A 144179-nucleotide genomic window follows, 5' to 3' on the forward strand; every position below is an offset into this window, starting at 1 on the left:
ATAATTCAACCAGTTTATGAGGCAACCTTGATACTGAAAAGTCTGAAATCCATTTTTCAATTATCAAGATGAAATCACTTTGTTAATGAACTATAGGTGGAAAAACTGCCCCAGTTAAGAGAGAGAATGGCCCAAGTAAACATCATCAGCTGGAAATCTATATTCCGACAACAAAATAGGAATTTACTCTTTGCAGCATGAATGCAGACAAAAGGTGCCAGCTAAATTCATCGGTAAAGAGCTGCTTTAAATGTCGCCCAACCTTTTGCCATTAAATCAATAAATCATACTATAATTTCCCCTAAATAAATAACAAGACTGGTATTATTTCTTTAGCTAGTTTTCAATTCTAGTCATATATCAATATTCAATATGATATCGTATCCTAAATGGGCCTATTTTTCATTAAAATTGGAGAGACGCTGCATGTTGATGAGTATGTTCAGGATTACATATGGGGTGTTGCAGATCTCTTTCTGGTTTTCACTAGGTTCTCTATAGGGTCTTGCTATGGTTTTCTTTGTGCTTTTGGAGATTTATGATGTACTTGTAGTTATCAGTGATGCTATTGATTTGGATTCCTTGTCCACAATTAGATGTTTTTTATTTTATAAAATAAAATTCTGCTTCTTTAAAAAATAAAAAATTTACTCACACTGCGTACGCTCGACAATATATTCAGTTATGACTGGTGCATCCTTAATACTTGCCACATTTTTAATACTTGGTTCAACATCTATGCTCACATATTCAGGACAGTTATCAGTAAGACTGTCCGTCAACTCATGTTGACCGATGGTTTGGAATGTATCATACATGCTATCCCACATTCCACATTTGATAGATGAGACCTGCAACATGGAAGTAACAACTTCAGCAAAAGTGACCAGATATAGTTGCATCACAATAACAAGGGATTGCACTAGTTAGTCACAATAAAATATATAACCTTTTCTATATAAAAGAAAAAAAATATATATATATATTCATAACTTTAATTACAATATTCTGTGTTGAGTAACTTTGCTAAATGAAGTCAAAGAGAGAAACAAATGCACACAAGTGGTAAATCAGCAAAAGAAAATAATAATTAAACTGCAGAACATTTAATAAATTGACCATAATGACTTACAGCAACATTTAATAAATTGACCATAATGACTTACAGCAACATTTAATAATCCAATTAATGGGTATGAAGAAAACATCGACTTGATTTTCTTTCTCTTCTGAGCTTTTATATTATTAAACTGCAGCATCCTATCGAGTACCTACAAGAAACAGATAATATTTTTGAGAAACCATACATGTAGAAACAAATAAACAAGAAAGAGCATAAGCAAAAACGTTAAAACAGCAAGCATTAGTCAACTTGTTGAGAACATAAAATCACAAGTCAATTAGTTTAAGCCTTGCATTTCAGTATATAAAATCATGGATCTCTTCAAACATTTTCAATTGGTTTTGGGTGGTCAGATCCTCTTAACTTTAACATGGTATCAAACAACCACCTGCCAGGTCCAGCTTGGTTACAACTTCTCCACCTTATACAAAATAATTGATGAAGGGGCTGAGGTGGAAGAGCTGTGGGGAAAACTGAGGTTCTGAACATTCTGGTCATCACTTTGGGCATCAGTTTCATCTGTTTTTAGAGATGTAAATCTTTCTGCTATATTGTTAGGTGAGAAGGCAGCTTTTAATTAGGATTCTATTGTCCACATTATGTACGGTAAGACGGGAAGGCTGCTATTAATTAGTAGAATATGGATGTTCTGTTGATATTGTTGTTTTGTACTTTAAGGTGGACACCTTTTGTCCACATTTTTTATTGTTTGATGTTAATAATAAAAGTATCTTTCTTACCAAAAAAAAATTGTTACACTCATAGGATATGGGAAATATCACCAAATACCTCCAATTCTTCCCCAAAAAGATTTCCTTTATATCAATTACATTCCAGTATAAATATCAATCATAAAATATATCAGTACTTCTAGTCAGAAAATGAGGCAAACTCCCCAGCACCATGTTTCTTCAATTCTTTGAAACTTAAGGAATTTGGTAAAATCAATAATACATTAAATCAAAAGAAATTTCATTAAAAATGTTCTGAAAAGAAAATAAAATATGTAGAAAACTAAAATTCATACGATAAATAGATACCAAGCTATTGACAGGTGCTTGATCCAAACCGTAAATGCATCCTTAAATCAGCTGTTTCATCATAACAAGAGCATGAACATACCTCAGCCACAGTGTGTATCCGACATGCCTCCTTCCAGGTTGTAATGAACATCCTCAAATAACTATTGGCAATTGAAAGATCATCTTCATGCAAATCACTAACCTCAATGGTTTCCCTGCCATTCTCTGCTGGAACATCTTGTTCTACCTTGTCTCTCTTACGCAATTTGGGAGGCACAGAGATTGCACTGTTTAGATTTTCAGATTTTCTTTTCTTTTTAATTGACCCATTAATCTCATTGTGCTTTTGGCTGCCACTAGCTGGAGAAAGCTGGTTCAACCCAAGCCGTGTCCTCTCTTCTATTGCAGATGGGTAAGGACATCTACTCACTCGGTCAGAACTGTTAACGGACTGTGAGTTAACCTGATTGTCAGTGACATTGTCATTATTTTCATCAACATCGTCATATAAGTAATCATCACTGCCTTCATCCTCTGAGCTTGAAGAATCAAACCTAATGTGCTTGCCACAAAAATCCTTTTGTATGGAGGAAAATGATTCAACACGCTGAGCTATGGTGCTGAAACGTTCATCTAGCTGCTTTTTGAGTGAGGAAAAAAGTGGGCGCTGATGCTTCTTACATTTTTTATCCGATTTTTGCTTAACTGGCTTTTCAGATTTCTTGAGAGTGGCAATTTCTAAATTCACGGCTTCCCGAATAGCAGAAATATGCATCCTATCATCATAAAGTTTACTTCAATCAATAGTATTCCAAATACATAATGGAAATAGGACAATAAGATGACATGAATGTACAATATCATGACATTGTCTTGACTCTTAGAAAAATAAACTTATGATTTAGAAAGTTGCCTACTCATAAACTACCAATGATAGTGTTTTAGTGCCATAAACAAACACACATACACATAGGTGAAATCAAACCACACCATAAAGGTCTGCCTGCTAGCGATGGAACATTTAAACTACAGCCTACTTCATACAGGTCCGCAAATGTTTGAGATTGGGTTATTTAGTTGTAAATCAATCCAGAGTTGAGCTCAAGATTAACACCAAAACCATAAAACTATTCTCTACAAAATCTCACATCTTTCTTCCCTCACTCTAACCTAGTCTTACAGTATGCAGCTCAGTTTTTGCACTCAGAGAAATAAGGTTACATCATAATAGTGAACCTAATTGATCCTGAAAGAATAAGAAGTAGAATGATCGAATATTATAAAAGTGAAAGCAGCCAAAATGTAAGAACATATCAGGGGAGCATTCAAGAAGTATGATGTAAAATAAAGATGAATACAGGGAGAATGCAACATTAGCACTGAGAAATAATCAAAGGATCCAAAACTATGCATGTCATAGCTTCTCAATCAAGAGATAGTTTTCAAAGGAGCAAGTAACATCAGCACAAGCATGCATAAAGGATCACTGTAACTCAAAATTATCACAATATGCATAGAAGATCCTTGTAACTTGGCTGGGGTTGGATGAGCTTTGAGTAGGGTCAGATTTTGGTCATCGCATTGGGCTTCGGTTTCCACAGAATTTAAATACATCACCCTTTCTGCTATTACCCTTAAATGGAACTGTTGTTTGTTCGAGTTAATTAGGCAGGAATGCTGGGTTGGGGGGTGGGGTCTCTTGGCCTCAACTCTCTTTTGTACTATGTTTGGTTTCTTCCTTTTCTTTTTCTCTGTATGTACATTGAGTGGATTCCTTGTCCCCTAATGCATATTTTTGGTTGGCTATAATAAATTGTTTGTTTCTTGTCAAAAAACAAAAAAGAAGATCCTTGTAACTCAACATCCAAAATACAGACAGAATTTTAAACGCTGCATTTATTGTGAATATATAAGAAATTTTACTGCATGAAAGATTTATAAACTAGTAAACTTGATATCAAATCAATGCATACCAAGTAAGAGAAAAAAAGGCCCCTTTGGCAATACAATTCTATGTTCAGTATTGATCTATCTACAAAATAGCTAATATTATTAGTCGACATGCCTGTTTATCAAAACGTAGAAGCAAAAAAAGTTTGACATACCCCAGGCTGTGAATTCGTATACCAAGCTCTTCCTTGCTTGCAACTGATCGCTTCTTAACAATGAAATCTAAAAATTCTTCAACCCTAATATCTTTATTTTTACAAGCATCCATGAACTCAGAAAGTAAAGATATTATCTCCTCACTAGTTATCTTAAACACTTCAGTTGTATCCGAATTCACCGAGAAGTAATGCAAAACAAGTGGGTGTCGCAACAAAGGGCCCAATCCCAGCTCTTCAAACTGCTCAATGCCCTCATTCTTGCAGATTGCTACTTTCAAATCATACAATGAAGTAATTCTTCGAACCCCAACAAAACAATGGATAAATGCATTTATCTAAATTCCAATAGAAAATAAGTAAATATTGGTGGGATTTAATACATAAAGACACAAATTTTATAAGAAAAAATACATAAAGACAAAGACATAAAATTTTAAATTTTAAAATGTATCTTATTCTTCATTTGGCTGCTGAGAAAACAAGAGAGAAGAAATAGTTGCATATTCCTTATGCTTTCTTTTTTTTTTTTTTATCAAATGATATCGTGGGAGGAAGGGAACGCATGTTCCTTGTGCTTGCTTCTATTAATTTTTTACATGTTGAGAATCACAGGGTTCTCCCAAGGCTTTGTTCTAAATCCCATGCTTGCTTATACATTTACATCTCAAGCTAGAGTCCTTACTATCAGTAATCAAAAACCGAGTATGTTTTTATTAATAGAAATTGTTTTCTACATATTCCTAATGCGTAAACCAAGTTCTTTTAATTACAAAGAAAGGGTCTTTTATCTTCTATATCCATTACAATTCTTTTCCCACACTTTCTCAGCAACCAAACAAAGTATTTACCAAAATTGATTAAAAGAGAGTACAAAATGGGATTTGCCATTACCTTCCCTTCATTGAGCATGAGGCGGTGCAGAGACGGCACTTGCTGCATTTGAAACCCCAGAGAGCTCCAGCAGTCAACCTGAAGCATCAAAAGCGCAGACTGCGAGACCTTCCACGCTGAGACGCTCTCCCCAGCCGTAGCAAGGTCCGAGCGAGCCTTCCCCACGGCGCGGTCGATTTTGTCGAGCAGCTCTTTCGAGCTCTGCGACAAACTCTGAGGCTGAAACCCGGAATTCGAGCACTGCTGGGGAGCAAAACTACGGTTTTGAATCGGGAAATTAGGGTTTGGGGTTGGGAAATTGTTGTTGGGAGGGAAATTTGGGTACTGGGTTTGGTGGGCGAGGTGGGGAGTGAAAGCGGGGTTTGTAGGGTAAAGGTATAAATTGGCGGGGTTTTGGAGGTTGGAGAAAATGGGGTTTAGAGGTTGTTGGGGTTGTGGCGGTGGCTGACCCCACGCGCCACCGGAGGCGCGTGGGCGAGAAGGGTGTCCGTACATGGCGGGGAAGAAAGAGAAAAGGAGAAGATGGGAGTTGGAGTTTGCAGTTCGCAGTTTGCACAGAGCTTTGTACTCAAGAGTGAAGAGTCGTCGTCTTGTTGCTGTCGTTTGGTTTTGTTTTTGGGAAGGTGAAGGAGGTTGAGGGCTGGGGGTTTATGGCGGGCTGTTAAGGGAGGGCTGGGGGTTTAACTTATGTTTAGGTTACTAGGTTACGTGCATCTTTGTCTGAAGCCCCGTTAAAGCCCATATCAAATTTCATACTTTGACAGTATTTAATTTTGGGTTAAAAATATTTTTTGTCCACAAATTTTGAACGATTTCTCAATTTGGTCCACCAATTTTAAAATATAACAAAAATAATTCTGAATTATCCAATTTGTATCAATTCATGATTTTCCGTCCAAATATCTAACGGAAGCTGACGTGGCGCACTTTTTTATTTTATTTCCGGATTTTTTCTATTTTCCTATTTTTATAAACTTTAAAAATAGCTCCGAACTCATAAAAATACACGAAAAATTCTTACGACCTCGTCTTGACTAGTACTAATTTATTATGGCGCCAAAATATCAATTTGCCCTCTGAGAGTTTTCAGAAAATTTGAGAAGTCTAAATTTATTTCTAAAAAATTAAAATACTCTAGACTCTTTGGAAATTCATTGAATAATCTCCCGAGCTCCAAAAAATACAAGGTTTGCACCGTTGGTCTTCTAAAAACTAACACTACCTTTCTCGTAAACACTTGCTACCCAAAAGACCTCTCAGTCTTAGAAGAAAATAAATTTTCTTGTATAAAATAAATTTGGACTTCTCAAATTTTCTGGAAACTCTCAGAGGGAAAATTAGTAATTTGGCCCTATAATAAATTATTACTAGTTAAGACAAGGTCGTAGAAATTTTTCATGTATTTTTATAAGTCCGGAGCTATTTTTAATTAATTTTTAAGTTTATAAAAATAGGAAAATAGAAAAAATCTGAAAATAAAATAAAAGAGGTGACATTCTGTGCGCCACGTCAGCTTCTGTTAGATATTTGGACGGAAGATCCTGGATTGACACAAATTGAATAATTCGAGGTTATTTTTGTCACGTTTTAAAATTGGTGGACCAAATTGAGAAACCGCCCAAAGTTCGTGGACCAAAAATGTATTTAACCCTTAATTTTTTTTTCAAGGGAGATTTAGAGTTCAGTTCATTTTATGAATTTTTCTTAAACTAACACCAGTAGTGATTTAAGGTTTTTAATTAAGTCCTTCTATTTTTCTTCTTTGACGACTTTATGTTAGATTTTAACTCCGGAATTTTGGGCACAAAATCCCGGAGTTAAAACCTAACATGCAGTCTCTACAAAGCCCACTCTACACCCTAGGAAGGAAAATACCCTTCAAATCGGGGGTGGATTTTACTATGAATTAAATGATTTTCTTATAAATTAAAAAGACTTTATTATGAATTAAAAAAAAATTGTAAATTAAAGGACTTTATTATAAATTAAAAAAATTTCTTATAAATTTTAAATATCTGCGGTCTTCATCTAAAAGCTATTTTTCTAAAGAACTCAAGTCTAATTATCTATTTTTTAAAAATGCTAAAGTAAGGTAGAAGACACAAAATTGTTCACCCAGAAAAATTACTAAAAGGTTAAAAAATTGGGGGTCTTTTTCAGCTGACCTGTCAATCCACTATCATGTGTTTCAATACAAGAAATCACACAAACAAACTCAATCACTTAAGTCCTAACTCTAAGTGGCAGCTTCTTACCCTTATGCTTCCTTGTGCAAACATCTTGAGCAAAACAATCAGTCAATCATGTCATTGGCAGCTTCTCCTTGAGTTCTTCAATGCACAGCACCGATGGCAACCAAGCACAGCGGATCCAAAGAAAATGCTATAAAATGCAAGTTTGGATTCTATAAAAATCAGCTCCCTCAAGTTACAAAACTTGAAGAAGTCGATGGAGAATCCAAATCTAAAATTTATATGAGTGTTTGATGATGAAGAAGAACATACAAAGCACACTCAGATTTTATAAAACAAAACTCATATTTTAGAAATCAATTTTTCATAAGAAAAATAATTTTTCTCACTGGTATAACTAGCACACACACACACTCTCTCTCTCTCTCTCTCTCTCTCTCTCTCTCAAATGCCCAAGGCGTAAAAAATGCAAAATGAAAGTGTTGAGAGAGAAATTAAAACCGTACCCATGTTTTGATGAAATCTATTCTCACCTAATTTCGACACTTGGAAGTTTCTTACTTGGTTTTGCTAGAAGACAAAGCTAGCAAAAAGAATATTCAAGTATCATGCCATGAAAGGATTATGATGAGAATGATGATATGGCTGAAGAAAAAGATTGGACAAGAAGAATTTCAGTAAGGGAATGTTCACAGTTGTATGCGTGAGTGTGTGTAAGTGATGATGAATAGTACACATGAGAATATATTAAAACATATGACTGAAAGCATGTGCACTGCACATGACTATTAAATCAAGAATGAGCTTACAAAAATAATACTATGTGACTAGTCCAATACTAGCACCATTTAACATACGTAATGGGCTGAGATTATTAACCATATGATAGGCCCAAATTCCAACACACACAACCTTATGGGCTCAGCACATGCCATTTTAAGTGATGAAAACAAGACTTGAAGGCATTTTAAAGACTCATCAAACATGCAAAAATATTATGCATGAAATGCATTTTACCTTGGTCCACATGCTATGAGACTTTCAACTTGATTTCTGTATCCCATAAATAACCCTATGAAACTATAATCTTAATTCTATTTTAGAGCTTGTTGAATGTGGAAAATGTACAATTATTACAATGATTTTGGCAATGAAGAGCCAATATACAAAATCCTAGAACTAACATCTTCTTGTTCTTCCCCACATATGGCAAGTTCCCCAACTTCTCTCTCTCTCTCTCTCTCTCTCTCTCTCTCTCTCTCTCTCTCTCTCTCTCTCTCTCTCTCTCCTCCCTCCCTCCCTTTCTCTCTGGCTTATCAACCCAGCCACCCCGCACCACCGTGCACAGCACCTATTCGGCACTAGTTTGCAGAAAATGTCACACTAGTTCGGTAGTCATCCGCCGAAAATGTGAGTGTTGTTCGGCATTTACCCACGGAACATCCAGACCCGTTCGACAAGTACTGCCGAACCAGTTGCTCAAAGAAGATGGGTGAGGCTCGGCCTGTTGTGCTCGACGATGTCGTAGAATAGGAAGAGATAGAGGGGGAGAGACCAGGAAGACTCGAACCCTTATAGTATATAAAACACCAAGCTTCTTTGATTTTTGGTTTTGTGGGTCTCTATTGTTAGTTGATTGCCAGCTTTTCCATGCACATTTGAAGGAATTCTGGGTTTTTCTTCTGGTTCTGTTTCAGCCATTGTGGTGAGCTTCATGGAGGTCTCAAATGCTTATCTGGGTCTGAAAATGTCTATGAGTGTTTCGTCCACCAGTTTGATGATGTATATTTCTACACTTCCTATCATTTTGTTGCTAGCTCCATTGTGAACAAAGGTCACAGCTTTTTCCAATGAGCTTTCTTTACAAATTTTGGAATCCGATGAACTTGTTCTTGTAGGTATTTATATACATATTCTTTGATTAATCTCCAAAATTCTTTCATTCTTTTTTTTTTGGGGTTGGGTTGTTTTTGCATACTTTGTCTCTCTGTTCTTTCTTTCATAAAAACACACACATAGAAACTCTCAAACTTATACACACAGCCTTTTGATTTATTTAATCACTCATCGATCGGATTTAGGATTCCTATTGTTTTTGTCGATTTCTTCACACACTCACTCACATAGTCTATCTCTCTAGGTGGTGTGGCTGGGTTGAGGGAGGGCTTTAGGGTCTTTTCACTAATTAAGTGATGATGGTGTGCAAAAAGAAAAAAAAAGTGTGCAAATAGCAGCCCTCTTTCTAATACTCAAGTGACCCATGTCTAGGAGACTAGAATAGTAAATCAATTGGATTTGATTCGAGTTCAGTTCAATTTAGAAATGGATTACGACTTGCGAGTGAAGTATTTTAAATACTTGTATTTTAAGTGAAAATACTGATGGAATTGGATATAGATATCCCTTTAAAACAAATTTAAAATTCAGATGAAAGTGTAGTTCAATTTTTTTCTGGCTGAGTGGCAATTTGAGTTGAGTGGCATTTGTTGTAAAATATGTTTTTTTTTTGTCAGAAATTATTGAGGACAAAAATAGAAATATTGGTGAAAAAATTAAAATTTCGGGTAACAAAAAAAGATAAAAGATAATGGGTGTCTTCAGAAGCCCACAAGGCCACAACTCAAATCTCGAACTCAAACCCAACTCAAAAGCCTTCCTCTTAAACCATCTCCAGACAAGTGACAAAACACCCAACAATGGCGACATCCCGCTCTCGCTCTCTATGCCGCACGCTAAGGTCGTTCTCGACAAGCACGAAGCCGTCGCACCACAACAGCCACCAGCAGAATCACCAGTACTCCGAGCCCAACTCCTTCATCGGCTGCTGGGAGGCCCCCAGAGACCCAAAACAGGCGGAGGCCAAGCTCGCGCGCCTCCGCCGAGAGTACGCCAAGCAAGTCAAGGAGGTCCGCAAGGAGTACATCAAGGAGGTCGAGCTCATGCGGCTCGAGAAGCTTCGCAAGGACGAGGCCCGAAAAGAAGCGCTTCGGCTCCAGAACGAGGAGCGCAAGAGGCTCAAAGCTGAGGCGGCCAAGGTCCGAGCCCAGCAGCGTGAGGTTGCCGAGCAGGAGTTTCGACAAACCCTAGTATGTGCATTGTGCTGTGCCCTTTTCTTTATTATCTCTTTCTTTTTTCTTTTTCTTTTTTCTCTTTCTGTGATTTTGATTTTTTGAATGTGTTTGGTTGATGAGAAAGTGTGGGAAATGGAAGGAAAGTTTGTTGTGTTTGGGATTTGATGTGAAACCCAGTATGTAGATTTTGTAGTTTTGAGGCTTATTTTTGGTTTGGTGGCTATGGAAATGGGAGGGTATAGGAGAATTTAAGTTGTTGACGTTTTAAGATGGGAAAGGGAAAATGATTTTTTTGTTTTTTTTTTTTTATTTGGCATCGATTTGAAACTCTAGTTTGTGGTTTTGGGTTTACTTCAATTTTAAGCCTTTTATATTGTTTTGATTCTCTGTTTTGGCTGTTGTGGAAATGTGGGAAAGGAGAAAATTTGAGTTCTTGATGCTCCTTGGGCTTTTGGTGGGTTACTAGGAATACATTGGGAAAATCAAAGAGAATAAAAGTTAGAGAGTTTTGAATATAAGAAACTTTCATTTTATTGATGTTAGGGAAAATGTGGTAATGCAGATCGAGAACACATGAACCTTGAGGACAATACTTCTTTGAACTAAATCCGATAATTGGGGCTTTATGAAAATCTGATATGTTAGCTTCTTTGTTATTGATGTCGGTATATAACCTCATAAAAGCTTAAGAATTATGACTTGCTCAATTGACTAATTTGTGTTATTGTGCTATGACTATCCAACTCTTCTGATAGTATTACAGTCTTTTGATCAATAACGGGCATGCAATGGTGCATTCTGACCATAGGCTGAGCACAATGTCCATTTGGTAAAACTAACATTAGGGACCAAATATTTATTGGTTTTATTGGGTAAAACCTTGAGAAAATCATATCTTGGTATGTGGTTATTCCTGAACTTTATTTTTCTATCTTGCTCATAAATGCAGTATGTCATTATACAACTCGTATTTAGTCTTTGTAATATCTTTGAAAAAATTAAGAGTTGGGCTTGGACAGGAACACTTGAGTAGGAATGTCAGCTTATTTTTGAGATCCATCCTATAACTTGGTGTGAATTCATTGAATATAAAGAGGTTATCAGCAAAGGTAAAAGCTTTAATTTAAAGGGCATGGTTAAATTTTTTACGTATCAACTTTCTTGGAATTAATGTAGATAATTGAAGTTTACAGAAATAGGAGATTTGAGCTCTAATTAGGTCTTAAGAAATTTGAGTGCCATCCAGAAATGCTAAACTATGTTGTGTAACTTAAAGATTGTTTAGAATCTTTGCAATATTGTCCCTAGGCTGTGAAACCTTTTACATGTCCAATAGTGCTATTTGTTTTGTACCATTCAATCCTTTCAAAAAAAAAAAAAAATCAACCTCTTTTCTATGATTTGGAAGGCTGAAGTACCACCCAAGGTACAAGTTCTTTCTTGGATTATTGCTCATGGTAGGGTCAATACCTGTGATTTGGTTCGTTGGAGAAGACCTAGTTTTTGTCTTTCTCCCAATGGTATATGTTGTGTAAAGGCAAGGTTGAAAATTTAGGTAATTTGTTTCTTCACTACCCTGGTGGGAAATTCCAGTATCTTGCATTTTTCTGTTATCTGAGAAGCACAAAGGCATTTGGTGGGGCCCATGAGGGGGAAAGAAGGAAGAAGTGTTAGGGAATCATAGTGCGGTGGCTGTGTTTTGGGTGCTGTGGTTGGAAAGAAAGAATAAGAGTTTTGAAGATTATAGTAGTGCTGTGGATGGAAAGAAGGAAGAAGTGTTAGGGAGTCATAGTGCGCTGGCTATATTTTGGGTGCTGTGGATAACTTATAGTGGTGTCTGCATATATTTCACTTAATGGTTGAGGCTTATACTATGATAGCATGAAGAATGTGGATTAACAAATTTTTAATGAACTTGTGTATACCAGTTGTAAAGAAAATCTCGCGATTGTGTGACCCCTTCGAGGGCTCAAGTTCTATATTTACCAGGTTTCAGGGAAGTTGTGGTTCTTAAGTTTCCTAGGTGGCCCTAAGAACAGAGTGCTGCTATAGTACATTGGGTTTTTAAGCTTTTCTAACTCACTCTCTCCTCTTTTTGTCGAGATTCCACTGCTTTTCTGAAAAATAAAATTATATATATATCTATCAATTGTGGGGGCAAGTTCCTTTCATCCAGTTTTTTCCGTGACATTGAGTATGTGTTCCAAAGAAAAATATGCAAATTTTTAATAAATATCTGATGTAAAATAGTGTTAAATTTCTTAGTATCCACTGAAAATTGAGTTGATGCTAATTTTCATATTCATGTATGTAAGTGTGGCATGTGAGTCTACCATCACAGGTAACATCCAGATATGGCAATTATATTCTCGATTGTGATTCAACACATCAACTCTAAATCTTGAATAGTTTCATTATTTTATTTGTTTCACCTGTCTATATACAGGAGAGGGATGAAAATTAAAAAACTGTTTATTTATTTATTTATTTATTTTCATATTGCTCCCCTTGTTTTTTGCTTGCATGTCTTATGTGTTTTGACATGTATAAATGCACAGTTGAAAGAAAGAGCAGAGAAGCTTGAGAATTGGAGGATGAAGGAAAAGCTTAAAGAAAAGAAGAAAAAAGAGAAGAATGAACTGTTGCGGCGCCAAAGTTCCATGTGGATTGATGAACCAGAACTGGAAAAGAAGATTTTAGAAGCTATTGTTGATACCACACCCCTTTGAGTCCATTTTTCATTTCCAATTTTGTCCTGGTGATGCTATTGACCATATGAACAAGACAATAGGACTTAGTATATTTTGTACCCAGTCCGTATATTGGTAATACTTGGAGTTGCATTACTTGTGCTTGTGCAAACCCTCTTTCTTTCTCTAGGGGTTTTGTCGATTGGCTTTTTGAATTTGGTTATTCTCAGCATCACAAGGAAACAAGTAATCTTTGCGTTCAAAAAATTCTTATATGCGTTGGAAAGCCTGCAAAGCTTGTAATACTTTAATGTTTTAGACATAACAATACACATCTTACTTCTACTTTTACAAATCTTACTACTATTTTTGCAACCATTCTTTACCTCAATTATAACCCATTTTTCAAATTAGTACTCCAACTTTAAAAGTTGTAAAAAATTTTCTCATTTTGTGTCAACTTTTAAAGCATTGACATGTCACATGCGGATCTCCACTAATTGCTGACTGACTTCTAAAAAATGGCCATGTGGATAAAAATTAATAAAAAAAACCAAAAAAACCTTTAAACACCACTCTCTTCGATATGATGATCCTTATTTTTTCCATAATTTTTTGTAAGAAAGGGTAAAATAGGAAATATTTGTTGAAAATATGTTAAAGTAGTCAACTCAGCAATGGAGGATGATTAGAATAGCCTCTGCCTTAAAATACATAATGGTTTTCAGATTGCGGTGGGTGAGTTTGGGATGAGATTGGATTTGATTTTGGCTCCTTATGCTCCTTATGGGTTTCAAGAAAATTGCAATTAACCAGATGTGTTGGTCATGGGTTCTAGTCTCTGGCATATGCTTCATTTCACCAATGCATCATATTTTGATGTTGTCGGAACTAGAATAGGGGTTGCCGGTGAGTGGGGGAAGGAAGGAGAGGTTGCAGGGGTATAAGGGGGTTTTTTTTTTTAGAATTATTTTATTTCATTTTTAAAGGTAATATGGATTTTTTACTATTTTTTACCCATGTGGCCATTTTTTAGAAGCCAGGTCAGCACTTAGTGGGGTCCACATATGACATGTCATTGCCACATCAACAAATAATGGCATTCCTGAGGGAAAGTATATCGGGAAGTATAAAGTTGACACAAAATGAAAGTTTAAGAATATTTATACAACATTTTAAAGTTGAGGTATTAAAAAAAAAAGTCCGTTGATTTTAGGTACTAAATTGCAATGTTTTTTCATTGGGAAATTCTGTACATACCCTACAATTTTCTTTTTTTACCCAATTTCTCAATTTACCCAATCATTACTTTTTGAAATTCATATTTTCTAATTTTACCCAACTCAACTTACTATCCTACCCTTACCCACCCCAACTATTCATCACCACCTTCTCTCTTTTTCTCTCTCTCTTTCCTCCCTTTTCTTCGCACGCCACCAATGTACAACACCACCATCTTCTCTCTCTCTCTAGCTTTCTTCTCCGAGCACCATTCTCTCTCTCTCTATCTCTTTCCCCTCCGACCCACCCCGTCACCTAGCTTGGACCTCCACGGCACGAGCACCACCAACAGCACCACCATTCTCTGATCGAACACATTTTTTTTTTTAAAAAAATGTAGGTTTGGCGTACCAGTGCCAAACCTGAATGTTTTGTTCGGCCGCTACTCGTCGAACAAGCTTCTTCTATTCGGCAAATGCTAGCCGAACAAGCCCCTCCGACCCACCTCCAAAAACCAACTTAAAAAAAAAATGCAGGTTCAGCGGACCAGTGCCGAACCTAAATATTTTCTTCGGCAGATACCCGTTGAACAAGCCTCTTATATCCGGAGAGTAGCTGCCAGAGAAAGAATTTAGGTTCGGCACTGGTCCGTCGAACCTGTATTTTTTTTTAGTGCGTGTTCGATCGGAGGGGAAGGAAGAGGGAGAAGTTGGGCACGAGTTGGGTCGAAGGGGAAGAAGAGAGAGAGAGAGAGAGAGAGAGAGAGAGAGAGAGAGAGAGAGAGAGAGAGAGAAAGGGTGGTGTTGCTCGTGGAGGTCTGAGGTGATGGGTGGCGTGCGAAAAAGTGGGAGGATAGAAAGAAGGTGGTGGTGTTGTTGGTGTGGCGTGTGAAGAAGATGGTGGTGCTGGGCACGGGGTGGGTCGAAGGGGAAGGAAGAGAAAAAAGAGCTGGGCACGGGGGCAAAATGGTCAATTCATGTTCACGTTTTTTGTTGGGTAAAAAAAGAAAATTGTAGGGTATGTATAGAATTCTCTTTTTTCATTTTAATTACCAAAACGTTTATGTCATTTCACTTTAGATACTAAATTTCAGTTTAAGTACCAACTTAAAAAAACATAGTTATACCGAACTGTGACTATCTAATAGTTATAAATTTGTTTATTAATTTGTTGTTTTTTCAATATTTATAAGGTTTAAACTTTAATATTTAGTCTTTGGGTTATAAGACTTCATCTTCTAAGCCTCAATCAAAAGTATTAAACCCTTATAAATTTTTTGGTAAAAAAAAAAAAAAAACCCTTATAAATTTTGAATTTTTATGAATTTGAAACAGTCACAACTCTGACTGTTCGACAGTTACAACTATATAACAAACCGATTTGTGACCTAATCCAAAATGTCTTGTTCTAGGTTAGTACCTAAACTAAAAAAAATTAGTGTTTTGCTGATTTGCTGAAATTTTTTTGATATTAGGTATTTAATCCTAATTTATATTAAAAAAAAGCATATAATTTAGGTAAATTTAATTGGAAGACTGAATCGACTGACCAAAATAATCCTAAGAAATGTGAATGGCTTGTAGTCTAATTTTAATAGAAAATGTGATTGAATTTACGAAAGAGACAATCTTGTCGCAAAATAAAAGTATAGAGAGCAAAATGACACAAACAAAGTTTATATTTTGAACTAACACATGAGTCAAAGTTCTTAACAAACCAGCCAAAAGTTAAGATCAACTAAAGGGGACTTCAACAAAAACCCCACATAAAAATATTCTAATTTTTCCTAAAACTACCAAAAAATAAAGAAATAACAATCCAACCCTCTAGATCTAGATCAAAACCGGCTCCTAAACCCCACCTACACAATCTGCCACTTGCCCAATGGTAGAGTGGGGCTCAAGTGGGTTGCTAATCATAATTCTTTAGTCCAGGTTATTTCGACCACTATAAATTGCTGAATTGACAACTTTATTTTTAAATTTCAATTTTATCTTTAAAATAAAAAATTTCAATTTTATTCGTCAAGTTATTCGACACTTGTCTATCGAAATGTTTGTGATTATTCAGCACCTAACTGTCGAATATTGACGGAATTTTTAGTAAATAACGATTGAATGAAAATGAAAAAGACATTCAACTAGGGCTGGGTAGGTTTGACCGAAAAACCGAGACCGTACTCGAAACCGGTCCAATCGATACCGAGAATAACCGTACCGAAATATCGGTTTGCCAACCGAACCGGTATGTTCGGTTCCGGTTCTGGTTCTCAGATCCTAGAACTACCGGTTTACCGAACCGACCGAGTATATATAACATTTAATTTCAATATTACATTTTTATACATTTCTATACTCTAAAATACATTTCTATAATACATTTATATACATTTCTATAATTTATATAAAAAATATATAAATTTATAAACCCTAAACTTTTTCTATACCCTAAACCCTATAATTAATAATTTATACGTTTTTTAATTTATATAATATATTTTTATATAAAAACTAATTGAAAATACCCTAAACTAATATTATACCATATCCTAAACAATTTATACCATATAACTATAAACTAAATACTAAACCCTATATCTTATTCCTATATCTCATACCCTAAACTCTATTGTGTATTTTAAAAATTTTAAATCATATACCTTATAGGGCTTATTATATCCTATACCGATATACCATATACCCCATAGGACTATGTTAGTTTATAGGATTTGATATATTAGTTTTTCCTTATCAAAACCATTGTATTTATTTTTTAATCATTCACTCACAAGCTTTAGGCTAGAATTAAGGGTAAGATCTCTCATGTTGAAGAAATCAAGAATGAAGTTGCAATGCAAAAAGATTTAAGGTATACTGCACTTCATGCATTTCACGAAAAACAGTTTTGTGTCTATTTGACTAGTCATTCACTGATCAGAAGGACAATGTTCTTCACGTACAGTGGCTAACACTTAAATGATAGTGTCACTTCAGTGGGCCATTTTAGGATTTGTTTCTTAAAGCCCAATTTCTGTTTTTCTAAACATGCATGTGCACAGCACATGAATTGGTTCCTTCATTGAATCAATCTGATCAGGTCTTGCTTCTCATCATTTTCACGCCTCTCACTCACACACCAAAGCACTATTCATCTTCTTCCTCATTTCTGAATTTTGCAAAATAAAGAAATAATTGATTTTACAGCTCCACATTCTTATCCTCAGCTGTACTAGGATACCTCTCTAGGACAAAAGGAATATGCCCTTTATTTGTCTCTTGCGAACATCCATTGATTGGCTTCCACGTGACACGGGCTGAAAAGGGGTGTGTGCGTCGTGGGTATTTTGGGCGTCCTTTGGTTGAGTCTTTTGTGTGATGTGAATTTCAGTTGGGTATGCTTGCTGCGTGTGTGCTTGGGTTTTTGTGGGTGTGTGCTCATCCTTTTCAAGTAAGAAAATGTTTTTGATTTTCTCAAATTAAAATGATTTTCTTAACTTGTTTTTCACCCTCTAAAATCTGAATGAGTTTGAGTGTTTTTCTAAATCTTTTCACATATTCATAAACACTATCATTTAGATTTTAGATTAAGGATTCTCCATTAGCCTTTTCATGTTTTTTGCTTGAGAAGACTGATTTCTAAAGAATCCAATTTGCATATCATTTCTAGGCCTCACCAAAAAGCCCAAGGCCCGAAGCCCACCCGAAGCCCCCCCGGCCCATTAGGCTCGAAGCCTGATTTGGGCCGACCTGGCCCGGCCCGAAAGTCTCTTGGGTTGGGCTTGGGCCATTCCCTTGAAGCCCAGGGCCGCTCGAAACCCGGCCCGTTTAGGCCAGCCCAAAAACCGGCCCAAAGCCCGACCCAAAGCCCAATTTGGAAATCATAACATATTTAATAGGTTTTTCGTTTGTTTATTCTAATAAATTATTAATATGCTTATTAAGTTATTATATAATACTATAATGTTAGTAAATAGTAATAGTGTAAACTATATAATACCATAAATAATAAAGTAATTAACTTTTAAAATTATATACAACATTACAACTATAATAAAACATAAATGGGGGAAATTACAGATTTAGTCCAGTTATTTTATACCTAGTTCAATTTTGGTCCACAATCTTTTTTAAGTTCTGTTTTGGTCTACTAATTGTTTCACTTGTTCAATAAAGGTCCAGATTTGTTTTCTCAAATTTGGCCTGCTTTTTACCCTATCAAATCTCACCCAAATTCAGCAAATATATACTTGTTTTAAAGCTATGCATTTCTTCTTTACAACCATATAAAGATCATTCAAATTGGAGTTCTAAAACTCAAGATAATTGACCCTAAAGTAGGGTACCCAAAACTGCCAATTTTTCAAATTTCACCAAATCTCAATTCTCTTAGATTATAATACTCCAAATTTGTTTTTATGACTAAGAAATGATGAAATATAACTTATACTTCAATTATAATTGAAGAAAACACAACCCAAAAGATTTAAAGTCACAAATCTGGACCTTTATTGAACAAATGAAACAATTAGTGGACCAAAACAGAACTTAAAAAAGATCGTGGACCAAAATTGAACTAGGTATAAAATAAGTGGACCAAATCTGTAATTTCCTCAACATAAATGTATATGTGTATATACAACTTTTATAATACAACTAAGGAGTAAAATTTCGGTTTGGAGGAAATTTTCGTGGAAATTTCGATTTCGATAAAATTAGACAAAAACGACAAAAAATTGCTATTAAAATACAAAAATTTTGAATGAAACTTTATTATATGTTTATTTAACATATTATCTACTACATTAATAAAAAAATATTCAAAAAACTAAATTATATAGTATGATTCATATGATATAAGATGATATAGACTGAATTGTAAAAAATAATGTATCAAAATTCTATATTTTTTATTTTACCACTTTGATTTTGCCCAGTTGTTTAAACATAATAATAATAATAATAATAAACAAAACCAACTGTTTTGTTACTTTTGTACCTAAGCCTGTAAGCCAAAAATTTGATAATTTTGAGATTTCTAATTTTTATTATTATAAATTTTTTTTTGAAAAAATCACACATGGACTTTTTATTTTCACTTTATTCTTTGCCAAGGCTCTTGACTCCTGAATACTGATGGACAAAAACTTTGTTAACAATTTTTTTTTTTTTGATAAATTATGATTCAATTAATTGGGACCACACACTCTGCACCAAAAATGTATTAGAAGTTAATCATGCACTTGTAGTCTTGTAGACATGTGATGGAAATTTAAGGGGAAAAATTAAATTAGAGAAACCAATGAAAAACTAGTGTTTAATTTAAGAAAATGATTGAACTTTGAAGGATAGATGGCTTCATTATTTTCGTTGGAGAAAGATACATGCACTGAACTGAACCATTCGAAACCTACAGCATGCAATCCAGACACATCAAGAGGGGGACCCACCCAGACTGTCCTTATGTGGAAAACAAACATTTAGGGGAATAATCACGTATCTATTTATCTGTATGACTGTATCAATCTACTAATGAGTTTGTCTACAATATAGGTATTGTATCATATACGGATGACACACTCATTCTCTCTCCTCTCTCTCTCTTTCTTTTTCTTTTTCTTCTTTCTGGCGAATCTGGCTTTCTCTTTCAGCCCTTTTTTTTTTTTGTTTCTTCTTCTTCTCCTTTCTGGCTTTCTCTTTTAGCCTTCTTCTTTTTTTTCTTCATCTCCTTTCTTTCATTTATCTCAATTAGTCCATCCCATGTGCTTCTCTCTCTCTCTCTCGGCATCTCAATCCCAACCCACCCTCAACTTTTTCTCCCTCATCTTGCCCTTGCTGCCAAAACCCAGTCTCTCCTTTCTTCCTCCCTCCTCCACGGCCTCAGCCTCCCCAAAACCCAACCTCTCTAAACCCAGAAATCCCACCCAGCGAAAATTTCGCTGAAATTTCGAGGTTTTCGGGGAAATTTTTGAAATTTCGCCGAAATATTCCGAAATCAAAACGAAAATTATATGGTATTGTGATAAAATTTCGCCCTCTCCAAAAAACGAAATTATATGGTATTGAATACAACTATAATTAAAGTTATTAAATCACGATCGTCAATTCATTAATTCAACGACCTGAACCGTTCATTTTCTATTTTCACAGTCAAAGATCATACTTACAAAAAATCGGCTAAATCAGAATTCATCTACCCATTCGATTATCATTAGAAAAACCATGATCGTTCATTAATTCGACCACTGTTACGTCACTTTTACATCTCCGATTAAGCTAATTTTTTACAAGAATTCTCTTTGAGTGGGGAACTAAAACTTGAATGGTTCGGATCGTTGAAAACACGATCAATATGTGAGCTTCTACATATAAATACACTTGAAGAGTATAATTTTAATAACTTTCTCGTTGAAACCTTGTTGTTTCCATAATTATGAAGACCACAATGTGATTTCAACAATCTGACCCGTTTATTTTCTATGTTTATAGTCGAAGATCATCCATACAAAAAATCGGCTAAATCGAAATTCATCTATCCATTCGATCATCATTACAAAAACCATGATCGTTCATTAATTTGACCACCATTATGTCACTTTTACATCTCCGATTAAGCTAATTTTTTGCATAAATTATCTTTGAGTGAGGAACTAAAATTTGAACGGTTCGAACCGTTGACAACACAATTGCATCGTTTGTTTATAAAAATATGTAATAAAATATATAATAAAACATATGTACATTTATGTTTTATTATAGTTGTAATGTTGTATATAATTTTAAAAGTTTATTATTTATGGTATTACACTATTACTAACATAATAGTGTTATATAATAACTTAATAAGCATATTAATAATTTATTGAAGTAAACAAACGAAAGAGCTATTAAATATGTTATGATTCATAAACTTGACAAATAAATTAGTCAGCTTAATTGGTTGAGGGTTAAACCTTGTTATGTGAGGTCTCATGTTCAAATCACAACATAGCCAAAATCCTTTTTTTTTTTTTTTGAAGATATATATGTGTCTAAACAAGCTTTGGACCCATTTTGGGCCGCCCGTTCGGGCCTAACTCGGCCCGGCCCTCCAAGCCCGCAAGCCAAAGCCTGATGGGCGGGCCTTGGGCTTGTGTATTAAAGCCCAAGCCCGGCCCGGCCTGAAAGCCCTATTGGGCTTCTATAATTCAAGCCCGAGCCCGGCCTGAACTTGAAAAATTTGGGTCGGGCTGGCCCGGCCTGGCCCATTGTCGACCCCTAATCATTTCACAGCATTATCATTGAAATTCACTTGCTTGGTTGCGATCAGTGCCTTGCATTGAAGAGCTCAAGGAGGAGCTGCCAATGACATGAATGATTGATTGTTAGCTTCAAGGTGTTTGCACAAGGATGCACAATGGTAAGAAGCTGCCACTTAGTATTAGGACTAAGGTGATTGAGCTTGTTGTGCGATTGCTTGTATTAAAACCCTTGATATTTGATTGCTTGGTCAGTTGAAAAAGACCTCCAGTTTTTTAACCGTTAGTGGCTTTTCTGGGTGAACAATCTTGTGCCTTGTTCGTTGTTTATTTCTATTGTGTTGCTTATTATTAATCTGGAAATTCTATCACAAGATCACATACTCCACTTTAGCATGTTACCTTAACATTTTAAATGCTAAATGAAAGTTTGAAAATATGCTCACACACCACTTTAGTTGTTGATAGCACTGTGATGACTACACTAATGGATCATTTGAGTGCATAGGTTGTCACTTAATCCTTTGGTGTGTTTCATTTGTGTTGTTTACAAAAGTTATATTTGATTTACAAGTCAATCTGTGTTTTCAGATTTTAGCCACTGTGTCGTCAGAGTTTTGTCTGCTTGATTAGTCCCGATTAGTCCCTGAGTGATCATATATATAAAACAACAATTGGGGTCCGATTACTGACAGTGTGTTTAATCAAGTTAATTAGATAGATAAATCACCTAATACAAATTTTCAGACTATAATTGATAATAATTTAATAATTTATAGTTGATATATAACTAATAACTATAGTCTATATAAATATTTAGTATGGTACAATATGATAATAGGCTATAACTAATAACTATAGTACGTCTATATAAATGTTTAGGGTATAGAAATGTATTATATAAAATATGTTTTATATAAATTATAAAACATATGTAATACAAAGTAAAAACTCCAAACCCTAAAGTCCAAACCCCAAACCAAACCCCAAAATACCCTAATGTCTAAATTTTTAATGAATTTAGGGTATTTTAGGTATAGAAATGTATTATATAAAATATGTTGTATATAAATTATAAAACATATGTAATAAAAAGTAAAAACTCCAAACCCCAAACCCCAAAATACCCTAATATCTAAATTACTAAAATACTAATTTTTTTCTTTTGTCTTTCTTCCACCATTATTATTATTATTTTTTGGGTACAATGGGGGCAAAGCCCAAAAGAAAGGAAAAGCTAACTAAGCAACCACTAATTTAGGCCTAGCCAACCCAGCCTGATCAGCTCTAAGGATAGAGCTAAAACAAAAAGCTTTGTCCCCCCCCCACCCCCCAACAATAATTTTTTATTCTTGTCTAAAACCAAACCCAAAAGCTTTGTCCTCCCCCCCCCCCCCCCACCTTTTCTCTGCGCGTGCGCACTGCCCAGTGCCCAGTGCCTCCCTTTTATTTTCTTCCTCTTTTTCATTCTCTGAAACAACTTTCCTCTCTCTCTCTCTCTCTCTCTCTCTCTCTCTCTCTCTCTCTCTCTCTCTCTCTCTCTCTCTCTCTCCGTGCGACTTGCCTGGCTAGTATTCACTGTCGCCGGCCACCTGCCAACAATCCAAGGCTATTGGTCTACTCCCCAAGCCGGTGCGAACACAACCCAGCCGCCACCCAGCCCGGCCAACTCCCACGCGACGGAATCACAGCTCCAAGCTGCGCCTTCCTCACCGGATTTCTTCAAATTCTGGCGGTATTTTCCGTCGACCCAAGTATCAAAGTTTATCCTCTCTTCATTCTCTATCTGATTATATAAATGGATTGAGTTGTTGTTATTTAAAACTGAAAACCCTATGTCTCACTGCCTTCTTGCCACCCACTCGCCGCACCATGCTGGTCAAGACCCATACCGAGCCGAGTCGACCGAGAATGCCGGTCCAACCGAGTGCCGGTTTACCGACATTCCGATACCGATCTCGATAACCAAAGTGCCAACCGATGGGGGTCCGGTCGATACATGGTTTGGGGTTCTCGGTTCGGTAACCGTACCGAACCCACCCCTACATTCAACAGTATTCTACCGAATATTGTCATTATATTCGGTTGTAAGCTGCTGAACTCCTTAATATATTTCGATGACATGCTGTCGAATGGGTCTGAATGATTCCATAATTTTTTGCAAGAAAAGATAAAATAGAAAAAATTTGTTCAAAATATATTATGGTGCATTTGGATGGAGAAAAAAAACTTGGAATTTAAACAAAACTCAACATTTAAGAAATTACATGCTCTAATTTCCTTGTTTGGGTCTATAATTATAGAATTTTGTAAATTCTATGCGGAAAAAAACTTGGGATTTGAAGGTTGTAAATTTCAAGTTTAAATTCCACATAAATTGGTGTCATTTTCAAAATTCCAATTTTTATAAAATTAAAAAAAGTCGTGTCCACCCATCACCTTGCCAATTAATTACAATACCACACCACTACCACCATGCCGCCGTTACCACCACCACCACTGCCATTGCCACTGCCACTGCCACCGCCACCGCCACCTCCGCCACCGCCATCACCACCTCCGCCACCGCCATCACCACCACAACCATCGACACCACCTCTGCTGCCACCACTACGACCGCCACCGCCGCCACCGTCACCACCACCTCCTCCGACACTGCCACCATCACCACCACCACTACCACCGCCCACTGCCACCACCATCGACACCACCTCCGCTGCCACCACCACAGCCGCCACTACTGCCGCCACCGTCGCCGCCACTATTGCCGCCACCGTCGCCGCCACTGACACCGCCACCACCACCATCACCACCGTCGCCACCACCACCGCCAATGTCGCAGTTGCCACCACCTCCAATACCCCAATTTTTGCCACCACCATTTCTCCCACCGCTCGTGGGCCATCACCCCTACTACCATCGTCAACTCACCACAAGCATCATTTTTATTGTTGCCACCATCACCATCACTCCTTTATAAAACTACTATAAATTTCGTATTTAAATTCTATTATGATTACATTTATCCAAATAAGAGAATTTACAAATTCTAGAATTTTAAATCACGTCATTTTTAATTCCGTCATTTGTGAATTCCTTAGTAGTTTCAAACTACTTCATCCAAACGCACTATTAGGGTAGTCAACTCAAAAATGGAAGGTGGTTGAAATAACCTCTACCTTATTCTTTTTAGGACAAATTTTGAGTGAGTTGGAATTAGTTTTTAACAATAACTAATGTATAAATTCTCCTACAAAAAATAAATGTTTACTAGAAAATATAAATCTTTTTTTTTTTGTCGAACTAGAAAATATGAATCTAGACATGAATATCTTAAAGAAGTAGACCAGATTCATCAAAATTGTTTCAAATACCAAATTTTGTTAAACTTTTTTTCCCCAAAAGGCCAGACATTAGCAATAGCAGTTTCCATCCATGAGCAAAAACTGATTGCTTACTGTAGATTTTACACCAAAAATAATGTAAATTAAAAGTACTTTCAATCTACATATACAATGATGGCAAACAATAAAAATCAACAGCAAAAAGTCCAAAACGTTTTTTTTTTCTTTCCTTTTCCTTTTTAATCTCTAAAGAGAATTAATTCTTCTACCTGATTGACCCACCACAAATAGACGATACAGTGCAAACACCAGCTGATGTTGTGAGCGGAATATCTTTGTAGCAGGCCACTCGTTCAGTGTTGGTATGCAGATCCACTTGCAGGGTTTCCCAGACCTTCTTCTTGGGGTTCAACACATCATCAGGCTCACCTTTGAATCCAGGAAACGTAACTCTCTCCCCGACTTGAGAAGATTCTGGTGGATCAACCAATTCAACCTGAAAAGTGTACCCAATGTGAAGATATTTTATCGGTTAATTACATTAGTGTCTAAGTGTCTATATCCATTCATGCCTGGAACCATTGCACTAACTTCTTGAGGAAGGTTCTAAAAACAAACAAGTATTTGCAATATTGTCCACATAAGTTAAACTTCAAAGAACATGAGTTACAAAGGCATAATTTTTCCAAATTGTGACTAATTAGAAACAAACAGAAATCCATATTAGCAGACTCTGATGTTTGGTTTCATTTGAAGGGTCTGATTAGTTATACAGGCTATCATACAGAAGTGAGTGGCTTAGCACGAGCACATAAGATGCAGCCACTAATTAAAGATATATGGGGCTGCTTACCGTGGTGTGGTCACTGTTGGAAGCAGCAAGAACCATTGCTTGTGATTTAATACCCCGCATGGCCGCCGGCTTCAGGTTGCAAAGAACGCAGACCTTTCGATTCTGCCACAGAACAATTAATATAATTAAAATAATGAATTAGCAGGTGTTCACAAAAGTTGATAGAAATTAATTTGAATTTTATTATTAAAAAATCTGTAACATGCAAACACAAACCTGCATTTCTTCTAGAGGTATATACTTCACAAGTCCACTGACAACTGTTCTAGGCTGTCCTTCACCAACATCAATCTCTTCCACATAAAGCGAATCAGCATCAGGATGCTTCTGAGCTTTCCTAATGAGGCCAACACGAATATCAAGTCTAGAAATGGAAATCTCTGCTTCAGCTGCAGATTTTGTGGATTTTGTGGGCTGTTGCTTCTTCTTTCCAGTGCTATCTGTTACAACAATGGCTTATTTAGCATATATACATTTATGTGGTAATAACTAACAGGGGACAAAGTATTCTTTTCAAGTACACGTACCCATGTAAAACAAGAGCTAGCTTATGACGTAAACACATTAAGGAGAAGCTATGTAATAATGCAATTGAGAAGTATAACATCCAACAAAGAGGTATGAAAAGTACTAATTATTAGCTAAAACCAACAAAATGTGTCCACAAAAAGTCAAAAGATGCCACAGAAATCTCCAAAAGCAAAATAGCTCGCACTTAAAGAGAAATGATCAATGGAGAAGAAAATGTGTCTAGAAAACTACTCAATAATAACAAGGGTGTTATTCCTGTTTGAACAAGAAGCACTGCTGGCAGTCCTAAACAGAGAGCCTTTGCATAGATCATCCTCATCACAGCAGAGGATTATGAATGAAAGGAGAAAAGATCATCCTTCTAACAACAAAGGGTGTAAGAAAGAAAGAGACTTCCTTGCACAGAACAGGACGTGTTTCATGGTGTTAAGTTACCAAGCAAAAGACCAATCAGGATAAAAAGTTAAACATTGGGGTTGGACTTTCTTAAATTTGAAGTTTTAAGGGTCGATAATAGTGAGTTAAGTTACCAGTAATATTTAGCATGTCTTGGAAAAACACCTAGACAGGAGGGTGCATTTGGATTAGGGACTTTGAGATTGGTCTTGAAGTTAGGAAGGGATTTAAAAGACCAGACTACTAAAGTACTCAGTTTGGGATACTTAAGGAGTTGCCAATTTTCGAAGAACTTTAAATAGAATTTGAGCCCAAAATCTCATCTTAATATCCACCATCATCATCACCACTGCCGCCACCACCACCACTCTATTTTACAAAGAGATGCATCCAAACTGATAAATTCACAGATAAATCTTATCATGCTAAATAAGTTGGCCAAATAAGAAAATTCACAAGCTTGGGACTTTAGTCATGGGTTTTTAAATACCATCATTTTGAAATTCCTTTGTACTTTCACTCATCTCATCTAAATACAGCGTAAAGAATAATGTTTTGGAAACCAGAAATGCCATAACTGGGCCTTTCCCAGGCACTTTCAACTATATAATCTAGAGTACTTTTAACCTTACTAATCACCACAAAGAAGTTTCTCCCTATAAAGGAGACAAGAAATGTAATCATCTAAAACATCACTACCATCATATCATTTTTGTACAAGAACAATTAGAGTGCATGTGGGCTTGGCAGAATAACATAAAGTGAAATGCAAGAATCTTCACCTTAAGAATGAATCAATGATATAGAAACCATAGTTACCACATGTATGACATTTTTACCAAGTCAAACATAGAATACTTGGGCATAAAAGAATTCTAACCTGAAACTTTAGTTTTCTTGAGTTGGGCTGCCACCTTCACTGCTTCAGCTTCTTCCCTCTCCTTTCTGTCAGCTTGACTTCCAGCAAACTTCATCCTTAAGGATTCCACTTCTTCATCTTTCTGTGTGCAAGTTTAAACTTTCACCAAATGAAATCTATGAACAGAAAATAGCCTAAGTGATGCAACAGCTGTACCATGGAAAACTAGAGAGTCCCACTATGAAAATTAAAATCAGCTATTAAGTGCAGTCTACAGGGTTATATTGCATCAAGGCAATAGATAATTAGTACTTAAGCGGATTTAAGTTCCATAGGAAGTTAATATTCACCATTGAGTAACTTGATATTTAAAAAATTATTTGCTTCTTGCTGGCAACACCTATGATGAATGGTAGCTGCTCTTGATTCACTTTTCTAGGTAACTTAAAGTAGCTTGTAGGATTGCTGAAACATCAAGTATTACAAGGAAATACTTCGTAGTGAAGCAAGTCTTTCTTGTAAAGCAAATGCACCATGCAATCCTGGTGATGCTATGAAATAATTGAAGCTCTGTTTGTTCAAGAGTTACTTTTAAGTTCCCACTACCCCAATTTTTTTCTCTTATATTCTCTCTCTCTATACCCTTTTGCTTGCTGATAACATCAGCAGTTTTCTCCACTATTTTACTGCAATTCTCAGCAAGCCGTTTATTTTTTTCAATTCTTCAGCACTCCTCTATGTTAAACACTATGCCATGACATACTTCGGCCACTTCACTGACTCTATTTCCTTCATGCAGAAGAATTAATAAATTGTAATCTTTCCATCACTTTAAATCCAATAAGATCAGGTTTTCCTTCCTCACTCATTGATCTTGATACATCTATTCCACAATTAATAAGTAACGGGTAAAAGACAAGGCACATCAGAGACATACCAATTCTTTGAACAATGGCTCTGGTTTCCCAATCTTGTGACCGATAGGTACAATATCCCAAGGTCGTTTTGCCCTATCAATATCTCCTTTATCATCACAAAGTGATATATGTGTCTCAGGAGGCAAATCAAGTTGCTTAAATACCTTGAATGCAATTAAATGAAAAAAATAAAAAATGTATCAGCATGGATAATTATACTAATACCAAGTGATCAAAAAAACGTTTTGGAGTAACATAAACATCTACAAAAAAAATTCATACCTCAAAAGAAAATGATGGCATAAAAGGTTCCAACAAACAAGCAAGAAGATGCACTAGCCCCACTGAAGTTCTCATAACAATAGAGCAGCGAGGTTGGTCCTCCTTGTACAGCTTCCAGAACTGGCTTTCCTGCATTGTAATTATAGATGGTAACGTAGCAGTAGCAGTAGCAGTAGCAGTAGCAGAGCAATTGGTTTCACAGCAACCTTCAAGTGATACACATAACAAGTCTCTCAAACAGAGATTAAAAACATGCTTACTTGCAGATATGCATTCCCTTCACTAGAAATGCTCATCGCTGTTTTGAGTCCTTGCTTTAGTTTGACCTACACAAGTTGCGGATAGGAACGTCAATGCCAGTGCATAAGAAATGTGAAAAAGGCAGGTAGGTAGGAGAAGTCTCCAGTCATTTACAACAACAGGACCATCTAAACATCAATCACCTTCTCCATTGCTTCTATATATTGCTCCACATATTTACCAACTTTTTCAGCTAATTTTTCTGTCAAAGGATCTGAGTCTGCATGTGGAGCATCTGGAATAATTGAACCATATCCTTGACCTGTACATGGAATTTTTAAGTTTATATGCTGCAAAGTGTCACATTTACCATGCTTATTTGGTAAAATAGTAACCGTATATAAAAAAAGTAAAGATGCAATGAAAAGAGAGTAAAAACCATTATCATTTAGGGTGTGTTTGGTATCCCTCTTAAAAATTGTCTTCAAACATTTTCTTCCTTATTACATCTATAAATACTAGTGTTTTGAAAAGTGCTACTCAGGTGCACCTCAAGGCTCACATTGATGCGAGGCAGTAACCAAACGCCTTGGGTGTAAGCAAAATGCCCAAAAGGCTTAAGCCTTTCCTTTGTCGAGTACGCCACATACCAGAAAAGCGCAAAAAAACACGCTATAGCGTATGAGGCATCTCCCTTATGGTATCCCCTTTCTTACTCCCGACAGACCATAACCCACAACAACCCAATTTCGCAGCAGAACCGAAGCTGACACCAGGCTGAAGAGAACAAGACTAAGAAACAGTAAAAGGAAGAAGATGAAGAGGTTTCTTGAAGAATGAAGGCATTAATAATAAATCAGCTCCTCCTCCGGCACCAAAAAGAGCTCTCTCTTTTTTGAATGGGCATTTGTTGCTTCCTTAAATGAGCATATGGGTTAGGTGGCCAGGCCTGCCAAGGTTAACTAAAATGCTGGCCAGCAGATCCTTTTGAGTCAATTAAAATATGGGAAATTAAAATTTTGGGCCTTGGGCCCTCATCTGAACCTAAAAAAAATATACTTATATAATTACATACATATTTTCTAATTTTAACTATAATAATTCAGAAAAAAAAAAAAACCAAAAGGCTTATGCCACGCCTTGAGGGGCATAAAATGCCTTGCCTTAACTCCTCGCCTTTAAAAACACTGATATCCCATAGATGAAAACAAAAAACAGTTTTTGGAAAGGATAGGAAACAGGGCCTTAAGCTATTAATTTGTCAAAGACGAATCAGCTGAATGGTCAATACTTTTCAGAAACCAAAGGCTCACCAACCTGAAGGTTTGGCAACAAAACTCAAAACTCTATTGATGAAGTTGCCCAAATTATTCAGTAATTCACTGTTCAGTTTTGCTTGCAAGTCGGCCCATGTAAACAATGTGTCTGATACCTATTTTACCCACACAAAAAATCAAAAAAGTGATAAAAGATACAGCGAAACGATGATATACATTATCAAACATTAAATAACAAAATTAAAACTGAAGATGGGATCCACGAAATTACCTCAGGCCTATTAGTCAGCAAATAATATCTCCATACTTCAACGGGAATGTTGGTATCTTTTGCATCGTTTCCAAAAACCCCTATGCCTTTACTCTTAGAAAACTTTCCTGTAAAAAAATCCTAATTTATATCATCTAGTATAAATTGCACAAAGAAGAAAACTTTGCGCTTCCATAAATAAGGTCTTCTACGAATCATGCATCCATAAGCAATATGAATGGTCACAACTAGACAATGGTGATAGCAGTACAAGATAGTCAACTAACCTGCCTCATAATTCAGGTATTCAGTAACACTGATAGTCTTCATCAAAGTCCAATCTTGACCAGTTCCAAGAAGGGTGGAAGGAAACATGACCTAAAAGCAAATACATAATTACATATACAGTTGAAATTAATTCACAAACATGAAAAATAACTATGAGAGTAGGCACATGCTGCCCCTGAGCTCCTTTAATACAGAGTGGAGCGGGGGAGGCATATAGCTGCTGCTTCCAGAAGCATATGATATAGATCCAATGTCAAAACCATCTTTGCCTCATTCCAGAGGAGAGTGAAATCAAAAAGGGCTATTATGATTACAGATTTGTAGAGGAAGGCGAATGGATTTTAGTCTTAGTCCTCCTTAATTATTTCTATGGTTTCAGGGAACAATATGGAGTAGGATTTCCACTAGTATACTAATGACTAATGAATGATTTTTATCTGTGAGGCATATTTAAAGAATAGGGCACTTACTGTGTGGAATGGCACATTATCCTTGCCCATAAACTGATACAACTCAACATTCTCCGGATTCTTCCACCATTTCTCCCAATCAGGAGTGTAACATGCAGTAATTGAGATGTATCCAATAGGAGCATCGAACCACACATAGAAAACCTACCAGTGGCAGAGTTGGAGCAAAGGCAATAAATTTTGAAAATCATTAAAAATAATTTCGTATAGAGATTAGCATAACTTTAGCTAACATATATTAACCTTGTCCCTGTAGCCATCATGCGGAACTGGGACCCCCCACTTCAGATCCCTTGTTATGCATCTTTGTTTGAGCCCCTCTTTGAGCCATGCATTTGTTGCTTGAATGGCATTCTGGCTCCAAGACCCAGCCACTGATGTTTTATTGATATACTCTTCCAATCTATCTTTAAGCAAAGGGAGTTCCAGAAACAGGTGGTTTGTTTCCCGAATTCTTGGAGTTGTCTTACAGACCTGCTTGCAATTGAAAAAAAATGAGAAACATAATGGTGTGACTTAAATACGTTTTTGTACATCTAACAATAAATGTGAGGAACAAGTTAATCTCACAAACCCTTACTTTTTAAAACATTTCTAGAGGGCAAGAAAAATTTATGAGGGCTACAAAACAGGTTATCACCAAGAACAGGGTGTGTGTGTGTGTGTAGTATACAACACACATACACGTACACACATTGTGGCATTTAAAATAAATTGCTACTAATAAAGAATATGTAAAAAAATATCCATACCTGTGTGTGTGTGTGTGTAGAATACAACACACATACACGAACACACATATGTGGCATTCAATATAAATTGCTACTAATAAAGAATATGTAAAAAAAAAAAATCCATACCTTGCACTTAGGATCTTTCAATTCTGTTGGATTCAAAAGCTTTCCACAGTTCTCACATTGATCTCCTCGTGCAGAAGCATAGTCACAGCCTTGAGTTGGGCATGTCCCCTCCACGAGCCTGTCGGCTAGGAACCGTTGGCACGTGTCACAGTAAAGCTGAATTACAGTGCTAATTCAAGTTAAATTTCAAGGTACAGCAACACATTTCAAGGACATAATTCAATCGCAATGCAACAACAGAAACATGTACTTAAAGAAACAATGACTAAGCCAAGCAAATAGGAAAGAATCAATGCAATTACAACCGGTCAATTATACCTGCTGCATCGAGTTCTCAGAAAGCCAATCATTCTCCAACAGTTTCTTGAAAATCGCTTGGCATACCTCCGTCTGCTGCGGTGAGGATGTGCGCCCAAATTTCTCGAAGCTTATGTTGAACCACTCATAAACCTCCCTATGAATTGCATGGTATCTACAACAAAACAACCATTTACAATAATATGAAGTCAAACGCTATAAATAGAGTTTGAATTTATTGAATTATATATAAATTTCACGGGAAAGGTTTACTTGTCACAGATCTCTTTGGGGCTACATTTCTCTTCCATGGCTTTGGTCTCTGTTGCTGTGCCATACTCATCAGTCCCACATATGTATACTGTATTGTAGCCACGGAGACGGCAGTACCGTGCGAAGACATCAGCACTCAACACACCTGCCCAACAATAAAAAAATGAAATTTCAAGAGTTTGTTTGGTTGCCGAGAAAATTAGAAGGAAAAATAATTAATAAAGGATAAATGAAAAATACAGCCGATGATGTTGCCAAGGTGAGGGACATTGTTAACGTAAGGCAAGGCGCTGGTGATGAGGATGTTTCGCTTGCCAGGGATGGGTAGCTTGGGGACCTTCTGGTCCTCCTTGGAGGTTACTGCAAGGTCTCCCATGTCTGACTCTCTTTCACACACAACCTTCGGTGGTAGCGGAACCAGGAATACAGACTAATGGGGGCATGCAAAAATATTGGTCAAGACAAATGTCAATTTCAAGCTCAGCAACAAGAAGCTAAAAGACAGCAACTTAATATAAAATAAAACAATTTTTTTCTGCTATTATTTTCTCCTCAGTAGTATTCAAACAGAGTATAACAAAAATATCCAAAAAAAATAAAAATGCAGGAAATTAAAGACATAGAGGTGCTTGAAATTACCAAATGGTCTGTACCCAGCAAAATCTTGAATAAGGAAGGCCTCTCCTTCTCCTTGATACCCAATCAAATCGGCTGCACTTCAATTCACACAAGTAACCACAATCAAAAGCATGCAAATAAAATAGCCACAAAATATCAATAATTGTTAAAATATGGAAAACCCACGGGTATTGGGGCAAGGAAGCACCAAACCCACAAAAGTTTTATACAAATTTGTAAATAAATACGGAAATTTACTTATTTAATTACAAGAGGAAGAGAAATTTACGTACGCAGTTACCTTTAAACTAAATATTTTTTTTTTAAGTGAAAAAAATAAAATCAGAAACAAAAAGCAGAGAGAGGAAATACCTGGGTTTCACCAAGAAGAGAATAAAATAGAAGGGGAATAAGGAAGCTGGAGAGAAACAAGGAAAGCTGGAAGAGAGACTGAGAGGGAGAGTGGGCGACTAGGGTAGTGCTATGGTTGCGACTTGCGAGCTGGGATGGGCTATGGGCTATGGGCTATGGGCTTAAACTTAATTGGGAAAAAACTGGCAAATAAAAACACGCCAACTAGCCTTGGGAATGAGGCAATATTTAGGACATATACTATTTTGATCCACTTGGTTTGGTTTGGTGGTTATTTTAATTTTTTTAATCAAATTTTCGTAGTTTACAATTTGTTACGAGTCAAATATTAAAATTTCGTCTAAATTTAGATGGTGAAATCTTTGTTTATGTCATCATTGGAGTATAAGAGCTCGTTTGGCACTGCTTTTAAGATTGGCAAAAATATTTTTAGTTTAGTAAAAAAACTTTTGATTGCATTTGACGGAAATAAATAAAAGTGTTTATGAATTATAAAAACACTTTTAAGTGGTTTTTTTAGAAGCACTTCAAATACTTTTGCATAAAACACTTGAATTTTTTATAAAAATTTATATGTGCTTATGAGCAGAAGTGCTTTCAACAAAAATGTTACTAATTATAAGCACTTCTAAGAAGTAATATCAAACGGGCCCTAAGTCATAAGCATATTGAATACAAATGTTTATGTGCTTCACCTAATTACCTAAATTGGGTGGTTTATATATTCATTATGTAGAGATATAAGTTCTAGATCCTTGTGTGATAGAGGAAGCGTATGAGACTCTTAAATTCAAGAAATCTACACATTTTCAATTTGTGATAATTTTCAATAGCTTTAAAGCTTGCCACTTGGAAGATCAAAATGTGTAGTCTTTTGGTGTTACTTGTGGTTCTCATCAATAGTAAATGTACATGTTATGAGTGGACAGTACTTAGAAACCTTGCCAATTTTGTAAAACACACTTATGTAACTAACATATATACTTGAGACATACATGAATTAGAATATATGAGAACCAAATAACCCAGATGCATGAACTACCTGGTACTGAAGAAGACATGACTGAATGGCTGAGTGATGGAACTAGTCTTCTACTCTCTCTACAACTTGGTGCTACTCGTATATGGGTTTCAGTTTTCTGCAGTATGCATGAGAGCAGGGACTAGCTCTATTTTATAAAGGATGTCTCAGCAAGTCCTTCCCATAGTAGACTTTGTGCCGAGATACAATCATGCCCCTCTAAGGTTAAGAGTCCTAGTTCATATCTAGGTGAAGTCCTGCAACTTCTATAAGTCCCTCATCCACTATAAGAAAAACTTGAATAGACATTATTGTTTTAATATTAATTTTTATATAAACTGATATTATAAAGTTTTAGATATCGGTTAATTTTTTAAACGATGTCTTATTTTATTAACATATCACTATTTTTTTTCGATATCTTAATTTTGTACTTTCGATTAACTTTTTTAAAAAACTTATATGTAAAATCATATCTCATAACTATATTTCACCTAAAAAAACACGGGTCCCAACTTAAAAATTTTAGCAGGTTTCCCAACTCCCTAGTCACGACACACACATTCCCTCAGACTCCTTTTTTTCTTCTTTGGCTTGGACACTCTCATTCTCTCTCACTCACTCGATCAATAACCCAACTCAATCCTTCTATCTCGTTCTCATTCTCAGTCGATCTTGGCGTCGCCATTGCCAAAAGTCCTTGGTATCGGTGGCTCTCATTCTCCCTCCTTTCTTTCGCGTCGATGGTGTCCTTTGGTTACGGCGTCGATCAACTGGAGTGTGGCAATTGTAAGCTCAATCCCTCATCTCTTTCGCTTTTTCCCCTTCTCTGTACCTCCTCCTCGTGGGTTTCTTCTTTCTAAAAATAGGATTTCAAATTAGGGGTTTTCTATGGTTTCTGTTTTTGTTCAAATTTGGGGTTTTCTTAGTTCATTTGTACTGGGCTCCAGAAAATTAATCAAGAATGGGTAATGCATCTCTCTCTCTCTCTCTCTCTCTCTATTCTTCTCTTCGATTAAACAAATCTCGGAGTTAAGAATCAATTTGGGTTTTAGTCTCAAATCTAGGGCATTTCGGAAAGAAATTTAATTACATTCACCGCAAACACTTGGCAATAAATGGGTCAGTGAGGGTTTTAGTGTTAGATCTAGGGCCTTTTGTTCACCATCTTGTTATGTTTGGAGTTTGGGTCAGGTATTTTCGCACTTTTGATCATTAATTATAGTAATTCGATGATAATTATGTTTGAATAAACTTATGCAGAATTTGGGTATTGCGATCTTGGTCACTAGAACAAAGTTAAGATTTTATCGGCTATACTTTACAGGTTAGCTTCTTCTCATTTTGATTTGATTTTGTTGAATTTCTTCACAATTATATGAGGCTTAATTAAATACTTGTCTTTATTTCTTCTTCTGTGTTTGGTGCAGGAAACCATTAGCCTAATGAGAAAGACAAAGCTACTCTGCAACATTGCACACCAACTGCTTGACAAATTCTCCACTAGAACAAAAAAAAATGTTAGCCTTTAATTTGTTATGAGATAATGAAGCAAAACTCTTTAGCTATTTAGTTGCTATTAATATATATATATATATATATATATTACATTCTACTTGGTGTTTCATAATATGGTCATATACTAATTAATTTAGTTGCTAAGGAATAAGTATATAGGTTTGGGTTTGATTATGATTGTGCTATCTTCCATAGGCTATTTATTCTTTACTTTGGCTATTTATGTGAAACGAAAAAGTATTAGCATAAAGCTCCTTGTATCCATGCGTACTTATAGAACTATATATATGTATATATATCAAAAAAAGCATGCTTATAATTTTCATATAAAGCAGAGAGAGGGAGAGAGAGAGAGGGAGAGAGAGAGAGAGAGAGAGAGAGAGAGAGAGAGAGAGAGAGAGAGAGAGAGAGAGAGAGAGAGAGCATTTTTGGATATAGGCATCATATGCTGGTATATGCCTGAGTGTTCGATTTGTTTGTTATCCCGAGGTTCTAGTGTCGTGTAGCATATCCATACACAATTACAAGTGCCATATCCTATTGATGTAGGCACGGAAAACTTTTGAGATCCAATTGAATTCCAAAGAAGTTCATATGGAGTTGTATTGTCTTTAAAATTTATTGTCTATGAGATTAGGGATTACAACTTGTCACACTTAAAGGCACATAATTTGTTCCTTATGATGATTGTGCAAGTTTTTGATTTTGAGATTTGATAATTAATGTTGCAGTTATAGATAATAGATTCATGACGTACTTGATAATCTTTGAAGATATGATATAATCATGAACAAGAGACCAGACCAGGTGGGTACTATTAATTTAACCTTGTGCTGCATGCATTTAGGTATGTGCCCAAGGTTTGTGTCTGAATGTTTTCTGAAGGTTTTAGGTTCCAGTAACCAGAGACTTACCAGTAGGACATCTTATGTCCTACTGAGACAAGGACATTAGGTGATAAGTCCATGGAACATAGTTTTAATCCAAAACTTGAACTTGGTTCCAATAAAATTCTGTACTGCTAAACCTTCTTCAGGAGCCACTATACAGTCTTTGAATCTATTTCAGATGCTCCCTTGAAGTGAGTTGCAGCCTGCAAATAAAAAGTATTAGTGCATGATGTGACATTAACGTGGGTAAGAGTATGATTGTAAGAAGACATTAGTCAAGGTTGTATCAAGATATGGAAATCCTGACACATTTGTGGTGTTGATGGCTCCATTCATTTATATAATACTTAATACCCCTCTTTCCCTTGCTTTTTATTTTCTTGCTCATAAGTAGTGCTTGCTATGAACATTAAAAAAACCCTAAGAATATAGTTTTATTTTTCAGTGGCCTCTAAATGAATGACTTTATGTATGTCGATTAAAGATGTAAAATTATTTTGGAATCTCTTCCTGTTTGCTTATTCTGTATTTGTGTTTATTTATCCCTGCATGTTTTTCGTTTACAACTGAGGACTTAATATCTCTATTCTTAGGGCTGTATACTTGAGTATAACCTATTCTTATTGTTCTAGCCATGCTTCTTTAGGCAAGAACTATGAGAAGGTATGTGAGATGTGCCACATTACTCTCAACAAGATTGCAATTTCTGGTGAGTGATGTTAATTACATGTCAATTTGCTGTATTTTAAGTTTCAAAGGTTGTTGTGACAGTTTTTAATAGATTTCCATGTTGACCACTCAGGTACCCATGCTATGACGTCAAGTGGTTGTCTGGAGGCTGATTTTGAGACAATGGTTGATTTTCTCCTTAGAGCTGCACAAATTGCAACTGTAGTGCAAAGAGAGCATGGAAAGTTGCAAAAGGCTTTTCTGAAGAGTCTCTAGAGCAGTAAGGATATTGTTGAGCTCCAGATAGAATGATATCTGAAATTTGATTTAAAATGTGAATACATGCATGTTTGTTTCTAAAATTTAATTTATTATAGTGTGGTTGCACTCCACTTCCCATAGGTGTCATGTATTAATCATATCATTCATTTTGTATCAATATTTCAATTAAGTATGTCAATGAATTGAAGCTTTTGAATGAGTGCTCCACTGAAAAAGGATTAGTAGCAATGTCCTGCTCCAGTGTTGTTAACAAGTAATTTTATATGCAGATGTGGAGCCATGGACATTTGAGCAATACCTTGGTGAGGCAGTTTTTATTCCAGCAGGATGTCCTCATCAAGTGAGAAATTAATAGACAAGTAATTATACAACTGAACAATTTATTCAATTAAGGAAGCTAGGCATTAATGTTCTATGTATATTAGAAATATTTGTGGCTTTCTTCTAGACCTATTTGGTATGGTTAAATTCTTGTTTGATTTTTAAAAAGAACTTGTATGCTTTTCTATAGATTTGTTTCATTGTACTTCTTATATGTCTGATCCATCTATATTCTACTGCATGAGTTTCTTTGAGTTCTTATGGTCATGAATAATCTTTTAGAGAGTTTGCAAAACAGAGAGAAAAGAAAAGAGAGTTTTAGGACTTTAGACCCTTAATTTTAAGTACCCTGGTAAAAACAATACTAACTTAATGGAACTAAAGGATTTAAATTTAGGACTTCCAGCTTAAAAAACTCTCAAATGAGCAGTTATAGATATATATTTATATATACAATATAGTGGGGTTTCACTCTCACTATATTGAGCTCTAATAGGTTCATTACTATTCAGCTAATAACATTGTTATCCTTTATACAGTTCTAACTTGGGAAACTTGTAAAAGGGAATTACAGGAGGAGGGGATGGCCTACGATACTAGTTTGTTGCTGGTTTTTAAAACTTTGTTTTATGGCTTTGCCTCTTTTTAATTTTTTCTCTGAGTATGTGTGTTTGGGTTGGTGGTGTGTGCATTAAAGAGTGTGTTTGGGTTGGTGGTCTGCATTTCTCTTTCTATTTCCATTATTTTTTACTTGAATTATTGCTTAATTCTAGGCTGATACTGTGACTACTCATTTATACTTGCATGATCCATTTTTTGAATCATATATATGTGCTGCCATCTGAAAGCCCTTGCTGGCATGGCCTACATTTCGTTGCCTTTTGGGATTCTAGAAATGCAATCTTGATTAAATTCAATACTTGCTGCAATCTTATTAATGCTTTTGGCCTATATTTTCTTAATGCCCTTTGGGATCGTTGCTGCAATCTTATTAATGCTTTTGGTCTATATTTTCTTAATGCCCTTTAGGATCCTTGCTGCAATCTTATTAAATTCAATACTTTTGGCCTATATTTTCTTAATGCCCTTTGAGATCTTTGCTGCAATCTTATTAATGACTTTTCTTTCTTGTTTTCAGTGGAGTCTCCTGAAGAACAAATAGATGAAGTCCGGGTTGAATGGGGAGATTTTGTTTCCATGAATTTTATTTAGACTGACATGCATGTTTTTGGTACCTTTTGAGCATTTTGCTGTGGATATGAAAATATATACTAGCTAGTTGACATTCAAATCTTTTGTATAGGTAGAATTTAGGCCTAGCTGAATTGCACTGCCATGCCTTAATTATTTTGTACATGTTGGCATGTGTTTAATTAGGATCTAGCTAGAGATGGATTTTGTGAAGGTTATGGAGATAGAATAGTAATTTTGGGGTATACATGCATTGATGAAGGCTATCCATATTTTTATATGGATTTGTAATCTATTTTTGTGAACTTCATTACTGAGTTTAGATGTTGGATTAATTTATATGAATGGAAGAATTGAAGTTGGATTACTTTAGAAGCTTAATAATTGTTGTGTGGATGCATATTTACCAATCAATTTCTATCCATATCAAAAGCCTATTACATATCAGATTATGTAAAATGTAACGATAAGAAATGGAGTTTCAACATCTTTTAAAAAACAAAAAACCGATATCTAAAGTATACTTTTATATCTGATTTTAAGTACAAAACCGATATGTTATACACCTTTTATATCAGATTTTAAGTACAAAATCAATATGTTATACACCTTTTATATCCGATTTTAAATACAAAACTGATATGTTATACATCTTTTATATCCGATTTTAAGTACAAAACTGATATGTTATAAACCTTTTATATCTGATTTTAAGTACCAAGACGATATTGAATACATTTGTTATATCAGTTTTTTAAAAAATAACAATATCAAAAGTATCTTACAAATCAAAATGAAGTTTTTAAGATATCAGAAATGGTTAATATCCGATAACGATGGTTGTATATGATATCAGATTATCAAAAAAATAAGATATTTAATGTAGTATAGACATCAATGGATAACCGATATCTAATATGGGAGAATAGATATCACCACTCAATATATCGGTAGGAAACCTAAATGGATATTAGTTTATCACTGATATATATTAAGGTTTTTCTTGTAGTGATCCCTTAAAACTTGTTAACACAGCTGTTATATAGGGTGAATCCGGATAGACCATGCTCAATTCCTTTGTTCTTAGACATGATGAGTTGTTTTGTTTCCTAAGTAAACTAGGTTTGTCCATAAATAATTCTTACTTTCTCCCGTTTGGACATTACTAGTTTACTCAACAAGAACATCATAATTTGAGTGAAGCTTTTAGCCATTAATCTGGCTTTATACCTTTCTATTTGACCATCAGAACCTCTTTTAGTTTTGAAAAACCCACTTGCAGCCTATAGGTTTGATGTTTCCAGGTGGTTCAACCAATTCCCAAACGCAATGCTCATAGATTCCAATTCTGACTCCATAGCTGCCTTCCAATTCTCTACTTGATCACTATTGATAGCTTCTTTGAAACTCAGTGGGTCACTTTCCTCCCCAAAATCTGTTTCTTGTAAATAAGCCATGTAATCTTCTGAAATAGCTGATCTTCTCACCCTTTGTGACTGCCTCCTTGGTACTTCTACTACTTGTTGCTCTAATGGTTGGTCTGCTAAGGGTTGATGATCTTCAATCTCTACTGTTACATGGTTCTGCTCATCTAAAACAGTGTTCCTAAGATTAAAATCAAGGATTGTTGGTTCTAGAAAGCTTGTAGAAGTGTCAGGTTGTTCTTTTAATTCAAGTTCATCCGAAAACTGATTTTGGTCAGAACAAACATCTTCTATGAATCTTGCCTTGTTTGGCTCTACAATTCTAGTATGGTTCTTAGGACAATAGAATTTGTAACATTTAGATTTTTCCGAATAGCCAATAAAATAAGCACTTATTGTTTTGGCATCTAATTTCTTTTCTTGAGGGTTATAAAGTCTAGCTTCAGCCCTATACCCCCATATATGGAAATAAAATAGGCTTGACTTTCTTTTTGTCCATAGTTCAAAAGGAATTTTTTGAATTGATTTGCTTGGAACCCTATTAGAAATGTAGTTTGTTGTTTTCAAGGCTTCTCCCCACAAAAAAATTAGGCAAGGCAGTGGCACACATCATACTTCTCACCATGTTTAGAAGGGTTCGTTTCCTTCTTTCAGCAACTCCATTTTGTTTTGGAGTTCTTGGTGTAGTGTACTGGGCTTGTATGCCTTGTTCTTGTAGTTAAAGAGCAAAAACACTTTTATTTTGCCCTGATTCATTATACCTACCGTAGTACTCTCCTCCCCTATCAGATCTCACAACTTTAATTGATTAATCCAGCTGCTTTTCCACTTCAGTTTTAAATATTTTAAAAACTTCTAAGGCTTTTGATTTTTCTGAGATAAGGTACGTATATGTAACAATATCTAGAAAAATCATCTATGAAAGTTATGAAGTACTGATTTCCAGATATTGTTTGGGTTGGAAAGGGACCACAAATGTCTGTGTGTATAATTTCTAAGAGGCTTCGGTTTGAGTTCTTCTTCCTAGAGTTGGTCATTTTACCTTTTATGCACTCTATACAGATATCAAAATCTGCATAATTTAATTCTGGAAGCATATTTTCTTTTTCTAATTGTTGCATCCTTTTTTTGGAGATATGTCCTAGTCGTTTGTGCCATAGGAAAGATGAACTTTCCTTAGATCTATGTCTCTTAATCCCCACTATATTTTCAATTAGATAGGTTTCATTTGGCAATTCATACATTAGTTTCCAATATCCATCAAACATTAAGGCTTTTCCAACAAAAACAGAATTTAAATAAAAGTGAAAGCCTAATTTATTGATATTAAATGAAAAACCAGAATCAATAAGTTTGGAAATGGAAACTAAGTTCCCTCTCATAGAAGGAATGACAAATACATTCTCCAACTCTAGTAAATAACCTAACTCTAACCTAAACCTAAAAGCTCCTATGGCATTCACAGCTACCCTCATTCCATTGCCTGCACATACTCGTGCTTCCTCCTCACTTGGTGTCCTTTTTCTTTCCATGCCTTGCATAGTATTAGAAATATGTATGGGTGAGGCAGTGTCAATCCACCAAGTGTTCGAAGGAATATTAATTAAATTACTGTCAAGGCAATTGAATATGTGTATCTTACCCTTCTTGGCTAGCCAACCCTTATAGTTGGAACAGTTACTTTTCATATGGCCTTCTTTCTAGCAGAAAAAGCATTTGAAAGGTGTTGTTTGAATTGGTCCTAAGTTGTGAGAGTTGCTAGATGGATTGGTGGTTTTGGCAGGCTAGCTAAGAGTTGTTCTTGAGGGGCTGAATGTCTTTAGCAGTTTTGTTTTTCCCTTTCTTGAACTGGTTATTTAACTTCTTCATTTTCTTATCTAATCCTTTCCTCTTCTTGGACACAAATGGAGATGAGTTCATTCAAACTCCAATTGTCTTTATGAGTATTGTAAGTGGTTCTCAATTGTCCATACTGTTGTGGCAGAGAATTCAGTGCCATATGAACTAGAAAAGGATCAGATATAGCAATTTCTAGGGCTTGGAGCTTAGAGGCTATATCTATAAGCTTCAAGATGTGCTCACGCACACTCCCCTATCCATCATACTTGGGAAGAAGTTAAAGCAGTCATCAAATTTCCAGTTTCTGCCTTTTCAGATTCTTTGAATTTCTCACCTACAGCTTCTATGAAATCCTTAGCATTGTCACAAGGACCTATGCCTCCCCTAACAGTATCAATCATGGCCTTTTTCATAATCAATAAGGCCATCCTATTTGATCTCTCCCATTTTTCCATCTTCACCTTTTCCTCAGTTGTGCTATCAGGGGTGATTTGCTCTGATTTGTCTTCTCTCAAGGCTAAGTCATGCTCGGATTAGCCTAGGTAAATTTCTATGTCTTGCTTCCATTTCTTAAAATTGGTGCCAGTGAGAGTTTCAATTTGAGAAAAGTTTGAGATAGTTGGAAATAAAACAAGAACATGCAAAAAGAAACTAAGAATCTTATATTGCAGGAAACATTCATACTAATAAAAAAAAATATACTTTTTATGCAATAACAAGTAACACTTTTGAGCAAGATGACTTGATTTGCATATATTTATTTTTGATCATGTTACCAGATTATGAGAAAAAAACATTTTCTAAGTAGTTTCTACACTTTTGAGCAAGAAGATCGATAACTACTAAGAATATCCTTTTGTTTTATCCAACCTGCAACATACTACTATCAACTCTGGAAGTTTAAATCCTTTGAGAAGTGAACTATTAATCTAATACTACAAGGTTGATCTTATAGACTGTAATCATTAGAAACTGCAATCGATGTGTATTACTTTGGTAGTACTAATCAATTTAAAATCCAGATTTAAGATCAAAGAATTCCTTTAAGCAATTATTTTGTAAAGCATGTTATAGTAGCGGATTACAAACAGGTTTTACAACTAAAACTTGATTGCTTAAGTATATATATGTGATATATGTACACTAATATGCAAAAAATGCAGAAAACGCAGCTAAGAAAAACCATAGATTTATCTCAGAATCAAAACATAGCAATTATACATAATCACACTAATTCCATCCAACACAACAATGGGGCAGCATGCTTAGACAGAAAGTAAACCTATTTGCACCCCCATATATAGGTGCTCTAAAAAGAAAGAATTTGAATTGGAAAATCATAGAAAACGAAAAACTTACCTAGTGCATAGAGCTCCTGCTGCACCAGTTAGCCAAAATAATCCATAAAACCAAAATCGAAAAGGAAAAACCAAAATTGCAGTAGTATAGCAAATAATTGAAGACTGATTAATATGCAAGATCGATTATTGTGAAGTAGTAACCTAAAACCTTAATAAACTCATTCATGTTCGTTCTCTTCTAAAGTGAGAAACAAAACAGAGTTTTGTTCCACATCTATATATATGGGTCGGGTCTTACTATATGAGCCATAAAAATAAGGTTTGGGCTTTTTTAAAAAAAAACTTCAAGACCTGGCCCAATTAAGAAAACAGAGCTAGTACAGTTTGATTGTTTTTCGTTCCTTGTTTAAGCAAACATTGATTTGGAAAAACTTTTGATTCTTAAACATGTATGTATTGCTCTGATACCAAATGTAAAACACACTTATGTAACTAACATATATACCTTAAGACATACATGAATTAGAATACATGAGAACCAATTAAATAACCCAGACGCATGAACTACATGGTACTGAAGAAGACATGGCTGAATGGCTAAGTGATGGAACTAGTCTTCTACTCTCTCTACAACTTGGTGCTACTGGTATATGGGTTTCAGTTTTCTGAAGTATGTATGAGAGCATGGACTAGCTCTATTTAATAGAGGATGTCTCAACAAGTCCTTCCCATAGTAGACTTTGTGCTGAGATACAATCCTGCCTCTCTAAGGTTAAGAGTCCTAGTTCATATCTAGGTGAAGTCCTACAACTTCTATAAGTCCTTCATCCCTTAAAACTTGTTAACACATCTGTTATATAGGATGAATCTGGATAGACCATGGAGAGCTCAATTCCTTTGTTCTTAGACATGATGAGTTGTTTTGTTTCCTAAGTAATCTAGGTTTGTCCATAAATAATTCTTACAAATTTTCCTTAGTGATGTTCCAGGTGAGTGGTGCTCACCTCAATATCGACCAACTAGCAATGGTCAAATTTCATGAGAACCTCTTTTTACATTAGCCAGCAAATTGGGTTTGTTAATCTTTTTGAAAAACCAAAACAGAATAAAGCACAAGACTCAATATTGTAATTTGTTTGTTTACAGTTTTTCTTTTTTCATAAGCAATTGAACAACTATAAATCTGTAATAGTGAGAATATCTTCCCTGTTTTTCTGGGGTCTGTCAAAAATTGGAGAGGAAATTGTTGTTCAGGTCCCGAAGCAAGTAACATAGCCACTGCCCAAGTGGAGGAGCAAGTAGAGGTTGAAGTTGCTGAAGGTTACACCATGACTCAATTTTGTGATAAGATAATTGATATTTTCATGAATGAGAAGCCTAGGGCAAAGGAATGGAGGAAGGTTTTGGTATTTAGGGAGCATTGGAAGAAATATAGGGAAAGATTTTATAATCGGTGTAGGTCACGGGCAGATATAGAGGGTGATTCAACTACGAAAGAAAAATTTATTTCTTTGGGATGAAAGGTGAAGAAGGTATGAAAATATCTCTATCTAATTCTTTTGGTTCTATGTTTGTATTGATTGTTTGTTTTGTTTCTGAAATGTCTAAGGAATTAAAAGATGAACAAATATTTTGAAGCTATATTTTTTGTTATTTTGGAGACCCCAAGTTAGAGTAAACAAAAGTGTTGGAATCAAATCAATTGATTGAGTTCTGGCTTTAGTGTTCCAGGTTGCATGAGATTAAACACCTCATTCTCATTTCTTCTACTGTTTATTTAACGTCTAAAAGAAAGGTACAGATTCAATTAATAGATGCTTCTTTGAGTTTCGAGCGTTTGATCAGGAGTGAGCATTGCAGATTGATGTTGAAATTGAAAGACACAGCTAACTTCTCAAGGAGATACAAGACAAGCCAACTAACGTTAATGCAATAGTTGCACGGAGGCATAAAGATTTCACAGAGGAATTCTTTCGCCACCTTAATTCTTACTTTCAGAAATATATGATGGTATGGAGGATTGTGATGGTAATTGCACAATCATCTTAAATGCTTGTATTTTTTGACTTACATAAACTTGCAAGACGCTACAAAAAAAAAAAAAAGGAATTTCGTCGCACAAAATACGATTTCGTCGCCCAAAATACGATTTCGTCACCTAAGGTTTTGGGCGACGAAATCACTTCGTCAAAGGTTCGTCGCTCAAACCTCGTCGCACTAGACATTAGGCTACGAAATCATGATTTCATCACCTAAGGCTACTTTGGAAAACCTTTGTGAATGAGAGCAATTTTCAAAAGAAACAACTTCTTTCTAAATTTTTACTTTTGAAAATAAAAATGATGAGCAAGCAAGATTTGTAGTTGCCCTTGAAACTTAAAAAGTGGGTTTGGAGCTAGAGCTTGCAAGTTAAGAAAAGAATCTTGGACTTGACCATAGGGGCTGAAAATGTTGACAGGATGTTAAGTACGTGTGAGAAAAAATTTAGGTGATAAGAAGGGATTAAGATACAAGTACTGTGAACCCAGTTCTTCTGTTTTTGCAGCTAAGTTTGTCAAAGCTTCTGTTGAAGCTAAGAATCCAAACCTTGAAGCCTCCCATGTGAAAACTTCTTTGAATAAGCATGTTTCTCAATCTAGGTTTATTCCTACATGCCACAACTATGGTAGAGTTGGTCACATCAAACCAATGTGTAATATTCTTAGGAAAAATTCTAGAAGTGTAAATGTGCCAAAGGCAGGAAGTAAAAACTTGACACTCCAAAGTCAAGTTCATGACTTATTGAGTGAAGTAAGTAGAATTTCAAAGATGTTCTCTACTTCCAAACCTAATGTGTCAGGTTAGGCAAGTGTAGGTCAGGAAAGAAAATCAAACTTGTCTTATTGTACTTACTGCCTTGTTTGCTCATAATTCTGTTGTATGGTATTTTGATAGTGTTTTCTCTAGACAGATGACAGATGGTAGGAGTTTGTTTACTTTCTTTACCAATGATTTGAATGGTGGATCAGTGACTTTTGGTGATGGTAGTAAGTCTAGGATTCTTGGTAGATGTTCAATTTTCTGCTCATTGAATTCCTAAACTTGACAAGGTTGCATATGTTGAAAATCTCAAGACTAATCTCATTAGCATTAGTCAAATTTGTGATGATCAAAAATTGCATATGTGCTTTACTCGTGAAAAATGCAGTGTTGTTGATGTTGATGGAAAAATTGTTTTGACTGGTGTGAGATCTAGAGATAACTGCGATTGTATTGAATCATGTGATACTAATGTTTTTGACGTGTGCAATTAAACTTGATTCTTTGACTGTTTGGCATATATCAACATTTGGGTCATATGAATTTTAAGGAACTTAAAAAGTTGTCTAAAAAGGAAATTGCATGTGAAAGGATTGCCTAAGTTGGAGTCTAAGCATGAAGAGTTTTGTGGTCCTTGTAGACTAGGTAAGAAAATTAAAAGTCCCCATAAAAAATTGAATACTATGACAACCTCTAGAGTTTTAGAGCTTCCACATGAGTTTATAGATCCTATGCAAACCTTGAGTATGGAAAAGAAACGATATGTACTGCTTGTTATGGTTGATGATTTCTCACGTTTCACTTGAGTTGCTTCTTGCATGATAAATCAAATGTTTTTGAAAATTTCTGTGCAATTTGTGTTAGGATTCAAAATGACAAAAGCATGAAAATCTCTTCAATTGTTAGAATTAGAAGTGATCACTACTACAAAAAAGCTAATAGACAATGGGTAAAAACCGTTGTCTAGTATGCCCAAATACAGTCGTCTAATCGACCGACGTCTATTGGGGTACCAATAGACAACGGGTAATATATGTTGTCTTTTAAACATTAACACAATGGTTTTAATCTAAAACCATTGTTTTTACACCCTTAAAAACTAATGGTTTAGGAGATACTGTTGTTGCGTACCTATCTAGACATCGGTTTTTATTTAAAGACCGATGTGTACTAATAGATGAGACAATAGTTTTTATACCCTAATGCATGTTTTTTACAACTATTTTAAGACAACGGTTTATGTATAATAACCGTTGTGTAAAATAATAATTTCAGTTTGGTTTTAATGTATATAATGCTTTGGTACATCGGTTTCTATTGAAAATCGTTGTAGGACGACACTTAGTACAATAGTTTTAACCATATAACCATTGTGTAAGATAATAATTTCAATTTGATTTTGATGTATATAATGCTTTGGTACATCGGTTTCTATTGAAAACCATTGCAATACAACATTTAGTTATAGTATACCAATGTATGCTCATGCTCAAAATTAAACCAAAAAATACTTCATATATATATATGTAAGATTACATTACATGATAAGTTCCATAAGTGTGATCAGTTGTATAAAAAATACATTCAGTCAAACTAGCATAAAAGAAGAGGCAAAAAAAAAAAAACCTAGCTTAACATAACACCTTTACTTCCTAGCTTCCAACTTAAGCCCCTTAAGTCACAAGCATATGCATCCATATATGCCAGCTTCTTACTGCCAACTACAATCAAAATAAAGCTAATAGGATATCAATGCAATGCAAAACAATAAGAAAGTCATATGCAAGCTTTAAATAGAAGAATTGAAATTAAACACTATTATAATCCTTGATAATTTTGTATATTTACATAATTTGAACAATGTGAAACTTTAGAGTAACATGCAATAGTAAATTGATACTCACAAAGATGAGCCGGTTCAAATGTAATGATTCGCATGCTATATTTTCCTGTTAGCAAAAGCTTCAAATTTAGGAAGAAGGTAAACAATATGTATTAGATAAATGGATCGAAAGAGAAAATTCACTGAAAGACAAGAAAGGAAAAAGAAAGAAAGCAATACTACCTCACCAAATGATCAACGAGACCTATAAGCAGCCCAAAGCCAATATCTTGAGTGAGTACGTATATTTGGGTGGGAACACAAATTATTGTCATCACTGGAATTGTTAAACATGGAATCAACTACAACATCATGGTATCATTATATGTTCTGCAACCAACTTATGAACCATATTTAGAAAAAAAAAAAAAAAAAAAAAAAAAAAAAAAAAAAAAAACTCAGTTGCTAAGACTGCCATATTTGGATCCTACAAAATTTGAAAATAAAAAAACCAAAACCAAACACTTTTATACAAGTATGCCTAAGATATCTTCAGTAAGTACTCATTCATATGAAGCAGAAAATAATAAACTTACCTCTGCTGCCACTTTCCTTGACTCAACTGAATCTACTTTATTCTCTCAGCTAGTGCCATAACCATGTTCGGATTGCCTTGTCATTAAGGAAAAAAATCAAATTATATAGAATTAAAGTCATATTGGAAGAAATAAAGAAGCCAATATACATTTAGTGTAAAGAAGTTAGTATGCCCCACCATTAAAAAATCAAATTTACTTGATTTTAGTACGTTTAGATTAATTGAATCTGGATTTGTACATGAAAAAAAAAAAATTAATAATAATAAACTGCAAACTCATGGTTAGCATATTAGTATTATCACAATACAAAAAGGAATACAAGAACCTTATATGCAGCATCCTTCAAGGTTTGATGATTCTCCAATTTTAGCTTTGTATGTGTTTATCACTTGAGCTTGATGCTTATGAAGTTTTTTAATTACCTCCAAGGATAATAAAAAAAATTCAGATTGCAAACACTTTAATTTGGACACTTGATTAGGATTACCAAGTCAAACTCATTAGTAATAAAACAAGAGAACTGCTAGCTAGTTAATTATGAAACTATAACCATAAGATGAAATATATTAATCAAATTTGGAGTAACTTAGTAGACCTTATATTACCCTTTCTTAATATAAATATATATATAATTCCCATTTAACTGCCACCACCCAAAAATTTCACTATGATCATCTTTCTATCTAGTACATAGTTATATACGTGAGCATCATTGACATTACATGTATTAGCTTTGTAGCTAGCTAGCGCATGGTGTAGCATTTCTAAGTTATTGATATGAATATATATAATAATGCCTAGAACTAGAACATATACAAAAATGAAAAGTACCTAATACTTGATGATCCAATCAGTGGAAACAAGCTAACCAGAGCATTCTTCTGAAACCAAAGGAAAAAAAAAATCAATGCAGGATCCCTTACACAATGAAATTGCTCCAGCATATCTTCTCCTTTACATAATGAACTTACTCTTTCAAAAATAAATCCTAGACCTATGGCTTCAAAGAAAGTAGTGAGACACTTCATGGCATGAGTCCGAGTCTTAATATCTGCGACCCGTTCTCTTAAACCTGTCAACGTACACAACACAATTGAATATACTAGATTTGAGGATCATCTGTCCATCAAGAACAACCAGAGAGAGAGATAGAGCAAACCAATCCCCAAATCCTGATGTGTAATTTAAATTAAAGAACACTCAAAACAGTAATTTAACAACAAATGACATTTTTCACCAAAACAGTAATTAACAACAAAAGACATTGTTAAATTTGTCTTGCAACAAATTAATCAAACCCATAAATTTAATACATGAACAGTTTTTTCACTCCAACCAAGGGCAACACAAAGTAAATGAATTAATAATTCAACTGACTGGTAGTAGTCAACTGGTAGTCAATGAATTAATGAGAACTAGTAGTTAACTGTCTTGGTCTCTCTAATTCCCACATTTTCCACCTGCTCATCTGAAAGAGCCATCCGACAAGAATTTGAAAACAATTATTAGAGTGAGAGAGATAAAGTGAGACATGGAAAAGGGTGGAGAGATTTGGATTGATATCTTTGCTATGCACAAAACCAAGGTAAGTAATTGAAACCCACCCTAAATCTAGTTGGAATCCACCTTCAAAAGCCTTCAAATCCCATTTTCTTGGAATATTCACTGATTTGTAGCAAATAATGATACATTATCCTCACTAAAAGAAAGAAAGCATGCAATAATAGTTTCAAACTTTATGATCTGTAGCAAATAAGGATATATTATCCTCACTAAAAGAAAGAAAGCATGCAATAATAGTTTCAAACTTTAAGTAATCCTCAGGATGTATAGTTTTCCAGATTGTAGGAAATAGTTATGTTTTTCTATCAATCATCTCCTAGCATAACTTACTAAGGACAAAAGTAGGCGATTCGAAATCAAGACATATCTGGCACACAACCTTCAATGTCTTAGAAGGTATTAGAGCCATCAATCAAATCATACTTTAAACCCATCCACACTCGTACCATAAATAGGACCAATGGTTCCCACAAATAAAATGCCAATTAATTGTTTTTTATCTCCATACTTCATGAAAAGTCCTATAATGCCTCTCTTTCCTCTTTATCTCTTCACACGGCCTTTTCGTAAAGATTATACAAGTGAAAAGTGTTGTATGAAAGAAAACTCTACTTTTTTTTACCTGGTTCATCATCTTCAAGTCCATCTATTACTTTTCTTGTCTAACAAAAAGGGTCTAATCAATAGATTAAACATTTATCAGTCAAAGAAAACATCTGCAAGAAGTTCAGTTTTTTTAGCAGCATCTTGTTTAATAGTGAAAAAAAAGGGAAAAGAAAAGCCATTTAACCAAAGACATTTGATTATATGCCTTATAAGTTCAACACATTTACCTTTTTTGCTTGTAGGCCTCCTTAGAAAGTTAGAGCTTCCAAAAATGCAAGATACTGCAACATTACAGTTGTTCATGTATGCATTGTCCTTCACATCTAAATCAAATCCAGTGCTTGAGAGCCCTGAAGGTTCTCTGATAAATCCACAATGAAGAGTTTGATTTTTGCCTAGAAGGATTGCTCTCTTTCCTCAAGGGTCTGATGTCCTTTGAATCTAGGTTCATATATATTGCTACGAGAAAGTTTTTCCTCTTGGTCAATGTAATCTAGTGAAAACTGTGTGATGTTTATGACTTCCCAAGGATCAAGAAGATAACCAAACCCAACCAGAATCCCATTTTCAGACCAAAAAACCAACCGTCAATATCTTAGCCCTAGCCCCCTCCTAAAACATAAATCAGCCACTAGAAATTCACAAACCCACTGGAAAGCAAACTCCTCTACCCTTAAAGCCGCTCCTAAACCCCAAAATCGAATACATAATAATAAAAAGAAAGAAACCTTAAATTGAACTTAGATCAAAATCTCCAAATTGAAGTTTGTTCTTTATCTTCGACTCCAAATTGAGTTTCAAATGAGCAAAACATTTCAAACCCTAACCAATATAGATCTAAACTGTTCCTGGTAACTTTTAAGCTGGCAACTTTGACACCAGCTTTGGATTCATATGAACCCCAAAAACAAACCCTAACCCAAATGTACCTGAACGGGAGTGTAGAAATGGGTGAAGATGTTGAACAGGAGTGTAGAGATAGGCGATTTATGGCTTTCTCAATGTTTCAGTCGATTTGTGCAGAGATGGGGCGATGCGGGATGAGATGCAGGTGGAGATGGAGATACGCTATGAAGATGGAGATGAGGATGCGCGATGGTGAAGTTTGATCGATGTGAGGATGAAGATGGAGATCGATGTGAGGATGAAGGGGGTGAAGTCAGAGGGCTTTGACCCAAAAGACTTAAAGCGTCGTATAATTTCATTAATGGGGTCATGCGCTTCGTCAAATACAAAGACCCGCAAAAATTTTTATTTTTGTCAAACTTGCCCAACACAACGGTATTTCCTAATATTATTGTCTGTTAATTGTTAGGAAAAATTATCAAACCAAATACCATGAGATAATATACCTTAATATAACGGTTTGTTAAAAACCGTTGTGTGGTAAATTAAGATAACAACAAAAATACAAACCGTTGTCTATTGACCGATGTCTATTACATTTTTTGTAGTAGTGTGACCATGGTGGTGAGTTTAAAAATAATTAGTTTACTGCTTATTGTAATACTCATGGCATTGTACAAGAGTTTGTTGCTGCAGGTACACCTTAGCATGATGAGATTGTAAAAAGGAAGAATATGGTTTTACTTGATATGTCCAGGGTTATGTTGAACAACAAGAATCTTTCTAGTCATTTTTGGGCTGAGGCAATGAATACTGCATGTTACATTGTCAATAGAGTTTACCTAAGACATGGAGCTGATAAGACTCCTTATGGACTCTAGAAGGGTAAGAAACCGAATGTCAAGTACTTTCGGGTGTTTGGTTGCACATGCTACGTTCTAAGGGATAGAGAAGAGTAGCATAAGTTAAAACCTAGGAGTGATGTTGGCATCTTTCTTGGGTATTCTTTAAATAGCCGAGCTTATAGAATCTTCAATAAGAGAACTGGTACATTTATGGAGTCTATCAATGTTTTGTTTGATGATGTCTCAAGTCCTCATGTCATAGGAGATGACCACACTGCTTCCTTGCCTCTTGAGAAAGTTAGTGATGAGCCTAAGAAGGAGGAGGTCTCAAATGTTGAAGGAGATAAAGAGACAAGTGTCCAGGAAGGTCCTAGAAAGTCTAAAGGATCCTCCTCAAGGGTTCAAAAGAATCATCTAGCCATCGCCATCATTGGAGGGTTAGATGATGAAATGGTCATTAGGAGTTCTAATAGAGTTGAGGCGAAGATCACTCACATGTGTTATGTGTCTAAGATAGAACCCAAGAACGTAGGAGAAGCCTTAACTGATGGTGACTGTGTTTTAGCTATGCAAGAATAGTTCAATTAGTTCATTAGAAATGATGTGTGATATCTAATGCCAAGACCATCCCATGTGAATGTGATTGACACTAAGTGGATTTTCAAGAATAAGACTGATGAGTTTGGAGAAGTAGTTCAAAACAAGGCTAGGCTTGTGGCTCAAGGATACACTCAAATGGAAGGTATAGACTTTGGTGAAACCTTCGCCCCTGTTGCAAGGTTGGAGTCTGTCAGGTTGCTCTTAGGTTTGGCTTGTTACTACAAGTTCAAGTTACACCAAATGGATGTCAAAATGGCTTTCTGAATGACATTCTTCAAGAATAAGTATATGTTGAACAACCCAAAGGATTTGAAGATCGATCATAAGCATCCAAAACATGTCTATAGACTTAAGAAAGCTCTTTATGATCTGAAACAAGCTCCTAGAGTTTGGTATGAGAGGTTAACATCCTATTTGCTTGGAAAGGGGTATTTTAGAGGGTATGTGGACAAAACCTTGTTCATAAAGAAGATTGAGCATGTGAGACCCCGTATTTTTCAAAGATTTATTTTAAATATTTTGAGAATTTATTTTAAGGATTTTGAGAATTTATTTAGAAATTAAAAGGTTTTAGATTTAATTTGGGCTTGACCCAAAAGTTGACTTTAAGATAAATGGGCTTTTGATTTGGACTTAGGGTCCGTTGGATAGGTTTCGAGCCCACGAGTTCGTAGACACGTAGCACACGTCGATTGGAGTTATGGTTTGAAAGTTACGAACTTTTGGAAGTAAAGGGCAAACTTGTAATTTTTACGAAAGTGGTTTAAAAACCCAAAATTTCAGATTTTTATATCACTCTCACTCACTCACTCACTCACTCACTCTTTTTTTTTTTTTTTTCTCTCTCTCTCTCTCTCTCTCTCTCTCTCTCTCTCTCTCTCTCTCTCTCTCTCTTTCTTTCTCGCCCGTTCAGCACCGCCGCACTGTCATCGGCGCGTGGACGCGCGTCCGGCGGCGGATGGAGGCGGACGAAAGCTCCCCGAGCTCGCCTATCCTCCCTCCTCCTTCCTCTGTGCACCGTTTAGCCCAGAAACCCCCCAAAAATCGTACCTAGTTCAAGCCGATCGGGCCTTCGGCGACGACTCACCTTTTTCGGCGGATTTGAGGGCGGCGACCACTTAGGTTTTCTTCCCCAGGCCTCGGTGAGTTCAGCCATGCCACTCCCTTGCTCTGGCGACTACCCCCGATGGAGAAACAACACGAAACAGGGCCGATCCTCCCCGCCGGCGATCTGCGTTTTTCGGCCACGACGTGACTCCGGGCCACTTGGATACTCTCCTTCTCATCACGGCGAGCCTCCCCGTGGTTACCCCATGCTCCGATGACCTCAAACGGTGGCGGATTGAAGATTTTGGACTGCGGCGGATTTCTGCGATTCCGGCGACATGTGGCGTCGACCCAGGTATCAAAATCGATCCCCTCGACCTACTCTCGCTATTGGTTGCCTCGGTTTGAGCTGAAAGTTGATTATTTGAAAAACCTAGGTTTGGGCACCCTCGGCCAGCGTGGATTCTGCCTTGTGCAGCGGCGACGACGACTCAAACTCTGTGTATTTGGCCTCTTCCTTGCCACTTGAACCTATTGAGGTGAAATTTTAGTCCGAGTGTGCGTTGTTGTATTTTCTGTGAATTGGGCAGCCACCGTGCGTGGTGATTACCGCCCGTTTCGGTCGTTTAAACGACCATTGTGAATTCTGTGTGTATTTGATTTGGTTGTCTGATCTTAACAGGTACACGGGCTCGGAAAATCTCATTCCCGATGCCGTTATGCTGCCAGATTGGAGATCCGAGCAAAGGAACCAAGAAAGGCATTTCGGTCTTTTCGCGTGGTTAGACTGTGAGTGAAATTATTTAGCTTAACTGTTTGCTTTGCTTGCGTGTATGCATATGTTTGCTAGGATTTGGTTTGGCTAGGACTTGGTAATGTCTAGGCTTGAATCTTGAGAATGGAAGTTATGGTAATTATGCTTTGAGGTTATTAAATTTAAGACGGAAATGATTTGAGGTTGAGGTTAATAGTTGATGATTAGGCAATTGAATTGCAGAATGATTATTATTATTTTTGGTGGAATTATGATGTGAACTTGAGGAATTATCTTTGTCTTTATGCTTGGATGAAATTGTTGATGAAATTATTATGTGATTTGAGTAATTATGAGTTTTATTGTGGATTATTTTTTAGCATGGAAAATGAAGGATTATTTGAGGATTATTGTTTAAGTCATTTCACTTATACGAGCTCTAGTGAGCTTACCGGGTTGTTTGTTTGAATGACCCGGTGTACCATGGACATGGTGTAGTGTGGTTGTAGTTTTTTGCAGGTTAAGCAGGCTGAGGAAGCAGTGGGGAGAAGACGAGACAGTGGGACTCAAGAGTTTTATTTAATTATTTTTACACAATGTTTTCGATTTAATGTTTTTGGTAAAGTTGTATTTATTTATTATGTTAAGTGCATGGCTCATTCTTTGAAAAGAGGTTTAAATGTCAAGGTTTCAATGTATTTATGGGCCTGAGGTTTGGGGCGTTATAGAGCATGACCTAGTCATTGCTCAAATCTATGTAGATGACATTGTCTTTGGGTCTACATGTGATATGCATGTTAAGAAGTTTACTACTGTCATGAGTAGTGAATTTGAGATTAGCATGGTTGGTGAGTTGAACCATTTTCTAGGTGTCAGATTATATAGACAGATGGAAGGGGGAATTTTTATTTCCCAATCCAAATATGAAAAGGAGCTTAGAAAAAATTTTGATGTTGAGACTACCAGGGATGTCACCAATCCTATGGCCACTACTGCTGACAAGACCGCCCCCGAAGAGGTCTTGCGGGAATCCAAAATCAAGGAAAATCCTACCGAACATTCGGCAGAACCTCCCCTGAAAATGGACTAACCCAGAATTTCAAAACCTGTTAAAAAGCACTTCTAAGACAGCAACCACCTCTACCACAACCAAAAAGGGTCTCAGACCCAACAATTTCGCAGAGAAACCAACTTAATATTTTAAGGGGTCATCAGAGCCTCTATTCTATTACAAGGAATTTCTACAAAAATTAAATGGCACCTACAGGGTCTGAGTAGGAAGATGGACGCAAATGCCTCGACGTTATTGGCTCGACCTCTACCAAAGCTACTACCTGAGGGGACAATTTAAGACAAACAAGAAAAATCGTGAGATAACTCAGTGAGTGGACAGTTTAATAAAAACGAAAACATAAGTAAAATTTCTGTTTCAGAAAGTCCTTCAAAAACCACGTTTAGCTCTAAAACCTCACGTCACTCTTTGAAATCCTCCAGTTTTAAAACCATTTCTAAGCTTTAAGAATGTTATAAAACTCATGGAACTCAAGGAAAAGATAACTCAAAACACATTTCCAAATAACCAGCCATCTAAATTAACAAAGTCATAAAAATAATAACAAAATCGAAAATCATTATAAAACTCGAAAGATATTTCTCACTTAAAATCCATACTTAAACTCTGAAGATACCAATTTCATTTTCCACCATGCTATATACCCTGAATAATCCTTGCCATACACCTGTGCGGAATTCCTGCATCGCACAGGCAGGCAATATCCTGGCCATACACACATGTGGAATGAAATCCAACACGTGCAGGCAATATCCTGGCCATACACACGTGTGAATAAAATCAGCACGTGCAGGCAATCCTGGTCATACGTGCACGCAGAGCAGCCCCCAAAGGGCGAAGCATCCCGACACACGGCCCAAAGCCTATATGTGTGCCGTGATGGGTCCCAAAGACCTATGTATCTGATAATCTGGAGGGTATTGTAAATGGTGGTTTGAAAACATTTTTCCATAAACCAAATAGTAGATCCTCTTTCCACTGACAATAAATATCATAGTTCTTTTCCGAAAGAAACTTTAAATCCATAAACGTAAATTCATAGCTCAATTTAAATTCAATAGGCATAAATCTAATCAATTCTTTTCAATCAAAATCCAAAGTAATAAATGAGCCATATTGATTAAGTAGGAAGCTAGAGTTCTTTCCAAAAAGGTCCATAAATTTAAACAAACCATCAAATAAAATTATGTTTTAAAACTTATATACGAGAGTATTTGAAAACCCGAAATTCAACTCCGTCCACCAAACCCCACATCAAAATCAAGATTTATCAACAACAGTTAATTCAAAGGAATTTCATAAATACATTTAAAAACCAAGAATTCACCCACATTCATTATGTCTCAATCAAAACTCAAATAATCAATAAATAAATTCACAGATTTTATAAAATGCTTCTAAAAACAAATGTCCACTCACATTGAGAATCCTAGCTCATATTCTCCGCCGAATCGTTTCGGGCTGCGGTCGTCTCGCCTAAAATGGAGGTGATTGGCGCTAGAAATTGGTCAGAATCCAACGAGACAAAGGCGAGCCAAACTGCTGGTTTTCTGGGTTTTCTGTGCGTGCGGCTAGGTTGGCTGGAGGAGGGCCGGGCTGAGCTGATCGGCGTCGGGGGAGGCTCGCCGGAGCCTTAGGTCGCCGAAAAAGTGACCGGACGTGGCTGGGTGGCTGGCGCAGGTGCGTGCAGGGGTAGGTTGCGGGCTGTGTGTTGTGGCCCTCATCGAAGTGCTGGCTGGTTGGCGAAGGGGGGCTGGTCTGAGGGGTTGGCGCCAACTCGCCGGTGGTCTTGGGTCGTCGGGTAGATGGCCGGAGCTGGCCACGCTGGTGAGAGAAGGGAGGGGAGTGGGCTCGGGAAAGAGAAGGAGTAGTGAGAGAGTGCGGGAGTGAGAAATAAAAGGGGAGAGAGAGAAGCTTGTAGAGAATTCTAGAGAGAGAGAGAGAAATCAGAAAATTTTCTGATTTTGGGTATTTAAAAACCCACTTATATAAATTTACAAAATTGCCCCTCACTTCACATGTCCGTATCTTTCAAACCGTAACTCGAAATGACGCGTGCTACGTGTCTATGAAATCGTGGAATCGAAACCTATCTGACGGACCCAAAGTCAAAATCAAAAGCCCGTTTATTTTAAAAGTCAACTTTGGGTCAAGCCCAAATTAAAACAAAAATTTAAATTTAAATTTAAATGAAAACCCTTTTTATTTTCCAAATAAATCTCAAAATTCTTTAAAATACAAATCAACATTCTTTGAAGATGTCACGCCCCGAAACCCGGGAACGTAACAGAGGCACCTATCTTGAGAATACCAGAGACTACAACAACCAATCCCCCGGTGTTATAATCCCAAATATCCACAAAATAGGTTAAGCCTTTTGGTTTAGTAAAAATGGGTTGGATCAGAGTGCTTGAGTTTGCAGCGGAAAATTTATTCAGAAATAATTAATTTAGAATTAAACCAACCCTCGGAGCTACTATTGTTTAGAGTAACTTCAAAGAAACTGTTTATATAGACTCGATAATTCAAAAGTAGACAACCCAAGGACTCAGTGTATATACAAGATATGACCAAGGGTATATAAAGATAGTAAAAGGACACCAAGGACCTGCCCAAGGAAAATATACTGACTAAACAGGAACACAGGAATTGACAAGCTCGAGACCGCACCACCACCCCTCAATCGAGGCCGTCAAAGTCCACACGCACAGCACCTGAGAGGGAAAAAAAACAACAATGTAGGGGTGAGCATCACATACGTTCATTGCTCCCCCTCAGGGAACTCCCTGCTAGGTTTGAAAAATAGTTTGAGATAATTTAAAATCAAATGCACAACACAAACCAGTTGTCAAGCTTTGTAAAACGAGTAGCATGCTCACACAATTTTCAAAATACAGTTTTCCGGGCCCAAGTTCAGAATCATACCTGTTGACCAGCCGTTAGGGCTAACTACCCTCTCACAAAAACATAACAAAGTCCTGCAGTCATTTGACTGGGACAGGGTAGCGAAAGTGGCCATTTCATGGTTGTACCGCCTAGACTGGCCTCCCAAGAAGGACAATCGACCAGTCCGTCCGTACAACCCCTCATGAGGTTTTGGGGATCGAAACCCAGGGTCTACCGTAAGGGACCTTTCACTCTCAAGTCAAACACAATAACAATCTCACGAGAATATGCATAACAGTCATCATTCTCATCATCATAAAACCAAGCAGATATGCCAATCAAAAACATGCATCTTTATCACACAGTATTTATTATATAGTACATGCAGGAAATCCACTAGTCAGAGTATGTTGTCCCCCTACCTAGGGTCCAAAGCTTTTGCTTGTTTTCGAGTACAAATCACAATTTGCCACGTCGCAACGATCTCCTTTAGGTAACTGGAGTTCCTAGTTTGACAACAACTGGTGTTAAAAACGGTCTTCACGTAAATCGATGACCTTGTCTGTTAAGACCAGGTATAATTCAGAGGTTTGGCACTAGCGTAACTGCTAGGCTTCTCTGAATTCTTAATCCGATATGACCTTGCACCCCGAGGCAAACAGTCATGTCAGACCGTGTGGTTTCTATATCTATTTTAATTTATTGTCGAGGAGGTTGATCAGATATGAACCTACAACGTGACCAGGTCAGTGCATGGGGAAAATGAGGGAGCTCTGGCTCAGTACCCAACGCCTGTATGCTCATGGACTGACCTTAGTCATCACGTTATTTGGTTACCACTGATATGGCCTCAATATTTATTAAGTTCATTTGATAACAACAGTTAAACAGCGTTCCGTCTATAACCACAACTTAAATAACAGCAGGTTAAATAAGCTGGGTTGAGGGTATACCTGTTGAAGACTTCCCACGGGCAGAGTCTCGGTACTACTAGACTTGCTAAGTAACAAGATTAAAATAGCCTAATTAACAAGAGATTAATTTAACAAAATTTAGCAGAAATTCGACAGGGATCAAGAAATTACCTATGGAGCTCAGAAATGATTTTTTTAAAACTTCACCAAAACATAGCCTTCACACTACTAGAATTGAAGAGCTCGTCGCCACGATCGCGTAGGCGAAATCGGATCGTCGATCGGAGCTCCAGAACTCAAGATAAACTCAAAACAAGATTGAAGAAGAGAGAGAAAGGAGGAGAGAGGAGAGAGAAGCTCTCTCTTGGGAAGCGTGCGGCTGAATTGTGAGGAAATCAGCTGGGGGTGCGTTGCTATTTATAGGGAGAGTGAGTGAGTCAACTCGGTTGACTCATCCGAGTTGACTGGGTTGACTCAAGTCAACCGTCACAAAATGGGCCAATGAGAAATTGACACGTGGCGAAGGCTTTGACACTTGGCTGCACATGCAGCCATTAGATCTTGCTGCCATGCATCGTTGGACGCTCCAGATCGTGCCACGTGGCGCGATCTGGTGTTTTTCCTATTTTATTTTCTTTTTCCTATTTTTCTCAACTTCAAAAATTAATTAAAAATAGCTCGGGACTCGGAAAAATACCCCGAAAAATACTACGGACTCGTATCAACTAGTACTAATTAACTATGAGGTCAAATTACCAATTTGCCCTTTAGAAAAATTTCGAAAATTTCAAGCTCCACAAACTAAGAGAAAAAGAAATTTTGGGAAATTCATAAAATAATCTCCCGGACTCGGAATAATACGAGACTTGCACCGTTGGGTTTGTGAGTAAAAGTACTACCTTTTAAAGTTCTAACTTGGGTCAAAACCCTAGTCAAAATTGGTCAAACAATTAAAGCTCAAGGTGGAAAAATTAGATTTTCCGATAAATAAATTCTATAAAACCTTTTTTGAAAATAAGGAAAAATCACAAAATAAATTTGAAAATTTCCGGGTCTCACAGAAGACCTCTTAAAAAAAATAATTAAATAAAAATTTAAATTTCTAGTGAAAATTTGGATCGGGTCGTTACAACTGCCAAGATTAGTAGAGATCTCATGGGTAAGAAATTAAGTTGATTAGACTGAGTATAGAAGAATGATAGAGAGTTTGCTTTACTTGTGCATTGCAAGTAGACCAAGTATTTCTTATAGTGTTGGAGTCTGTGCGAGATTTCAGTCAGATCCTAAAGAGTCTCATAAAGATGTTGTGAAATAGATTATCCGTTATGGTATCTAGTATTCTTATGACACTAATGTTGAGCTTGCAGGGTATTCTGATGCAGATTGTGATAACACGAGTGCCATTAATATTGCTAAAAATCATGTTCAACACTCTCGCACTAAACACATTAATATTCGTCACCATTACATTCGTGATCTGGTATAGCAAAATGTCTTAACCATTGAATTTGTCGCTTCTGAGCATCAACTTGCAGACTTGTTTACAAAACCTCTTGACAACCTTGGATTTGAGTCTCTTAGGAAGCAATTGGAATTTGTGCTATTGACTGATGCTTCTCTAATTCCCTTGCCTTTGTTTTTCATTGTGTGAATCATTAGAAATAGAAGCATTGTTGCATTTAATGCATTGTTTTTTCTTTAGTTTTATTTTTAAAAAAGGGTTAAATACAAAAATGGTCAACAAACTTTACACTGATTCTCAATTTGGTCAATTAACTATAAAAAGTATCAATTTAGTCACGAATTTTCCAAGTTGTACTAAAACAGTACAAACGTTAACTTCCATCATAAAATTAACAGAATTGGTCACATGAAAATGTGATGAACGAATTGAAATGCCTCTGAAAATGTGGTCACTTGCTGTGCACATGACCAGTTTTCATTAAATTTTTCGATGGAAGTTAACGTTTGAACTGCTTTGGTACAACTTGAAAAGTTCGTGGATCAAATTGACATTTTTTATAATTAGTGGACCAAATTGAGATTCACTGTAAAGTTCATGGATCATTTTTGTATTTAACCCTTAAAAAAAATATTCATATCATGCATATTATGCCTTATGTCTTTGTGAGTGCATGAATTTCAATTCTTTCATGATAATCAAAGTAATCACTTGTATATTCTTTAGAAGGAACAAATCTTACCTCTTAAGACAAAACTTAATTTATTTTGCCTACACATTGCATGGACACTTTCTTCTTATGATCATTTTCATTTGTCTTGTGAGAGCATAGTTCCTCTAAACACATTGTGTAATCTTCAGGTGATTTTATTTTTAGCATATTGTGTTTGGTGAACAGTTGAAAAGGGCATAAATCTACTTGACTAGTGTGAAAGCTATCATTGGGGGTATCTGGATTGATATACCTATTCTCTTTGAAAGTAGCTACCTAGTTTTAGTAAGATGGAATAAAAAAAATAGAAAAAGTCTTGTCTTATAAAAAAAAAAAAAAAAAAAAGAGAATGAGAAGTGTTGTGCAAAGCCCATTTTATTGTTTAAAGTACATCTCATTCTTGCCTTATTTATCATTTTTTAGCTTGCAACATGTTCTTAGATCATATATTCTAAATAAGTACATGATTTGAATTATCGGTTTAAAGTGCTAATGTCATGTGTGCGTACAATCAAGAATCAACGAGAGCTAAGGTATGGTTCTTCGGTGTCTTTAGCTTGTGATTTCAAAACTTTATCATGTTTGAATTGATCTAAGTGCACACACAAAATGACATTAATATCTCTTATGCATTGCATTTGTTTGAATTCATTTAGTATAGAATTTATTTGTTTTCCATAAGGCATGAGTTGAGGGGGAGTATGTGGTGAATTGTTCTTAAACTTTGGTTCAGATGTTTTTTCAAGTCTTACTTCAGGTACATAAAATGGTTAAATGGTTATTGGCTGCAATCGGTCAGCCAGGCTTTGATCGATCGACAAAGTGCTTTGGATTAGCTAGTTTGGTTATGTCAGTGACCGATCAGTCGACCAAAGCGCTTCGTTTATTTGGTTTGCCTCTGTGACCGTGCGACTAGTCGCTCCTGTACATTTGCGTGACTTTCACAAAAGAGATTCTCTTTCTCTCTCTTCTTCATTCGAACAAATCCCCCCTTTCCTATTCTCTCTTTTTCACTTCCAAAATCATCATTCTCATCTCTTAAAATTTTCAAGTTTAGCTTGAAAAAGAGCCAAAATCTTTTCATCTATCATTTTTTCAGCACTCATAGTAGATTATCCACCATTTGTTTCTAGTTTTTGGGGTTTTTGTGTGTGATTTTCAGATCTAGGGCTCCAAAGGTGAGGTTTTTTTTGGGTTTTTTGAAATTTCTTCAATATCTCCAAATTTTTTTGGTTCTTAACATATTTCTAACTTGAGTTACTCTTGATGTGTTGCTCTTGGGTGCTTGAATTTTGGGCTTGGATGGTTGTGCTTGCTTGTGGGTATATTATTCCTGCTTTGAATTTCAATTTTTCATCATTTTGGATGTAATTTTGGCCTTCAATTTCTTTCTCGTGGCTTGAACTTTGTGTTATTGTGTAATTGTTGGCTTGTCTTGGTTGGGTTGTTGGAATTTTCTATGACTTTCTTGATGTTCATGATTATTCCTTATTTCTCATGGATTTTGATATTGAATTGTACTCCTTTGAAGTTGGGTTTTCTTAAATGATGTTGGGTATGTCATGCGTGCTTTGAAAATTTTGAAATTTGTGCATCTTTTGAATATTATGAATTCTATGAATTTTATGCATCATATGGAATTTGCACTGTTGGTGGTTGTTGATGATGGTGTGGCTGAATTTGAGTTCAATTTTGTTTGTTGTGAGATTGTGCCATGGCTTGGGTTTGGGTTAGGAATTATGGCTCCAAAACCAAGTAAACCCAAGACCAAAGCCTCTTCATCTTTGAAAAGGGCTTGTACTGAGGAGGACTATCCTTCTTATCTGTTCCTAATGCAACATGTTTCCATTACTGGTCTCGTGTCAATTCTTGTAAGTCTCTAATATATAGTTGAGCAAACACTCAAGCTTGATGATTTTAGCTTGGATTTTCAGGCTATGCTTCGAAAAAGGAAATGGTATGCTTGGGTCGCCCTTACTTACACTTGACATCCTAGTATTTCCATGATCCAAGAGTTTTATAGCAATTACACAGACTAGTCTCAGTCTCATGTCTTTGTGTAGGGTAAGAAAGTTGAATCTTAGCTGAGATCATTCCCACCACCCTCGGTCTTCCTCTGGCTTGGCCTATTGACTGTGGTAGTTTTAATCAAGCCTTGACTACTCTTCAATACGTCATAACCAAATGGTCAAGACCATGTTTGTTGACACCTCTCAATTTGATTCAAGCAAGACTTTCTTTCCCTCTGGGAAAGTTCACATAGTGTACCAAGAGTGCAACTATTTCCTCCGGTATTACCTATTGCCCAAGACGAACTCGTCTAAAATTCCCTTTGAGCATGTTGCTTTAATCCTCTTGTTCTTTGATTATAATATTCAAGTTCCTGCTATGGATCTTATCTTTGAGAGGCTCCAGTCTCATGCATCTTTTGGCAAAAGAAAGGGTTTACAGAATGGACTTCCTTTCCCTCGAATTCTCACTAAAATGTTTGAGGCTGCTGAAGTTGATTTTAGTGGGGTTATTGATAGTACTGCTGGGGAAAGTGTTGTCAATGACAATATTCTTTCAAAGAGCGACAACTTCTCTGTTCCGCCTCCACTTGAGCCTGTTAAGGATGCTTCTACTGTTCCGTCTTCTATTCCCTTTGTTTCTACTTTCGCTGGATCCTCTTCTTCTAATCTGGTTCCCTTTGATTTTGCATCCATGCATGCATACATTGCTGGAGTAGTTTCGCAGGTCTTTACTCGTTTTGATGCCATTGATTCTAGACTTGATGGCTTTCAGACCATCCTTCAGGGTCGCACACCTTCCTCTTCTGTTTTGGATCCCTATGTTCAGGACAACGAGGATACTATGCATGAGGATAGTTAGGTCCCTTTGGCTTTCCTAGCCAAAAACGGGGGAGAAGTGTTTAGTTTTTTTTTTTTTTGTAGCTAGTTGTTTTTGTGTTTTCATTGTACGTAGTTTATCTTAGTTTGATATTGAGATTGAGAGAAATTGGTTTTTTGTCATGTGCTTTACTTGGTTGTACAACTTCTTTACATTTTGGTTTTGTAATTTTAATATTATCTAATGAATCACAAGTTTAATCATATTTGCTTTATGATAGGACCGACCTCATATTCCATCCTGAAACCCGGAATGATCTTGTGAGATCCAAAACCTACCCTTTAATTTCTTATATTTCAAATACCGTTAACCAACAATAAAAATTTCTCAAAAAATTTAGACAGACCCTCCCTAAAATTTCGATTATTCCTAACATAAAATACGTGGAAAATACACTTCTATTCCTCAACAGTCACCCCCAACCACAACCAACAAAGGTCTTTGACCCGTCCAAATTATACAAACACAATCATATATCCATCATTTTCTATGGGTCATCAGAGTCTCACAACTAAAAGACAATATTTTTACCCAACTAACCACATGGAGAACACGTACCAAACCTACAATGTCTACAGAATGTAGTGTAGTTGCCTCGACGTCATTGGCTCGACCGCTCCTATCTGGGGGAAAGGTTAACACAAAACAAAGAAACTGTGAGAGAAAAACCTCAATGAGTGGACATAAAAGTAAAATAGAAAATGAATACCTTTCACAAATCGTGTTTTTTCTCAAAAACACTCCCAAATTTTGGAATGTCCTAGTTTTAAAACCATTTTACAAATCCTTTTTCCGAGAACGTCTTAAAGCTATCAAAGCGAGAATTCAAACAAATCAAGTTTGCATGAAATACTCAGCAAATATTTGACGAATTTTCAAAACGTGTCTAGGGATCAAATTGATGTTCGGTGGAAAAGATGAGGGATGACATTGAGTGAAAATACACTTTAGGGACCAAATTGATGATTAATATTTTAAGGGGGAATTCGACAAATTGCATAATCAGAAGCTAACGGAAAGATAATATTATGTTCCTCTTTTGTTTTTTCTTCCTCTTTGTGGCTGAGCAATACTCCCAAAAATTTGAGAAAAAGCCAAATTTAAAGGACTATTTGTGATAAAAAGTCATTTGAAAAAATGAGTTAGTTTTTCAAATTTCTCTTTAATTAGCCTTGGTTTATGTAAATTAGGACTTGATTGAGTAATTAGGTAGACATAGATTATGTAATTAAGGACCAAATAGGTTATGTATGGTGGTTAAGGGTTTAAATTTCGATTTGAGGAGGGGTCAAAATCGAAACGTATAATCGTCGATTTTTCGTGATAATTTCCGAAATCCTCCAAATTTCGCCAAAATTTTCGGCGTGTGAGATCGAGGGAGAAAGAGAGGGCGGCGGTAGGGGGCGACATGGGGGAGATGAGGGAGAAAGAGATGAGGGGCTGAAAGCAATTGGTTTTTGGTGGGTTTCGACGGCAGGGGGCGGCGGCAGGGGGGAGATGAGGGTAAGGCTGAGGGTGGTGATGGAGATGTAGAGAGAGAAATATAGAGGAATAAGAGTGAGTGAGAAAGAGAGAGAGAGAGAGAGAGAGAGAGAGAGAGAGAGAGAGAGAGAGAGAGAGAGAGAGAGAGAGAGAGAAAGAAAAAAAAAAAGAAGAAGAAGAAGTCACAGGCAGCAGCAAAGAAGGAGAAGAAGAAAGAAAATGAAGGATAGAAGAAGAGAGTCAGCCACGGGGAAAGATAAGAAAGGAAAGAGAAAAAAAAGAAAAGAAAAAGAAAAGAAAAAAAAAAGAAAAGAAAAAAAAAGAAAAAAAAAAAAAGAAAACAAAGTAAAAGATTTTTTTTTATTGGAGTTTGAGGCTTTTGGGCAATTGAAAAAAAAAAATGATTTGGGGTTTCGTTTGGCCATTTTGGGGTTTCGTGTAGTTGTTTTTAAATCCTAAAATAATAAAGTCTAATACATTTTTATATAAAAAATAATTAAAAATATCCTAATGGACCTAAACCCTAATATCTTATATTATATCTTAAACAATATAGAGTATAGATTATAAAGTATATAGGGTTTAGTGTATAAATTATAGAATATTAAAAATATATTAATTTCATTTATTCATTATACTAATTTTATTTAACAGTATTTGCTTTCATCTTATATCACATGAGACTTATTATATAATTTGGTTTTTTTAATGTTTTTTTATCAATGTAGTAGATAATATGTTAAATAAACATATAGTAAAGTTTTATTCAAAATTTTTCGTATTTTAATAATAATTTCTGTCGAAATTTCCATCCAAATAGAAATTTTCGTAGAAATTTCTTCGAAATTCGAAATTTTATTTCTTGGTGGTGGTAAATATGGAGGATCAGATTAAGTAAAAATAGACTTTAAGGATCAAATAGATATTTTGGTAAAAGTTAAGAGATTATTTGTGATAAAAAACCTAAAAACTTGAAAAAGATGAAAAAAAACAAAACAGGGAAAGTCAACAGAAGTTGGAGTTATATCCCGCAGTGATTTCATTTTGAGTTTGAGAGGAAGATTTTGGCTGAAGAAGAGAAGGAAACTAACTCAGAATTGGGACAAGCTTGGGCTGGAAAACCCAGAAGCAGAGTATGTCATTTTCTCTTTTATGTTTGCAACTTCTCTTTATATGCTGTTAGCCGGCGACTCTGCGTTCGGAGCAATTCATTTTACAAGTGTAGCAATTCTAATGTGAATTATTTGGAGTAGTTTTCCCACGTTTCAAATCTGTCATTAATATACAAAACCCTTATCACTAAACTGCTTTTCATTGTCTCTCTTAGCTGGATTTGTATAGTGAACTTAGCTTATTGCTATTGCAGGGACGTCCGCCGCTCCGCCACCACCGTCGCACCGCTTGCACCGCCTACACCGCCTACACATCATAATCTTGGGACTCCGATCTGGAGGTAAGAGATAGAGTGTAGAGAGGAGAGAAGGGAAGAGAGAGAAAGAAAGGGGAGGAGGTGAGAAGGGTGGTCGGGAGAGAGGTAGCGTGCTGTATGGCTGCGGCGGGTAGTGAGCAGTGTGCTGATAGCTGTTCTTTTTTTCTTTTCTTCTTTTTAAGTTTTTAATATTATTTTGGGTAAAAGAAAATAGTTATGCGGCAAGATCTCAGCCACAAAAGATTATTGGAAGGTTCAGATTAGAAGTCTGAAATTTGCACAAGTCTCAGCCATTGAGAAAATCTAATTATGCGACAAGCTAACTAGGGATGATTATGGGATAAGGTGAATGGAAGTGTTTGCACTTTGCAGAAAGCAAAAGTAATTAATGGGGGCCCATATATATACCAATAATAGAGCCACCAAGTCACCAATATAGAAAAAGTGAAAATTAAGTAGAAGAAATATATCTTTATATATATAAATATATATCCCTATATTTATATAAATCTATAGTTCGTCTTCAAGCTTTTGATTCAATTTGCTTATTACTTTTACATAATTGGTCTGCTGTAGCCTCTAGGCAGAATTGTTATCAACTTGAGCGTGGCAAACATTAACAACGGGAACGCAGTTTAACTTAAGTTTAATTTCTCAGTGGTCTACAATTTTTGTTTTGAAGCATTTTCTGTTAATAACTCAAGTTTAACTTTACCTCTTTTTTTTTTTTTTTTTTCTCTTTTTCTCTATTAATCAGAGTATTGACATAGGTGATGGTGATGGTGCTGGAGGGACCAACAGCAGCACCCCTGTACCGCCTGAAGTTCATAAAAGTTGCTTAGAGCTTTCCCTAATTTGGAAGGTATGTAGTACTTTGATGTGTCTTCCCTGGCTATTATTGTAATAGAAGTGGTTCCTAAACTCAAGTCTTTAGGGGTGTATTCAATCTAGACTTTCAAAAAATTTAAACACTTTTGTGGAATTAGAAAAATAGTAAATTAGGATAAACCACCCGAAACATATTTTTTCCTAAGAGTAAACCACCATAATTTTTTTTTGGGAAGTTTAACCCTTTGACTAGTGTCCACATAAGCAACTTTCCTTATATTGTTGGTTGAGTCAGCTTAATTTAAAACTAAAAGTTTATTTTTTTCCTAAGATACCCTTTGCCATATTTAGATAATATTACGAGTAGTTAATACTATTCATCTTTATTAATTAATAATATTTCAGTTTTTTTTTTATTGAAACGATATTATTGTTAATTAGTTGTTTCAAATTGGAACATTTTAAAAAAAAAATTAGTTTTGTTATATCATATTTAATATCAAATCTATATAATATTAACAGTAATGCTACACTTACCACATTTTTATACTACAATTTCATAACATCTTACATGACATTCATACATTGGACACTAAAAATTAAAAAATAAAATCTAAAAAAGAAAAAGGAAATACCTTTCCAGTAAAGTAATGACACATCATGTGGAATACAAATGTGGGAAAAAAAAATGTGGGACAACTAGCATTATTGTAATATTAATAATAGAAAACTACCCAAAAAAGAATACAAGATTAACGAAAATACTTGTTTTGTGCACCTGCTAGCTTTTTTGCGTGTTCATTTTGTACACCTACTGATTTTTTCATGTTTATTTTGTGCACCTACTAGTTTTTTAAGTAAAAATAACCTAGACAAATTAATGAACCTATATGAATTAAAACACCTACATTATAATGACCATGTATATATATACAAAAATGCTCTAAAACTAACTGATTAGTTATGATATAGATAACACGCCTAAAATTAAGCGGTTTAATGAACTTTAGAGGATTCATTTTCTAGGAAAATTGGAGAATTAATGGCAGTTAAAGAGTGACAATCTGAAAACAAATATTAATTACATAATGACATAATTTGTAAATAGTAGAAATCTAATGGAATATTGTTATCCTACATGGAACATGATTTTAAATATGGGATTTTATTATTAAAAAAAAAGTAAAGGTGTTAGACTCTAAAAAAATGCAATTTAATGGACTAATATCGAAATCACCCTTAAAAAAATAAGGGGTATTCAATCAAAGACTTTCATTAACTTTTAAGGGGGAATTCTATCCATTCTTCAGTTCCTTTTTTCAAAATACTTAACTCGGTACATGCAAGAAATAGGCCAATTCGGTAGCATTTTGCTCAATTTCTTGTGGAGTCAAATTCTCATTAGTACGGGTCAAGGGAATGGCCCCCTGACCTTTGATTTCCATTTAAAGGACACGACGAGCAAAAACACCCTCTTTAATTTCTATTATGATGGACTGAATGTCTTTCTTAAGGAATCAGAGGAATATGTGACGATTTTTTATAGGAAAGCCCCAACCAAAAATACACACTACGCCCTCTTTTATATTGAATCGATCATAACCACTACCTACATTCCAAAAAATTGTGCACCACAAGTATGAGCTAATAAAAAGAGCTGCGATCTCATAGAAAGACATCACGATCCCTTGTGGAAGAAAAATTATTTCCTAAGACGGAAATAAAGATATAAAATTCCTACCGAAATAACTGGACGTTTCAACCAATAAAAAACCCAATGAACCTAAAAAAAAGAATAAAGGCCTAGAAGAAATTACTTGTTTTTCGAGAACCATCTATAAGTTCTACCCATATATGTTCTGATCGCCAAGACTTTTGAAAAGTCTATGAAAGTCTGGAGTATTCAAAATGTCAATGACTCTTATGGATTTTCTAGATAATATAGTACAACTTTTGGTTGAAAATGAATAGACACACACTTCTCTGAACGAGGATTCGAGCTTTACCCAACCATATCAAAATTAAAGTCAAAATCCAAATATTTAAATTTGGTCAAAATCGAGTCAAACTTTAAAAGAATTTATAAAATGAAACATTATTTGTAAAACAAATAATTATGTAAAATTCACCAAAAATGTTTGAAAGAAAACATAAAAATTTGAAAATTATCCCAAAACATTTTACTCTTCAAACAAATTCCCAAAGTCTTCAAATAAAGTTTGAGAAATTTACCGGGTCTCACTATTGTTTATGTTAATATGAATGGTACTTAATTCATTAATTAATGACTTAGTGAAGTTGGGATATCATCAAATCATTGCGGGCACCCCCTCAAAAGTGGAGTACTGCACATGGAAACTTTTACTTTTCCAGATTAAAGTGGAGTCCTGCTCTAGTCTTCAGAGGCTTGTCCTCCAGAGGATTCACGCCATCAGAATTAAAAAATAAAACAAAAAAGGAAAACCAGCCAGTGAGAAAAATCTAATAATGGAACAAGCTAGGGACCATTATGTGATAACTGATTAGGGAGTTTGTGAATGGAAATGAAATGTTTGCAGAAAGTACAAGTAGTCAGTGGGGCCTTATTCCAATCATGGAGTCATCAATTTCAAAGTTTCAAATTACATAACATTCAAGTACTGCGCATCTTCAAGCTTTTGATCTCATTTTCTTACACTTTTGCATTATTGTTCTGCCCTTTGTGTTGACCATATTAGTATGGAAGGAAGGATTTTAGAAACTGTCGTTACCTTTCCTGTGGAGGGAATACTGAAGAAGGTGGCTTCACTTGCCTCTCAAGAATTCAGTCTTGCCTGGGGATTCAAAAATGAACTAACAAAGCTCCGCCAATCTTTGTCCAGCATTCAAGACTTCTTAGCTGATGCTGCCCACCAACCACAAGGTCGGGGCAAGGCAGTGGAAGACTGGATGAAGAGACTTAAAGATGTAGCTGATGATGCTGATAATGTTTTGGATGAAATCCATTATGAAGATCTTCGGCACAAAGTGGAACTGCAAAACCATATGAAGAAGAAGCTACTAAACTTCCTTTCAGCCTCTAATCCCACTTTATTTCGTCAGAAAATGGCACATAGAATTAAGCGTATCAACGCATCTTTGGTGGAGCTCAAGAGTGAGGCAGCTTTCATTGGATTGGTTGCAAAAAAAATAGATGCAACCCCCCAAGGTATGGGGAATAGGGAAACCGTCTCAAGCTTTGATAGCGACGAAAAGATCTTTGGAAGGAAGAAGGATGTGTCAAATATAATTGCAATTTTTACCAACTCTAACAATAAGGAAAATCCTTTGGTTATGGCCATTGTGGGAATGCCAGGCCTAGGGAAGACAACTTTGGCTAAGTCAGTATTCAATGAAGAGAAGATAAGAAGACACTTTGATAAACAAATATGGGTGTGTGTATCCAACACTTTCGACGTGAATTTGATTTTAAAACGGATCTTAGAGTTACTTGAGCCAACAAAGGCCGGAATAGGAGGTCGAGAGGCATTGGTTAAAAATCTCCGAGAAGAGTTGTTAGAGAAGAGATATCTTCTAGTACTTGATGATGTTTGGAATGAAGATTCTGAAAAATGGAACACTCTGATAAATTGTTTATCAAAACTCAATTCTGCTGGAGGAAGCAGCATTATTGTCACTACCCGCAATGCCCATGTTGCTGCATCAATCACAGAAACGCTCCCTACTTGCAGGTATGATTTGAAAACTCTATATGAGGATGAATGTTGGTCCATAATAAAGAATAGAGCATTTCCTCATGGTAATGTTTCGATAGCTCCACATCTGGAGAGAATTGGAAGGGAGATTTCAAGAAAATGTGCGGGTGTACCACTAGTGGCAAAGGTATAGATACTATTATATTATCAATTTCAAGTTTACGCATGTTTTCTTTTAGTTCTTATCTTTTAGTCATCAATATTACCAATATTGCTTGATACAAAGTTAATAATAGGTTGAAAAGCTAAGGGTGATATTGTAATTAACCTCTCCATCTCATCCACATACCCACATTATCTCTTGGTAAGTAACTTCTGTTGTAAAAATTATTGAATTCCTATTAATCTACAAAAACTAGAATAAAAATTATAATATTTACATTGGACTAAAAAATATGGGAAATTTTATTTGTACCCTAAGCTGTTGACTAACTTACATATTTTTTGTAACTTTTAAAATTTAATTTTACCCTTGTACGACATAAAATAAATAAATAAATAAATAACCCAGCCACCCACCCAAGCCAACCCCTCCCTCCCTCCACCTGCCCCCGGAAGGAACTCCGTCCCCGCTGACCCCTCCCCTCCCCTCCCCTCCCCTGGGTTCCCCCCCCCCCCCCCCTCACCTGTGCGTGCCAAGCCCTCTCTCTCTCTCTCTCTCTCTCTCTCTCTCTCTCTCTCTCTCTCTCTCTCTCTCTCTCTCACTATCCTTCTCTGTAACTCTCGCCGAAGTCGAAGGTCGGCCGGCGACCAGGGCCATCCCTGAAATTTTGGGTGGTGTGGGTGGTCAGGTCTGCTGGTCATTGAGGAGGAGGCTTGAAGGGAATGGGTATAATGAGAAAAATCTGGTGAGGTTATTGGTTATGGTACATGAGGTATTCTTGGGTGGTATTATTAGAAAATGTCTATGTTGAAAATTAATGCACATTATTGGAAAATACTACAAAATTTTAGAGACATTCTCAAAGCCCATACAAATTAAAGCTAGAATATTCCACATAGTTCTACATAATTCTAAAAATCTAGAAGATAGCTTGATAAGAAGAAAGAGTATTCTAGATAAATCTATAAGTAACTATCTTAACTATAGAAGTCTAAGAATTTGTGGCTAGGAAAGGCCAAGTCCTTTGGGTATGTCGGTTAGCAACATCTATAAATAGGATGAGAAAGCCTATTGTAATATAAGCTAGAGGCATACTAAAAGCCACTAGTCCTAAGTCCTATTGTCCTAGACATCTACATCTCCACTTGTACCCTCCTATGTTCATCAATAAAAGATACTTTGTTTAAAGTCCAAACATCAAGCATAGGTAGCTAATAGAAGCTTACACAAGCCATGAGCTACGAGTGTCCTAAACACCCTCCAAATATCTAACAGTCAACATTTTTTTAAAAAGATGGAATATAATAAAGTGAGTACAATGAGCAGTAAAATGGGTATGTATAGAACAAAAATTCTCTTGTGCAGGATATCTGTTTTTTAACAAAAGAATGGACGTGGGGTTCTTATGATTTTTTCCCATTTTTATCCAATTTTTGACAGATTCAACATTTAGAGTATATTTCTATAGTTTAGGGTATAGTATATGCCCGAAACTCAAGAGTTAAAACCTAAAATCTAACCGAAGAACGGGAGCTAAAACTCAAGAGTTAAAACCTAAAACTGAGGAATGGGTCTCAATTAACCATTTATAGTATTATACTCTGCAAAAAATAAGATCAAAAGGTTAAAAAAAAGTCATAAAATACATGCGTCTGTTCTTTGATTGAAGCATGGACGTCCAGATCCGATGAATGAATCAATTCATCTCTCAATTTTCAATGAAGGGGGAGTAGGATATAATTCCCAGCAGGAGGATCCTTCTTTTGTTTCGCATATCTCATTAGACAAATCAATTCAAGGAATCAAAAATGAGAATAACACTGCACAGATAAAGGCTATTGAATAGGATTTCTAGGATTTTAAACACTTGTATAGGCTTTCAGTCCAAAAAGAACCCACTTGAACAACTCAAACCAAGCTGGTCAAAACAGAACTAACTTTTTAATGAAAGAATGGAGAGCACTTTTGCATTTTGCATCCATCCAAAACAATGTTAATTTATAGTCAAACTTTTGATTCAACTATAATTGCTTACTGTTAGTATTTTTAATTTCACCTTAGTAACTATTTAATATTATATAGAAGTTTTAATTAACTCATGTCTACAGGTTTTGGGAGGCATGATGCGTTCTAAAAATAGTAGAGATGAATGGTTGTCAATCCAAGAAAGTAGAATATGGGAACTACCAGAAGGGGAGGAAAAAATCATGTCGGTTTTGAAGTTGAGTTTTGATAACTTGAAATCACCATCTTTGAAACAATGTTTTGCGTATTGCTCAATGTTTATGAAAGATTTCAAAATTGAAAGAGATAACTTGATCCAACTTTGGATGGCTCATGGATTACTCCACCCATCTTGGGACAAAAGTAATCTAGAGATGGAGGATATAGGCAATGAATATTTTGATATTCTATTGGACAACTCCTTATTTCAGGATGCGACAAAGGATAAATATGGCATTATTATAAATTGCAAGATGCACGATCTTGTACATGATCTTGCTGAAGTTGTATTCAAATCTGAGAGTTTGACTCAAGACTTCAGTAAGATGGATAATACACGTGAGATTCGACATGTTGCAAGGCTTCCTTCTTCAGCACTAGAAAGAATTCAAGAAACAAGTGTTGGGAGATTGCGTCTGTTTTTGAAAGGAGAAGTCCCTAGTAATATCTTACAGTTTACAGCTGTACGTATCTTAAATTTATATGGCGCTGGTATTATGAAGTTGCCAACTTCAATTGGCAAGTTGATACACTTGAGGTATCTGGATGTTTCCAGCACATATATTAAGGCACTCCCCAAATCTATTGGCAAGCTCTATAACCTACAGACGTTAAGAATGTGTCATACTTTTGTTGAAAAACTTCCAGAGGAACTGCAAAATTTGATCAACTTGAGGCATCTTTATTTTGATGGGGACATGGAAGTTCCAGCTGGAATATTGGAGCGACTCACTCATCTCCGCACATTACCTTGCTTCGGTGCGGGTAAGGAGATGGGTCCTGGAATTGAGGAGTTGGCTGGCTTGAATGAATTGAAAGGAAAGCTAGTTATTTGTAATCTGGAACATGTGAGGGATGTAGACGAAGCTAAGAAAGCAAATTTAGTGTCAAAAATAAACCTCTGTGAGTTAAGATTTGTATGGGTGGAGGATAGGCTAGTGGGCAACAACAATGAGGAGAATGTACTAGAAGGCCTCCAACCGCATACTAATTTGGAAAACTTATGGATTGAAAACTTCTTGGGTGATAAGTTTCCATCATGGTTGCCTTCACTCCACAATTTGAAGATTATTAGATTACGCGACTGCCAAAAATGTGAAGGAGTCCCAATACTCGGCCATCTACCTAATCTTAAAAATCTTGAGATTGAGGGATTGGATAACGTAAAATGTGTTGGAGTTGAGTTTTATGGTTATAATCATGTTCACGATAATGATAAGGCTACAACACCAGCTTTATTTCCAGCACTGAAAACATTACGTATTGGCAGTTGCGTGGAGCTAATTGAATGGATGGAAGCACCGGTGATGCCAACAACAAAAGTTGTGGTGTTTCCTTGCCTTGAGGAGTTGATTACGTGGAATTGTCGTAAATTGACAATTGCTCCTAGTCATTTTCCATCTCTCAAGAAGTTGGAAATGGGTCACATGGACAACATGGCAATAGAAAATATCTGCAGTAAATTGACGACTCTCACTTATCTTATTATAGAAAAAATGTCGGGGCTTACTTCTCTCCCAGAAGGGATATTGAAGAACAACAAGAATATCACATCTTTGGAGGTAAGATATTGCGATGAGTTAGAATGTATTGCTCCGAATGTATTTGGCTGTTGTGCGTCTCTTCGGTCACTTTCAGTTCATTGTTGTGAAAATCTGAGTCATTTACCTGATGGGCTAGACACAGTCCCTCTTGAAGAGTTGCATATATATGCATGTGCTAGTTTAGCATCCATTTCATTTACACATGTCTCCCCATCACTCTGTGTATTGGAAGTCGAATATTGTGAAAGATTATTAGAAGTTGCGCTTAGACACTGTCCCTCTCTTCAGATGTTGAAAATAAGCTGGTGCCCTGAGCTAACATCCATTTCGTTATCCCTCCGTGAATCAACTATGAATCTTCAGAGTGAACCAGAAAGTCTTGAGGAGTTGTCTATAGCGTATTGCAGGAGTCTACAATCTATCCCGACCTTATACAGCTTCACATCCCTCCATCGACTGAGCATTGCAGAGTGTGATAGATTAGCAAGTCTTTGGAGTGATCAACAAATCCCAGTCTCTCTCAAGGAGTTGAGTATACAGAATTGCCCTAGTCTAAAGACTTTTCCAAGTTTAGACAACCTCACATCCCTCCGTCAGTTGAAGATTTATTTTTGTCATGGGTTAACAAGTCTACCGTGTGGGCTTGCATCCTGCACATTTCTTGAGAAGCTGACTATCAAATCTTGTGACAATTTGATATCTGTTGCAGAAGATCTATCCAAGATGCATTCTCTTTCTGATCTAAAAATAATGTATTGTGGGAAATTAAAATATTTTCCGAAGGGGCTAGGCTCCCTCACTCGTTTGAAGAAATTGCATATTGGTCCGTTCTTGGAAGAGCTTGATTCTTTCCCTGCAGATTTTCAGGTTCCACCACAACTTGAAAAATTAAAGTTTCAGGGGTGGCCTAAGCTCAAGTCTCTGCCTCAACAAATTCAATACGCAACTTCCCTAACATATTTGAAAATAGAATCTTTTGACGGAGTGGAGACTTTTCCAGAGTGGTTGGGAAACCTTGCTTCTCTGGAGTGCGTGGAAATATTGAGTTGCAAGAATCTGATGTGTCTACCTACAGTCGAAGCTATGCAACGCCTCATCAAATTAGAAACTCTGAGGATTTGTGGATGTCCCCAACTTGAGGAAAGATGCACCAAAGAGAGCAACCTAGAATGGGCCAAGATTTCTCACATTCCACATGTCCAAAGTAATGTTTTTATGTTTTTTTGTTTTTCAAACTTTTTAAATGATCTGTTCTTATACTTTTCCTTTTATCTTAATTAGTTGTTATTTGTATACCTTGTTTTTTTTTTCAACTACAAATTTTTCATGACAGGAAATTAATTCATTCTCACTATAAAACAATTCAAAATAGTATTGTACAACTGTGTGGTGTAGTGAAAAAACTTTCTGACACATTTCTAAAAAGAAAAAAACTTAATTGTTTACCCTTGTATCTTTCTTCTTTTACTCAGAATTGACGAAATATTTTCTTAATCAGTCTATTAAGGATTATTGGAGCTATGTGACGCCTGACAAAACTAGCATAATTGGATATTCATGGTTTTCACAACGTATCAAGAGAAGATGTGCCTAGAGCCGTGTCCCAGTTGTGCAAGATTATATTCATTCTAGTTATAACTTGTAAGTACAACCAATTCCATGTTGTGTAGCTACCTCGTATATATATTGGATTCCATGTTGTTTTCCTTTTTCTTGTTCTGTAGTAAGGTTATGGTGGCATGTTCATAGGGTATATACCTTCACCAACATTGTCGCCAAGTTTTATTTGATGGCATTGCGCAACTGTTCTGGTTGCAAAACAGTTGAAACCAGTGTGCGATTGTTGTTGTGAAAAACGCTTTTTGAAGCATGTGTAAAAAGAAACTTGTTTATCCATATCATTTTTCTTTTGTTCAGAATTTGACCAAACATCTTTTTATAATTAGTTTACCCAGAAGATGATGATTGAAAACTTGCTATGCCCGAACAAACTATCACAGAGATGTGCCAGTTGTTGGAGTACTAGCCCAGTTGTGCAAGGATTACTTCATCCTAATTGTTTCAAGTTTCACATTAATTGTAAGCTTTTCAAACGACTAGCTTCTCTTGTCTCCTGATATTCCTCTTAGATTATATGTAATTAGATTTACAATGCTTTGTATTTTCCTCTAGCCTCAGCTCTATCTGTTCCCAGTTGATTGCGTCTATTATTACTTAATTTGGCATAATTTTGTAGGTTTTCAGGTGGCTGTCATCGATCAATTGGAAGAATAAGTGATGTGCAATAGGTGCAAACTCAGTCCAAGTACTTCAATGCTTTTTTTTTTTTTTTTTTTTTTTTTTTTCCGTTAAATTAATACACAGTATTTTCCTATTAATGAGTTATCTTTTCTTTTAGATAAAATAAACCAGAGTTTTATTTTTTAAACTACATCCAGTGATATCTTATAACGCTATTGTTCAAAATTCATTAATTAATGGTAGGGGTGCGATTTGGATTCAAAAATCAGAATTCGACCGATTCCGATCTGAAAATTTTCAATTTTGGAACGCCCGAATTAAATATGAAATCCGAAAATTCCAAAAAAAATTGGATTGGAATTGAGTTTCTGTAAATTCCAATCCAATCCGAATTTTGATCCAAATTTTTTCCTAAGGCATTCCAATTCGATATTTCGTAAATAATGTCAATTTATTCGGTATTTATTTTATATATTTTATCATTTATTTAATTTTTTACTATATATTTCAAACATACATATACATATATATTAAAAACATATGACTAATTATAAACATATGTATATTATAAATATATGTGTATCATAATAACATAAATTCTAACAAAAACACCTACATTTTTATACTTGTAATTACTAATTTTTTTGTTTCCATTACGGGGGAGGGGAGATCGAAGATGAGGCAATTAATTTCATCATTATTCACAAAAAAAAAAAAAAAAAAAAAAAAAAAAAAATTCCCGAATATGCTCTAAAAAATATTAAGAAAATGTAAAAATTCTGATTTTTTGTTTAAAAATTCTGATTTTTGTTTCAAAAATTTCGTATTTTTATTCGAAAGCTAGTTTCAAAAATGTGATATTCTTAAAAAATTCGAAAATTTTGAATTAGAATGAGATGTTGAAATTCTGATTTTTTGAAATGAAAATTAGAATAGAAATTCCATTTTGAGATATTTTGGATTGGAATTGGAACACCATATTTCCGATCTGATTCATCCAAAACATCCCTAATTAATGGCACTTAATTAATGAACTTACCATTTTCATGGATGGTGGCCAACTAGTTTCTTTTCATGAACAAATTTAAGAATCGTATGCACAAAGATTTGAATTCTGATCAGATTCGCATAGTTGGCTGACGTGTCAACACATCTTGTCTTAGTGGTACACTTTACAAGTAACCTAGAGAATTTTTGGGTTCTCAAATAATTGTAGAATATTCCTTTTGTGTCAATAAAAATTATATTGGATAAACATATGAATTATTATCGATCAGTAAATGATGTTAATGTCTGTGCATGCTTAATACACTTCAAATTATTTGCTTTTACACAGATGTCTATATACCAGTCTCAGGTTTTAATCAGCATTTGCTATTTGCTTCAATCTCACCACTAGATTCTTTTGCAAGATAAAAAGTGACCCATAACAAACTCCCTTCTGGGCTATTATCTTGCAACTCCCTTCTTTGATTGTAGAGAGCAATTTTGCTCACCTCCTTTAACTCAGGTGTATGCTCACCTCCCATTTAAAATGTCGTCATGTGTTTATAAAATTAACCATGAGTTAATTTATTATATTTAATTATTTCTGATGTTATTTAATGATGAGAGAGAAAAATAATTTGACAACTCTTTTCTATTTTACCCTTATCTTTTATTTATTTTTATTATCCATTAATTTCTCTCTTCTCTTTTTTCTAACCATTTATGCTTCATTTTTTGGCTCTTCTCTAGAACGCAAAATGGCACTTCTCCAATACCCAAGAAAAAACCTTAGTTGTGTATTATGTTATGGCAAAATTATTTTTAATGTAAACTATTTAAAACCCCCAAGTTTGAACTTGGTTATTTATAAACCTCCACCTTTAATAAAACTATTTTCTAACCCCCAATTGGACATTTAATCTCTCCCAAAACCCCCTAGTCAACTAATAGTTTGACCCATATTTTTTTAATGTTCCAGTTTTACCCTTTTTTAGTCTTTCCTGTTGATTATAACACTAGAGGGTCAGACTCACTCATACTCTCTCTCTCTTTGAGTTCTGTACATTCTCTCTCTCTCTCTCTCTCTCTCTCTCTCTCTCTCTCTCTCTCTCTCTCTCTCCGCGTGGCTATCGCCGGTGCGTGCTCCGTCGTCCGGCGACGGTTGCCGGCGATACCGATCCCGATCTTCTCGTCTCTCCTCCCTCTTCCTCCCCCTGTATTCCACTCGCCATGAAAGCTAGCGTCCACACCAGATCGGGTCTAGGCAGACCCGAGCTCCCCGTCGGAGATCTGCCAGTTCCGGCGACGACGAGGTGCCGGACCGCCATGGATGGCTTCCTCTCGTCGTCCCGAGTCCACTGGTGCCATCAGAAGATTTGGACGACCACTAGGCTCGCCGTTTCGAAGGAGAGAAGCTGGCGACATCCTTGTCGACGATCTCTATGTTCCGGCGACCATTTCCGTCGAGTCAGGTACCCATCTTCTTCTTCTCGTTGTGCTCTTCAATTCTATGTGTTTGGATTAGTCCAATTGTTGATGAATCAAAAAACCCCAAATTGAACCTCACAGCCACTGCGGCGGCTCCGCCGCAAGTGGTGGCGATTAAGACATGGTTTTGTTCATTTTTTTGGCTTCGATTCATGCTTAATAATTTTGTTTTTTATTAATGTTCAATGTCATTGATAAAAAAATCAGTATGACATTAATATGCATTTTCGGAAATAGAAAGTTGAAGTAGATGGTTCTCAATATCACATTGAACTTTGGAACTTCCGCACATTTTTCAACAATGGATGTCTTATATATCTTATCTATTATATATCCATCATGTGAAATTTATGTCTTTTATCATGTAGATTCTTTTGGTCTTTAGAGCTGGGTGTGAAAGTTTGTTGGTATGGTAATTGTTGCAGGTTGGTTGATTGTGGTGGTGGTGGTGTAGTAAATGTCATGCTTATTTAATTAAAGATTAAAATGTTATTTAAATGCTCCTTAGCCATCTTTTTATTGATGGCTAAGGAGCATTTAAACATTTATTGATGAAACAGTTTCAGTGAAACAGTTTCAGTTCGTGAAACATGAGTTTTAAATGAATTTTGAATGAAATTATGGTTCTGAAATATGATGAATCAAATTTGCAGGTTGAAACAGATCGAGGCAGTGGCGATTGTCGTGTACTCGTCGCGCGTAAGGTGATTGGACGACGTTGTATTGTTGGCTATTCCTCTCATCTCAATGCTTGTTGTATTGTTTTTTTTTTTTTTTTTTTGATAAGGTTGCTGTGTTCTTTTTAGTGAAACGGAATTCAGTAAAGGTGTAACTGTTTTAGTGAATTGTAATTGTTTTAGTAAAGGTGTAATTGTTTTTTAATTAAGGTGTAATTGCATTTTAGTCGAGGTGTAATTGTTTCATCACTTAATTCAGTTTCGGTAAGTGAATTCATAACTGAATTCTTCAATTTAGTGTAACTGAATTTCTGAAATTCAGTTTCAGTGTAATTAAATTCTTAAAATTCAGTTTCAGTGTAACTGAATTTTTGAAATTCAGTTTTAGTGTAATGAAATTCAATTTCAGTGTTTGATTTTAGTTTTAGTGAAATATTGAGTTTTAGCAAAAACTTCAATTCAAAAAAAAAAAAAAAAAAAAAAAAACAGTTTCACCAAAATACAGTTACAGTGACGTCAGCATGTGTCAGTATGCGTCAGTGCGCGTCAGCATGCGTCAGAAGGGTAATTTAGGATTATAAGTTTTAGGGGGTTTTGAAAGAGTTTCTAGATGGGTGGGGCTTTAGACAAATTTTTTTGGTGAGTAGAGTGTTTAAAATTAGGCACTATTATTTTAACTCTAAAAAAATAAAGTAAAACTAAAGAGAGAGTGAGGCAAAAAGAGAGGTGGTGGTGGTGGTGGTGATGGGTAGGTGGGTGGGAGGGAAGGAGGGAGGGAGGGAGGACACAAGGTAGAAAGTGGCATGGGCAGTCGACTTTGGGCAATGTCGCTGGAGGTGGAGGTGGGGGGGTTAAGGGGCGATCTGCGAAAGCAATGGTTGTTTTTTTTTTTTTTTGGTTGTGTTGATTTTTTGTTCATGGGAGGGTTGCAGGCAAAAGAAGAAGAAAATTGAAGAAAGAAGAAAGGATTTGTCGCAGGGAAAGAATTTTTCGTTCTTTTAATTGATGGGAGAGTTTAGACAAACAAAAATTTTGATAGGAGAGTTGCAGTTGAAGGATTTGTTGGATTTTTTATTTTTTGGTGTTTTTTACTTTTTAGGGTTGCTGGGATTTCATTATTTTTTTTTTCTTCTTTGGTTTGAGGTTGTTGGAATCCAAGTAGGTAATTTGGAAGCTTAGTGACGAGTAAGAATAAGAAGAAGAAAAGGGGTGCGGTGGCGTTGGTGATGGTGGAGTACTAGAGTTGTAGAAGAAGAAAATCAAATGACAGTAATACCCCTTTGACTGTTAAATAAAAATAAAAGATGTTAAAAGTAAGGGGTGTGTGTAATTAAACCAAATCTAAGGGAGTCTGAGTGTAATTATCTTATAATTAAATACAATGGGTTAACTCATGGTTAATTTTGTAAACACATGACATCATTTTAGATGAGATGTGAGCATACACTTGAGTTAAAGGGGGTGAACAAAACTGCTCGCTTGATGAGATTGTATGTCTGTTGTTTGAAGAAACTAAGGGCCCGTTTGGTATCCAACTCAAATTTTTTTTTCAAAAATTAAGATTTTTTTTTAAATGTGAGTTTTCAAAATCAATTTTTAAAATTTGAAAAAGTGTTTGGTATGAAATTTGAAAACAATTTTTAAATTTAAAAAATGATGATATCTAAGAAAAAAGGAAGTGTAAAAAAAAAAATGAGAAAAACGATGTTTTATCATTTTTAAAAAGAGGCATGTTTTTGAATTTTTTTTCTAAAAACTGTTTTTAAAAATGGTCTACCAAACACGTTTTCTTGACTTAAACTTGTTTTTTGTTTTTAAAAACAAAAAATAGTTTTTGAATAGAATACCAAACAGACCCTAAGTTGTTTACATGATAAGTGTCAAAATGATTTTTCAAAAATATTTTCTGTCATTTTTCTTAGCACAACGCTATCCTTATATATTGGATCATTCTATTACAATGAATATTTACTTGTCCAAAACTATAGTTATAAACTTCCTAAGATTGAGTATTTACAAATGAATGCCATAATTACATATAATAGCTGTAGTATCCTTGCTGATATCGTTAGTTTAGGCCCAATCCCTTAATTCAAGCAATAAGCTCAATCATCTCTGAAACTTCTGATTTCCTCAATTATAAGGTCAATTCCTTGATTTAAGAAAGCACCATAATCAACTCTAACACCCCCCCTCAAATTGATGTTGGGAAATCAACCAGCAACAATTTGTTTACCAAAAATTGATGTCATGTTGTAGTCAGAGCCTTGGAAAAGATATCAATATGCTACAAATCCGTCGACACATGTAGAAGATCAATAACATGATCAGTATATACATCGCGAATGTAGTGACAGTTCACCTCAATGTGCTTAGTTCGCTCATGAAATATTGATTTTCTGTTATTCAAATAGCACTAGTATTATCAACATGAGTAGGATTCAATTGTGGAAAACCCAAATCAGAAAGAAGACGTCGAAGCCAAATTATTTCATAACAAGCAACATACATGGCTTGGTATTCGCTTCAGTAGAAGATTTAGAAACATGTTCTTGTTTCTTGTATTTCCAAGACACAAGAGTATTGCCAAGATACATGCACTAGCCAGTAGTGGACCGTTGAGATTTAGGACAACCTGCGCAGTCAGCATCACTATAGGCTTTAAGTTGGAGAGATGAACCAAATGGGTAAAACAAATCATGTTCTGGTGTGCCAAATAAATAACAAATGATGCGTTGGACAGCTGCAAGATGAAGATGACATGGTTGATGCATAAATTGACTCATCAAATTAACGGTGTAGGAAATATTTGGTCTAGTGATTGTCAAGTCGACCAAACTCCGTCAGTAATGTGTAGGATCAGAAAGAATGTTGCCATCATCTACTTTGTATTTGACATTAACCTCAAGAGGAGTAGCCACTGGAGTAGAGTGCTCAAGACGAGCTAAAGCAATGAGATCTTTAGTATACTTGTGCTGATTGAGAAAAAGCCCATGAGGAGAATAATGCACTTCAAGACCAAGAAAATATCTAAGTTTCCCAAGATCCCTCATGTGAAAGGAAGAGTGTAAATAACCTTTTAATTTTTTAATTCCATCTTGATATGTTCCTGTGATAATAATATCATCCACATAGACTAGAAGAATAGTAATACCACTAGCACAATTGCGAAGAAACATAAAAGGATCATTATTGCTTTGTTAGAAACCAATTTAGTGGAGAGTCTTGTGAAATGTTTTGAAAACTAGGCCCGTGGAGCTTGGTTAAGGCCATAAAGAGAACGACGAAGATAGCAAACATCAGACAATGAACTACTAAGGACACCTGGAGGAAGCTTCATATAAACTTTTTCTTTAAGATCACCATAGAAAGCATTTTTCATGTCCATTTGAAAGAGAGGCCAAGATTGTGATGTTGAAACAGCAATGAGTGTACAAACAGTTGTCATCTTCGCCACAGGAGCAAATTTATCCTCATAATTAATATCTTACTCTTGCTTGTTTCCAAGAGTGACTGAGCGAGCTTTATAACGATCCAACGATCCATTAGATTTAAGTTTAACTGAGTAAATCCATTTGCAACCAATGAGTTTGTGACCAACAAGACAAGAAACAATATCCGAAGTATGATTTTGTTGGAGTGTATCCAATTCTTCTTGCATAGCTTTCTGCCAACATGGATGTTTCATAGCTTGTGAATATGAAGTAGAGATAAAAGTGGATGAAAAAGTGGTAAAAAGAGACAAACGATCAGGAGGCTTTGTTTGGCGAGTGGATCGTCGAAGAGGAGGAGGTGCAGGACTTGCATCAGGAGGTGTAGAAATTGGATCAACATGTGCAAGATCTTGATTTAGAGGTGCTGGACTTGGATTAGCAGGAGCAATACTTGGATTAGAAATGGAGAAGGGTGGATCGGAAGGGTCGTTGTCAGCACGAGTTGTTGATGTACCTCTTCGCTTATAAACCATCCTAGGTGTAAACCTTGTAATAACCTTAGATGATGAATCACTGCCTAAGACATGAAGATAAGAATAGGAAAGTGGAGGAGATGAAGTCTGGTTAGTTTGAAAATAAAATTGCTTTTATACAAACACAACATTACGAGAGATACAACTACGACGAATAGATGGATCATAGCAGAGAAATCCTTTTTGATTAGGAGCATAACCAAGAAAGGCACAACAAGCAGCTTGAGCAGTCAATTTATTTCTTTCAGGTGCAGGAAGATGAACATAACAAAGACAACAAAAAATATGCAGATGATTATAGTCGGGTACATGTTGAAGAATAGGAGAAGGAAGTCTATTTATAAGATATGAGGCTGTAGAAATAGCTTCCACCCAAAAATGAGCAAGTACAGAGGCATCAAGCAGTAAAGTACGTGCAACGATGCCTTCATTTTGTTGCGGAGTATAAGGACAACTCCGCTGCGAAACAATGCCTTCATTTTTAAGATAGTTTTGAAAAGCATGAGATGTATATTCACCTCCAGAATCAAAGCGGAGAATTTGTATGGATGTGGAAAACTGAGTGTTGACATAGGCTAAGAAACGTTTGAAGACATCAAAAACTTCAGATCTATAAATGTCGACTATAATCATCTATAATAAAAAACAATAGATCTTTGGCATTAGGATGTCCAAGACGTTTATGCCACAGTTGAGATACATTATGAGAGGTAGAACAAAATAATGAAAACAAGAATTTATTGCTGGGATAGCTTGACAAGCGTAGAGGAAACAATCGTCCACATTTAGGTCCCTTCTCGATCACCTTCCTCAAGTCCTGATTCTGCACTATACAACCAGATGGTACAGTTGTTATCAACTAATTGCCCAACTAAAATCAAATTTGAAGTCAAGCGAGGTGTATGAAAAACATTGTGCAACGGCAAAGAATGTGCGATATCACCAACGGATTGAATGAGAAGACGTTCACCATCAGTAGTGTGTATTTGTAACTTCCCCACATAAGGTTTCACATTGGTAAGATTTGTTGAAGAAAAAGTCATGTGATTGGATGCACCAGAGTCAACATACCAAATAAGTGAAGATGAAATCTTACCAGTGAGACTAATTGCAGAAAATGCAAATTGGATCATTTGTTGAACTACCTCAAGAGTTAAGGCATTAGAAAGTTGAGATGGTTGCTGAAATGAAGGTTCATCTGTGGCCACAGCATTCATAGCCTCCGGTTGTCGATTATGAGGTCGTTTATGACATTCAGCAAGAACATGTCCAGGCCTCTTACAATAATTGCAGTATTCTTTCTTACATTGGTTGGCAATATGCTCGTATTCCTTGCAACTATAACACTGGATGTTGGTCATATTTCTTCCCTTGGCCTAGTTGCATAGGCAACATCTAGTGAAACTGAAGAAGTCCCCTTTAGTTCAAGAGCAGCTTACGTAAAACCTCGTTGTTCTTCGCGAAGTAATTCTCCCAGACAAATATCTAATGATGGGGGAGGACTTCTATTCATCAGACTAGAACACAGAAATTCAAACTCGCGTCGCCATTTCATAAGAAACTGGTATGTTTGAGTAACTTCATGCACCTTTTGAATGGTGGGTAGTCCCTCAGTTGGAACAGTAGCATAAACTAGTTCCTGATATTCAGCCCAAAGATTCATAAATCTAGAGTAATGATCTTGAATTGACATATCACCTTGTGAATATTCAGCGAGGTCCAATTCAAGTTGAAACCTAGCTCCTTGCTGAATTGTCTTGATTGTAAATCCTTTTTAGATGATCCCACATGTCCTTAGCAGTGTGAAAGGAATGCAGATTGATAACAAGTTGAGGATCCAAGAAGCTTAAGATCTAGCTAATCATTTTAGCATCACGAGACTCCCATTGGGCAATAGGAGTAGCATTTGTCCCTGCCTTTGGTTTGGAAGTAGACCCATCAAGATGTCCCCATAATGCCTTCCCTTTGACAAACATATGAAATTGAAACTCCCAAGAAAAATAATTATTTCCATTCAATTTAATAAGCAAAATTTCTGTTTTTTCTAACATTGTAAGGCAAAAAAACAAAACTCAAAGGAAATGTCAAAATAGATGTCAGAGTACACAAATAATCAAAAACTCAAACAAACACCAAACAACACAGATACTACTATGATGTATTCCGACGAAGAAAGCCTAGAACCTTCTCTAAATCAGACAAGCTCTCATACCATGTCAAAATGATTTCTTAGAAATATTTTCTGTCCTTTTCCTTAGCACAGTACTATCCTTATATATTGGATCATTCTATTACAATGAATGTTTACTTCTCCAAAACTATAGTTATAAACTCTCTAAGATTGAGTATTTACAAATGAATGCCATAATTACATATAACAGTTGTAGTATTCTTGCTGATATCGTTAGTTAAGGCTTTATCCCTTAGTTCAAGCAATTAGCTCAATCATCTCTGAAACTTCTGATTCCTCAATTATAAGGTCAATTCCTCAGTTTGAGTAGTTGGTGATACTCTTTGCAAATTAGGGGCTCCCATCCATTCCAAGTATACATGGTCTCTAAAAGTTGTTTGTAAACATTCAATGGATTGAAGGATCTACCAGAGTGGCTGGAGAGGAAACCTTTCCTCTATTGAAGAACTGGCTATATGAAAATGTGTGTGTCTGAAGTATCAACTTGCTGATGCACTCGTGTGTACCAAGATTTCTCATATTCCGAGAATCAAGTGTATAATCAAATCTTCATGCATACATAATTTTTTACCCAAGTCTCTTACTGTGAGACCCCGTATTTTTTCCAGATAATTATTTTAAATATTTTGAATATTTATTTTAAAGAGTTTGGGATTTATTTGGAAAATAAAAATGGTTTTTGATTTAATTTTAAATTTTTGTTTTAAATTGGGCTTGACCCAAAGTTGACTTTTTATTCTATTGAGCTTTTGGTTTTGACTTTGAGCCCGTTGGAAAGGTTTCAAGTCCACGAGTTCATAGACACGTAGCACGCGTTGATTGGAGTTATGGTTTGAAAGTTACGGGCATTTGAAGTAAAGGGCAAACTTGTAATTTTTACGAAAGGGGTTTTTAAAACCCAAAAAGTCAGACTTCTATTTCTCTCTCTCTCTCTCCCTCCCTCCCGCGTCTGTCTCTCTCTCACTCTCGTCGACCCTGCCACCGGCGCGTGGCAGCGCGTCCGGCCATGGCTAGCGACGAGACCGGCCTAGATCTCCTCGTCTCCCTCCCCTCTTCCTCCCCATGGCCACCGATCACCCACCGGAGCCACCACCGCGACGAATCGATGCAGAACAGACCGACGGTCTGCTCTGGCGATCTTGCTTTTCCGGCCACGCCACGACCAGCGACGGGCACCGGCAAACTCGTCTCGTCGTCGCCGTCCTCCCCAGCCCGGTCTCGTACCTCGCCATCACCTCTCGACGCCGCAACAACATAAAACAGAAAACAGAGCCACCGCCGTCGAGCTGATTTTTCCGACCAAGACGCAACACCGAACCTACTGGGCTTTGTTGCCCTCGTCATGGTGAGTTCAACCATGGTCTCCGTTCGTCTATACGAGGCTTCACGACGGAGCAATGAGCTCGGGAAGTCAAGATAGCCGCCGGCTTCTGCCGCCATTTTCGGCAGTTTCCGGTGACTTTTGACCGTCGACCCAGTTACGAGAATTGATCCTCGAGGTATTTTCAGGTTCGTGCCGCCGCTGCCACCATCAAAACCACCACTTTTGGCGGCGGGTTAGTGGTCGTTTGATCTATTTCTGTCCAATTGAAGTCCCAGGAACCCTTCTAGTTCCTTATGCTGCATGGGCTCGAGAAATCTCATTCCCAGCCGTTATGTTGCCGGATCTGATATCCGAGCAAAGGAGCCAAGAAGGGCATTTCGATCTTTCTGCGTGGTTAGACTGTGAGTGAAACTTATCGGTGTTTAAATATAGAGTACCATTAATGAATTGCTTGTTTGTGTGTTTGTTGTTATATGTTAGAGAAGGCTTAGTGTAGGATTTGGATCATGAGAATGAATTGACGAGGATTTGAGACTAAGGGATTAATTGGAAATTAGAGTGATTCTATGACGACAATTGATGAATTAGAGAAGAAATGCTTATTGTTGAGGTAAATGAGTGAGGATTAGACAATTATTATGTAGATGATCAAAGTATTTATTGAGGAAGTATTGGTATGATTTGAGTGGCAAACAAGTGAAGGGTCGAGAGTAGGAATTAATTTCGGAAAAGGGATTCGGTGTAGCTCAGGGTAGACTGTGAGTGGATCTTTGGTTTTCGAAATGTTTTGCACATTTTATAATTCAACTCTTTTCTTGATTTAATTGAGTATGGACAGTTTCTGGAAATGGTTTTTAGTATTATTTTGGGGAAGTTTTATTATTGAACTTTTATCCTTTGGAAATGATTTGGATCTAGCAGTTTTCATGATTGAGATATCCAAAAGCGGTTTCAAACCGCCATATTAGTACCCCCTTCAGCAGGTATATATTGCTCTGCACTCGCCTAGAGATGACTCGGCGGTGTACGACCAGCACGCAGGTATATATTGCTTTGCACTCCCCTAGAGATGACTCGTCGGTGTACAACCAGCACTCGCTCTGCACTTGCCTAGTTGGCGGTGTATGACCATCATGACATTTGCTCTGCACTTGCTTAGTAGACGGTGTACGACCAGCATTTGTTATGCACTTGCCTAGTCGGCGGTGTATGACCAGCATCACAGCATGTATAAATTAATTTGCTCTGCACTTGCCTAGAGATGACTCGACGGTGTATGATCAGCAGTTTCCTGGGTACTAGTGTGGCGTGAGATTTCAGTTGTGGAGTATTTTGAGAAATGATATTACACCAGTAAATGTTTTAAATGACAGTTTCAGAAAGGCATTGCGTATTGTTTCAGATATTTTAATAGTTTTACAGCTTCAGAGTATTATTTGCTTTTCAGAGTTTGATTTACAGTTTTGAGATGATTTAAAAATGGATTGTGAAAAGGTTTTAAAGCTGGGGGATTTCAAAGAGCGATGTGAGTGAAATTATGAGGATTTCAAAGAGCGATGTGAGTAAAATTAGTTAGTTTAACTGTTTTGCTGGATTTCTTGTGTGCATTTGTTTGCTAGGACTTGATTTGACTAGGACTTGGTAAATTTAGGTTTGAATCTTGGAGAATGGCATTGAGGATGATTATGCACTGAGGTTATTAAATTAAGACGGGAATGATTTGAGGTTGAGGTTAATAGTTGACGATTAGGCAATTGAATTGCAGAATGATTATTAATATTATTGGTGGGATTTGATATGAATTTGAGGAATTATGTTTTAGCTTGATACTTGGATGATTGGTTATGAATTTATATTGTGATTGAGTAATTATGAGTTTTATTGTGGATTATTATTGAATATGGAAATTGAAGGATTATTTGAGGATTATTGTTTAAGTCATTTTACTCATACGAGCTCTAGTGAGCTTACCGAGTTGTTTGTTTGAATGACCCGGTGTACCATGGACATGGTGCAGTGTGGTTGTGGTTGTTTTGCAGATTAAGCAGACTGAGGGAGCAGTGGGGAGAAGACGAGGCAGTGAGACCCATTTTAATTTGATTTAACCGATTTTATACAGTGAATTTTACATAAATGTTTTAGGCTCACACTCTGATTTATTTAACGTACTCATTTATTATATTAAGTGCATGGCTCATTCTTTGAAAAATGGTTTAAATGACAAGGTTTTCAGATTGTTTATAGGACCGAGGTTCGGGGCGTTACACTTAAATGTTTGTCTTATATTAACTATTACAGGAGAGAAGAAATCAGAGTGACGTTGTGGAGTGACGCTGCGAAAAGCTTTGATTTCGAAGGTGTCAAGCAGTTAACACCACCAGTATTTGTGGTCTTCACAAGCCTCAAAGTCAAACAATTCATGAGTATGGAAATAATATTTTTCTTCTATTTTGTGTATCTAATTTTCAACCTCACAACACACAAAATTTATATCAAATTTTTACATATGCAGAAAAATCTATTTTGAGCAGCAGCAACTCGACTGTGACTTTCATCAACCCTGCAACACCAAACATTGAGTCTTACAAGCTAGCGTATGATTTTTGTGCTTTTTTATATACACAATTATTATTTTAATGATCTATCTTAACACTTTTGCTTTCTTTTAAAACAAAAAATTACAGTTTTAAAGATTTTTCAATGCCTCTTAAGATCCTGCCATCATCCACATCCCCACAACTGTTGTCTGCACAACATCAATTTGCTCCCCAACAAACCGTAACTTTTTCTTTGATTTTTCTACTGTCAATATCTTAACCAATTTGCTCAAACATGCTATAGGATCAAATCATAACATGCAGAGAAACAATTACACGTTTTGATACGACTGCTGGATGGTGGTACAAGGCATGTCCTTCCTGCTACAAGCAATTGAGATCTATTCCACAGAGCAACAAATTTATCTGCCCAAGACACAATACCATAGATTCAACTCCAGTCTCTTGGTAAAACAACTATACATATTCAATTTTCAAAATCATTTTCGTAGCATTTTAATACATGTATACTTTGCTTATAAAAAAAAACAATTCATTGAAAATGCAGGTTCAAGGTCAGCTTGCGCATTGAAGATATATCTGGCATAGCCAATGTTATTGTTATTGGAAAATCGGCTGAGCAACTCTTTGGAGTGTCTTGCCATAGCTTAGTTGTGGAGGCTGGTTTTGTTGATCAGAAACAATTGTCGGACGTTGTTCTTCGACTGAAAGGGCAAACAAAAAATTTCCAACTCAGATTTGGTACCATGAGAACTGATTCAAGTAAAAGTGACCTTTTAATACATGGTATATATGATGATCAGCCACTTCTTATCGAATCAGCATCCAAGCCCTCCAATGAAGAAATAGCTGCACAGAAGAAAGAGTTGGCTACACAAAGCATCACTTCTACTCCAGCACACAACTTACAAATAGCTCCAGTCACACCAATTCCAACCTCATCCACCAACATTCCATCAAACACAAACTTGGTTAAACAAGCAAAACTTGCTGTGAAAAGGGCTCTTTTTACTTCCCAACAACACACAAAAAAGAAGTATAAAAGGTTAGTAATCTCTCAAAAGTTCATGCTTTGTATCGTCAATGTTTACTTCAAATGCCAATTGTATTAAAACCATACAATCTACTAATCATCTTCTTCTTTTTTTCCTGCTTTACATATTTTCAAGTCATGTTGCAATTCAAGGCAAGCTTGCAAGAACTGATGCTCTCCAAACTCAAGAAGAAAGTAACTTGGATTTCGATGACCTTCCCGTCAAAGCTTTAAAAAGCAAATCAACCACCAAAAAATCCAACAACAGGCTTATTGTCCTAACAAATATACTACCAATTCAATCCAAAGTGAACTTTGTATGTCTATCTTAAATAATCTGCTCTCACTTCTTATTTAGTTGACTTTCGTTTTACAAAATTGTCTTAGGTTACTAAGTTTTTCTTAATTTGCATCTGCTTTGTGATTCTAAGTTTGAAAATGCTTCAATAAGCAACAATTTCAAATGAAAATTGCACCTGTGAAATTCAAAATTCAAAATTGCACCTAAGTTTGTATCAATTTCAATGTGTATCATTGTCAATCTGGGTTCCAATTTGTGGACAAAATTTGCTTTCCTTTTATTTGTTTTTGTTTGGGAACTAGGTCACCTCTATAGGGTTCATTCCTTTTCATTTATGGTGCTGGTTTTACTTGCTTTATGGTGAGGCCCACTTTTTCTGCTTATTTGTTTTGTTTTTTTGTACAGCATCATACCTGCTTTGTCTATGCACCATGTTGATCATTAGTTCTAAAGTTATGGGCAGCAACTATTAGGAAAATACTGATGGTTGGCTAGACAAATATAACTTATTCCAAGTTTTATAAATGGAAAACAAATTCAATAAATTACAACCGCACAACTATAAAATTATTATAGCATGCTCTTCTTATGAACACATAACTTCAAATTCCATACAGTTGCCTAATTCCATGCTCCCATTTTTTCTCATCTCATCAATATCAATTAAACCACTCTTTTCATTTACACAAATTAACATTTTCTTAACTTGCAGCCAACAACAACACAGCACCACTCTACAGAATGATCCCACTGCTGCACAAAGTGAGGAAGGCAAGAATACCACTCCATCTGCTGCAAAACCAGTTGAAGATCCCACTAACAGTCCGGACGACGACATTTACTGACCTTCCTGTAACACCTGTCCCAAAATGTTTTGAACAATTAGCAACTAGGTTCTGCAAGTCTTTTCATTATGAACACAAAAAAATCTACTACTAAGTTGTTTAATCATTTTTGTTGTTTAACCCTTTTTTGAATGCTGCTTGGTATATTAAGATATTGACAATATCTTAACATTCCAATCAGCATAAAAATTGCCTCATCAGTTTGGCTTTTGTAACTAAACCATGGCTACAAATGTTCATGCATCTAAGATATGTACAAAAAACTACACTGTCAGTGGGTAAGTCATGTATGAACATATTGCAAGCGGGTAAGTCATCTATATGTACAAAAAACTACTGTATCTAAAAACTTTGCTTTTATCTTCAAGTTCTGCTAACACTTGCACTTACATATCTTAATTGTTCACTCAATTTCAATAATTATTTATACCCGCGGCAACGCGCGGGCAGTTTACTAGTTAAAATCTAAGGTTCATTCTTTTTTTTATTCAGTTTCGTGTTTATATTGATATCTCTCACACAACAACTCAAAACATAACCCCGGGATCTCCCAATTCCAAATCTACCTTCCAAAACAACTTTTTCCATAAAGATAAAGCTACATGATAATTAAGTAGTAGGTGGTGTAAAGTTCCAAAATCCTTTTTGCACTGCACACACCAATATGGAGATAGGCACGAGGAAGGCCACCTCTGAACCATATCACACGTATTCAACCTCCCATTGGCAAAAATTCAGGCTAAAACTCGTACTTTTGGAGGCACGTTAGCCTTCCAAATGGCATGAAACAGTCTGAAAAAAGAAAGAGGAGTTATCCATTAACTGTTTTGAAAAAGATTTGCAATAAAAACTCTTGAAGACTCCAATTTCCAAAATCTCTTATTCGGACTAGAAGGAACCAACAACTTGGATAGTTCCCCCACCTCTTGATCATTTAGGTTTCTACGAAATCCGAAATCCCAAGACAAAGGAAGAGAATAAGAGTTTACACACATTAACGCAATTGAGACATTAAGGAAGCGGGATAATCAATATAGCTGAGGGAAAATGTTGAGAATTAATTTTGAAAATACCATAATTATGCTTTTCTTATAGTTCCTAGAAAAGGGCTGCTGAGTTTATGTTGGTTTTTAGTATTCCTAGAAGAGTTAGGTGGGAGATGGAAGTTTGAATTTATTACATGTCTCTAGAAATCTATATGTTGTTTTAAATTGAATCTATGTATCAGCTGCAGTTGTAAGAAACAAGAAAAACGTATTGCAGCCCAAAGAGATTTTTTTCATTTTCTCTTATTCAACCCAACAGTGGTATCAGAGCTTTGCTTTGGTCTCTCCTCTCTTGTTCTGTCATGGTCACAACTAGTAACTACAACCAAACTGCAGTTCCTGTGTTCGATGGTGAATATTATGATTACTGGAGCATTCAAATGAGAACAATCTTCATCTCTCAAGATTTATGGGATTATGTACGTAGAAGATGGCTTTGATGAACCCGAATCTCTTGCAGCTCTCTCTACCTGGTCAAACGCAAAGCAGGAGTACAAGGAGAACAAAAAAAAAAATGCAACAGCCCTAAAATTCATTCATCAAGGGTTAAGCAGATCAATCTTTCCAAGAATTATGGGAGCAACAAGATCTAAAGAAGCATGAGAAATTTTAAAGCAAGAGTTTGGAGGTTCAGATAAGGCCATGCCATTACCATCAAACTTCAGTCGTTGTGGAGAGAATTTGACAACTTGGCTATGAAGGATGGTGAGAATATTCAACAATACCTCTCAAAGGTTTCTGAAATCGTCAACCAAATAAGAAGCCTTGGAGATACCATTCAAGAAAAGAAGATCGTTGAGAAGATCCTTAGAAGTCTAACGGTGAAGTATGACCATGTGGCTGCTGCAATCGAAGAATCGAAAGATCTCTCCAAGATGAGCTTTCATGAACTGATGGGGTCATTACAAGCACATGAAAAGAGAATCAGTAGGTTCTCAAATGCACCCCTAGAACAAGCTTTAAATATTGTAGAGAATAAAAGTCTAAAGGCTGAGCAAAGTAGAGGAAGAGGCTCAAACCAAAGAGGTGGTTACTATGGAAGACAAAGAGGAGGCAAAAGTTTCTCTAGAGGCCGTGGGAGAGGACATGAAAGAAGAGGAAGCTTCAACAACAATCTCAATGGCTACTGTTCCATTTGTGACAGAATTGGCCATGAAAACAAGAATTGTCATTACAGATGCAAAAGGTGTAAAATCCCAAATCATTCACAAAGGGATTGCTGGTATCAAAATAAGAAGGAAGAAAAAATCGAAGCCAATCTTTCAAAAGAAAAAATGAGGGGGATCAATTATACTCCTACATGAATGTTGTTGGACAAGTTTCACAAGACTCCTGGTATTTAGATAGTGGATGTAGCAACCACATGACAGCAAATCGAAGCATTTTCGTTGAGCTAGATGTCACATTCACTTCTGAAATCAGTCTTGGGGATGGAAAGAAACTGAAAGTTGAAGAAAAAAGGAGTCATCAAAGTGCATACAAATGGAGGTAACAAGAAATTTATTCATGATGTTTTTTATGTGCCTTGTTTATCTAAAAGTCTGTTAAGTGTTGGACAATTGCTTCAAAAAGGCTATTCAGTGTTGTTTGAAAATGGTGAATGTGAAATCATTGATAAGAAGAACAGTCTCACTACAGCCAAAGTAAAAATGGCTCCAAACAAAGTTTTTCTTCTTCAAATTTCTCATAGTGAGGCGTTTTCTCTCAAAAGTGCAAAAGAAGATGAATTTATGCTTTGGCATTTGAGATATGGTCACTTGAGCAACAAAGGCCTGAATTTGTTGAAAAACAAAAATATGGTAAATGGGCTTCCTTCCTTTAATACTCACTCCAGTGCTTGTGAAGGATGTATCTTTGGCAAAATGCACAGATTGCCATTTCCCAAAACATCATGGAGGGCTCAAGCACCACTTGAACTTGTACATGCTGATATCTTTGGGCCTACAAGAACTCCATCACTCAATAACAAAAGATATTTTCTACTAGTTGTTGATGATTATACTAGAATGATGTGGATATATTTTCTTGATAACAAATCAGATGCTTTCTCTGTATTTTAAAAGTTCATGGCTCAAGTTGAAAGAGAAAGTGACAGGAAATTGAAGACATTAAGAACTGACCGTGGAGGAGAATTTATCAACCATAAGTACATGAATTATTGTAGGGAAAAAGGCATTAAAAGGCAGCTGACAGTCAGATATACCCCACAGCAAAATGGAGTTGCTGAACGGAAAAATCGAACAATAGCTGAATGGTTAGAAGCATGTTGAAAGGGAAAGGGCTCCCAAATCAGTTTTGGGCAGAGGCTGCAAACACAGCGGTGCATATTCTAAATTGCTCTCCAACCAAAGCAGTTCCATTCAAGACACCATATGAAGCATGGCACCAACAGAAGCCTCAAGTAAATTATTTCAAAGTCTTTGGCTGCATTGCTTATTCCTTTATTCCATCACAAGAATGAGAAAAGTTCGATGAGAAAGGAGAAAAATTTATTTTCATTGGATATAGTGATGAATCTAAAGGTTTTCGTCTCTATAATCCATCTACCAAGAAGTTGGTGGTTTCAAGAGATGTTATCTTTGATGAAATGAGAAAATGGAGCTGGGATGAAAGCTCTTATCAAAACACAAAGGAACTGGAATTTTTTGATCCAGAACCAAATCATGAAAATGGTGATCCAAGTCCAGCAAGGCCTGCGAATTTAAGTTCCTCAAGTTTCTCAAATGAAGACTCTCAAGGTTCACAATCGCCACCAAGGAAGGTACGACCACTATCAGACATTTATGAAAACTGTGATCTTGCTCTTTTGACTTGTGAACCGCAGACTTTTCATGAAGCTATTAAAGATGAAAAATGGATGAAGAGATTGCAGTCATTGAGAAAAATCACACATGGAAGCTAGTTGATTTGCCCAAAGGATCAAAAGATGTGATTGGATTAAAATAGGTCTACAAAACCAAGTACCATGAAGATGGCTCGATTCAAAAGCACAAGGCACGCCTAGTTGCAAAAGGCTATTCACAGCAGCCGGGTATCGACTTCAATGAGACGTTTGCTCCTGTTGTTCGTATGGAAACCATAAGAATCCATAAGAATTGTGCTTGCTCTTGCTGCCCAAATGGAACTCCCAGTTTTTCAACTTGATGTCAAGTCAGCCTTTTTAAATGGAGAATTAGATGAAGAAGTTTATGTTGATCAACCACTTGGATATGAGAAAAAAGGTGCAGAGAATAAAGTATGTAAACTTCAAAAGGCTTTATATGGCCTAAAACAAGCACCGCGAGCATGGAATAATAAGATTGATAGATATTTCCAGAAAAATGGCTTTCAAAGAAGCCCAAGTGAGCCATCCTTATATGTGAAAAAGGAAGGTGGAGATTACCTGCTGGTTTGCCTCTATGTTGATGATTTAATCTATACTAGCACAAAGGCAGAAATGGTTCAAGAATTTAAAAAGGCAATGATGAAGGAGTATGAGATGACAGATTTGGGGCTTATGAAATACTTTCTTGGGATTCAAGTTCAACAATCAAAAGGCAAGATCTTCATCTCACAAGAAAAGTATCTTGAAGACTTGCTAAAGAGATTCAACATGTCCACTTGCAAGCCTGAACCTTCCCCTGCTGCCTTCAAGCAAAAGTTGCAGAAAAATGATGGAACTCCAAAGGTGGATGAGAGAATTTATAGAAGTTTGGTGGGTTCTTTGATTTATCTCACTCACACAAGACCTGATATCATTTATCCTGTGAGCTTAGTTTCCAGATTTATGAATGATCCAAGTAAGGCTTAATTAATTTGCTGCTGCTAAAAGAATTTTACGTTATCTTCAAGGAACCAAGACATTTGAGCTTAAATATGTGAAAGAAGAAGAATGTGAGCTCATTGGCTTCATTGATAGTGATTGGGGAGGCTTCCCAGATGATCTAAAAAGTACTTCGGGGCATCTTTTTTGCCTTGGTTCAAAATTGGTTGCTTGGTCTTCAAAGAAGCAAAAAACAGTTGCATTATCCTCTGTAGAAGCAGAGTACATAGCAGCATCAGAATCAGTTTGTGAAGGTATTTGGTTGAGGAGAATTCTTACAGATTTGCAGCAAGAAGTCAAGGCTTCAACAACCATTTATTGTGACAACATGTCAGCAATTGCCATGACCAAAAATCCTATGTTTCACAGTAGAACAAAGCACATAGACCTGCGCTATCATTTTATTCGTGACATGGTTCAAAGAAATGAAGTTCAAATGGAGTACATCAGTACCAAAGAACAATTGGCAGACATTTTGACAAAGGTTGTTTCCTTAGAATTATTTACACAAGCTTGTGACAAGATGAAGGTTGTTGCAGGACAGTAACTTCAGCAAGAAAGGAGAGTATTGCAATTCAAGATTTTCAAAATTAAGGAGGAGTGTTGAGAATTAATTTTGAAAATACCATAATTATGCTTTTGTTATAGTTCCTAGAAAAGGGCTGCTTTTTCTAGAAGAGTTATGTTGGTTTTTAGTATTCCTAGAAGAGTTAGGTGGAAGATGGAAGTTTGAATTTATTACATGTCTCTAGAAATCTGTATGTTGTTTTAAATTGAATCTATGTATCAGCTGCAGTTGTAAGAAACAAGAAAATAGAAAAGAAAAGCGTATTGCAGCCCAAAGAGGTTTTTTTTTCATTTTCTCTTATTCAACCCAACAGAAAAAAGAGCAGAAAACTATTTCGATCTCCCACCCAAGGAATAAAATTTCGAGTTTCGAGAAAATTTTGATGAAAATTTTGATGAAAATTTCGACGGAAATTTCGAAGATTTTTAAATTTCGACAGAAATTAGATGGAAATGACGAAAATTACTATCAAAATACGAAAATTTTGAATGAAACTTTACCATATGTTTATTTAACATATTATCTACTTAATTGATAGAAAACATTGAAGAAATCAAATTATATAGTAGGTTTCATGTGATATAAGGTGAATATAATGCGCGCTGGAGCAAATTAATACTGTTAAATAAAATTAGTATAATGAATAAACAAAATTAGTATATTCTTAATTTATACTGTATAATTTAATTATACACTAAAATCTAAACTCTAATACTCTATATATTCTATATACTCTAATACTCTTTATACTCTATAATCTATACATTAAACGCTATATACTCTATATTTTTTAGGATCTTAGGTTTTAAGCCCTTTAGGATACTTTTAATTTGTTTCTATATAGAAATGTATTAAAGTTTAAGATTTAAAATAACTAAAAGAAATCTCAAACCTTTTTTTCTTCTTTCCAATTGCCCAAAGGCCCCAAACCCCCCCTCTTTTTTTTTTTTTTTCTTTCCTTACTTTTTTTCCCCATGCCTCTCTCTTCAGTCTTTTTTATATTTTTTATTTTTTATCTTTCCTTCCTTTTTTCCCGTGTCTCTTACTTAGCCAAGCTTTGCCTTCACTAAGTGTAACAACCCAAATTTTGGCTTATGGTAATTTTGTTACTTAAAATTTTCAAATTTGTTTTAAGGTTTTTTTAAAGGAATTAGAAATTTCTTTAAATTTATTTTAACTAACTTAGACCTTTGGTTGTGGTTCTAGAGCTTAGTTGTGTGGAAATAAATTTTAGAAAATGAAAATTCAAGAATTTGACGATTATTATTTTTTTCAGAATTAAATTATAAGAGTAGGATTTTTCATAATTTTTTTGAAAGCAATTTGACTATTTTGAGGTTATAGGAAATTAGTACTCATCAATACGAGTACGTAGAATTTTTCGGTGAATTATTTTAAGTCTCGAGCTATTTTTGGTGAATTTTTGAAGTTGAAGAAAATAGAAAATATGAAAATTTCGATAAATTTCGGTAAATTTCTATAAATTTCGGCGAAATTTCAAAATTTTCGGCGAAATTTTGCCGAAAATTTTGAAATTTAATTCCTTGCTCCCACCCAACAATCTTCCCAAAACCTTACACTCTCCCCATTTCCCACCTAAAATTGATAGAAAGAATCAAAAGTGTTAATGCCTTAAGAGATATCTTTCCAAGGGCTCTGACTTAAACCTCTCAACACAATATTGGAATCCCAACCATTTTCTTTCAGCCCATATTTACTTCTAATTAAGGCTGCCCATCGGTCTGTTCGGTTCGGTAAATAGGCTTACTGATCCAAAAACCAAAAATGTCGGTAATCCAATTTCAATGCCGATTTCTGAACATAATTTTTTTTTTTTTGTATTTGGTAAATTTTTGGATCCTTCGAAATTTCAGTATTTTCGATCATTAGGTATTTCGATATATTTTTTATTTTATTTTTGGTTATTTGGTAAAAATTGTTCATTAAAGCAGTAAACAAAATAAAATTATAAAAATAAAAACCTAAGTCTTTTCCCAGCATGCATATATATATATATATGATAATCTGACAGTAGAGCTAGTGTATTAATTGAGTGTTCAATAAAGTCTGTTTTATCAATAGGCAGTCAGCACTCTAACTATCGAGAGGCAAATTAAATACTGTTTTGGCAAAAGCTATAAGTGTCAAACAACTATGTATGAGTACTTAGATTTTGACTATCAATTGAGCATGTTGTCGTATTGTACCAGACTTAGACTGGGTAGGTAAGGGAGGCACTATCAATGATCAATATGAAGAATGAATGGTTAATGTAGACACTAGCTTGTATATTTGGCAAGCAACTAAAGATAGCTACACACATAAAAAACAATAACATGTGTAGCTGTTCAAATTAATATACTATACCAATAGACAACTAAGATCTATCGGCGCAGTAAAAACTACTAATCTCAGCAACCTTCAATCAATAGAGCAACATATAGGCCTCTTTTAATGGCCGAAGAAACTCAAAGTGTTACTGTTTATATTGTTTGAGCATGCACACAAATTTCAAATATGACTTTGAATTACCAGAGTGACGTACAAGCCGTATGGTATGAGATGCATTATATGTAGGACTTACACCTGATTTTCTTGTAAGAGTCAACATATGATCTTCTTATTCTTGACAACAACATTATCACTCACACATGCCTATTCCCATAACCCGAGACCTATTCTAATTCCATTACGCATAAGAGTGATTTGGAATAAGGATCGATATTCCAATCATATTTACATGATACTTATATTATCCCTTTGGCATTCCCTAGACAAAACCTCAAATAAATGAAGTATATGGAATTAATCAACCTAGACTACACAGTCTACACTCAATGACAAGTCAAATCAATAGAGCATTTCCTGCAAAAACATCAAACTCACAACATATTGAGCAGTTAGCACAAGCAGAAGATATCACATTTTCAAACAGTACTATGATGAAGTTTGATATATGCACTCGGCAAGGGCGGCTGAGTGCTAGGCCCTATTTATTTAGCGCCCTTCCTTTTTAAAAACCATGCTTCTTTATCATTGAGAACCTTATTAACATTCAATAGTTGGATTGGTTTAACATTGGACTTATTTATCTTTTTATGAAAAAAATTATACTTAACATGAGTAAATTCATAAACAACTAATTCGTTAAATTAATTAAGAAAAAAAATACAAAAAAAATAAAATTCCTTAAAGATAGGAACCAGTAACATCATTTTTTTATTATTTAAATTCTCATGTACTAACTACTAAGCAATTACTAATTATCAGTTAAAAAAAACAATTACTAATTATTCATTTATTTTTTTTTTTATAAGAATTATGTATTTAATTAATTTAAATATAAAAGAAAAAAAAAAATTGGGGCGTAGGAGAATAGAGTTTGATTCTCCTCTCAGTTCGGTCTCTCTCTCCCCTCCCTCACCTCTGTCTCTTGTCCACACTCACGACCCATGCCAACATAGACCCACTCCACCATCCGCGACCCGCCACACCACCAAGTTGTCGACACACACCGTTGTCTCGTCGGACTCACCGTTGTCTGCACGCAGGTAAGGTTTTCAAAAAATTATCCTTTTTCCCTTTTATTTATGGCATTGAGATGTTATTTTGTTATTATTTTGGTTTGGTTGTTTGAGTTGAATAAAGGGAATATATGGCTTGTGAGAAGGTTGATGGTGGATGGGTTTGAGGTCGAGGTTGGTTTCCCGCGCAAATTGAGAATTTGGTGAATCGACCCCTCGATAACAGCTCAAGTACCCCTCGAGTCCTGGGGTACTCCTTAGGAACACCTCGAGTACCCCTCAAAAACACCTCGAGAAAAATTTCAGATTTTGGTTTCTTTTGCTCAATTCAGCTCATCAAGAAAAAGTTTTGATGATTTTTGATGATTTTTATGTTAAGATAGGTTTTTCTTTCTTGCATTTGGGTCATGGACTGATTTTTTATACTGTTCTGCTATGTGAAGTTTAGAAGATTCTACTGTTGTGTTTGGTTTCTAGAAGAATCGATGAAACTAATGGAAGGCAAAATTTGAGGTCTTTCAATGTTTTGTCTCTCTACTGTTTTAAAATCAGAGTAATCGTTTTTATTCTTATTGTCCGTGTTACCTTTTAAGTTGGCTTGAAATATTATACTCCAATAGTATAGACATTTTAGTTAATTTACTTATCCACATTTTATTTTTGTGTTTGGCTTTTGTTTAAACACAATATTTGTGTGATCCACTCTTGTCTCAGAGTTCTTTATGTAAGGGTGTGTGTTGTATCCTAAACACAAAAACTACACCACACCTCCATTTTAATATTTGAACATTGGGAAAATCTAAATTTTTGTTAGAGATTGAGTTCAGATTACTTTTCAAGTTGCATATTTCAAAAGTTAGTGGCTTGGGAAAAGGGCTATATTGCTGACTGAGTTATTCATTATTGATGAATTGATGCAGATCATTGGTGTGGTCCGCTGAACAATGTTGCATGCCATTTTCCCCTGTTTTTTTTTTTTTAATTTCAAAAAAATTTCTGATCAAATTGTACTATATGTTTTATTGCTCTTGCCTTCTTGGTCATTCTATTCTTGTTTTCTTCTTGGTCATACCCATTATTGGGAATTTGCAAATAAATCATTCTTCTCCCTAATAGAAGCAGCCAATTTACAATTTGCACACAACAGAAGAAACTTATACAGAGCTCTATGAAAAGTAAATTACACCATGGGAGAAGGAACAAAAGAAAATTATAAAGAAAAATGGGAAGGCCAGCTCAAATAGACCTTTTATAACACAACAATTGAAGAATGCCATTTTGTATAAAGAAAAATGGCACACTGTTTTGTATTTTGTCACGTGATGACCTTCCATATCCCCCCCCCCCCCCTCCATTCCTCCGACGTTAATACCCACCCTTCCTCTCTCCCCTTCACCGTCACTCTTCTCCTCTCCTCTGATGTCGCACTTCTCTTCTCCTCTTTTCCTTTTTTTCCCTCTGAATCTCTTTCTCACTTCCTATTCCTCTCACAGATCTACTCTATCTGATCTGTCGTTTACATAGCCCATATCTATGTACTCTCTCTCTTTGGGTTTTTGATATAAAAACTTTGATTTTCATTTAATGATTCTCCAGCCATTGAGTGACCCACCATTCTACCATCGGAGCCACAACCATTTTTGGTGATTTTTTAAATTTCTGACAGTTTTTTCTTTTTGTTTTCTATGTAGTTTTTATTTTCTGCAGGTTGTTGCTTGTGCTTGCTTGAGGTAAGGAAATACTATATTAAGTATTTTAGTTTCTATCTTTGGTTTTTGGGTTTCAGTTTTGGGGCTATGATTTGTGTAGGGTTTACCCTTTCCCCTCATTTGTTTCAGTAAGCTGATTGTTCTGATTGTTCATGTATGGATATGTAGTTGTGATTGTTCGTGAATCGACTAGCTAGTTAGTGTTGGAGAGTTAGCTTTTAGGAACCATGTTGTTGTGTTTAATTTGAAGTTATTTTAGTGTAAATCATTATATACTGATTATAGTTCTCTCACTGATATTTTATTGTTTTGTTGTTTCAAAGGATCTATGAAGCCCTGGAGTTGAGAGATGGTGGATCAGATTATCTTGGCAAAGGTGTCCTTAACGAATGTGGTTCATGTTCGCTAGTAATTTTTGAACTCTGCTATTTCTTGAATCATTTTTATTTTGATTTCAAAAATGGAGCAAAGCTGATCATTGCGATTTAATCTCATTTTGGTTTAGGCTGTGGAGAATGTGAACGCAATCATTGGACTTGCCTTGATTGGAAAGGTACTATATATAGGGTATCATTGGACATGCCTTACTTCCAATGAACTGGGCCTCAAACACCTCAGCAAGTTGCTCAAAACTTGGCACAGTTCCAGGGGAGAGTTTATTGAACCAAACTCTTGTGCCACCCTTCAATGTTGTCACAAATGCTGGCACATTATGGCGTCTGGCACCAGATAAAGCCTCATTTGTGAACGGAAGGTTTCCAAGTGATCTTTTGGGTCTGTATGCCCATCATAAAGTTCAATAGTTAGGAGTTTCAATCTTGGCGGCATTGGGTATGCCTGAATTTCTCCCGCCAAAGGACTTCTCAAATCCACATGTTGCTTGAAATGAGGGTTCTCCCCCGTCGAGTTTACCTCAGCCTTAGGATGACCTTCCTCACTCCGTTGGTTTTGAGAAGGCTCCTCTCTTTCATGGTTCATCTGGTCTAGCCTTTGAACCACGTTTTGTCATGTCCGGGTCAGGATGTCGTGTGTCTACCATATTTGTACTACGTGTGTTTACCATCAGTAAATTTCTTCGCTTTCCACAGATGGCGCCAACTAATAAGGCTCGAATTTCCAATAGGTTAACACAAAGTGATATGATTCTGGATGGATATACTTCTAATTACTTCTATAACTGCTTCTAAGTTCTTTTAACGACTTCTAAACTCCTGCAACATTGAACAAATGAGTTCTTTATTCCCCTTGGGAGTTTTCTCCTTAATAGTGTGTTTGGATGAAGTAATTCTAATTTTCACATAAATTCATAAATGATGGAATTTAAAACTCCGTCATTTAAATTTTCATCAATTGCATTTTCTATTGTTTGGATATATATATAGAATTTAGTAAATGACAGAAATTACAAATTTTATTGTTTGAGTAACTGATGAAATTTGTTTAAGAATTTCTTTGAGAAGAAGTCATCTTAATTGAAGTTTATATATACTAGTGAGTTTCTCAAACACTATGGTAGACAATTAGACACCTTGTAATGGTGAATTGGGGTTGGCCTAGTTGGCCGAGGACAAAAACTTCCCCCCTCCACACCCGGGTTCGAACCCTCCCCCTCCCCTGCACTCAAAAAAAAAAAAATAAGACACCTTGTAATGGTTTGTTTGAGTACTAAAAACAATATCATCAAAACTCCTCCAGTGCGTTTGAATGTGTAAATTTGGTAGTGTAGGCAATTTCAAAATGACGAAATTTTAAATGATAGAATGTAAAGTTATAGAAATTGTAAAATTTTTGTTTGGATAACCAATTAAACATGATGAAATTCAAATACAATGCAGGTGGTGGTGGATGGTGGCAGAGACAATGAAAGCGTGTGGAGGCAGTGGTGGCAGCAACGGCTTTATGTTTAGCAGCTTTTTGGTCACACTTTGAATATTGCAACATAGTAATAAATTGATTTTAAATCCATTTTAATGCCTCAATTCCACAACAAAGTTGAATGGGTTTTGATGTTTTTATTAAAATTAATCAGGTATGTTTAATATTTCAATCTTTTTAGGCTATTATTTTGTTGTAGTACGTAACGTGCGCAGACCAATTCGATCATACAGATTAATTTTAGTACAAGCCTCTGCAGTTTCTAATTCTTGGTTGTGGTGTTTGTAATTTGATTTCTTAATTTCTTATTTCTTGTGGTTAATTTAGAGGCATCTATTAATTGGAGATGCACAAGGCAATGCAATGACTTTTAAAACTGCGAAGATAAGATTTAATTGAGATGGTTGTAGTGGGATGTTGGTGGTGGTGGTGGTTGTGGTGGGTGTGTCTTTTTTCTTAAAATTCAAATGTTTTAGAATTTGGAAATGACACCTATTTAGGTGGAATTTAAAGTCAGAATTTATAACTCTCAAATTTTATAATTTTTCCCGTGTAAAATTTTAAGATTTCCTTGTTAATGAGACCAAACAAGGGAATTGAAAATTTTTATTTCTCAAATTCTGACCTTTAATGAAATACTAAGTTCAATTTCTTCATCCAAACGCACCGTAAAGGGACTCCGATGCCTAAGTTAGTCAAGCTAATTGATGAATAAATCTGAACACTTGAGTTTAGAAATGTTGCCTTACCTGTTCCATTTCTGTAGAGAGTTTTATACTGCTCTGCTGAGGTAGTTGAATCCTGAAATGGTGGAGGCGAACCTCCAAAGTGTCAATTGCCGAGGCTAAAGTTTATCTTTCAAGGCAGTTGGCGCTAGTTTAAATAAAACAAATTTTGAACTTAAATTGGGCTTTGGTTTTTATCAGAAAGACTTGTTTGGGCTCGAATACATTTTTAACTGGCCGGGTGTCTAAATTGAATTAAAGTACATCCAATTAACCATATAGCCGATCAAGCACCAAAGGTAGGACAATATATACTTAGTGCAGTTTAGGCCAGTCCGAAAGAGTCCAGAACAGTCTTAAAAAATAGTGAAATCCTTAACAATAAGGCATACCAAACGACCCCTAGTGGATCAACTATTTATACATTAATTATCAAGTTCCTTGACAAAAAAAAATTATCAAGTTTAAGGCTGTGCCCGGCTAACTGTGGGTCAATGCATCCAAAAGATTGTCGGCAGTCTTTTCTGGCCATATGTTCCAAGTATTACACCTTAATGTTGTCAAATACGTTTGTCCAAAACCTTAACATGGTAACATGTTCCTCTTGAGCAATATTTATCTTCTTTATTAGCAAAAAGAAAACTTTCAATATATATATGTTCACTACAAAATTATTCATTACTAAACCATATACAATTGGGCCTTATTTAATTTTGAGCAATTTTGTGAGGTCATGAAGTGGAAATAACATGTGCGTTAGATGTCAAATTATTTGCACTCGATCGTACACACAGGAGTGTGCACTTTCAATGTTCACAACAAAATAAAATATTAATAAATGAAAAATTTTAATATTCTTGACGTACTTGACAGACAAAGAGAAAAAAAAAAAAAAAAACTAAATTAACTATTTTCAGTTTTCAGTTCTTTACTGCGCCACATGGTTTTATGGTATAATTGTTAACAAATGCTACATGGTTTTAAGTTTTAACAAATATAAACGTAAAAGGTCGAAGCAATGGAAATTTGAACAGTTGAATGATAAATTCCATATAACAAGTTTGAAAACCCAAATTAAATTGACCAACATGAATGATCATCACACACATACACTGATCTGGTCTCCTTTGAGGTATATATATATATCGTTTCTAAGTCCTCTTATTCTTGGACGCGAAACGAATGATCAAGTAAAAGAAAATCCTATATAGCACAGTCCACCCCAACATTATGAACACCTTCTCCCACTTCTTGTGCTCGGACAACGACGAAGGATCACCGTAATGTATGTGAAGACCATCCAAAATATTGAAGCCAGTGATGTTGGTCCCGTCTGGTTTTTGTCCGAAAACATCTGAGGTCTGGTACTGGTTCATGATGAGCCCCTCGTACGGGTACGTCATGGTGGAGACCTTGTTCATCCACCGCCAGTATTGCGGGATGTCGACGCTGCTCAGGAAGTAGCCGCAGAAGAGGAAGAAGAGCGCGGTGAAGGCGATGACGGCGGCGTACCCCAAGATGTAGTTGGGGACGACCGAGCTCACGAAGACAACGAACGAGTTGGTGGACAAAAGTGAGACGTAGAGGACAATGAGGAAGTATATGAAGTGGCCACGGAGGCCGAGGGCGAACCAGACGATTCCGGCGTAGACGGCGGCCTGGAGGAGGAGGAAAGGGAGGTAGGTGATGAAGCCGGCGATGGTGTAGGAGGAGGCACGGTAGGCATTGTGGGCAGTCTCGCGGACGAAGATGAAGCGCTCTTGGATGAAGGCGGGAACGGCGTCGTTGGAGGAGAAGAAGAAGAGGCAGACAGTGAAGATGAAGAAGCTGAGGCGGTTGGTGATGCCTTGGGTGGTTTCGGGCGGGTTCTTGAACATGGTGGCCATGAGGAAGCCCATGAAGGTCAGGACGACGAGGCGGGAGAGGAAGAGCTCCGGTGTGCGGCGGATGTTGATGAAGTTACGGCGCATGAGGATCCATGTCTCGGGAAAGAAGGAGTTGGAGAATTTGAGGCCGAGGTGGTGGTGGTGGTGGTGGGAGTTGGAGTTTGGACCATTGTCTGGGGTGAGATAGTCGTTTTCGTTCACTGTGTAGTCACTGCTGTGGGGTGTTGGTGTGCTTTGGAAGATCTCACTTGAGTATGTGTAGGCAGGGGACATCATCGATGTACTGCATGCAAAACACCATTCACGTAAAATTGACATTGTTAGATCACATTAATTCATCATATCATCTCTTTAACATGTTTTAACATAAAGTTAGAGAAAAATTCTAATGGATCATAGAATCTTTTGACCATATAAAATGAGATAGTACGTTGGTCATAATAGTTGTACATAACAAGTATAAACACTTCGCGATGACGTACTAACATCAACCATCACGTACATCATGTCTTTCAGTATTTTTTGTGACTTAATGTTGCTAAAAAAACTTCATTTTTGATCACATTAATTGATGGTATGAAGCGACAGTTGATATGACTTACATTAATTATTGTGAAAAATGAGTTATTAACACATCAAGATCATTTAAGTAGATCAATGTGATCAGAAAATATAATGCTTAATTTTAACAATTAATTATATTCTAAAGCTTACCAATTAACAAGCTAGGCAACAACATTGAAACTTCCAGAAGTACATGGTGTTTAGAATGACTTACCTCATGGGGCTCTGCAAATTCTTTTGATCTGCGCGTTGCCGAGAAGGCGTAAGCCTCTGCAGTGCTTGCCTGACTCCGCTATTGCCGGCAGTCCACGACCTCGAATTATTATTGTTGTAAGGACTCCTCACACTGTGATCAAAATCATTCACTTGATGCGTACTCGTCTCCAAGTGAAGCCGCTTATTCCCACCACTCCTCCTCTTGTCCTCAGGCGTTTCCAGCTGATGCCGTCCACTCCGGCTCGGCCTTGGCGGAGTCGGAGTCGGCACAACACTCACAATCGACACGTCACCCTCGGCCAACCGGGAGGGCTTCATCCCAGTCCTCGCAAACTCAGCCAATGCCTCCACCCCATGCTCGGACTGGTCGTATTCTTGAATCACATCAATGAGGTACTCGATCGGACTCTCTTCCTTGTGCACTTTTCGCCCCATTCGGCCAAGATGGAGGGCCACGTCCTTGGGGGACCCTTGGTACATGAGCTGCCCGCGAGCCAAGATGATGAGGTGGTCGAGGAGGAGTTGGATTCGGGATGAGGGTTGGTGGATGGTGAGGATCACGGTGCTTCCGGCACGTGCGATGGCGTGCACCTTTTCGATGACGCTGTGGGCGCTGGTGGAGTCCAGGCCTGAAGTGGGTTCGTCGAGGAAGAGCAGTGATGGTCCGTGAATGATGTCCACTCCGATTGAGACTCTTCGACGCTCTCCTCCGGAGACTCCTCTAGACCCCTCATCCCCTATGTAGGTGTTTCGAGCAGCCTGCAAATAAAAATAGTATGTTATATTATTGGACTATCAATTTGGTTATTAACTAAGTGAGCTATAACATGTCTTATAAAAATGTTCTCGTGGCATTTTGATATCTATTTGCTATGATAAATTGAACTCTTGTATATAAGTGTTTCTCATAAGAAAGTTGATATACTAAGTTGTCAAAATATTGATTTACATTATTAATCAAATAAATTGTACAAATTCTCACTTTAGACCCTTAAAACTCATTCTGCTGCAAAGCAGCACCAATATATAGACAGAGAGATGTGTATATATGAGATTAACAAGTCATTCTAGTGTGTTAAGATTTCATGGTGTTGAGATGGGTATATGCATAAAGAACAGTACGTGAATTCATCGTACTTTTGTGTGCTAAGAAAAATTCCGAGTTAATTAAAATTCTATGTCAATTTCAGCACGTATTGTAGAATAAATCATGACTTACTGCTAATCCGAGCTGTTGAATGAGCTTCGCCACTCGCTGCTTCTTATCAGCAGTAGAAACCGGCCCCAACCTAAAATCAGCAGCAAACATCAAAGTCTCATAAACTGTGAGCGTTGGGAAAAGCCTATCATCCTGCATAATATACGCTGAGGTCCTCTTAATCAAGCTTGGGCTCATTTCCTTCCCATCCATGGACACCCTGCCCTTAAGACTCCCACTAGCTATCCTCCCAGCCACCCCATCCAAGAAGGTAGACTTCCCTGCACCACTAGGACCCATCACCGCCGTAATGGACCCTTTCGGCGCAAACCCTGTGATCTTGTGCAACAAGTCCACTTCTTGCTTCAACCACTTCCCCTCATGCTTGGTTTTCTTTGTCACCGTGTATGTAAGGGCGGAAAACTCAAGCCCCCCGGTGAAGTTTGCTGGCTTCCCTATGTCGATCACCGTGTCATGCCGCTGATCGTTAGCAGGATGAGCCATATATGGGATGCTCAATTAATTTCTCCACAAAGTTTGTATGGCATATAGCTAAAGAATGAGCACTATTTGATGAAAGGGTCACTTTTTTGTGTTTGGGGTCTCCCAATTTTGGGAGTGAGGGGTGAAAGGGAATTAAAAAGGGGCAAGCATTTGAAGCCAAAGGACTTGCACAGCTGGGGTGGCATATTAAGGAGCTGCTTCCAAAGTTACAAGAAGACTGCACAGCTGGGGTGGCATATTAAGGAGGTGCTTCCAAAGTTACAAGAAGACTGTCTTCTTTGAAAAATCCGAAATGAAGCGGTTTCAATTGAAAAGATCAAAGAAAATGGTTTCTTGTTTTTCATCGTTTGGTTTTGACATTAGTGCCTGCAATTTAGTGCTAGGAATTGCCTGGCTTTAACCCCATTCATATGGATAAATCAACAGTACTTTCCAAGCATGCCAATACCATTGGACCGGAAATTCTAACATAACTGCAGGTATTAGATGCCTTCAACCTTTTGACCGTTAGATGAGATATATTTGATCTAACGGTTGAGAAAAAAAATAAAGGCTGAATCGGTAGCCCATTATGAGAGAGAAAGACGTAACTGAACAAAACAAAAGAAATCCTTCTGAGTCGCAAACAAAAAACGCAAATCTCATCTGCTTCTTTACCCTCTCTCTCCCGCACCCTTTCTCCGATCAAAACCCAGCCGTCCGGCGGCAACGTTGACAAAATCGGCCTCAAATATTCGTCTACCACTTACCATGTCGAAATCGATGAACCGATTGAACTTCGTGACGGCCATCCGCCTTCTCCGGCGGAGTTGCGACACCGACCACCCAAGACATCGTCCTCTGGACACACTGATCGTCTGGGTGTCCTCCTTTAGACCTAAAATTCAATCATGAAGGAGAATCAAAGGAGAACAGATCCAACCCCTTCGCCGGCGATCTGAGTTTTCTAGCGGCTTCGAGGTCTCTCTCGGGGATCAGGTATCAGGTCATGGTCGCTACCGGATCATTACAGAGGTATAATTGCGTCCTCATAGAGAGATTGTGAATCTTGTCAATTACCTTGCAATGGCTTTCTGAAATTTGTGTATTTAAATTCTCTTACTTGTATGGATTTCAGAGGAATTGGTTTTTCTTGCTATGCCAGAAAATGTAATTGGTGTTTTCCCCGATTTGGGTTTTCACATATAGCAGCACAGAGGCCAGGAGGAAGATCTGTTGGTATGTTTTTTTCTATCCTTAAACTGGATACATGTTGGTATGTATGGGTACAGTTTTGTATGCTGCCTTGATGCAGGAATTTATGATATGTGCAACTATGTGTACCTGCATTACCTGTACTGTTACGTTCTCTGAATCTAATGTTATCAGGGAGAGATAAAAATTGTCTGAAGTTTTAGTTTTGTGTATGTTTGTTCTGGAGTTAAAGGCTAATCCCGCATCTTATTTTTCCTATTATTTGTGTAGATAGCATATTTCCTATGGCCATGTGCTTGGTCTTCTCTAATCTGCTGATGTTGATGCTTTTTTCCATTGTTATTGAAAGACCAATTTTATATTTTAGTTCAAGGTTTTAATAGAAGAAAATGGTAGATTGGATCAGTGCCTGTAATCAACTAATTCTTAGTAGGGCATTACAATTTCTGGCTTACTTTATTGGCTCCATTTCTGATTGGTTATTTCTTAAATAATAAATTTGTATTAAAGATTTCTTTCCCATCTAAGCATTGTATTATTTTACAATGCTTAGATACGTCCTTTCGGGTCCTGTACTCGGGTATTGTAGATCACTGCAAGTAGTGAAAACTACATGCTATAGGACCTTACATATAATTGCTTAAATGGTTTTTGTACCTTTGTGCTTGATACAAAAACATGCCACTGGACCTCTTCTTTTATTCTGTGATAGCATGACATGTTATCGACCTGTTTGAATTGCATACGTGGTTCATTTTTAATTCATATTTTGAAGCATTATGTATAGCATCATCTATTAACTCATCAAAATATGTTCAGATATTCAATGTGGGATTGTTTCAAACTGCAACTGAGCATAAGGAACAGATTCATGGTAATTCATTTATTTTAATCTCTGAGAGTTCAACAATTGACCTCCACACCTCTAGGTTTCATGAAATGCAGAGCTCCTGTCTTAATGCTCCCTTTATGTTTGTCAGCTCATGTTTCTTTACAAGATTTAACATTTTTTTTTTTTTGAAGTAAATGATTATATGTGATACTGAATTTATTCTTATGAGATTGTTACAAGAATGCTGCAAAAACATTCTATGATGAATTGTGATGGAGATATGGTATCAGCTGCACTGGTCAAATTCATGACTAAAAATTGGAGTAGAGAGGTAGAGAAGAGAAAACGAAAGCCCTTCATCTGAGTTTTTGCTAAGAAATGGGAAGGTCACTAGTAATTCAGACTTTTTGCATGGACTTGGCAGCCGCTTTTGACTTTAACAACTAGAGACTAAATCTATTCCATGGTTAAAAATTTTGGGCATGGGTGTTCAGACAATATATGAGCATGAAATTCTTCCAGGGCACAATATATTCAAGTCTCCCACTTTAGCAAGTATATGCATGCTTACCACTTTTCTTTAGCAAGTATTTAGCATGCTTACCACTTTTCTTTTCTCTGTTTTTCAGAATTATTGACCAGCATGACAAACTGAGGAAAAGAAGCACAGAAGCTTATACCACTGAGATAAGTACTACTCTTTTATCCTTCTGTCTGGTATAACCTAAGTATCATATAGCAGATAACACTGAGAAGTTAAATCACACATTAATATTCCGATTTCTTTAGTAAATGTCACACAGTACTTTCTTACTTGTTTTGTTGCCATTTTCAGCAGTTATAATTAGCAGTTATAATTGAATAATCATGTATCTTGTGCTATCTTATGTATTTCTTTGCTATCTCATGAAGTTTTTGAATTGGGATCTAAAAGGCTCTATTATTGAAAACAAATTAATGAATGCAGATTGGGTTGGTAGTTCCGTTCGCTCAATGTATATCTTCATGTTAAAATTGTGTGAAGAAGCAACCTTGCCAGTGCGACATGCAATCAATTTATATTTTAAAACTCTTTGGTTTCTACTGGGGTTGAGAGGCATGCTTTGTTTAGAGGCATTGGCCAGTGTTAAGTACCACACTAAAAAAAAACCTTTAAAAGCACCTTTTTTTCAGCCTTGATTTTCCCCACTTCTGATGAAGTATCTAGGCATCATTTTTTTTTTTATTTTTTTTATTTTTTTTTTCAATTTATGGCTTTTTCCCTTGCTGAGCCTCTTATTAAGGCAGTTCAATTTTTCTCTTTCAGGGTGAGAACTGATGGCCACGACTCATGTGCATTGGGATGTCGATGCTGCAGCAGTTCCATGTGGTTTTGGGCGTGCCATTGGTAACTTCGTCAGGTTGCCTCTGTTATGCTGATTTGTACTGTATGATAGAAATTGAATTTGTGTTGCGATCAATCATAGAAAAGGCTTTGTAAGAAAACAGAGTGATAAACAAGAAAGAAAAATGAAAGATGTAAACAATGGCCTTCTTGGGTGACCTTCTTGGGTGACATAAACAGGCTGCATTACCTATATTTGCTGTTTAGCTTGGCATGAAAATCATATGTGGCTTCATTTGTTTTTGCTTTTCGAACTTGCTGAGAGTTATATACTTGGCCTAATGTGGCTGAGGGAAGAGTTTTCTATATCATTGCTTGAAAAAAGGCTACTCTCTTGTTGGGTGGACCATGATGCCTTTTCATCAATGTGCACCACTTCTAAGTACTTCCATTTGAAAGAAGCTGAAATTTGTTGGGTGGCATCAAAATCAGGTCATATTATTCATGACCAAACCGTACATTGAGCATATATATTTGTGAGGGTTATAAACTCAGATCCTAGAAAACAAATGATCCACACCACAAGTTGTGGGACTGATTGAGTATTACCTCAAGTGGTGGGTCATTCACATGAGGGGTATGTTTCCCCATACATGTCCATGCATTCTCTTGTATGCAACTGTCCTGGATTCTAGTGCTTTGTATTTTCTAACCCTTTGTCTCACAGATGACTCATGTTATCACAAATATAAGGTGAAGATTTGCAACATTATTTTAATGCTCCTGATTTTGCATTCAAGTTGCTCAAAAGGTTTGATCAAGATTTAATGATCCTAGTTGTTTATATCTAGATATTGCAGACTTAGTTCTAAAAATAAATATGTATGGGTTACAGATCAATGGAAATCTGCACTGAAATTTCAGTTCTTATATTCTTCTTCATGTTAATCAAATTATAGCTAGAATACTTCCACTTTGCAAAAGTTTTCCTTTTGTTGCACATTGTATTTCAATATATTAATATTACCATTGGCTTCCAGCGAGTGGGCCTGGGAGGTGCAAGGTAAACAATGGAGGTGGTTGGCATGAAGCTCAAGATGGACATGCATATTTTGCTTGTACGGTAAGTGATCTTTATGTGTTCCCTTTTTTAAAAAAAAAAAAAAAAACAAAACATTCTGCTCTTGGAAAATATATTTATTTTAAACCTATTATTTCTCTAAACATGATGATGGAGAGGTCAAATACAAGTGTCCTGCTGGGTTTAAAGGTGATGGTGTCAAAAGTTGTGAAGGTAAGAGAAATTAACGTCTTGGTATTTTTTGTTGTTGTTTTTCAATTTCACTGTAATAGGAAATAAATCTAGTAATGCATTGATGTCTAAATAGCTCAAGTTCAGAAATTAAAGTCATGTTTTTGTACTGTGACAACAATGGTTCGATGCAATATATTGCCAATTTTGAAGGTAATCAACGCCCAGCCTGGGGATGCAAAGGGACTAATGTAAGTGAACGTTTTTGTTAAGTTTGGCCGACCATTTGTGCAACCAAAACATTGAAATGTCATAATGCATGTGTTTTGTATTAGGGTAAGGCTGACTGCCATGGCTGGATATGGGTAGATGAGTACAAGAACTGTGGATTCACCAATGTTTCGGCATCACAACCACCCAAAGATACCGGAGTGTCAAATGTCGCGGATTCATCACAAGGGTCAGCTGCCCCTGATTTATCTCAACAGTCCAGACCCCTGGATTTGGTGGATGAAGAACCTGGGAACGACTATCATTCAGAGTCATCGCCAGACTGCACCCCTGCCAATTAGCGTCCATGGTGGCCATCTGACTCATCGTGGTCACCTGATCCTGATGAAATTTACTCCCCGTATTAACAAATGTAATTATAATGTGCAAAACTGGTTGTGACGTCACTAAACTTGGCAGGCTACAATCAGGAAGATTGCTGTTACTCTTGATTAATTTTGCAGTTTTCATGTTGTGAGAATTGCTTCTTGGGTATCTGCTTGGTTATTGTTGTACTAAGACTCAATCTAAGTACTATGGATGAAGTGTATACTTGGCCATTTTATTTTATGCATTTTGTTCGTTCTGTTGTTTATGGATGTGAGTAATGTGACTGTGTATATATGAATACGTGGCTGCATTGTTTGGTAAATAAATGACGTATCGGTGTGCATCCTGAAAATTATGACAATTAAGTTATTGAGACGTTAATAAGTTCATGTTCGTTAGTAAATATTCAGGCACTCCAATTTAAACTAGCAGAGGATAATTGGGTATGTTAGACTAGACAAATACATTCATTTAAGAAGAGATGCTGAAAAACATAATGTCATGGGCAGGGGCTTGCCTCTGCAATAATATGCCTTATAGGAACCCTAGTTGTGCACGAGGATGCAGTAGACCTATCATTCAATCCCATGCAGAGTTCCATGTGTCCAAGAAGGAGGCAGATTCTTCAACAGATGCTGCCTCTGGCGCGTTTCCAGACTAGTCAAACTGTGTAATTTTTGATTGCATGTCAAAACCTGATTGTCAAACAGGAGCTCGTATTTAGCACTCTGAGAATGCAATTGCGCTTTCGTGTATACACAGTTGCAGTGCGAAACCTTTTTTTGGCCCAGTGATATTCAGCAACATGTAAATGCTTGATTCTAACATTGCTTGTTTATTAAGTCAAAACTATTACAAGGGGATCAATTAAATTTATAGTCTTTATGAAACTAGACAAACTCACATCTCCACGAAAAAGTTAAGTACATGTAGGGAATCAAATTGTAAGAGAAATGAGCTAAAAGGCTTCCGCCAAAATATATTAGTAGGAACCACAGTTACTGTCTAAATGTATAAATATGAGTGGTTTGGGTTTTGGTTAAATTAGAAACTTAAACTTAAACCCTATATTATATATCCTAAATCCTATTGTGTTTTTTTAAAATTTTAAATCCTATAACTTACCCAATACCCTATACCCAATACCCTATATTTCATAGTTGGTAATTTGGTATATAACTATAGAAGCAATTTTGTTCAGAATTTTGGATTGCATGTCAAAACCTGATTGTCAAACAGGAGCTTGTATTTAGTAGTCTGCGAATGCAATTGCCCTTTCGTCTATACACAGTTGCAGTGCGAAACGATTTTTGGCCCAGTGATGAAGTTACCATTCTCTTGATGTTTAGTTCAAGAAAATGGTAACTTGGATCAACAAAATGGTAACTTACCAATTTTTGACAAAAAGTTACCATTTCTTGAGAAAAAAATCAAGAAAATGGTAACTTTGGTCAAGGTTGGGCTTGGTTATCACTTTCTTGATCGAAGTTACCATTTTCTTGATCGAATGATCAAGAAAGTGGTAACGTTTTTGCCCCACTGATTTGCTTACCAGTTTCTTGAGGATTGGTTCAAGAAAATGGTAACTTGGGTCAAGAAAATGGTAACTTACCATTTCTTGAGAAAAAGTTACCATTTCTTGAGAAAAATAATCAAGAAAATGATAACTTTGGTCAAGATTTGGCTTCGTTACTATATTCTTGACTGAGGTTACCATTTTATTGATCGAACGATCAACAAAGTGGTAACATTTTTTGCCCCACTGATTTGGTTACCATTTTCTTGATGTTTGGTTCAAGAAAATGGTAACTTGGATCAAGAAAATGGTAACTTACCATTTCTTGAGAAAAAGTTACCATTTCTTGAGAAAAAAAATCAAGAAAATGGTAACTTTGGTGAAGGTTGGGCTTGGTTACCACTTTCTTGATCAAAGTTACCATTTTCTTGATCGAACAATCAAGAAAGTGGTAACGATTTTTTCTTGGCTGATTTGGTTACCATTTTCTTGAGGATTGGTTCAAGAAAATGGTAACTTGGACCAAGAAAATGGTAACTTACCATTTCTTGAGAAAAAATTACCATTTCTTGAGAAAAAAAATCAAGAAAATGGTAACTTTGTTCAAGGTTGGGATTGGTTACCACATTCTTGAACCAAGTTACCATTTTCTTGATCGAACGATCAAGAAAGTGGTAACGTTTTTTGCTTGGCTGATTTGGTTACCATTTTCTTGAGGATTGGTTCAAGAAAATGGTAACTTGAATCAAGAAAATGGTAACTTACCATTTCTTGAGAAAAAGTTACCATTTTTTGAGGAAAAAAATCAAGAAAGTGGTAACTTTGGTCAAGATTGGGCTTCGTTACCACATTCTTGAACCAAGTTACCATTTTCTTGATCGAACGATCAAGAAAGTGGTAACGTTTTTTGCTTGGCTGATTTGGTTACCATTTTCTTGAGGATTGGTTCAAGAAAATGGTAACTTGAATCAAGAAAATGGTAACTTACCATTTCTTGAGAAAAAGTTACCATTTTTTGAGGAAAAAAATCAAGAAAGTGGTAAATTTGGTCAAGATTGGGCTTCGTTACCACATTCTTGAACCAAGTTACCATTTTCTTGATCGAATGATCAAGAAAGTGGTAACGTTTTTTGCCCCACTGATTTGGTTACCATTTCTTGAGGATTGGTTCAAGAAAATGGTAACTTGGATCAAGAAAATGGTAACTTACCATTTCTTGAGAAAAAGTTACCATTTCTTGAGGAAAAAAATCAAGAAAATGGTAACTTTGGTCAAGATTGGGCTTGGTTACCATATTCTTGAACCAAGTTACCATTTTCTTGATCGAACGATCAAGAAAGTGGTAACGTTTTTTGCCTCACTAATTTGTTACCATTTTCTTGATGTTTGGTTCAAGAATATGGTAACTTTGATCAAGAAAATGGTAACTTACTATTTCTTGAGAACAAGTAACCATTTCTTGAGGAAAAAAATCAAAAAAATGGTAATTTTGGTCATGATTGGGCTTGGTTACCACATTCTTGAACCAAGTTACCATTTTCTTGATCGAACGATCAAAAAAGTGGTAACTTGGTTTGAGGCAAGGTTTTGGTTACCATTTTCTTGATGTTTGGTTCAAGAAAATGGTAACTTGGATCAAGAATATGGTAAGTTACCACATCTTGATCAAGAGTTACCATTATCTTGAGGGATGCATCAAAAAAATGGTAAAACTTGTTTACCAGTTCAGCAGGTTCTCTATTTTTTTTTTTTTTTTTTTTTTGGTGCAGGCATTCTATGCCTGCAGTCATTATAGAAGCTCCCTCTTCCCATTGGACCTGTCATTAAGAGATGCCAAAGTTGATAAAATGTGCCTGAAGTGCAAGCTAATTGGTGCCATATATGTATGATGTTGATGTGCATGCAATAAAAATTTTTATGAGTTAAAATTTGTCCGACTTTTTCTTTGTGCATGATTGGCTTAAGAGATGAGACTTTTTTGTAATTATTTTAAGGTAATTAGGGGGGGGTGATGGAATCATTTTCCCATTAGTTTTGCGTGACTAAATATGTAGCTTTCAGCGAGTACATGCCGGCCTTTTAGCTCTTCACTTCTCTTAAAAATATATTTAGGACTTAGCAGGAGTTGATGCATTTGCCAGTTTTAGGCTATATTAATGGATGTCTTTTTGGCCATTAGGCTATATTCTGTCAACACAGGAGGGTCTCATTTGTTATCTTAAATAAATTTATGATTTTAGATAAGGCCGGATTTTACTTGTATATTAATTTTATAAGTTCATTTTAAAGTAAATTCTATATGACGCTTCTCCAGTCTTAAGTTAGCATAGTTGGTTGACGTGTCAACACCACTTCTTGTATGTTAGTGACACAATCTGCAAGTAAATTAGAGAGATTTTTGGCTCCTTAAATCATCTGTATAATAGTTCTTTTGTTTTCAATACAAATTATATTAGATATATATGTTATGAAATCACTAGCACCTCCACTTGTCTTCTGTTGTTGCTCATTGATTAGTAAATTTAGTTTAAATTTTTATTTTTTGGATGAATGTTCTCTTCTCTAGTCTCTATTTAACATTCTTTTTAAGAGATGTGGATGGCGGTGGTGGGTGGTGAGCCTGATGCCTGAGATCCTTGGAGCTCATGGTGATGCTGGAGATGAAATACTGCAGAATTAAGACAATATCAAAATGTCTTGATCCCTTGTTCATTGCTAAATATTCCATTTAATTACTTGTTGGATTCTTGCTGAATGAAAAAGGGCTTCTTTACTTGGTTTATTTATTTATTTTTTGGGTCGGATGCTTCTCTACTTGTTGGTGTTAATAATGTCTCAAACAGTTGGGCAGAGTAGTAACACTTGTTGGTAATGATTTTTCTGCTTTGAATGAGTTACCGTGCTTTGTTCTCCTCTTTTGCAGGTATGTTTCAGCACATGATGAACTCTTTAAGGCAGCACTTTAAGCAAATCAGTTCATGTGTTAGTACTGAGACATATGTTTGGACTTTGGACAGGTAAATAGGTTCTTTTGAACAAAGGTTTCTGAAATCTAAAGTATGTTTATAACTTAATGTCTCAACTCACAACCAACTCGTTTCATTTATCTTTTCAACAACCTCATTCAGTTGTCTTGTTCTGTACAGATTTCTAGTCCTTTTCTGTATTGGGGTTTCAAGGAAAATGGTTACCTATCAAATTTCACGTTTTTCTTGGTAATTCATTAGCCCCTGTAACTTTGAAGATATATAAAAGCTTTAGGTTTCTGTTGCAGACTTCGTAAATATCTTGTTTGATGTCAATATTACTTCTAGGATCTTACTTAATGTTGTCTATCTTTATTGATCGACTAAGTCAAGCTTCTATTATTTTCTGTTGAAGTTAATGTCTAAACTGATATTAACACAAAGACAAAAGTTCTCGAAAATGTGGCTCAAGCCAACTTCTCCAGAAAACTGGAAGTTAGGAGGACAATCGATCGTCAAGACACTGACAATCGATCGTCAAGCCAACTTTAACAGAAAATATCTTTTACTGTTTTGCTTTATGCTTTTACTTAATTGCTAAGTCTTATATCTTTGAATGGTAAGATCATCAAACACACAAATAGATGGCTGAGATCATTATCTTAGATATATATTTTGTATTAAAGCACTTTATGCTTCCTTAGTTGTTAAGACATCTAAGTAAAAAGGTTTGATACTCAACCTCATGTAATTGGCTGAGATAAACCTCCTCAAGATATTTATGTTTTCAAGTGCTATGCAACTTGATATAAATATCATTTAGATGATATTAGACGTAGAGATACACTATGAGTTGTAGATGACAATGGATCATCACCTCCATGAGTTGTAGATGACAATGGATCATCACACCATAAGTTGAGATCTTTATGTTGTAGACTTAGGGACTTGTCCTAAGCTTCACATAATAATTGATAATCATAATCGATGATATATGAAAAATGAATCCTCCATGAGTTGTAGATGACAATGGATCATCACACCATGAGTTGAGATTTTTTATGCAAATTCTTTTCTTTCATAAACTAGTGATCGATTAGATACTGAATTGCAGGTGATAAATTTCAACTTGGTATCAGGTATTCAAAATTCCAACATGGTATCAGAGTTTTGTTGATCAAAATTTCAACAAGGTATATGATCAAATTCCAACATTTTCTACTTGTTATTGATGAATGCATGATAGGCTTTTGGTAAATGTTTGCAAGCACTGTGCTTTATGAATGAGGCTAAGGTAGGGGTTAATTCAAATTAGTACATCGAAAACATGGAGGGGTTGTTTCTTATTTGACACATGATCAAAATTATATAAAATAATTTATATGCAGCATTACTTGCATTTCTTACTAGGAAACGGACTACATAGTGTAAGACCATACTGTTGAGGTGGAGATAGATAAGAGAGTAATCTCACTATTTGGTGTAATACATGAGGAGGGAGTGACTGAGGCTAGAAAAAAAAAATTAATGCCAAGTAAAAATGAAATCTTTTAGACAGAGGAGATGAATGTGCCTCTTTCATTTTTAGTGTGCAAATGCTCTGTTTTTCTGACCTTTTCTCATCCTTTTGTGGCAGTTGGTTAAGTAGTTTTTTTATGGAGACAATTTTTTCTCATCATTTTTTGGTAAGCATCGGGGCATAACGCCCAAGAACAACCAAGCTAAACAACAGCTCGCTCGATCATGACTCAAACCAACAAAATCTTCAACAAAACTCACCGAAGGAGAAAGGAAAGAGACCAAACCGTAAGTCAAAGATAGCCCAATCTCAGCTATGCGATCAGCAACCATGTTTCTTTCACGATGAACATGCCGAACTGAACAGCGCCAAGATCGAATAATAGGAGGATCCTAATTTGATATTTCTGTTATCACAAACAATCCAACGCATGCATGCCTTTAGAATAAGATCTTAGTTGAGGACAAAATGCCTTTCCACACAACAGAATTCTTCCTCTTTGCCTCTTTGAATTGATAGTACGTAAAGGAGGAGCAACATAAATTTTTACCCATCAGTACTCAACTGGGTTAAGATTTTTTATCCTAAGTTTGGCAGCTAGAAAACACAATGGCACGCAGGTAATTTTGTAAATTTAACGGTTATGTCCTTTTATAGCCCTTTATATTATTTTTTTTGGTCGAATATAGCCCTTTATAGTTGATCATTCAACAAATTAAGACTGGTTTTAACAATTATTTGACACATTATGAAGGGAGGACTAAATGTTAATAAGAAGCTTCAACTGTGTACGTCTACATTTTAAGCAACATGGGGACATTTTTGTTCGGGCCATACACCTTTCATTGCAGCTAACTTATTAATAAACAAACACAATTTGTCCAATAAAATTGAAATAGTTAACACAGTATTTCAATGACTAAGCAATTTTTTTCTTTTCATTTGGCTCATTTTAAAGAAAGGATAATGCTTGAAAGAATACCTTAAATATAAGGGTGATTTCAATAATAGTACATTAAATTATTTTTTTTAAAGTCTAATACCATTACTTTTCTTTTAATAGTTAAAGTACATATTTAAAAGAGAGACTTAGAGTCCAGTTCATTTTATAAGTCTTTTTTAGGCTAAAACCGATAGTGATTTAAGGTTTTTAATTAAGTCTTTTTATTTTTCTTCTTTGACGGCTTTATATTAGGTATTAACTCCAAAATTTTGGACTCCGCCCAAAATCTCGAAGTTAAAACCTAACATGCAGTTTCTACAAAACCCACTCTACACCCTAGGAAGGGAAATACCCTTCAAATCAGGGAAGGATTTTATTATGAATTAAAATGATTTTCTTATAAATTAAAAGAACTTTATTATAAATTAAAAGGATTTTCTTATAAATTATTATGAATTAAAAGAATTTTCTTATAAATTTTAAAAACACCCCTAGTCTCCATCTAAAAACTGTTTTTTCTAAAGGACCTAAGCCTAATTATCTATTTTTAAAATTCGGCTCCAATAATAACTGTGCCACTATGTAATTGTTTTCAAATTGTGTCACTCTTTAATTGCTATTAATTCTCCAATTAGAAAATGAATCCCCTTAAATAATTTATTAAAACACTTAATTTAAGGTACTTTTTATGGTGTTATATATATATATATATAAATAGATATATTTTCTCATTTGATCAATATATATCCTTCTTGGACCATGATTGAGTCAAATAATAAAGAACCTACAAACGAGAATTATCTGCAGGTTCATTATAATGTAGGTGTTTTAATTTATATAGGTTCTTTAATTTGTGTAGGTTATTTATCACGTACTAAAAAGAATTGTATGTAGGTTAATTAGTTGTTGTAGGTAATTCATTTGTTAATGATTTCATTAGAATTTTGTGTATGTTCATTATTTATATAGAATTTTTTTTAGCAAATTATACGTAGGTCAAGTATACACCATTTTTCAAGTTAGTACCCCTACAACAAAAAGTTGCTCAAAGGTATCTCAACTACCATTTTTGACACCCGTGTACCTTCCTCAAGTTTTTTGTCTGGGAGACCGTTAACCACCTACATAGCGCACTGTATGTGGCTTTAAAAAATGCCACGTGGACAAAAAAATAATAAAAATTCAAATAAACTTTAAAAAATTAAAACCCAATAATTAATTAAAAAAAAATTCTTTATGCATTAGCAACGCGCAATGTTGAATAGCATAAACATTAATCAAGAAAGTTGCTGGGGAGAGTGATCTTCAATGCCATTTGCTAGGGAGGATGATCTATACAAGCAACGTTGCAACAATTGATTTCTGCTTACCTATCCACTAGAAAAGTTATCTTCCTCTCTCATTTATCTATCCTAACACCCAAAAATTATTAATAAACGAATTAAGAATATGAGAAATAGATATATTCATATATATATGAGCACCCTTCTAGGGTTTGTGGAGTTTAAGTGGCTATAGGGAGGTGAGTGAGTTGGGAGTGGGTGGGTAGAGTAGGACTACTTTCTTTTTCTTTTTAATTAAGTCCTTAACAGTCATTTTGCAAGAGGATATATTCATTAAAAAGGGGGTGGAAAAATGGGTGAGAATATAAGCACTCAAAGTTATAACGTGAGTTTATTTGTCAAAAAATGGACCTATTTGTCATTGCAACATTTTAGGTGGGTTTTTATATCTGTAAAATGAGGTTTAAAATAATTTACTATTTTATTTAACCTATTATGTTTTTACTATTTTATCTCTTAATAATTAGCTAGATTGTTTACTTTTAACATTTTGGTTAATCAGAGACATTTTATGGGATTTCAAGAATTTAATCACAAGGGCCTTCTTGCTTATATATAGATAAAAAAAATGTTCTAACATTTTAATATTTAGCTTGTTGGACCGAAAATCTTCAAGGAAGAATAATTTGGCCTATAGGTGTGATGAACTTGGGGATCGGACTGTGGATCGTCAAATGGGCTTGCGCTCGTTGTCTATTGTCTGATCTTGATTTGTTTTTGAACGGCGGGTGGGGTACCTCCAAAAGGTTCTCCGACGCTCAAGTCAGTGTCTGTTTGATTTCAGTATGTTCAATGGAACGAGTTGCGTACCTTTTCCAATGTCTAGGATTAATTATTTATAGTCGAGGATTTCTTGTGGATAAAGTTCATGATCGATGTGAGGTGCAAGTATTTCCTTTCATGCGTCTTCCATCCCGATGTTTGCCTGACGTTACTTTTGCTTCACGTCCACGTTCTTAAATGAATTTAATCACGAGGATGAACTCGATCAACCACGTTCTGGGCTCTTTAACAAAATAGCTTCACAAACCCAAACTTAGTTAAATTATTCTTATGGGTTCAACCCAAATGTCGTTTGATATATTGGACTTCAAACTTCAAATTTAATTTTGGGCTTAGGAAAATAATCTACCCCACATAACTTAAAACATAAATTTTAAAAAATAGCATAAAGAACTCATCAAAAAGTAAATGATAAATTAGTCTACTCTACACACCCAATGTTACATCAACTAACTTAATATTTGCAATGTTAGAAAGGTCCACCCCTTTTATTCAAAATGATAAAGAAGCTCACATTTAATAAAGAGGTGCTGATTAAACACAGTCGAGGCGCTCAACCTCCTTTATCTAGCACTTGGCACGCGAGTCCTTTTTTTTTTTTTACTGGAACACTTGTAACAAAAACAACATTGTTATTGTTTGACGAGTTAATTACATTTACACCCCCTGAGGTTTATCGACTTTTTACATACACCCCCTAGGGTTTCAATAATTACACATACACCTCCTGAGGTTTTAAAACTGTTGCATATAACCCCCTACAAAAGAAAAAAAATAAATAAATAAAAAAGAAAATATTTGTATTCAGGTTGGATCTTATACCTTGAATAATCTTATTAGGCTATTTAATCCCTTAGCATGCTTTTTTGCATAATTTCTCATCATTTTCGTCTCACTATAGGGGTTATATGTAACAGTTTTAAAACCTCAGGGGGTGTATGTGTAATTATTGAAATCTCAGGGGTGTATGTGAAAAGTCGATAAACCTCAGGGGGTGTAAGTGTAATTAACTCTTGTTTGACAAGGGCAAGTAACAACATTGTTACTGTTGAGATTAGGGTAGATATGACTTCATAAGCTTGAATTGTTTGTTTTATGTTTCAGCATAAAAGCTTAATTCCTTATAATTTCTTATAATAACTTCTTAATTAATTTCATGCTATAAGATAAAATTAAACAATTAAGGGTAAATCTTGAAATTAAAGTAATAAAATAAGATTAAAATAAATAAAAAATATAAGAGGAGTGTAGAATGACTTTCCGAGGGTGCCATTAGCGCCTTCCTTGTTAAAAAACAGCTCATAATTCATTTGCCACGTAAGTCTTTAAAAATAGTACTTATTTAACCTTTATTAAATCTTACAAAATATAAATTAAATTAAAAAAAGAAAAAAAAATATATAAAGAAGATTTGATCCCAAGTAGAGACCCTATAGCTAACGAACTCTTAAAGAGAGAAAAAAAAAAAAAAACGAATTCATCATAGTAAAAAGGGTTTTATCAATTTCATGACAAGCATGCTTATCACTACAGGCTCGTATAAAGTTGAGCCCCAAAATTCTTCTAACAATCTCATCACTATATGTTTGCCCAAAACAAAATAACGATCTCTTAAAGAAATTGAGCCCCAATTTTAGAACCCAAAAAGTTACTACGTCATTTAAAGTTACTCTATTTCAGTATGTCTGTCTCTTGAATGATTTCTATCACCAACAAGGAGGAAAAAAAACTCATCCCTAATTCGACAGAATAAAAAAACAACCCAATCCCTATTTTGACCAAAAAATAACCCCATCCCTGCATCCATCCAATGTTAAAAATATGGTCAAACTTTTATATTGAACTATAATTGTTTTCTGTTAGCATTTCTAATTTCGCATTATTAACTTTTAAATATACAGAAATTTTAATATACTCATGTAACTACAGGTTTTGGGAAGCATGATGCGTTCTAAATTTAATAGAGATGAATGGATGTCAATTCAAGAAAGTAAAATATGGGAACTACCCCAAGGAAATGAAAGAATCATGTGGGTTTTGAAGTTGAGTTTTGACAATTTGAAATCGCCATTGTTGAAACAATGTTTTGCATATTGTTCAATGTTCGTTAAAGATTTTAAAATTCAAAGAAATAACTTGATCCAACTTTGGATGGCTCAAGGATTACTCCACCCTTCTCCGGAACAAAGTAATCTAGAGATGGAGGATATAGGCAGTGAATATTTCAATATTCTATCGGACAACTCCTTTCAAGATGCTACAAAGGATCAATATGGCATTGTTAAATGTTGCAAGATGCATGATCTTGTGCATGATCTTTCTGAAGTAGTCTTCAAATCTGAGAGCTTGACACAGAACTTCAACGAGAAGGATGATACAAGTGAGATTCGACATGTTGCAAGGATCCGTTCTTCATAACTAGAAAGAATTCAAGAAACAACCGTTGGAAGATTGCGTTCACTGTTTTTGAAAGAAGTCCCTAGTAACATCTCTTACTAAGGTTTAAAGCTTTACGTGTTTTAAATTTATCTGACGCTAATATTAAGGAGTTGCCAGCTTCAATTGGCAAGTTGATACGCTTGAGGTATCTGGACGTTTCCAGAACATATATTAAGGCACTCCCCAAATCTATTGGCAAGCTCTACAACCTACAAACGCTAAGAATGTATTCGAATTCTCTTGAAAAACTTCCAGTGGAAATGCAAAACTTGATCAACTTGAAACATCTTTGTTTTGATCAGAAAATGAAAATGCCAGCTGGGATATTGGAGCGAATGATTAATATTATGCCAGCTGGGATATTGGAGCGAATGATTAATCTTCGGACATTATCTTACTTTAGGGTGGGTAAGGAGACGGGTCCTGGAATTGAGGAGTTGGCTGGCCTGAACAATTTGAAAGGAAAACTAATTATTTATGATATGGAACATGTAAGGGATGCAGAAGAAGCTAAGAAGGCAAATTTAGTGGCAAAAAGAAACCTCTGCAAGTTAAGATTTGTATGGGGCCTATGGGCGGAAGACAGGTCAGTGGGCAACAAAAATGAGGAGAATGTACTAGAAGTCCTCCAACCGCATACTAAGTTGGAAAACTTACGGATTGAAAACTTCATGGGCGACAAATTTCCATCATGGTTGCCTGCACTCCACAATTTGAAGAAGATTAGATTAGGCAGTTGCTCCAAATGTGAAGCAGTTCCAGTACTCGGTCATCTACCATATCTTAGATATCTTGAGATTTTTGGATTGGATAATGTCATATGTGTTGGAGCTGAGTTTTATGGCTATAATCATGCTCAGGAGGAGGATAAGGCTACGACAAGTAAGTAGACAATGGCTTTATTTCCAGCACTGAAAGAATTATGGATTGAGAGGTGCGTGGAGCAAATTGAATGGATGGAAGCACCAGTGATGTCAACCACAAAGGCAGTGGTATTTCCTTGCCTTGAGAAGCTGTTTATGGGGGATTGTCACAAATTGACAACTGCTCCCTGTCATTTTCCATCTCTCACTTATCTGAAAATAGAAGAAATGTGGGGGCTTACTTCTCTACGATAAAGGATGTTAAAGATTGTGAAAATCTGAGTCATTTACCTGATGGGCTGGACACAGTCCCTCTTGAGGAGTTGGTTATAAGGGGATGTCCTAGTCTAGCATCCATTCCATTTACACAGGTCCTCCCATCCCTCCACGTATTGAAAGTTGAATCTTGTGAAAGGTTATCAAGCCTGCCTTCCCTCGGATACTATCCCTCTCTTCAGAAGTTGGAAACATGGAATTGCCCTGAACTAACATCCGTTACAATATCCCTCCCTGAATGTTCTGATGGTTTTCACGTTTCAAAAGAAGTGCCTAAGCAACGTAAGCTTTTCAAACCCACTACCTCCGCTTCTGCTCTATTTGTTTCTTATTTTTTACTTACTATATTTCCATGTATCATAACAATTGATCACTTAGTGTGGTTATCAAGTTGGCTACCCTCTTATGTTTTCTCTTTTCTAGTTTCTTCGTTGAGATCGATGTTTGATGAAATTCCCGAACCAAGGGTTATTGTTTGAAATCTTGTGATAAGAGCATATGCAAGAAGGAATGGACCCTTTAGAAGAGCCATCGACTTGTACTAGACTACTAGGCATGCTCAAATCAGGTGTATGTTCTTACGACCATTCTGTCTGCACTCAATTGATTGCTGACCATGAGGTTCCACAAGCAAACCATGAATTATTCAGGGCCTGAATTCATAACATGAATTGAAAAGTAACTTGGTAGGGGGTCAAAACCTTAAACATGTTAGTGTCGTTATCAAGTTATATAGCTAGTAGTTGTCAAGGTGTTCTGTTTTTGCCTTTCTTCTATAATTAAGGTCTTGGTTGCATTTTACACAGGAACAAAAGCCATGTTACCAAGTCTTTTTTGATGGCATGTAGTGCACCTGGCCACATTACTGCAAGAAATCAGGTAAGAGAATCTTTAAACGTTGCAATTATAATTGATAGGACATGACAGTTCCACGTTTTTATCATCATTTAAAAAGTTGAAAGTTATTCTACACATATTTTGTTAAGTTGTTTCATGTTATATTCGACCAGGCAGAGATGGGATTCATGAAGAAACTCATATGCAAGAGTCATCCTAGACCCTTTCATGGATGTTTGCTTCAAATAAACTTTTAATTTGGACAATTTGGTAAGCTCTGATCCCTTTAATTACAATAAACATTTTGTTGACACCTCATCATCAAATTGAGTTGTATTCTAACGAGGATGCATGACAGGCTCAACTTGCGATCTTATTGGGACATCAAATATGTAATGACATTGTTCAGTATCAAGGGTGACGGGACATGCCCTTTTAAAGGGCATCGAAAAATGCCAGAATGTGGAGCAATATGGTGTGAGTGATGACTGATGACAAAATTAAAGCTAGAGATAGAGAGAGCTTGTGAGCTTTGGGAGTATTTTGTTTGAGAACTGGGTGAGAGAAAAGAGATTATTTTACTTTGATTGGAAGAATCTTTTACTTTTTCGTTGTAATTTTCTAGTACTTTTTTTAGTTTAGTGGATTGTAATTGTCACCACCCATGGACGTAGCTCAATTTTGGGCGAACCACATTAAATTTGGTGTTTCTGTGCATTTGGGATTTGGCTTATCTTTCTTCTTCTATTATATATTTGTTTCTTCTACTTTTGGTTTGCGCACATGGGCTATAGAATTTAGTATTGAAAATTCTCAAACAACTGGTATAGGTTTGGTTATCTTGGCGGCATCATTAATTGAATAAGCAAAAGTTGAAATTTGATAATTTTTATGGCACAAACTCCTAGTAGTTAGAGGATTGACAAATTTAAATTGTTTCATGGACATTGTAAGGTGAGAATAGGCAATGTGAGGGAAGAAATCTGCTATTAACTTGTTTTATGCATAAGAGCTTTAGTAAGCATAATTGCAGTGGTTCTTAAAGAGAGGCAAACTCATTAGGATTGATGCACTAATGCACAGGCGTGATGATATGCAGTTCATGCATATTTCACTATTTAGTGCGAAGTCTAGCATTAGGAGGCACATTTGGTGCTTCCAGAGTAATGCATCAAAGGAAAGTCATCGGTACCTTGTCCTCCAAGCAAGTGGAAATGAGATTTTTTGTCAGTACTTAATGTGAGGTTATTAATTAGTTTTGGGGTTGGTACGAGGGATTTGCAAAAATCGTCTGATGGTCATGCATCAATTGGTTTTGGCAAGTTCTTTACCTTGGACAGTCAGATTGAATGCTTGTGGCATCACCAAGCATGTTTTGGGAACACAGATGGTGTCAAAGGTCAAGTTTAAGATGAGTTCGAACTTCGATTTAGTTCTCCCCATGATATATATGTGGCACCGTTCTTACTCTGAGAGAGTTCATTTGTCTAGACGAAAATGTGAGAAAGAAAGTTCACTTAATTAATTTGAGTGAACAAATTGTTCACTTGATTTTCACCCTTGAGGATTGTAAAATGCTCAACAAATGCAGGGGACTAATTTGAGGAGCCACGGGTGCAGCTTAAAGTGAACCTAATTAACTAAAGCAAAAAAGTGAACAAAATAGAAGAGAATATAAAGCACAAATTTTCTCATCTCAAGAATAAGTGTGATACAACAGTAGCAATTGGTTAACACCATAACAATTAACAGAGAGAGAGAGAGAGAGGGAGAGAGAAAGACGGAGAGAGAGTCACAATGTATGAAGTTTGGAAATTAATCATGCTAACAACAAAAACATTTTCTGATAGCGAGAGTGACCATTATATACCTTCCCAATTTGGCAGCCAACAAATCCATTCCGGAAATGCACGAGGAACAAACGACTCTGTCCCACTATATACTACTCAAAAAGGAATGGTATACTACTTGTCATTGTATAAAACAATATAACATAAACCACAACTCATCACATTCCAGCAGCAGATTTAGAGACTTTCTTGAGAGCATTGGCAATCTCATCCGCTGTTGCTTGCCTGCTTACAGAGGTGACCAATGGGCTCTCAGGAGGAACAATGTCATCTCTTTGATAGCTTCCTGATGTTCTTAGCAGCTCCTCTGAACCCTTTCTCACCACCCCTTTCATGATTATAGTCTTATGAGTCCCAGATATCATTTCTTCATAATCGGTGTCTCCACTTTCTCCAAGGAACACATACATGTTTGCAACGTTCAATCTCCAACGGACAAAAAGATACCTAACAATCACACATAAATAGAAATGGTTATCTGTTCTGCAAACTAATTGATTAGGCCCTATAATAAGACATTTGCCTGCTACAAAATCATTATTCTTTAAGTAAGCAGGACAATACATATTTCCAGGGACCATCAAGAGCCATTGGGAAAGTCAAAGGAAATGTCTCCTTCTTCTTTAGCCCCCAAGAAGTGTCCAAAAGCAATTGTCAAAAACCATTTTTTTTTTCTTGAGGTTGGTCCCTGAACACTCCCTTAATTGCATTTAATAGTACAAAAGCCCTTACTTAAAGTAAGGCTTGAGCAAATGCAATTTCAAATTGATGTTATACACACAATAAACCAATCCAATTGAAACTAACTGTCAACTTATAGAGGGGTGTCCATGTGCTCTAAGTTGTACATAGCAACATACCTGAGTGCCTGTGCTCGAGAAGCAAGGAGAGGGACAATTTGCATTCTCGTTGAGCTCCTGCAGTACATTGGATGGCAACGCAGTCCCCGCATTCTGAGTTTCTGCCTCAAATCATCAACTTTCCTTGCCTGCAGAAAAGCAAACCATTTTGAATTTAGCCCAAAATATATTCATATACTTACTAAATTGCTAACATTCAAATTAATAAATTTCATCTACCTTACTAGGATCCTTTATTAAGTATGAGATACAATGAGCATTGCTTGATTTTAAATCCTCTTGAATGTGGCTGGAAGACGCAGAATTTCGTTCACCTTCAGGGGTATTCAACAGCTTCCAAATGGTTTTCTTTAAACCTTCACAACCCCAACGGTAGTCAATATGTGATGCATAATCTGGATCTGGGAAAAGTCTTCCATCTTCTTCTGTATAAGTACCAGGGTAGTAAACTTCACTTCCACTGCTACAAACCAAAGCGTCAAAATCATATGCCAGTATCCTCCCTGATGCTAAAAACTCTACCGTTTCTGACACTGGCATAGCCGTTAATAGAGCAAACCCTGTGACTCTAGCACTTTGAGCATCTAACCTGACAGCCTTAAATATTTCTTGCACTAGTTGGATCAAGTTCTTTTCAGGAGATCCAGAGCTCTCATAACAATCAAGTGCTATAACAATCAACTTTCGTCTCCGCCTTAACATGGGATACTTGCTTGGCACATTATCCAGCAGCTTATTTCCACCTTCATTATCTTTTGGACCAGACTCTGGTTTCTGGATTTTGCTTAGGACATGCTTCACTTGATCTTGCACCTCATGGTCACCAGCAGCTGCAGTAACATCAAGAGATCCATTCAATGAAGATTTTTCTCCATCAACAGATAGCCTAAGAGACATATCTTGCACATCCTTAAGAGAATCATTAAGAGACTCTTCAGCAGCCATTTCATCCCCATCTCCCGGGGTGTCAGTCTGCCACTGTGGGTGCCTCATACGGCAGGCCGCTACCCTAGTCAAGTAAGTCCGGCAGTGTTCAGGCCATGAGAAGAGGTGTATGTTCTTCCAACCATTGTTTCTGCACTCAACCCATAAATTCTTCTCCGATAACAACTTAAGCAGTGCACCAGCAATTGATTGCTGATCATGAGGGTCCACAAGCAAACCATTATTCAGGGCCTGAAATTCACAACATAAATTAAGAAAAATAGCTTGGTCATCACAACTAAAATCACTATCTACTGTTTCTTTCTTTTTATATGCCCCCTATTCCATGATTTCCATCTAGGTGAATGGGGCATAAATAGGACAGATTTACTTCATAACATCTGACAAGTAGCAGATATATATTGCACAAGTGTTAAATAAAATACTAGAGGTGATCTATACCCGATGTATGTCAACTGGTCCACCATTTTTTGTAGCCACCATTGGAAGCCCATGTGCTGCTGCCTAAATTTTATACAAAACGTATTGAATGGAGAATTGTCACTTTCTGGAGAAAACAAAGATTGAATCAAAAGGTGGTATTCAGTATAAACTAACCTCAATCAAGGTTAGCCCAAAAGGCTCCACTAATGCTGGATTTATGAAAACTCCCTGCCAAATAATCACACCCTTTAGCAGAGAATCTTTGTCAAACACTAAATATCTATCTAGAAATTGTGAACATTAAATGAACCTTTGTTTTTGCCGCAAGCCGATATATATCTGGAACATCCGATTGCTTGTGATGCTTTGGATAGGCCACTTGCCCATAAAGGTCATACTTATCAATCAGTTTCAACACAGTAGTAAGCACACTAGCATTTCCAGCAGACATCTCATCTATATAGTCCCTATTCCCCATTATCAGCATCTGTTTAAAAGCATATTAGTAGTTTTCCAAATATTTAATTGCACTTATTAATAGTATAATGGAGTTATTGCGCAAACCTACTTACAAGATTAGCAAGCTCTCTCAGAGGACGACATTCTCCAAAGGCCTTCAAAAGAGTAGTTATGTTCTTCTTTGGATCTGGCCTTGACAAAGCCAAGATCATTGGCTTGTGAGGATTCGTAAGGAACCGCATCACCTGCCAAAGGTCATTAATTATGAGGAAATGACAGAATTAAAGTTCAAGTGTTCTAATTGGCCAAAAAAAAAAAAAAGTTCAAGTGTTCTAACATAGGATAACACAGACACTCACTTCTGACCATATTATTGGAATTGCTTTTGGGGAAGAACCATCACTACTACCACCAATAAGTTGGGTTAGTTCTCCATCAGCCTCAGGGGCATCTTCTTGGACCATAACGTTACTGAAGTCCATGCCAGGAGGTATAACCTACATAGAGAATGTACTTAATTGGGAAACAAAACAATCTCATTGTAGTAATGCTATGTTTATATTTATTTTGTCTTATAAGGGCATAAAGACAATTAAAATCATGAAATTAGCTTTCTACGCTAAAGTTGCTTATTGTAGCTCTACCTCCTATTGGATGTTATTATAAAATAAGAGTGCAACCATGAAAGGGATTGGAAGTGAATAATAAATTGTGGAGTCAAGAGCAAGATAGGATTGAAAAAAATTCATTTACACATAGTCATTCACCACTTTAATTTTCCAACACTTAAACATCCTCAATAAATTTTGCCAAGTAATAAAAGTATTATGAGGAAAAAAAAAAACCACAAAAACCACTGGCTTACCACCATCCTCGGCATGTAACGGCCATGGCAATTTACCCCTCTTCTAGCACGGGCACGCAAAACTTTCTCAAGCTTGACATCAAACCCATCATAAAGTCCCCATTGCTCTTCAATCTCTTGTTTTGTACTTGTAATAACAAGTTCTGCAGCATCAAGGGAAAGCTCTTCTGCTTCTATCCTCCTCATAATCTTATATGTTGAATTGATGTCCTCCTTTGATTGGCGTCCCTGCTTAAGAAGCTGCTCAAGCTTGTTTCTTCCAAGTGAGTGTCCTGTTAGTACCATTGGGACATTCAAAGCACCAGAAAGAAGAGCAGCACTATCCCCTGCATCTGCATAGTGGCCATGAATTACATATGGCCAGACAGGCTGGCCTTTACCAATTTGTTCACCCAAAACTTTGGACATGTTAAGAATGTGAGCTAGAGCTCCATCTACGAATTCTTGAATATGGGGCCAGAGTACTTCTTTGCTGAGGTATTGATCACGAGGACCAAAAGGGATTCTGATAATATAAGCTCCACTGCTTTCTCCTAGATCGTTATCACCATCTTCAGGACCTGTAGTTAGCATCTCTGTTGGTTCACCATAGCTCCAATCAACCTCAGGAGATGACACTTGGCGAGTAAAGAGATCTACCCTATAAACCCCAGGCATCCTTGCAAGAGCTCGGGAAAGCTCTACTACATATTTTACCTGATATTGTTTTCATAAGCCATGAACCACAAATGCAAGTAAAGTGACAAAAAAAAAAAAGGCTTTATTTCAATATACTCAAAGGAAATGCTATGGCCACCAGATACCTGTCCACCTGTATCGGAGTCTCGACCGAGCTCCATGTTTTCTCCCCGGACCAAACCATGCAAACTGCTCATGAAGAAAAGTTGCAATTACTGATTAAGTGCTCAAACATAAGCATTATGAAACAAATTTAAGAATGAACAAGGTTAGAACTGTACTTTATATCGCCAGATGAAAAAGGTTAGAGCTAAATTATAAATTACCAGATGAGAGGATGATACTTATGTTTCCACAACAAGATGCAAGCTAAAACAGGAGTTGTTACTGAAAACCTGCCTTCTAACATGAAACACCATTCTATATGGAATAGCATGTTCCCATAACATTCGCCTTTCCATTTTCAATTTATCTCATTTCAATTTTTCAACCCCAGATGAACTGATCAATCTTAAAGAACACAACATCCCCACAACCAACCCCACAACTGCACCAAAAAAAAAAAAAAGACTATTGATCCTAGTTTAAACTGCAATAGTTACTTCAAGATTCCAAAATTCTCTTTTCCAGCTTTTATCCATGTTCCAGGAATTAAGGATAGCATTGAAAAAGAAACATCAAGCTAGGCAACATACTAGAAAATATAGAAGTCAGAATTTCTTAAAGTCACCTCTGAAATTTGGTTGCACAAATTCAATACTAATTAATAACACCAGAAAGTTAACAGAAAATAACTTCTGTATTAACTGTAAACTAGCCTGGCCCTTATCAATAAACAAGAAACTCTAACATATATGTACTAAAGATTTATACCTGATAAGAACGACATAAAGTTTCTTTTCCTTTTTATCATCTGACCATACTTCTAAGTTAGAAATATTACGCTGGAACCTTTTCCTTGGGGTCTCACATGGTAGCATCTCCCCCAAACCATCCCCCTTCTCTCCTTCTGACAAGTCTTCTGACATGTCTTCGGTTGCATCCCTACGTCCTTGTTCCCTCTCCCATCTGCGGTGTGCCAACCGTTGTAGTTCCTCCCACTCCAACTACATGAACCATGTAAGTGCGGCGTATTAGCCCAGAATTAAACTTAAAGTATGGCAGCTGAGGACAGGGAACAAAAATTAGAGGGGAAACATGTGTCCCATTGAAAATTTTGAGCAGATGACCATCACCCATGAGGCAAAAAGTGAACTGGCTTTTTCCTGTTGAAGATTATTTTAGGTAATTCAGACAGAAACTTGTCCAAAACATGGTTGGGTCTAAATTTACTGCTGTTCAAAACAGGATAAGAATATACTACTTCAAGTTCGAATAGTCTATCAACAATCACATTACCCAACTACTCATGCACACTAAAACAGATTTACAAACTTCTATGTACAAGTATGAAGTTTTGCCTCAAAATTCAAAATATGAATTAATAAATCCATTCCAATATGCAGCTTAGGAAAGAAACTATTATTATTTCTTTCCAAATCTTAGGAAAACAGGGGGAAAAAACTAATCAAATAATTGACATTATTCATAACAACATGACCTCCATAACAAAATTAACCATTTCAAACCACCTAATCAAATAACAGCAGTTCCTTTTTTTAATAACCAAATAAGGATAAAATTACTCTGTTGGTATTTTTTTTTTTTTTTTTAAAAAGCCAAAAAATATAGGAACATGTATAAATAAAGAAAGCCATAAGTCAGTCATTTCTTTGACAAATCAAAAATCCATGGCCACTTAACCCCCTAAGAATCAACAAGCCTCAACCACAGCTAGTTCCAAACACAGATTGCAGATAGCCATTTTCTGAAAAGCAATCAAACTCAAACTCATTCCCCTTCCTTGAAAGTCAAGGAACCAATTTACACACACACACACACACACACACACACACACACACAATCACAGATAGAAAGAGAGGATTAAACAAGAACCTGTTTCTTCTTACGGGTAAGATGCCAAATACGCCAGCACATGTTCTCGAGCCTGGAGCTTCGTTCACGTGTGTTGCGAGTAGCAACCACTTTGATCCAGGTACGGTAGAGGTCGGACTCATCGACCCCTGTCACCACCTCCTCCACAAAGTACTTGGTCGGATTGAAATGCCCTCTATCTCTCAGATTCTCAGGCACCGGCCTCTGCTCCTCAATCGCCGAAGCCCCACTGTCCAGTATGGCCTCCAAGTACCCATTAATCCACTCATTCCCAGCCATTTGTGTACAAAGACTTCAACTTTCTTCAGCTGCCTTCTCCCCCAAGAAATCTCATTAACATTTATATATCTGTAATGGGTTTTGATTCTTCAGTATGTTTTCCAAATGGGTTTTCTTCACAAATAAAATATGGGTTTTTGATTTCGAAACCGGAGAAATAGAATGATGGGTTTTTAACCATGACATGCAGATGTTCTTCTCCGGTTTTGTGTCAGCAGAGTGTGGAAGAAAACTATATATCTATTTGTTTCCTATTTTCTCAGCTTTTCTGAGTGATTTTCTCGGGAAAGTGAGAGAGAAAAGGGTGTGTGTAAAATTAAATTAAACTCAGCAACAGCAGAGCTTATAGGGATTGCGATTTTGTATGTTTTGGTCGAGTCAGGAGAGTGAGTGTAGAGAGAAACGCATGGCAGAGAATGGTGGGTCCGGAATGGTGACACGTGTAAAGAGAAGATTGAAGGTCACGAGGGGTGTGCTTCGCACACGTGTCCCGTGATGGTGGGTAAATCACTCTTTTCAAGGTCGTCCGGTTCCCAATGCGTGCTTGCCGCTTTGTTTTGCTATCTCCGAGAGATTTGATGCTACTACTAACTGTCCTTTTACTGCTTCTTCCCCTCTTTGTATTTTTGTTTTTTATTTTTGGCCTATCCTCTTTGTATTTTTGTTGAATTTACATTTTTGCCACATTTTCTTGTTACAAATATTTTTAAGAGTTGAAGACACAGTGAGTTTTTATGCATGGATTTATTTTTGCTCATCACGGTGAGCATTACCATTATCATAAATAGGTGATAAATATCATCTGACAACTTTATAAGTGATACGTGTCACTTATTTATAATGGTGATAATGCTCACTACTACTTTTTGGCTTAGTTTGGGATTTCTTGAGAAAACACAGTTGTGAAGTAAAGCAGCTGTGAAGTAAAGTCAGCTGTGAAGTAAAGCAGTTGAGTGTTTGGTAAACTATATTATCAAAAGTGTTGTGAGTACAAAAAGTAGTATGAAGGTATTTGGTAAATTGTAATGTAAAACTGCTGTGGCTATTTATAATTACTAAAATGAGGGTATTATGGGTAAAATAAAATTTTCATTATTGCTGTGATTCACTGCAGCTTTCAAAAGCACCTACAAACTTGCTTTCTATTTTTGTTGTGGGGAGTTGAGAATTGTGGGGCAAAACACTTTTTCATTTCTTTACCAAACACCAAAACTGCTGTGGGTGATTGAGAATTGTCATCCACAGCAGCTTTTGGGTCTTCTACAACAATTCCAAACGGGGCCTTATAGTGAGCAAAAATAGACTCTTAATGTGCATTGTGATCTTATCGCAATGTGTCACAAATTTAGATAGGTTAATAAGCTATACTATTTACTTGGTCAATAAAGAAATGAAAAATGGGTCACAAATTCAAATGGGTTGATAAGCTATACTATTTACTTGGTCAGTAAAGAAATGAAAAATGGCAAGTATACCTATAAAATTGTCCAAGAGTTTAGATAATATGGTAATTACATGACTTCACTTCCAACATATCCAATTTATCTCGCATACCCCGATAAATTATTTTGTGCTATCATCTCCATCACATTATAACCTTCACTCTCTTTTTTTTCTATTCCTTTATGATCTCCACTTCATCCTGACATGCATGAGATGTGTTTGATGATCGAATCCAGTATAAAGGCAAGAAACTCTGCCCATATCAATTAATCTAGTATAATATCACATTTTATATATGTTTAATTTGGGGCCTAAAATGAACTATAAAAGTAGAGATTCATGCATATTCACATAAAAAGGATGTTGAAGAAAAAATGAATTTGTTTGTTTTTTAAGTTGAAGGGCACTTTTGTCATCTATAATTACTAGGTATTTGAATGATGGGTTTAGATTTTTTTTTTTTTTTTTCGTCAGAGATGGTTTAGAGTCTAGTTCACAAAATTGGACCCTTAATTGACTTGAATTGGGAAATTTTATCTCCTTTTTTTTTTTTTTTAATGCCAAAAGAAAGAAAGATTACAACTTACAATTCGGGCATTTTATCTAAATCAAATAGACATTAATTTTTGTCTAAAATAAAATATAGTTAAAAATATTGTTATACCTATTGACCTATTGGCCCACAAAAATATAGTTATACCTAGCTAGTTGCAACACCATTAAAATAAAAAATAAAAAATAAAAAAATAAAAAAGAGACTCAAAGCGCACCTCACTCCTTGCTCTCCAATACACCATGCCACTCATGTTTTTATAATAAGCAATTTTTCTCTCCCACACAATGCTTTCTCTCACTGACATAACTTTCATATAGTAGGTGTGATCCTTTTATAATATATATTGTTGTAAATATTATTATTTATGTGACTGTCTATTATCATGATTAATATTTATCTCTTATATTTATCTAGAGTAAATTGTATAGATAATTGAAAATAGTCCAATTCAATGTAAATGGCTTATCCTTGATCATCCAAGAGCCTATAAATAGAGGCCTTATATGAATAAAAAAGACACTCTAAATTCTCTCTACTTCTCTATTCTCTCTTATCCTCTCTATATTTCCTCTTTATTTTATAATACATTATCAGTACGAAAGCTCTGATATAATTTTTAGTAGCAATTTTAGTTTCTCATACGAGCCGATGACACTTGGGAGAGGCCTTATTATTATTATTATGAGGCACGAGCCTATGTGTTCAAATTTTCATACTACTACAATTATACTTGTTTGGTTTTGCACTTGGTTTGATATTGCAGTTTATTTATAACATGTTATTTCGATGTTTCCTATTCGTTTTTAATAAAAGCTGGGATGCTTTATATCTTCTCTAATTGGTATCCAATTAATCTTCTATAGAAAAGTAATCCATGAAAAACAGTTAAAATAAAAAAAAATATGTTTACAATTTGAATGGTTTTCAACCTAGACTCACTGAATGTTTTTTCTAGTCTACTCTAATTGGGAATAGTTTTCAACCTAAGGTATGTTTTGTCTACAACCAATTATGTGTACAACTACATAATTAATTTAATTTATTGTTTTGTGAAAACTATTTCTTTCAAACCAAATACTGTTTGATTTCGATCACCATTTTTGTCCAGGAAGGCTGCATGAATGTTTTTACAGGAGTTATTTATATTAAATTTCATTTATGCAATTGTTGATGCAAATTTTCATAAGAGAGATGTACAATTTAAATGGATGATCTGGCTGATTGGAAGCCTTGTTAGATGATGATTAGGATGATGACTTGGGATGATCAAGACTTGTTGGATTGCTGATTGAAGTTGGTAAGACCTTCTTGCATGAACACAAAATCAAAGGAGATGGACCGGTGTGGTACAAGCCAAATACACTATGATGATGAAGTCAATAGGATATATTTGATGGTGTTTGAGGAAGAACAAGTAAGAACAAAGCAATAACAATGTATGAACTTAGGAGAATATGAAGAATAATGTAAGATCTTCTGAGTTATTCTCAGCTGGTTATGTGTGTTTGTAAGGATTTTGTGAGCAATTTGTGAACAATTTGTGAACCTCTTCCTTTATGCACATAAGTGAGATTATATAGGCAAAGGAAGTAGTGAGCGTTAAGTTACCTGTATGTGGATGAACGAATGAGAAGAAGCCACATATTCTGTCAGGAACAGTAGCATGTACAGCTACCCACCACCCTTGCATTGAATGCTGCATTAAATGCAAGTATGGTGGATCAAGTGGAATGCCCTAATAGTCATGGTTGTGAGCTGAAATGTCTCATCTGTACGTCAAAAAGTCATGTCAGGTGCACTTAAGTTTGACAGTTCGTCTTAACTTGATCTTCTAGAATGACAGTGGATGGCTGAGCCGATCCGAACACAAATGTCTTCCCATGCATAGATAAATGAAACCCATGAGTGATTAGATCGGACATGGATTATCCGAACTGAATGAATCATGTAATTGATGCAGTGATTCCCTCAAGTGTAAACTGGTTCGTGATTGGAAACATGATGATCACCATATGCCGAGCCGAACCGAGGTGTCTAAGAAAAGATGAACACTCAAGTTCTTAGAATTAAGATCTCAATATCTGTTAGGTCTGGATCGGGCTCGGGTAATCATAAAGTAAAAGTCAATCCGAACTGATGCACTGCTGAGCTAGCATGATGACATGGATGGCCAAGTCTAATCAAGTTGACCGTTGAAATGTCAAAGCTGAAATGAGACCTGACTTGCCGATTATTGGTCTATGATTGGTCATTGAATCCATGTGAATTTATCCACAAACCGAAGTCCTCCAACTTTCGATTCGAGCTAGTAGGAACTTGGATTGTAAGTTGAAAAATTCTAATTGTGAAAATGGATGTTTAATCCGAGCTGATCACACGTACACTGATCTTGATGAGATCGGCACCTCACTAATCTGGACACGTGGCGATGTGTGGTTGGTCGAGGTAACTTGGGAAGGTGCGAAGGGACAGTCATCATGATTGCGCCTCCATAGGGAAGTGCAAAGGTCACTTCAGTTATGGGTATTTAAACCATGCACACATAGCAAGATCTGGCATTTGAAGCACAAAAAATGAAGGGTTGAGATCATTTTGGGTCAGAAGTATAAAAAGGGTCTTCCTCTTCCTTTCTCCTCATTTCTGCCATTTTCTCAAACTCTCTCAACTCTCAGACTTCCTTTCTCTCTCTCTTCCAAAATCTATCTTACTCCCTCTGTGAATCCAGTAGTCTGGTCGTGATTCCGGCGAGGCAAGGTAGTAGACATAGTGACTCCCTCGAAATCTATCCTACTCCTTCTGTGAATCTAGCAGTCTGGTCGTGATTCTGGCGAGGCAAGGCGGTATACGCAGCGACTCTGAGCATTAAGAGGTTGAAAAAAGAGGGGTGGCCAGATGAAAACATTAAGTGATTCCCTCCCCTTTGAGTTCACTACTACAATAATATAAATAGACGACACTATCTACACAACGGTTGTTTTAAAACTGTTGTGTATTTTTTACAGATAACGGTTTTAAA

The 144179-nt window shown here is 36.1% G+C and overlaps 6 protein-coding genes, 6 long non-coding RNA genes and 2 pseudogenes across 23 annotated transcripts in view; 8 read left to right on the forward strand and 6 right to left on the reverse strand.

Moving 5' to 3' along the window:
* The window catches only part of LOC147292458 (protein NO VEIN-like), a 16259-nt gene extending 10483 nt beyond the window's left edge, over positions 1-5776 (reverse strand). The window contains exons 1-5 of one of the 2 annotated variants that reach the window (XM_086231771.1): positions 5145-5776; positions 4251-4588; positions 2246-2921; positions 1167-1271; positions 656-851 (exon numbers count right to left, since the gene is read on the reverse strand). In XM_086231771.1, the coding sequence (XP_086087897.1) occupies positions 656-851; positions 1167-1271; positions 2246-2921; positions 4251-4588; positions 5145-5639 (1810 nt within the window). In that variant the 5' untranslated portion in view covers positions 5640-5776. The remainder of the gene's footprint in view (positions 1-655; positions 852-1166; positions 1272-2245; positions 2922-4250; positions 4589-5144) is intronic. The other variant, XM_086231772.1, reaches the window with a different exon arrangement.
* A 4185-nt stretch (positions 5777-9961) lies between these two features.
* On the forward strand, positions 9962-13445 carry LOC147292459 (uncharacterized). Its single transcript, XM_086233819.1, has 2 exons — positions 9962-10422; positions 12966-13445. The coding sequence occupies exons 1-2, from the start codon at positions 10033-10035 to the stop codon at positions 13134-13136; spliced, it is 561 nt and encodes a 186-aa protein (XP_086089945.1). The 5' UTR covers positions 9962-10032; the 3' UTR covers positions 13137-13445.
* Positions 13446-24913: 11468 nt separating this feature from the next.
* Positions 24914-33817, reverse strand: LOC147292460 (methionine-tRNA ligase, putative / methionyl-tRNA synthetase, putative / MetRS). 2 transcript variants are annotated; one of them, XM_086232905.1, is made up of 19 exons: positions 33680-33817; positions 33329-33400; positions 32930-33119; positions 32690-32834; positions 32438-32591; positions 32120-32275; positions 31503-31733; positions 31260-31403; positions 30789-30879; positions 30523-30629; positions 30292-30406; positions 29178-29296; positions 28995-29060; positions 28735-28863; positions 28473-28616; positions 27557-27677; positions 25966-26189; positions 25750-25851; positions 24914-25392 (listed from the first exon to the last, which is right to left on the reverse strand). In XM_086232905.1, exons 3-19 carry the CDS (start codon positions 33063-33065, stop codon positions 25162-25164), a joined length of 2415 nt encoding a protein of 804 aa, XP_086089031.1. In that variant the 5' UTR covers positions 33066-33119; positions 33329-33400; positions 33680-33817; the 3' UTR covers positions 24914-25161. The 2 variants fall into 2 exon arrangements, with proteins under 2 accessions (XP_086089031.1, XP_086089030.1); XM_086232904.1 differs by having other exon boundaries at positions 33329-33405.
* Positions 33818-35282: 1465 nt separating this feature from the next.
* LOC147292461 (uncharacterized) lies at positions 35283-37821 on the forward strand. Of its 2 annotated transcripts, none has more exons than XR_015120904.1 (4): positions 35283-35668; positions 35964-36027; positions 36131-36220; positions 37741-37821. It is a non-coding gene; the product is annotated as an uncharacterized LOC147292461 (long non-coding RNA). The 2 variants fall into 2 exon arrangements; XR_015120903.1 differs by having other exon boundaries at positions 37755-37821.
* Positions 37822-37915: 94 nt separating this feature from the next.
* On the forward strand, positions 37916-39538 carry LOC147292462 (uncharacterized). The gene is made up of 3 exons (XR_015120906.1): positions 37916-38057; positions 38329-38418; positions 39519-39538. It is a non-coding gene; the product is annotated as an uncharacterized LOC147292462 (long non-coding RNA).
* A 3330-nt stretch (positions 39539-42868) lies between these two features.
* LOC147292463 (uncharacterized) lies at positions 42869-44361 on the reverse strand (annotated as a pseudogene).
* A 4129-nt stretch (positions 44362-48490) lies between these two features.
* LOC147292464 (uncharacterized) lies at positions 48491-52686 on the reverse strand. 5 transcript variants are annotated; one of them, XR_015120596.1, is made up of 7 exons: positions 51752-52686; positions 50327-50427; positions 50187-50236; positions 49353-49428; positions 49000-49093; positions 48839-48896; positions 48491-48655 (listed from the first exon to the last, which is right to left on the reverse strand). It is a non-coding gene; the product is annotated as an uncharacterized LOC147292464 (long non-coding RNA). The 5 variants fall into 5 exon arrangements; XR_015120597.1 differs by having other exon boundaries at positions 50187-51634; XR_015120599.1 differs by having other exon boundaries at positions 48839-48883; positions 50187-52686.
* A 15345-nt stretch (positions 52687-68031) lies between these two features.
* Positions 68032-79284, forward strand: LOC147292465 (putative disease resistance protein RGA3). Of its 4 annotated transcripts, none has more exons than XM_086234584.1 (8): positions 68032-68166; positions 68400-68486; positions 69220-69324; positions 72008-73151; positions 75236-78098; positions 78393-78535; positions 78841-78973; positions 79131-79284. In XM_086234584.1, the coding sequence occupies exons 4-6, from the start codon at positions 72009-72011 to the stop codon at positions 78398-78400; spliced, it is 4014 nt and encodes a 1337-aa protein (XP_086090710.1). In that variant the 5' UTR covers positions 68032-68166; positions 68400-68486; positions 69220-69324; position 72008; the 3' UTR covers positions 78401-78535; positions 78841-78973; positions 79131-79284. The 4 variants fall into 4 exon arrangements, with proteins under 4 accessions (XP_086090710.1, XP_086090711.1, XP_086090712.1 ...); XM_086234585.1 differs by having other exon boundaries at positions 69233-69324; XM_086234586.1 differs by lacking the exon at positions 78841-78973 and having other exon boundaries at positions 79131-79281.
* A 24024-nt stretch (positions 79285-103308) lies between these two features.
* LOC147292466 (uncharacterized) lies at positions 103309-107265 on the forward strand. Its single transcript, XR_015120915.1, has 4 exons — positions 103309-103473; positions 105479-105563; positions 105661-105708; positions 106991-107265. It is a non-coding gene; the product is annotated as an uncharacterized LOC147292466 (long non-coding RNA).
* Positions 107266-108906: 1641 nt separating this feature from the next.
* Positions 108907-112123, reverse strand: LOC147292467 (ABC transporter G family member STR2-like). The gene is made up of 3 exons (XM_086234589.1): positions 111641-112123; positions 110420-111180; positions 108907-109924 (listed from the first exon to the last, which is right to left on the reverse strand). The coding sequence occupies exons 1-3, from the start codon at positions 112121-112123 to the stop codon at positions 108907-108909; spliced, it is 2262 nt and encodes a 753-aa protein (XP_086090715.1).
* Positions 112124-112701: 578 nt separating this feature from the next.
* On the forward strand, positions 112702-115422 carry LOC147292468 (uncharacterized). Its single transcript, XR_015120914.1, has 4 exons — positions 112702-113137; positions 113241-113341; positions 114137-114191; positions 114779-115422. It is a non-coding gene; the product is annotated as an uncharacterized LOC147292468 (long non-coding RNA).
* Positions 115423-116300: 878 nt separating this feature from the next.
* On the forward strand, positions 116301-117588 carry LOC147292469 (uncharacterized). Its single transcript, XR_015120913.1, has 2 exons — positions 116301-116976; positions 117061-117588. It is a non-coding gene; the product is annotated as an uncharacterized LOC147292469 (long non-coding RNA).
* Positions 117589-126254: 8666 nt separating this feature from the next.
* Positions 126255-131302, forward strand: LOC147292470 (putative disease resistance protein RGA3; annotated as a pseudogene).
* A 1291-nt stretch (positions 131303-132593) lies between these two features.
* On the reverse strand, positions 132594-139485 carry SPS3F (sucrose phosphate synthase 3F). 2 transcript variants are annotated; one of them, XM_086234562.1, is made up of 12 exons: positions 138886-139485; positions 137764-137996; positions 137016-137079; positions 136213-136908; positions 135707-135844; positions 135461-135592; positions 135199-135375; positions 135063-135116; positions 134907-134969; positions 133740-134696; positions 133521-133648; positions 132594-133107 (listed from the first exon to the last, which is right to left on the reverse strand). In XM_086234562.1, the coding sequence occupies exons 1-12, from the start codon at positions 139162-139164 to the stop codon at positions 132819-132821; spliced, it is 3210 nt and encodes a 1069-aa protein (XP_086090688.1). In that variant the 5' UTR covers positions 139165-139485; the 3' UTR covers positions 132594-132818. The 2 variants fall into 2 exon arrangements, with proteins under 2 accessions (XP_086090688.1, XP_086090689.1); XM_086234563.1 differs by having other exon boundaries at positions 138900-139129.
* Positions 139486-144179: the final 4694 nt, after the last annotated feature.

The sequence above is a fragment of the Dryas octopetala genome, chromosome 2 (assembly GCF_963921425.1).
Source record: "Dryas octopetala chromosome 2, drDryOcto1.1, whole genome shotgun sequence".
NCBI classification, from domain to species: Eukaryota; Viridiplantae; Streptophyta; class Magnoliopsida; order Rosales; family Rosaceae; genus Dryas; species Dryas octopetala.

Excerpts from the sequence above, each read along its gene's own strand:
- LOC147292465 (XM_086234584.1), top strand. The coding sequence starts at position 72,009 with ATGGAAGGAAGGATTTTAGAAACTGTCGTTACCTTTCCTGTGGAGGGA. Across the intron at positions 73,152-75,235 it reads GTGTACCACTAGTGGCAAAG|GTTTTGGGAGGCATGATGCG; the intron begins GTATAGATACTA and ends TCATGTCTACAG.
- SPS3F (XM_086234562.1), bottom strand. The coding sequence starts at position 139,164 with ATGGCTGGGAATGAGTGGATTAATGGGTACTTGGAGGCCATACTGGAC. Across the intron at positions 136,909-137,015 it reads ACTCCGATACAGGTGGACAG|GTAAAATATGTAGTAGAGCT; the intron begins GTATCTGGTGGC and ends AAACAATATCAG. Across the intron at positions 135,845-136,212 it reads GTTACATGCCGAGGATGGTG|GTTATACCTCCTGGCATGGA; the intron begins GTAAGCCAGTGG and ends TTCTCTATGTAG.
- LOC147292460 (XM_086232905.1), bottom strand. The coding sequence starts at position 33,065 with ATGGGAGACCTTGCAGTAACCTCCAAGGAGGACCAGAAGGTCCCCAAG. Across the intron at positions 31,404-31,502 it reads ATGATGGCTACAGGGACAAG|GTTTTCTATGTGTGGTTCGA; the intron begins GTTAATATATGT and ends TGCCACTGGTAG. Across the intron at positions 30,407-30,522 it reads TGCTGACTAATAGGCCTGAG|GTATCAGACACATTGTTTAC; the intron begins GTAATTTCGTGG and ends TGGGTAAAATAG.
- LOC147292459 (XM_086233819.1), top strand. The coding sequence starts at position 10,033 with ATGGCGACATCCCGCTCTCGCTCTCTATGCCGCACGCTAAGGTCGTTC. Across the intron at positions 10,423-12,965 it reads AGGAGTTTCGACAAACCCTA|TTGAAAGAAAGAGCAGAGAA; the intron begins GTATGTGCATTG and ends ATAAATGCACAG.
- LOC147292467 (XM_086234589.1), bottom strand. The coding sequence starts at position 112,123 with ATGGCTCATCCTGCTAACGATCAGCGGCATGACACGGTGATCGACATA. Across the intron at positions 111,181-111,640 it reads TTCAACAGCTCGGATTAGCA|GCTGCTCGAAACACCTACAT; the intron begins GTAAGTCATGAT and ends TTTTATTTGCAG. Across the intron at positions 109,925-110,419 it reads AATTTGCAGAGCCCCATGAG|TACATCGATGATGTCCCCTG; the intron begins GTAAGTCATTCT and ends TTTTGCATGCAG.